Source organism: Oryctolagus cuniculus, chromosome 4 (assembly GCF_051225735.1).
Source record: "Oryctolagus cuniculus isolate XC-2025 breed Fujian yellow rabbit chromosome 4, ASM5122573v1, whole genome shotgun sequence".
NCBI lineage: Eukaryota > Metazoa > Chordata > Mammalia > Lagomorpha > Leporidae > Oryctolagus > Oryctolagus cuniculus.
In genome coordinates this window covers 18,373,732-18,517,910 of record NC_142870.1, presented here as the reverse complement: position 1 = coordinate 18,517,910, position 144,179 = coordinate 18,373,732, and positions in this window count along the sequence as shown.

The window sequence follows — 144,179 nt, the reverse complement described above, 5'->3', positions numbered from 1 at the left end:
AATAAAAAGAGTTACAAAAAGTTACAAAAAGTGTAACAATAAGTAAAAGGAATCTATGCTGTAAGAAGCCACTATGGCAGTCAAACTTATGAGGCAGTAGGTGATGGAAATTGGAGGAAGTGATGGTGGTCTCTGTAGATGGAATCTTCTGCTTCTCAAGCATCACACTCAGGACACAGCTGTGCTCAATTTATAAAAATTCAAACTGAACATGTGCAATTTATCAAATAAATTAAGGCACGGTATTTTCTATAACTGTAATATCAGTAATATACATTCAACAATTTTTAAGGATCAAGCTAATTATAAAGAATCAAATAAGGGTATCTTTGCACACTTGCAAAATACATTCAATTCTTGTATGCTGCCAATCTTTTAAAATCAAGTATGGAGATATATTACAACTTGGTCTCTTGACATTTGATAAGTGTTATTCTTTCTGTTGCACAATAGTTTGGACATGAAAATAGCAAGAAAAAACATAGAGCACAACTATATTTTTTTCATCTTTTCTGCAAATATCTATAAGATCATATTGACTATTAATCCTTGCTCCTATATTTCTTGATGTCAGTAAATTGTAGAAAGAATAATCTGACATCAGCACCTTGGGCAATGTTGTATTTATGTTTTAGATAAGAATTATACAAAAATATGAATTTCTTTTTAATACTATGCTATCTGCAAGAATAAAATTTTTCCATACTTCATAACAAGAAAACAATTGCCCATATAGTATAACAAAGACATAGAAAGTAAAATTTATTAGAAGTTAATTTGTTTAAAGCAAGTAATGGGTGTTAATCATAATAATGTGCATAGAAAAAAGGCTACGACCAACTCTGTTAAAGCAGCCATATGGCCAGGTAACTAGGGGGCTGAGATATAATTCAAGAAGAAGAAAATCTGTGGGCTCAGTTGTGGCCCAGACTCCCCATTCCAGATGGAAGCACTCACTCCCCTAGCTACTGGGAGTGTTGTCTGCTGAGGGCTCTGCACTGGGTTGCTCTTAGGAATTGCCCTCAGCCTAAAAGCTCTGCTATGTCTAAAGTGACACTTCCTCCTAGAAGTGGAACAAATCTTCATCAATGACTGCCTGACAAAAGGACTGAAGGAGGTTAAAGGGCCTTTCTCCCTTGGCTTAGTGAATGTCAGTTGTGTAGGGTAGTTTATGGCTGGAGTGTGCCGCAAGATTGATGTGAATGCATGACTGTTCGTTCCTCTTCACCTTCTGCCCTACCCTGTTTCCTTCACTCCCCAGCACGTGTTATTCTTACAACCATTGCCTCATTCAGTGGTTGCATCCAAGTCTCTAGTTCAGCCTCTGTTAAACTGGATGCTTGGTATAAGACAATTATTAGCACTCAGAGTGCTTTAAGCATGAAGATTCTAAGGTGAGATTTTGGATCTGAGTCTTTTTTTGACTATTTGCATCCAAAAACCTCAATCACAGGTGTATGCAGAACATGGATCATCCAAGCTGTATGGGTATAATGAATAAAATGTGTCCCTTTCAAAAGGGATGAGATGGTGGTGGAAAAGAGTGCACTGTCAGGGTAAATAGGCTTTTAAGAAAAGCAGGTAAAAGGGCAAATTTAAGTACTGAAGAGTTCCATGGCTGTTGCATAGCCCAATACTTGCTGGTTAATGAGGGAAATGATTCAATGATAAGACATAGCTGACATTTAAAATCCTAAGTAGCATTTAAGAAGTATCAACTTGGTAATAGCATAAAAAATAAAAACTAAGTTTAAACTCTGAAACCTGTAATTGAATTTAATGGGACGTCAACTGCACTATGTCATCATAATACTATTTACCTAGACACTACTAGCAATGGTCTGATTTTGTCCACTGCCTTCCAAATGCAACTCAGTGTGACAACCACAGTGGCTGTCAAGTAGAAGACATACACAAGAGCCACATGCACCTCAATTTTGAACTGCTTGGGGGTATTCAGTAATTCTCTTTGTGCCAACAGAAGGATGGTTCTGGGAGATGACCAAGAATGAAGTTCATTTTCTCAAACTAGCAGCAGGGGAAGACATAGCCCTCATGTTCTGGTAAATCTTGCCATGTTTGGAGAAAATTTCTAAAATTGTGATTGTGAGAGGAATTAATTTAAGGAAAAAGCAAACTCAATAAAATGGCAGAGGGAGTCTTCTCATGCTCAGAATAAATTATCTATTTTAAAATATCTATTTGTAAGGCAGATGGCAAAAAGAGGGAGAGAGAGAGAGAGAGAGAGAGAGAGAGGCAGGAAAGTTTTTCATTGGGCCACTCTTTAAATGCTCATAAGCCAGGAGCCATAATCCACAACTCCTACATAGGTAATAGGAATTCACTGACTTAAGCAATCACTGATTACTCCCTGGAATCTGGAATCAGGAGCCAGAACTGAGACTTGAACACAGGTATAAAGGTATAGGATGTGAGCTTCTTAGCAGCATCCTAACCAGTAGGTGAACTGACCCTGAAAGTACCTATTGTAGCAGATCTGTTGACTTTTCATGGAACCCAAATCACTCTGAATGCTGCATCCAACACCAGGTCATCAGATAAAGAAAATTACATCTTTTAAAATGGAGGTGAAGGCTTTTAACATTGGTAGATGAAGGGGAATTGACAGAGGATGGTTGACAGTATAGGGCTGCAAATAGACAGAAGGAATAATTTCTAATGTTCTATAGCACAGTAGCAAAACCATGATTGGTAACAATTAATTGTATGTTAAAAATAGCTATTAGAGATGACTCTGGTTGTTCTCAAAACAGAACAATGATCTGATCATTACAACTTGCATATATACACTGAAATGTTATACTCTACCCCATAAATATATACAAATATTGTGTCAAAAACAAAATAGGAATAATTTCACCTGTATGCTCCAAAACATTGGAATTTTTGTTGATTCAGCAATTGTGAAAATACAGCATGTTTTCTTTGACACATTATTTAACTTAGGAAACAAAAACAAAACTTCCCGCATTGCAGCTCTTCCACCAAAGTTTTGGAAGAGATTTGTTTGAAAATCCATTGCTTGTGTGTGGGGAGCAAACCGGACTAGACTGTTACTGGAATTGGGACTTGTTCTATGCATCTGCTCTCCCACAATATGGCGTTGGGAGAGAAGTAAACAGCTTCCGCACAGCTGCCTCCAGTTCAACTGATGGACTGTAGGACTTGCTCCTGATTGGAGGAGAGTGGCGTGCTCGGCGTGTGGGCAGCCGAGTTGGGATTGGCGGAGGAGGACTATAAAGGAGGAGAGAGACGGCATGCATCAGGAACATCTATGGGGAACATCTAAGGGAACCCGTGCAGCCCCCGAGAGACCCGGCCAGCGGTGTGCTGCTCCCCTGCGGAAGTGGGGAATGCGGCCAGGGGGAACTGCCCTTCCACGGAGGTGGAAGGGATAGTAGCCAACCCGGGAAGAACCATCAGCAAACCCGGGGAGGGCCGAGCAGACGAAAGAACAGCGCAGGGTCCTGTGTCGCTCCTCCACGAAGAGGGGGAGCGACATAGTGGTGCCGTGACTCGGATATGAAGCCTAGGCAGGGTTTAGAGTAGTTCCTCCATGAAGAGGGGGAGCGACATAGTGGTGCCGTGACTCGGATATGAAGCCTAGGCAGGGCTTAGTGTCGTTCCCCCATGAAGACGGGGAGCGACACTTGTGGATATTTTTCTTATGAGTAAACTATAGTTTTCTTAAACTCTATGGGTGAAATAGGAGTATGCTACTTTTTTTTTTCTCTTTAGAAAGAATTGTATTTTTTCAATATAGGAAAGTCAAGCTATAACATTGAAAATAATTTTTAAAAAACTCTAATACTCCATATGTCATGCAATTTAATAAATTGTTTAAATTTTAGCATGGTCTCTATTTTGATAGTGGAATTTTATTCATTATATTTTGGTAGATTACCACCAAAAATTAATATCTGTAGTGGCACAGAGTAATAACAGATACTACAAACTGTTGAAATCTTTACTTAATATATGCTAAACAGATCTTCTGTATATAAAGAGAATTGAAAATGAATCTTGATGTGAATGGAAGGGGGGAGGGAGAGGGAAAGGGGAGGGTTGCGGGTGGGAGGGAAGTTATGGGGGGGGGGGGAGCCATTGTAATCCATAAGCTGTACTTTGGAAATTTATATTCATTAAATAAAAGTTAAAAAAAAAAGATAATCAAAAAGAAATCCAAATCAAAACTTATTTAATTCATATGATTCTACCTCAACACAGCATAAAATACACTCCTTTGTTTTCAATGATTACACTTACAATTAGATAAGCTATATTAATATAAAAACAGTCAGGAATGACCATCAAGGGTAGGCATTGTGATACAATAGGTTAATCTTCCCTTGATAACTCTACATCCCCTGATGAAGTTCCTGGTTTAGTTAGCTACTCTGCTTCTGATCCAGTTTCCTGCTAATGTGCATACTGGGAGGTAGTAGATGATGGCTCACGTACTTGAGTTTCTGTCACCACATGGGAGATTCAGATGGGGTTCCAGCCTGGCCCAGCCTTGACTGTTGCAGGCACAGCTGATACAGGCACCTGGGGAGTGAACCAAAAGTTGGAAAATTCTCTCTCTGCCTTTCAAATAAATAAGGGTAAATAAATACGTAAGCATTTTTAAAAGAATGTCTATCATAAAAAGATGCATAGGAACAAGGAAAAAAGATCTATTCACAGGTAAATTGGTTATCCTTGGAACCAGCATATGTGTCTCACATTGGCATTAAACAGATATCTTTCATATGTTTTGCCATAATCTAATCACAATTCAAAACATGAAATGGAGTGATATTCCTTATGATCCATACAAATTTTGCTTCTTCCAATAAACGTAATTGTTGATTGATCACATAGAGTATTAAACATAACCAAGAGCTCCACTGGAGATTCTTATTAGGCATTTCTAGAAATATTTATTCTCATTGTGAAAGCATATTGCAGTATTTTTGCAATGCATTATATATGCAGGAGCTTAGATACTTCTTTAGGTACAAGCAGTGATGTGCTTATAAATCAGACACTGAAAAGCATACACATGTATAACCAGTTTCCTTTGTGTAAATATAAGGAGATCTCAAAATTCTGGTAGAAAATTGGAATTCAGGAATGAATTCATTTTGGTGCAAATGAATTTTGAAATTAAGGGCAGACATTTGGTCTAGCACTTAAAATTCTGATTAGGATGTCTTTGAGCCACATCAGAGTATCTAGACTCAATTCCCAATTACACTCCTGACTTCAGTTTCCTGTAAATACATACCTTGGAAATCAGCAGCAATGGCTCAAGTAGTTGGATTTCTGCATCCCAACTTGAGAAACTGGATTATTCCTTTGCCTTCTGGCTTTGGCACACTCCCATCCCCAACTTTTGAGGGCATTTTGGAAGAGAACCAGCAAATGGGAGTTTGCCTCTCTGTCTGGGCTCTGTTTCTCAATTTTTTAAAAATTGAGATGCATATACAATTTGTTCAATACATGCACTTTTCATGAATTTGTGAAGACTCTCTTCTTTAACAACAGTCAATTCCAAGCCACCAACTAGCTTGAAAATTTCTTAAATATTTAGCATTTGATTCTCATAAAACTGTATGAGATTATTACAGTATACCACTGAACTGGGCAGGGATCTTAAGAAGACCACAGGATTATCTGTCCATCATTCCATGTCAGGAGGTACTTAGGGATTCACCCCCATCAGCAACCATTATTGCTTCCCTGTGTGTTGTCTTATCTGTATTTTTCTGACTATATTTGGGGATAAAGAGCAACATAAATTTGCTTTTAAACATGAAAATTTAGAGATTTGAACTGATAGTCCCACTTTCCTCTCAAAATTGAAACACATTCAAGTGGAAATAGCAATACTGCTACCATTTGGGACCTCTTTTCTATTCTGCCACAGGAAATGTTAACAGATCCCATTACTTTGGTGAAGTGTAGAATCTGGGAAGAAGCTTAATATTTCTCCCTAGAGACAGTTAATAACTATTGTGTTTAGTATCTCGATTATTGAGTAACAAATTTTTATTTCCATTCCCAAATTGAAACATTTATAAAATATTTTGTAAATGGTAGAGGAGCACTGTCAGTTGTATTGTTTGTTTTCCACTCTCCATTCTCTGTTTGACAGATTCCCCTGTAAGATACCTGATACTTGTTTTGTTCTCTCTTTGCTAATAGTTGAGCATCCATCAAGAATTGCTAAAACCCCAAGTGCTATCACATTCTAGTGTCACTTGGTTTCATCGAATGTATGTGTGGAAAAAGTTAACTTAAATTATTCACTTTCCTGACTTTATAGCTTTTAAATGGGAATTATATTAGCTATTGTTCACATGAGCTGAGAATTATAAAATAGCTGGATTTATTCAGGCTCTATGTTGAAAACATCTTCCAATCATCATCTTTGTCCTTAATTAAATTCAGTTGTTTTCAAATTTTTCAGCCAACTATACTTAAGTTGAAGTTGAAATCTGTTTTTATTTTTATTTGATGCCAAGAGAACAAGATATCAACATATGTCAGGTTTAAAGGGAAATACATCTATCAATACATACATGTGATTTTACAACATGTCCCAACTGTGCACATTCCTCAAGGGGAGAGAAAAGAGAATCTACAAAAATGACTTTTGCTGCAAGAATATAAACAAGTTGAAATCCCTTCATGATAACAAAAGTCTCACAAAAAAAGAGACTGGACTTGGTCCATGTTTTAGGAATGTGCAGATAGCAAGAGTTAGTTATCTTCTACTTTGGTTCTGCAACATGTAGTCTGAAAATACTTGCTGTCAGAAAAAAAAAAAAAAAAAGAAAAAAAAGATAGAAATGTTGGAGTGTATAGATTTCACTGACAGGGAAATCCCATGAAACTCTTCTCTTCTTTATATTTCTGAGTTTTACTCAGTGCCTGGGACATGACAAAAGCATTGATTTTATCCATAACTCCATACTTTATTTGAATCCTGCAAGTATTTTGTCCCCTTGGCATCAAATTCAGTATTAAGACATGTTGTAGGGGTTCTGCTTGCCTGAGTTCATAACACTAAGCAGTTTGATATAACATAGCTGATAGACTACTCTTTTTTCTTCTCCCCCTCCCCCCAAAATGTCATCAAGTGTTAGGCAAAGAAGCACATGAGGTAATATAACACATATGCCAATGGGATATTAATTTCTAAAGAATGCATCCCAAACATTTGAGAGTTACAGGAACGCATTCTCAGTTAACTCCCCAAAGGGTGTAACAAAAACTAAATGTGTCTGTAAAAAGAAGTTCATAAAAGAAGCATTACATTATGTTCAGATGAATGTAGTTTGGGGAGTGTTTTTGCACATACTGTGCAAATCCAACTCTCACAATCTCTGTGTTTGTCATGAAGGTCCACTCCTTAAAAGAAAACATTTCGAACACTCAAATTTGTATCACTTAGGTAGTTAGAGTTGGAACTTAGAAAAAATGTGTCAACAGAAAAATAGTTCAGCTCCATTCTTTAGCTTTAATGAACACAGCTTTCTCAGCATTGTTATTAATTCTTTTATGAAGATATAGGAGCTTAAGAAAACATACAAAAGAGAGGTTGGAAAATCTTGACTCCATTAGACAAAGCAATTGGATAAGCAGACGCCTGGTTGCTTCTTAACTGCATTCCATAGTACATGGATTTTTAACTTTGAGAATGGAAGGATGGGTTAAAACCACAGATGTTATCCAGTGCGAAAACTACAAGGAGCAACGGTGAGTGGAGAGGATGGGTGGGAGGGAACTGGAATTGTCCACTGCTGTCTACACAGACAAGTAAATGAAAGAAATGCTCTACCAGTACGAGAGTAGAAATTTTACTTTCTAGCAGAGTCCAGAGAAAAATTGTTTTCACACTTTTTTATGATATTATTATTTACGCTCCCATTAAATTGGAAATTTCCTCTCATCTCAATGTGCAGCTCTTGTTACCTGTCCTAATATTTTTAGTTTGTGAACACTTCTTCATGGTGATGTCGTTTTGTATGTGTTCCAAAAGGCAGGGCCGACATGACATGCAGTGCATTGAACTGTCCTTGTTTAATCCCCAACCCAAATAAATCTACACTTATGTGAACTCTTTGTCCTTTGAATTGTTGCTGTTCTTAATGAAGTTCAACCAAAGAAGGACTGACTGTTATTTCTTTTTTTTTTTTTTTCCATAGGCATTCAGAGTTCTTGACTGATCTCTAAATTGATTACCTTGAACTGGATGCTTTCTTTTGATTCAAGTGGACGCTTTTAGAGAGAAGTTGGTTCATAGGAACCAATATCTCTGCTGAAAAGATCTCCCTTCTCCAACCTGGCAATTTCCCAGGCAGAAGAGTAGGTGAGGGGCCGGATTGTGACACAGTGGGTACCACCGCTACCTGCAACGCCACCATCCCATGAATGTGCTGATTTGTGTACAGACCACACCACTTCCAATCCAGTTCCCTGCTAATGGCTTAGGATGGCAGAGCAAGAGAGCCCAAGTGCTTGGGCCCTGCCACTCACGTTGAAGCCCCAGATGAAGCTCTTGACTCCTGGTCCCTGGCTTCAGGCTGACCCAGGGCTTGGCCATGGCAGCCATCTCTAACAAGTCTCTAATGCAGTGGTTAAGCCACTTATTGGGAAGCCCACATTCCATATCAGAGTATCTGGTCTGAGCAGCATCTGATACTAGTTTCTTACTGATGAGTACTCTGGAGGGCAGCGAGTGACAGTTCCAGGGGTTCAGTCCCTGCCACCCACTTGGCGGGTACAGATTGAATTTAGTTCTGGCTTCAGCCTGGCCTGGCTCCAGCTGTTGCAAGCATTTGTGGAATACTTCAATGGATGGAAGATCCCTGTCTCACTGTCCTTCTGGTAAATAAAAGAAAGATTTGGAAATATAGTCATAAAATATAAAAGTAAAATATGCAATAAGTCGGCATGTATCAAATAATTATTTTTGGTAAGGATATGGTAGTATGCAGTAGCTGAACAGGTTTGTCTTGTTTCCTAATTCTAAAAGATTTCTTTATAGAGTTCCTTAATTTAATAAGGTAGTTTCTAGATAGGATTAAGATACTGTACTCAGATATCTCCTTTTCAGAGAATACTGTCTGTATATTTAGTCTGTAGTAATGTATTTATATTTGAACAGTATGTTTCCAGCTTAGGAATAAGGGAATTAGAGAATTTTCTTTGAAAACTATTATATGTAAGGCTGTATTTTAGGATATATGACATGAGAGCATCAGAAAGTTCATGGGCCATCACTTCATAATGAAATTATGCATATATTTCAAAATTTTTGCACCAAAACAAACAACATTAAATATGATTTTCCACACATTTAATGCAGTTTCCTTATATTCTACCTTCCATTTCTAAATTGATACCAAATCTTATCACTAACATAAAAATGCATGATTCACAGAGTACTTTAATTAAAGCCACTTTTGTACTTTTTTATTTTTGAAGTTAATAACATTTTTAGGAGCACAATAGCAATAACCATGGTATGCATACAGTTTTCACTTTCATGATCAAAAATGTAATTTTTAAATGATCTGGATAAAGAGTTTCCTTGTAGTACTTAAAAAACAGTATTGCATGAGGCATTTATAACTGTCACACATGGAAGGTTACTTTTGAAAAACTGATACTTCTTATAAAATCGCTGCTTCTGATGATGAAAAAGATGAAGGCTTATCAATCCCAATGCTCTACATAAGATTTTATTTATTTGAGAGGCAGAGTTACAGAGAGAGGAAAAGACAGAAAGAAAGGTCCATTGTCTGCTGGTTCACTCCCCAAATAGCCACAATTGCCAAAGCTGGGCCAGTCAAAAGCCAGGAACCAGGAGTTTCTTCTGGGTCTCTCACGTGCATACAGGGACCCAAGCACTTGGGCCATCTTCTACTGCTTTCCCAAGCCATAAGCAGAAAGCTGGATCCGAAGAGGAGCAGCTGGGACATGAGCTGGGGATGTTGGTGCCGCCACAGGTGGAGGCTTAGCCTATTATGCCAGAGCGTTGCCCCCCCACCCCGGGATAATTAACATTAAACATCTACATAAGTTGTCAAATCTCAACTGAAAAATTTGGGAAACTTTGTTATCTTCTACTTTCTTTCTTTCTTTTCTATTCTTCTTTTTTTTTTTTTGACAGAGTTAGTGAGAAAGAGAGACAGAGAGAGAAAGGTCTTCCTTCCGTTGGTTCACTCCCCAAATGGCTGCTATGGCCGGCGCGCTGTGCAGATCCAAAGCCAGGAGCCAGGTGATTCCTCCTGGTCTCCCATGCGGGTGCAGGGCCCAAGCACTTGGGTCATCCTCCACTGCCTTCACCAGGCCACAGCAGAGAGCTAGCCTGGAAGAGGAGCAACCGGGACAGAATCCTGCACCCCGACCGGGACTAGAACCCGGAGTGCCGGCGCCACAGGCGGAGGATTAGCCTAGTGAGCTGCAGTGCTGGTTGCTATCTTCTATTTTCTATGCTAAAGATGTCAATGACTTTCAGATATTTTCATATATATTTATTCTGTTTTAGAAACCCTAAAATATTTAACCCTGAAGAATACAATGTAATTTGTATATTCATTTCATTCATTCATAATATTTCCATTCATAGAATCACAGTACAATCTAAGGATCCACTCTAGACGGGGAACTGTCATAAAAATGAGGTCACAGGAATCACTAAATGGCATTCATCGTGATTAAGGCCCTGTCAGAGATGGGGAAAACCCAGAGGTAGGGGACCCATCATGTCACAATTTGTGATATAAAGGAAGTGAGATGATACATTAGCCATTCTCCTGCAGTAACATAGTATGGAGGGAAGGGATGCATTTCAGAGAACGCACTGTTACTAAACCATGGAAGCATGACCTGTTCTGAGTATTGAAAACAATGTATTTTCCTGGAACCTAGAGTATGTGGGATGGAATGACAGACACAGGAGTGGAGAGAATAGGTGAACTCAAATCCCAAGGGTCTTATGTCAAGCTATGAACAAATGGCAAATTAAAGGTAATTCTCTGGCTGCATTTCCTTAGGTGTATGACCAATGCTTGGAAGGAATTACCTGGGCATGTTAAGTATCAATTCTAGCTAAAACTGTGTACCATATGTAGTTCACAGTCACCAAAAAGACCAGCAATTATTTAATAGTGGTGAGCACAGGTAGGCTCTTAGACTGAAACAATTGTTTCAGTGTTTCATAATATTAATGAAGGTTGTCTTATAGAAATATTTTTTTTTTTTCTCAAGTACCAATTCCTTGCTCTGCCATCCTAGAATCCAGAGTCAGTTCTCTTGATTGTTCCTGCTAATGACAAAGATTTTAAGACCACTGGCACTTTCAGATGCATTCGTATAAACCTAATAGTTTATAAAATTGTCTCACCTGCTGAATTTCTGTCTTTGAATCTGGAAGAAATTTAGTGATCTTACAGGTGATCTGTACACAACCTCGATTTTGCCATTCATGTTTTTCTGTACTTGCTTTGTCATGCAGTTATCCACGTGATTGTTTATTTCTTACTTTTTGTCTCAAAGTAAGTGGAGACTCAGTATACCTTAGCCACAAATGTTTCAGTGCTACTTTATAAAATTAATAATTCCTGTTCATTTCAATGCTGCAAATTTTGATATAATTACTTTTTAAAATTAAATTTGTGTTGATAATAATAATGATATGCAATTAATAATCATTAAAAATTCATTTCATGATTCTTAGAAGCCTCATTTGCATATGTTGATTCAGAACACCACAATCACTGTACAGTTTAATGATGACACTTCGTGTTGTGAATATATACCAGACAGCTACCTCCCTTGGCTGTGATGAGATCAGAAAAGGTACTGTTCTGGGTGGTGGTTTTAGTTTATTGAGATTTCACTATTTATTCATTAGCAGATATATCATGAGCTCTGCAAAGATAAGTATCTTAAGGATATGAAAATACAATGAAGAGTGCAATGAGATATCATTATAGCTACATTATTATTTTATGGACCTATAGAATTCATTCATTGTTATTTTATTCTAAGTGTTTCAAATTTACATTCAGAATTGCATTTTCCTTTTATCCTTTTTTCATTTTGCAAGGAATTTACTAATGCATTATTTTTTTAGGGTCACAGAAAAATCATGATAATTAAGGCAAAATTTTCAGCAATTTACATGTTAATGTAATATGAATATAAAAAGAGCAAGATTCCACCTAGCTCTTGGATAAAATTCTAATGTAAAAATACTTCTCTCTGTCTCTTCTCCCTCTTTACTTCCTCTCTTTCTTTATTTCATTCTTTCTACCTTTCTTTTTTTCTTCTCTATCATTTTTAATTTTTGAGATAGCACATTTTAAACTTACATTATAGTGAAAGGCTTAATGTTCCAATAAACTGAGTTCAACAAGTAAAAACATTTGCACATTGGGGTATGAGATGAAGAAACTAAAATTAAAACTAAATTTCTAACTTAATTTAATTCTCATTGAAGGCAGGTACAGTTATCAAGGACTTTCCATATTTAGTGAATCTTGAAAATGGATGGGGTATGATGGGAGAATCCTTCTACCAGGGAGCATATTGTGTTGTTGTCTGCTCTGTATAATTGTTTTTATGTATCCATATGTTTTAACCATGCCAAAATTTTATCTAACTTGTATTTCCCTGTGAATTTTGTCAAACACATCATTACCCACTTTGTGACAAGCCAACAAATAGATAATGAAGCCCCTTAAGCCACTAGCAATATATTCTTGTGGCCAATGGCAATTTTGACAAAAGAGTCCCATAAAAAGTAGTTTAGGCTGGCGCTGAGGCATAGTATGTTAAGCCTCCGCCTGTAGCACAAGCCTCCCATATGGGTGCTGGTTCCTGTCTTGCTTGCTCCTCTTCCCATTCAGCTTTCTGTTGATGGCCTGGGAAATGCTTGGGCCCCACCTCCACATGGAAGACCTGGAGGAAGCTCCTGGCTTCCAGCTTAGAATCAGCCCAGCTCAGGCCATCCCAGCCATTTGGGGAGTGAACCAGTGGATGGAAGACTTCTCTCTGTCTCTCCTTCTCTCTGTCTGTAACTCTGCCTCTCAAACAAATAAATCTATTAAAAACAAAAAGCTTGAGTTTGTGCAGAAGAGATTGTGTCATGAAAGGTTAGTTTGGAAGAGATAGGGTCCTTTTGCAGAATTTGTCTTCAATATTAAGGGGAGAGAGAGACAAGCCCCGAATGAAACAGAAAATTAAAAGAGAAACGAAACAGATAATAATAAACAGAAGAAAAGGGATAATATGTTTAATGGATTGTTCAGCTACAGTGAAACATGCTCATGATAACTTAAGGATCCTGGTTGCACAAATCCAGGTTCTGACATTCACAATTACCTACTCATCATTTACATAAAGTGGTCGTCAATAAAGTTTTCCAGCAGGGTAAAGGAGACTGAGTTGGATAAAAGAAACTAGAATAAAAAGTCTTTAACCAAATGACTAACTTATGACAGTAGATAATATTGTACATATTAAGCACCCAATAAATATAATTGCTTGAATAAACACATGAATAAATGAAGGAATGAAAGAATGATAGTTGGCTTTCTGGATAGTTGGATGGTATAATGGAGAAATATATCAGTAAAAAGGAATTTGGCCAAGTTAGCATGCAGAAGTGCAATTTGAACCACAAATGTTAAAATCAAGAAAATATGAGTATCTGGAAAAATATAAGATCAACTTGTATTTAAGCACAGGAACATAGATTTTCAATATAATAGTTATAAGTTTAATCATTTCAGCATGTTAAATAATGAAAGTGTATTAGGAAATAATTAGTTACAGATCTAAGATCCCATTTATTTATCCATCCCTAATTATTTCTCTGAGGACCTGAAATAACTGTACTTCGTTTCCAACTACTGACTCTGTTAGTAATGCTTAACTTAAAACATAGTGAAACATTTAACATAGTTCAAAATATTTTTATAAAACTTATGCATGTTCACTATAGAAAATGTGTTTACTTTATAAAACCACATATTCTGTAAAGAGGAAACTAAAGCAAGGTCAATCCAAAGTTGAAATATTTTTTGTTGCTAAAATCTTCTCCATAATTCTAATGTCAAGGAATAAGCCAAACACAATTAAGTTTGGTTTCAAGATTTGGTCTCAATTAGCAGCAAGACTCAGACATTCATTGAAACATACTGTGTCAATATGGTACTAAACAGTGTTGTAAATGATTACCTTTTAAAAATACTTTTCTGTGTGTTCTTGATGAAAACAAAAAATAACTCCAATATTCTCTTTCAGAAGAAAAAAATAAATAGATGTGAAGTTGTAATGCAAATAACACTGGTTGTATTGGGAAGTAAAACCTCTTTTAGGATTTCATATCTTACATTTCACTTAGAAATAACTCAATCTGCAAATGTTGATTGAGTGTTGTCTGTGAGTAAGGTCCTCCTATTTTTCCCTATTGACCCATTTAAATGCTATTATTTAAAAAATAGATTATTGAAATTTGATTTAGTTGACACTTAGGTTGCATGTAATTGTACATATCATGAAAAGTTGCCTTATAAAATGGAAATACAGGGGGTGGGTATGTGGCATAGTGGTTCACATGCCACTTGGGATACCTGCATCCCATATCAGAGTGCCTGTGTTCTAGTCCCAGCCACATTTCAGATTCAACCTTCCTGCTAATGCACATCCTGTGAGCCAGCTGGTGATGGCTTTGGGTATTGGATACCCCCCCCCCCACATATGTTAGCCCTGCATTAAGTCCTGGATTCCTTGCTTTAATGTGGTTCAGTTTGGGCTTCAGCAATCAATTGTGGAGGAACCAGTTGATGAAATATGTCTTTCTTTATCTGTTATGTCTGTTTCTCTGCCTTTCAAAAGTAAACAAACAAAAGAAACAAGTAAATAAAAAGAAATTTAAAACAGAGTTACATTTTTCTTTTCCCAAAGAGAAGGGATTGTATAAGAAAACAAACAAACAAACAAACAAACAAAAACAAAAAAATCATGGGGGCAGCCTTGTGACATAGTGAGGGAAAGCCATCACCTGCTGCGCTGGCATACCATATGGGTGCCATTGGAGTACCAACTGCTCCAACTCCATTCCAGCTCCCTACTAATAGCCTGGGAAAGCAGCAGAGGATGGCCCAAGTGGCTGGGGTCCTGGGCCCACATGGGAAACCTGGAGGAGGCTCCTGGCTCCTGGCTTCAGATTGGACCAGTTCCTACTATCGGGGAAAGAAATAGCAAATGGAAGATCTTCCCCCTCTCCCCACATAACTCTGCCTTACAAATGATTACACAATTAATAATCTATATACCTTCCATATTAGAAAAAAGCACAGTCCACTAATACAAAGAATCCTAAACATATTTGGAGAAATTACATTTCAGGGAAAAACATATGCTAAATAGTTGTTTATTTATTTATTTGTCAACTTTTATTTAATAAATATAAATATCCAAAGTACAACTCTTGGATTATAGCGGCTTTTCCCCCCATAACCTCCCTCCCACCTGCAACCATCCCATCTCCCACTCCCTCTCCACCCATTCACATCAAGATTCATTTTCAATTATCTTTATAGACAGAAGATCAATTTAGTATATACTAAGTAAAGTTTCACACAGACACACAAAGTATAGAATATAGAGTACTGTTTGGGTAGTAGTTTTACCATTAATTCACATAGTACAACACATTAAGGACAGAGATCCAACGTGGGGAGTAGGTGCACAGTGATGCCCGTTGTTGATTTGACAATTGACACTCTTATTTAAGACGTCAGTAATCACCTGAGGCTCTTGTCATGAGCTGCCAAGGCTATGGAAGCCTCTTGAGTTCGCCAACTCCGATCTTATTTAGACAAGGTCATAGTCAAAGTGGAAGTTCTCTCCTCCTTTCTGAGAAAGGTACCTCCTTCATTGATGGCCCATTCTTTCCACTGGGATCTCACTCACAGAGATCTTTCCTTAAGGTCATTTTTTAACACAATTTCTTGGCTTTCCATGCCTGAGAAATTCTCATGCACTTTTTTTCCAGATCCAAATGCCTTAAGGGCTGATTCTGAGGCCAGAGTTCTGTTTAGGACATCTGCCATTCTATGAGTCTGCTGTGTTCCCACTTCCCATGTTAGATCATTCTCTCCTTTTTAATTCTATCAGTTATTATTAGCAGACACTAGTCTTGTTTATGTGATCCCTTGGACACTTGATCCTATCATTATGATCAATTATGAACTGAAACTGATCACTTTGATTAGTAAGATGGCATTGGTGCATGCAACCTTGATGGATTGGCACATTTCTAGCTCTACCATTAGAGGTAAGTCTGAGTGAGCATGTGCCAAACTGTACATCTTCTCCCTCTCTTATTCCCACTTTTATATTTAACAGGGATCACTTTTCAGTTAATTTTAAATGCCTAATATTTGATGTAATTGGAAAAAACAATATCATCAAAATGTCCATTTTCCCAAAGGCAATTTATAGATTCAATGTTATACCAATCAAGATACCATGACATTCTTCTCAGATCTGCAAAAAAATGATGCTGAAATTCATATGGAGGCACAGGAGACCTTGAATAGCTAAAGCAATCTTGTACAACAAAAACAAGCCAGGTGCATCACAATACCAGATTTCAGGACATACTACAGGGCAGTTGTAATCAAAACAGCATGGTACTGGTGCAGAAAGAGATGGATAGACCAATGGTACAGAATAGAAACACCAGAAATAAATACAAACATCTACTGCCAACTTATATTTGATCAAGGATCTAAAACCAATTCCTGGAGCAAGGACAGTCTATTCAACAAATTGTGCTGGGAAACTGGATTTCCACATGCAGAAGCATGAAGCAAGACTCCTACCTTACACCATAAACAAAAATCCACTCAAAATGGATAAAAGATCTAAATCTATGACCCAACACCATCAAATTATTAGAGAACATTGGAGAATCCCTGCAACATATAGGCACAAGCAAAGATTTCTTGGAAAAGACCCCAGAAGCACAGGCAGTCAACGCCAAAATTAACAATTGGGATTACATCAAATTGAGAAGTTTCTGTACTGCAAAAGAAACAGTGAGGAAAGTGAAGAGGCAACCGAAAGAATGGGAAAAAATATTTGCAAACTATGCAACTGATAAAGGTTTAATAACCAGAATCTACAAAGAGATCAAGAAACTCCATAACAACAAAACAAAGAACCCACTTAAGAGATGGGCCAAGGACCTCCAGAGACATTTTTCAAAAGAGGAAATCCAAATGGCCAACAGACACATGAAAAAATGTTCAGGATCATGAGCCATCAGGGAAATGCAAATCAAAACCACAATGAGGTTTTACCTCACCCTGGTTAGAATGGCTTACATACAGAAATCTACCAACAACAGATGCTGGCGAGGATGTGGGGGAAAAGGGACAATAAGCCACTGTTGGTGGGAATGAAAACTGGTCAAGCCACTATGGAAGTCAGTTTGGAGATTCCTCAGAATATAACCCTACTATACAACCCAGCCATCCCACTTCTTGGAATTTACCCAAAGGAAATTAAATTGGCAAATAAAAGAGTTGTCTTTTTGCAACTCAATCCACAATAGCTAAGACATGGAATCAACCTAAATGCCCATGAACAGTAGACTGGATAAAGAAATTATGGGATATGTACTCTATAGAATACAATACAGAAATAAAAAATGAAATCCTGTCATTTGCAACAAAATGGAAGAATCTGGAAAACATCATGCTGAGTGAAATAAGCCAGTCCCAAAGGGACACATATCATATGTTCTCCCTGATCGGTGACAACTGACTGAGCACCTAGGAGGAAACCTGTTGAAATGAAATGGACACTATGAGAAACAGTGACTTGATCAGCCCTTGTCTTTACTGTCAAGGAACAACTTACTACTTTATTCCTTGTAGTATTTTTTTGTTCTTCTTAATACCATTGGTTAAACTCTTTAACACAAATAGTTTTTTTTTTAGTTAGGGGATCTATCTTTGGTAAAATAGTCGTATATTTAACAGTATGTAGACAAATTTTGTTCAAAGTCTATAAAATAATTTAAGACTTGAGGATAGTATCCTATGCTACTAAGTTATCTCCGTTGAAGAAAGCATCAAAAAGTATGTGAAATTCTCAAGTGCCAATAATGCTCTTTCTAACGGTTGACCTATTTTCCTTAGGACACTTTAGTTTCCCAAATTGGCATCTGGATTTCGAGAGCAATAAAAAAGTCACTTTTGGTTTCTGCTTGTGGTTAGAAGCAAAACTGATAGCATCATGGATATTTTTTTTCTCTTTTGCATTCGCATTTGTAAAATAATGGTGTGGTAAAAAAACACAAAATTAATGAGGAACAGCTTAGAAGTGTCTGGCTGCATTTTACATATTTAAACAGAGCAAACAATCTCACAATAATGTAAATAGATTCTTGGAAGGAAGGAAAAAGTAAATGTTATCTTACATGATAATGTTTTAGAATTTGACTAAGAACTCTTTCAAAGGCATCACAGTGAAAGATCGGAGAGAGAGATCAGAAAATTGTAGTTCTGGGACATGCATAAAGTGGTAATCTTGAGGAGAGGATGTGAACTCAAAGGGATTTGTAAGGAGTTAATTCACGTATTTGAGTGTGCTCTATTTAAAATTCATGTTCATGATGGTTCACATGATACCAGCTCCATTTTACAAAACTTTCTGCTCTCAATAATAACCGAAAAAATGTCCTCCAGAGATAGATAAAATATTTTTCTACAACTGCCATGATTTTTAAATTTCAAAGCTCATCTATTCATGAATATCACTCTATACTAATATCCAACCCCAACTCTTTAGATTCACACATTTAGAAAAGCCTTTGACAGGAAGCCCAGTGGTTTATGTGTGTATGCACATGTGTGTGTAAAAATACATAAAATATTTTAATTGTGCTATTCCTGGCAACGTTTGTAAGCCTTATTTTTTCAGTTGCTATACATTAGCAATATACACTTAGCCACATTATATGAAATTATTTGGTGATTGCTAGGAATAAAACATTCTAGGAGTAAAGATATATGGATGAACTGGACACCTGTAAGTGGAGTGTGTGGAGAGAAGTGTGCAGTAGACTTGCTGACAATTTTTTGAAAACTCAAATAAAGAAAAATAATAATGGGGATAAAAATAATCAGAAATGACAATAGTGAATAAAATAAATGAAAAATATTCTCAAATAATAAGAATAATAATGGGGCCGGCACGGCGGCTCAATAGGCTAATCCTCCACCTAGCCTCACGGCACATCAGGTTCTAGTCCCGGTTGAGGTGCCGGATTCTGTCCCGGTTGCCCCTCTTCCAGGCCAGCTCTCTGCTGCATCCAGGGAGTGCAGTGGAGGATGGCACATGTGCTTGGGCCCTGCACCCTATGGGAGACCAGGAGAAGCACCTGGCTCCCGCCATCGGATCAGCGCGGTGCGCCAGCCGCAGCGCACTGGCCGCGGCGGCCATTGGAGGGTGAACCAATGGCAAAGGAAGACCTTTCTCTCTGTCTCTCTCTCTCACTGTCCACTCTGCCTGTCCAAAAAAAAAAAAAAAATGGACAAAATTGAACACATGTTACTTAATCGAGTTCCCACTGCTAGCACCAACTATAAACAATTTTTACTTTAAGCTTTAAATCTGTCTTAACTCTACTCATGTTGAAGGCTCTTTAGACTTGTATGTCCTAAAATGCATCCCAAAATGACTTTTTTCCGTATGTGAATTTACCATATGCTCCTAATTAAAGGGAGGTACATGGAAAACTATTCTGTCTTCTATGAGAGACACAACATTGTTACATGTCTTGCAGTACAATTTTTGATATTTTTTCTGAAGATATTTATGTAATCATTTATACTGAGTTAGAAAGAACTCCCTGAATTAGTCAAAAATGTAATTCTAACACAAGCAATAATTGCAAGAGCGTCAGTCAGAGAGCTCTGCTAATCCTTGCTCATCATAATACTCTAAAAGAAATACTTTGCTCTATGGCTAGATTTCTAGATGAACTTCATTTGGGAGCAAAGATCTATTATTGTTGCTTAAAATGGGAGGCGGAAAATATAGAACTCAGAATATGATTGTTTTAAAGGGAATAGTTTGAAGGTTAGTACTAAATGCATTTGAGTTTCTGCCTATTTTCGGAAAGTGGATAACATAGCGAGATTATTTGAAATCCTATTACATAAAACACTGATGGAACATTGAGGAATTAGTACTTTCTTGACTTAACACGCATTTTGCAGTAGTAACTGATCTAATATTGACTTTAAATATGGTTCTTAAAATGACAGCTATTAAAACAGGAAGGATGTGTGTTTTCTCCCAGAGTGGTAATATTTTACTTCCTAATAATCATGTTCTAAATATATTTGTTATCCCTCATGATGCTATTAAAGCATATAGTAGAGACAATATTTTTAATATTTCAGGCAAAAAAAACATAAACACATATGAACACATTGCATAAAAGAGATACCTACACCACCATTTTTATAGTAGTACTGTTCACAGTAGCCAAAATATGGGTTCAACCAAGGTCCAGTCATTAACTACATGTATAAAGAAAATGTAGTACACTCAATATTAACTTTGCTGATTGCCACATTTAAAAATTAAAAATAGTGGCATCCCATATGAGTGCCCATTGGAATCCTGGGTACTCCACGTTCCAATCCAGCTCCCTGCTAATGTGCCCAGAAAGCAGTGGAGGATGGCCCAAGTGTTTATGCCCCTGTGCCCATGTGGGAAACACAGAGGCTCCTGGTTCCTGCATCCAGCCTGGCTCAATCCCAGCCATTGCAGCCATTTGTGGAATTAACCAGCGGATGGAAGACCTCCTTCTCTCTCTCTCTCTCTCTCTCTCTCTCGCTCTGTATCTTCTGTAACTCTGCCATTCAAATAAATTAATTAATTAAAGAGCAAAAACAAAATAAACAATTTTAATAGCACATTTTCATTTATCCAATGTGACCAAGAAAATCTGATTCCAACATGCAATCAATATAAAAATTATTAATGAGATATTGTGCATTCCTTTTTATTACTGTTCAAAATTTTTGCTATCTGTTGTGTGTTTTACAAACAACAGCACATCTCAATTTGAATTTCAAATGCTTTGTAGCCACTTGTGCCTAAAGATTTCTGTATCAACCAGCACAGCTATAAATATTGAATACAGCTCCATGTCTTCCAAGAAGACTATAATTTTAGTTAATGAAAAATAACATTAAATTTTCTCTATTTCAGGGTTGAGCAAAAGGAAAGCTGTAAGGTAAGATTAATATGATTAAATCAAAAGGAAAGAGAGTTTTAATGTAACTACAAATAGTATTTTAGAAAACAGTTAACAATAAATGATTCTCATATGTTATGGGTGCATACTTATGTGGTTATAATTATAACTTCAGAGTAATGTATAAATAACTTATTGTATACTCAATTTGAAAAAAAAGATATATTTCTTACGCATTTTTTTATTTGACAGGTAGAGTCATAGACAGTGAGAAAGAGACAGAGAGAAAGGTCTTCCTTCCATTGATTCACTCCTCAAATGGCCTCTATGGCTGGCGTTGTGCCGATCCGAAGCCAAGAGCCAGGTGCTTCCGCCTGGTCTCCCATGTGAGTGCAGGGGTCCAAGCCCTTGGGCCATCCTCCACTGCCCTCCTGGGCCTCAGCAGAGAGCTGGACTGGAAGAGGAGCAACTGGGACCAGAACCTGGCGCCCATATGTGATGCCGGCACCACAGGCGGAGGATTAACCAAGTGAGCCATGGCGCTGGCCCCTCTTATGCATTTTAATTCTATAAATAGTAGTTATCACCTGCAGGATGTTTGGTCATGATGATACAATGGTGAATAACAGTGATCCTTCCTTCCAGAGACACGAAATCAAATAGAGAATGAAAATATTACGACAGAAACAAAAGTGTTCTGTATTTTTTGTGATGAGTTAACCTGTTCTGTAAGGAGTGGAAGACAGAGCAAGGTAAAACAAAGAACAAAGGCTTAGCAGCCACTGGTTTCTGGAAGTCACTGTATCAGTCAGCATTTATTAAGGTAAACTGCATTATAGATAACGCTTAGATTTTAATTTGTAATAATATACTTTTTAAGGAAAATATAGTACAACTGTAAAAAAAAAAATATATAGCCCTGCCCACAAAATGTTCATTGCCTGGAGTATTCAAAGCAGCCTACATGATCCCAAACTAGAGAGGCTATTAAAACAAAGACTCCTGAGTTGAGTGGGAAGGTGCTTTACATGATACCTAGAATTCTTTCCCACTGTCTAATAATTGCATGATTTTATCATAATGAAATTTCATTAGAATTATTTTTCTAAGGTAAATATATGTCAATTTCAAATAATTTGAATGCAATTAGACAATATTTTATTTATAATATGCTTATTAAGTATTATTTCAATGTCAAGAATTTAAACATACATTAATAGTGTTTGTTAAAAGAAAAAGTTCATTAAAACCTTTTGTTTTCTTTAAAGCACTGTTTACCTTGACTCCAACCATTTGATTGACTGGTTCCCTTCTTTCAAAGAATTGTAGCATTTTTACATACATTTTACTACGAGAGTAGTAAGAAAGCATCCTCTGGGGCTGGTATTGTAGTGTACTGGGTAAAGCATCCCTTATGGTCACTGGCTCGTGCCCTGGCTGACCAATTCCAATCCAGCTCCTTGCCTTTCTGCCTAGGAAAAGCAGCAGATGACCCAAGTTTTGGGCCTCTGCCACCCACGTGGGAGACCCAAATTTTGCTCCTGGTTCCTGGCTTTGGCATGACCCAGTGCAGGTCATTGGGGCCATCTGGGGAGTGAACCAGCATATGCAAGATTTCTCTCTGTGTCTCTGTAACTCTGACTTTGAAAATAAATAAATAAATCTGAAAAAGCACCATCTACTTTTACCAAAAAAAGTCATATGATAGGAAAGTGAAATTTTCGACTACTCAGAGTAAAAAGTCTGTCTTCTCATTTTTTGTTCAAAATATCATTTAAATCCAGGAAATCAGGACCTTTATATATTAGTTTGTATTCAACATGAGTTTGTCAACATATGGACCAGCCCACATCAGTTTCTATTTCATCTCTCAGACCATGACTCCATTAAAATGTTTCATCTGTAAATGTAACCTTCATTGCTACACTTCCTCTGGTTTGCATTATTGAAAAGTTACTGTTACTTCCTCTTGCTTTGTAAAGCTAGGTTTCCATATTGCTGTACCATGGTTTAAAAACGCCCTCCAAAATACATATGCAGAAAATTCAGTTTCCAATAAAACAGTGCTGGCGGTTGGAGCCTTGCTGGCGATGACTAGGTCATGAGGGTTCCATGAATGGATCAATGATGATTTTAAAAGGGCTTGAGGTTGCAAGCTCACTCTCTCCACCAAGTTTTGATGCTGCATTGGGAAGGGTGTTTGATACAGTGTTTAAAATAACCTTGGGGCCCAGCACTCAGGCACAGGGAGCTAAGCTTCCACCTGTGGCTGCGGAATCCCACATGGGTGCCAGTTCATGTCCTGGCTGCTCCTCTTTGATCCAGCTCTCTGCTATGGCCTGAGGAAGCAGTAGAAGATGGCCCAAGTGCTTGGGCCCCTGCACCTCTGTAGGAGATCAGGAAGAAGCTCTTGGCTTCTGCTTGAGATAGGTCTAGCTCCAGCCATTACGGCCATCCAGGAAGTAAACCAGCAGATAGAAGACCTTTCTCTCTGTCTCTCCCTCCCTCTGTCTTGTAACTCTCCCTCTCTAATAAATAAATAAAATATTTTTTAAAAAAATTAAACTTGGGACGCCCACAGCCCATATTGGATCTTTTAATTCAAGTCCCAGCTACTCTACTTCTGATCCAGCTTCCTGCTAATATACACACTTGGAGGCTGCAGGCGATGGCTCAAGGACTTAGGTACTGGACACACATGTGGGAAACCCAGATTCGGATCTGGGCACATGGTTTTCATCTGGTCCAGTCAGAGCTGTTGTGAGTATTTGAGGAATGAAACAGTGGAAGGAAGATCTCTCTCTCTCTCTTTCTGTCTTTCAAATAAAATGAAAATAAATAATTTAAAAGGTGACACATCAAGTGGGCCCTCACCTGAGGTAGCCTCTCTTTCTTTCAGCCTCCAGAGCCATGAGTCAAATAAACTTCTTGTTTCTAAATTGCCAGTCTGCAGTAGTCTATTACAGCAGCACACAAGGACCAAGGCAGTCGGTCAGCCTTAGAGAAGTTCCCTAAGTGGACATCACTCCTCTCCTCTCATGTTTTGATGTTACTTATATGAAATGAGTCGAGCAACGTGTTTAATGGAATATAGTGAGCATTAAGAAGTTAAACTGTTTACATTATAGTGACATTCTAGTAATAGTTTGCTTATGTGAATAGGAAAAGAATGTGGCCAACTGCCTACACCCAGTTGGAAATGCAAACAAGAAGACACTGAGATAGCCAGAGCTTTGTCTTAAAACTAATGGAACTGACTGAATATGTAGTAAGCAGAGGTGTTTGATGCAAAGCACAAACACAGTGGTTATTATTTAGGCATCATAAAGATCACAAACAACCATGAGTATTAAGGTTGCAATGAAGTTGAAAATCGTTTACATCCACATCATTGGGCAATGCCATTGCCTGGTCTATCATCATTATGTGGCCTGAGCTACATTTTTTAAAGATTTTATTTACTTATTTGAGAGATAGAGTTATAGACAGTGAGAGGGAGAGACAGAGAGAAAGGTCTTCCTTCCGTTGGTTCACTCCCCAGATGGACACAACGGCCAGAGCTGTGCTGATCCGAAGCCAGGAACCAGGAGCTTCTTCTGGTTCTCCCATATGGGTGCAGGGGCCCAAGCACCTGGGCCATCTTCTACTGCTTTCCCAGGCCATAGCAGAGAGCTGAATTGGAAGAGGGGCAGCCAGAACTAGAACTGGTACCCATATGGAATCCTGGTGCCGCAGGAGGAGGATTAACCTACTGCGCCATGGTGCCTGCCAAAAGCTATATTGATACATAGAAAAATAAATAAGATCTTGAAGGAGAAGGGCACTGAAAAGACATAGGCAGTAGTGAGATCATTCACTAGGCCTTAATCCAATCTACTGTGTCACAAGTCAAATTCTTCTACAAACCACTGGTAGATCATATTTCCATAGCTGTGTGTGTAAAAAGAAAGGATTTTTATTCCATCTGTAAATGAAGAAATCAGTATTTCTTTTGTTGCTTGGATACGGTATCAGATACTTCAGCAAAGAAAACAACAAAATTTTAGGTATCTGATACAAGCACCTTTTTAAAAAGTTTTATTATATATTTGAAACTCTGAGTTACAGAAAGGGGGGGGGAGAGTTAGAGAGAGAGAGAGAGAGAGAGGTCTTCCACCCACTGGTTCACTCCCCAACTGCCTGAAACAGCTGGAGCTGAGCCAATCTGAAGCCAGGAGCCAGGAGCTTCTTCTGGGTCTCCCACATGGATGTAAGGGCACCAGTATTGGGCCATATTTTTCTGCTTTCCCATGTACATTGGCAGGGAGCAGGATTGGAAGTAGAGCAGTGGGACTGGAACCATCTCTCATATGGGTTGTGGGTGCTGCAGGCAATGGCTTTACCTGCTATGCCACAGTATCAGCACCAGTAACTTTATAAAGCAATTTTCTAAGTAAGTAAAGGCAAACATGTAAATCACTTTTAAAATCCAATATAGGGATGAAAATTTATCCATTTTCGGATTTGCATACATAAATATGACGCACATATGTAAAAATACTAATCTTAGTTTTTCTTAATCTTTCAGCAATTTCTTAAGTAAATATTTATTAAAGTCATTTGTATAGGATTTCATTTTAGGAATTGATTTTATATAAATTAGTATTCTGAAGGAGGTAGGAGGTCAGTGTTTCCCAGTGCCAACAGTGAATTTGCTTAGAGCTTTCTGCTCCATAGTCCATCTCTTGTTCTGTACTTTGATTTCATTCTCATATTTGTGGTCCCAAGATTGCCAGATCTTCACCTTACTTACATTCACATGCTCTCCCCAACAAAGATATGTTAGTTTCTTATTCTGTTTCTGTTTCTGTAACCAAATAACATAAACAGCTTGCATATAAACACCAGAACTCACTTTTCACACCTCCAGAGACAGAGAATGAAGGTACCAGCAGATTAATGCCTCGTGAGGTTCTGTTTTCTGGTTCACAGACAGTGTCTTCCAACTGTGTCCTTACATGATAGAATGGGAAAATGTACTCCCCGATCCTATTTTGTAAAGACACTAATCGCATTCATGAGGGCTCCACATTCATGGCCCAATCATTTCCCAAAAGTCCCTTCCTACCAGTACCATCACCTTGGGATTAGGATTTCAGTTTATGAATTGGGAGCAAGGGCACAAACATTCAGACTATAATGATTCAAGGATCTCAGAATGTGACCCTTTTAAACATAAATATTTTATTCATTTGAAGTGGAGATAGAGAGAAGTTGTCCCATTGGCTGGTTCACTGCCCAGATGGCTGCAACAACAGAAAGCTGGAGTTATGAGCAGAACCGAGGGTGAAAGCTATATATTACATCATGGGATTAAACCAAGTACTACAATAAGAAATGTGGGTGTCCCAAATGGCATTTTACCCACTTCTCGATCTATCTCTCTGCTCACTGATTGTGAATGACAGCTGGGTTCCCTGGCATGATTCATCAACAGAAAAAAGGGATCCTGGAAACATTAGTGGCAGCATGAGTGAAGTAAAGTAAGGAACACCTTACTTGAGATTAAAATGTGAATTGGCTACAAACCTCCATTAAGTTGAGCTTCAATCTCATCAAAGTTTACAACGGATAGCCTTCCCTAAACAAAGAGACTTTTTATCACTATTTTTATATGAAGGAACTACAAAAGTTCATGAAAAAGGGAATTAAAAGCTTAGTGTATTTTAGTGTTACAAATTTTGAAATCATGCATAAATTTTTTAGAAACACATTTTCTTTGAATTTCTTGAAGACCCCTTGTATTCATGGATTTCATGTATGCATCAAAATAAACATATATTTTAGTTTCCTGTTCCATGATCTTCTTGAAGCACCCTTGAAGAAAACTCTAAATGATCAGTTCAGTGTTTTCTGGATCAATTTATAGAACTCCAAGTTGGAGTGTAACTTGTTATCTGCTATGACTAGCATTGCCTATCACTTTGTAATTGCTTGAGAAAAGCTGCATGAATGAACGAAGCAAACATTTAAGAATACAGTAAAAAAAATGTAGGTTTAGTTTTGCCTGACCCATGAACAAACACAGGTTCTTAGATGATGTCTAGTTCTTGTATTTCAACCCAACTAGAATGTTTCCCCTTGTGGCTCCCTGACAGAACATTCCCAGCTGTTTCAATGCTACATAGCAAAGCTCTGACAGCTTTTAGAGCAAGAGTCAATATTAGTTAAAGTTTTGTCTGCAATTGCAACTATTTTATTTCATCACAGTGACAACTTATATTCTTTCTGCCACTATTTCCTTTGGGGTTACTGCAGTTGAACTTTAGTATCAACAACTAGTGTCATAGCTACAACTATAAATCCTTTTGAATTATTCACTGTTAATTAGTACCCAACATATTCTAATTAACTCATAATAAATCCTCCAACTTGCTGTGTATTTTACATGTTTCACTAATATCCCATTGGAAAGAAGTTGTGGCACTTTCCCTTCTGTAAACAAGCCATTTTCTCCTTATGCAGAAGCAAGCATTTTAGGTTGACACGTGCATTATTCAGTGCCATCCTTAATCCAAAGTATATCATTAATTCACTGACAGAACACATTTGTTAATGATGAAACTGCAACTTCAAGAAAGGGAAGGCTGTATACACTGGCCACAGGATGATCCCTCTGGCCTCAGGCATGAGAGTTCGTGTATATGTTTATGTTCAATAATGTGCAGTCTGTTTTGGTATATTGTGTTTGAAAAGCTATCCTGGCTTCTTAATAAGCCTCCTTGTTTCAGATTTTTCATTAGCAGAATGCATTTACTTGAACTCTTTCTAACATAGTTCTTTTGATTATATATTTTTTGCAAAGAATGGGAATTCTACATTAGTTGAAGCAGTGCACAGATGAAGAACATGCACGCTTGTCAATATTTATTTATTTATTTATTTTTTGACAGGCAGAGTGGACAGTGAGAGAGACAGAGAGAAAGGTATTCCTTTTGCCATTGGTTCACCCCCCAATGGCCGCTGCGACCGGTGCAGCACACTGATCCGAAGCCAGGAGCCAGGTGCTTCTCCTGGTCTGCCACACGGGTGCAGGGCCCAAGCACTTGGGCCATCCTCCACTGCACTCCCTGGCCACAGCAGAGAGCTGGCCTGGAAGAGGAGCAACCGGGACAGAATCCGGCGCCCCGACAGGAACTAGAACCCAGGGTACTGGCGCCGCAAGTGGAGGATTAGCCTATAGAGCCGCGGTGCTGGCCACTTGTCAATATTAAGTATTTTGTGTGTTTTAGTGTGTATGTGTGTATATTGTTTTGGAGGTTTGGTCCTTTTGCGTTACTATTTTTTTTTAATTTTTATTGATTTATTTTTTATTTACATAGGAGAGACACAGAGAGGCAAAAGGTGGGGGTGGAGAGGAGAGAGAGAGAGAGAGAGAAAGAATTTCTCATCAGCTGGGTTACTCTCCAGTAACAGTAGCCAGGATTGGGCTAGGTCAGAGACAGGAAACTTGAACTCTTATCCACATCACCCATGTTGTTGGCAGGGACCCAAGTAATTCAGTCATCACTTTCCTGTGTTAGTAGGAAGCCAGATCAGAACTGGAGGGATCAGGGACTCTAACAGAGGATACAGATAATCCCAGATGTCAGTTAATTGCGAACCCAAATGCCCACCCTTGTTATTATTTTTAAAGGAATATTTGTATGATTAGAGAACAACAGAATCTTAAAAGTAAAAGAAACATTACAGCCCAAATAATTACATCTCTCACTGTTGGAGGTATTTACACATGTGTATAAAGCAAAGTAAATTGCCATGCTTCATTCTCATTTGCTGGTATTGTTAAACGGCTACCAGTCTTTCCTTCCTCCTGGGTGAACACTGTCATACTCAGTGATGATCACGCTTGAAAGTAAAGATAAAAGCTTCTAGAGTTATTACAAAACATTCGGAAGAGTTGAAATCATTTTCCAATTTGAAATTTAAAAAATGAAGATGTTTTGAAGTTGTCTGAAGTGTCTTAGAAATGTGTACACCCAAGGTTGGGTATATCTATGGGCAGATGTCAGATGCAGACAACAGTGTCCCTGGCAATCCGTACACTGCATCTCAGCGTTCTGGATCCTAGGTTTTTAAAGTGTGGTAAATAGAAAATTTATGTAGCTGTTAAAAACTTACAACCATTTTTTAAAACCCTTCAGGTTTCTCTAAGAACTCAGAAATCCTGTCATTTTTGTTTTAAGATGACAGAAAAGTGAAAACAATTTATTGTATATGCCATTCACTGATAACATTGATTGATCTTTGATTTGGAATATCATAGTACAGGAAGAACAATGGTAGTAACTGACATATACTCATCTGGGACGGCAAACACTCTCATCTTGTTTGGTAGTAAGAACAAAAGCGGTAAATGTATATGCTAAAAAAAAATCAAGTCTATGTCCAATTGTACAGAAGAATTCAAAATGCGTTGAAATTGAGTTGAAGGTCGAAATCCTTATGCATATTCAGTGTATTCAGTCATTGTGATGTACAGTTTTTAAGAAGGATCATAAGGCAAATGTAATGGTTTCACATCTTCCAAAATAAATGAACTGACAGCATTTCACCAACACTTCTCTTAATCAGTGGGTTTGTGATCAACAGCGTAAGGCTGGCTTTAGAGATTAATGAAATTTGAACCATTGGAGAGGAGTTAAGAGATTTCTAGTAGTAAAAAATGACAGTTGGGGAATGCTTTAAGGAGATTATCTTATTCTTGAAAGGATGGGAATCTAGACTAGAGTGACAAGAGAGGAAAGATAAAGAAATGATGAAGCTTCAAAGCTGGAACACTGACAAGGCTTGCAGTCTGACTGGAAGTGGGGGAATGGGGAGAAGTAATGAATTAAAGATGACAAAAAGTCAACTTGGAAAAGAATGAGAGCATCCCAAAGATTGTAGGAAGTTTGACAAAACACTATGCTTTCAGAAAGCAAACTGAAAAGGGGAGCATTTCGCCTAGCAGTTCAGGTTTTCATGTTTTACCATGGAGTGCTTGGATTTGATGATGACTCAGGTTCTGGATAATGTAGACCCTGAGAGGACACAGTAGTGATGCTTCGAGTAGTTGGGCACCTGACACCCACATTTGAGACCTGGGTTTAGTTTCTGATTCCTCGTTTCTGCACAGAAGACATTTGGGGAGTGAACCAGTAGATGGGAGTTTTCTTTATGTCTCTCTCTCAAATAAGTTTATTTTTAAAAAAGCAAGCCACAGCAAATTCAATATTATGTGTCTAGCTAATATTTCTGAAAACATTTTGTAAAGATAAGGAGACTTTTTCACCTTCAAAATAAAATCAACATATGATCATCAGAATTATGTATTATAAGAATTACACATTCCTGGAAAAATACTATTGTCAACAGGTCGTCTGTAGAATCTGGAAAAATTTTGTAGGTTGATTGAATTTGTCATGCTTTTCATAAATTAAAAATTATAGAGAAATTATGTGGTAACTATGCTTAGAATCAAAATAACTACCAATACAAATCAAGTAAAAGCAAACTTTTAATTTTTATATTTTCAACTAATATGAACCTGAAATTTAAGCTCTACATAATTTTGTCTAGCTCATGTGATTAAATTGAGGGACAAATATGTAAAAAAAATATTAGCAATATTTTTAATCTAATACAAGTCTTCCTTTAGAAAATATTTTAAAACAAATAACCACACCAAAAATCTGATTGGTGTAGGCTACAGAGTCTTAGTTGTTAACTACTCCATTTCTCAAGTGTTTTACAAATGGTGTTTTTCACTTCCACTCACTATTCAATTATGTAAAAGAAAATATTGGGGAAAAAGGAAATTAGTGGATGTTATTATGCATAATAAATAAGTTTAACGCATTAACTAAAAGAAAATATGTACTTGTGCAAAAATCCTGTGATTTAGATCAATTACACACTTGGGAGGGGCAAATCCTGCTGATTTTAGTTTGCTGAAATGCTTAAGCCATTTTTCATGTTTTGGGCTGTTTTCTTTCTTTTAAAAATTTTCCCATTATTTGAAAACCCAATGGGACTGTAATGGAACTGGGAAATGTAATCCATATGTTTTGGATCCTTTTACAATTAGATCATCAAAATCCCATCCAAAATATTTTGACCATTTAAAATAAGAGGTCTTTCACAAGCATATATAGCCACATAAGAAAATAATACAAAATTCATAAGATCATTTTTGTTTAAATATTTTGTTTACAAATATTTATTTTCCTTTTTGTGTTGAATGGCATATCAGTCAAGTAAATGATACCAAGATATTATTAGTTATGCAAAGTTTTTAAATTATCAAGCACAATTTATCATCAAGTAGGAGAAACTATTATCATTCAGTTCTCACCCTTCTATCAGCAATTCATAATCCAAGCATGTAAATATTGCTGTATACAAACTCAGGTAGGAATAAATGAGTTTCAACCACATTTAAATTCATTACTATTTTACTGATGCCCTGGATTAAAAATAGTCTTTGTAGGTAAACAATAGTAGCAGCCAAGGTTTGTTGTCTTTATTCAAATATCTATTGGATGAGTTCTTCAAGATATCAATTTGATTTGGAAGAAGAATATTGCATACTTTTATAATAATATTTAAAAGTTGATTATTTTCTTTAATTGAGTGGAACAATCTAGTCCCATATTCATGGCTTTAAAAAGGCTATTTTGGAGGTGATAGGGACTTATATTGTTGGGAAAATTATTTATTTTCTAACTGGCCACAGCACTCTGAGTTATTTCTCTTCTGCGGGTGAAGTCAGTTAAATTCCATTCACCTAGTCAGTTGTACCAGTGGATAGGCCTTTCCAAGGAACCCATTCCTTTGCCTAATTTTACCTATGGGTACTGAAAAGTTTCTTGAAATTTTCTGAGAAGTAGTTTTCCTATTCTTGCTAAAATTAAAAGAATTTTATCAAATATTTCTTTTTTGTTTTTTTTTAACTTTTATTTAATGAATATAAATTTCCAAAGTACAGAATATTGATTACAATGGCTTCCCCCCCATAACGTCCCTCCAACCCGCAACCCTCCCCTTATCCACTCCCTCTCCCCTTCCATTCACATCAAGATTCATTTTCGATTCTCTTTATATACAGAAGAGCAGTTAAGCTTACATTAAGTAAAGATTTCAACAGTTTGCTCCCACACAGAAACATAAAGTGAAAAATACTGTTTGAGTACTAGTTATAGCATTAAATCACAATGTACAGCACACTAAGGACAGAGATCCTACATGAGGAGTAAGTGCACAGTGACTCCTGTTGTTGACTTAACAAATTGACACTCTTGTTTATGGCCTCAGTAATCACCCTAGGCTCTTGAAATGAGTTGCCAAGACTATGGAAGCCCCCTGAGTTCACCGACTCTGATCATATTTAGACAATCAAATGTTTCTTACACTAACGATTATTTATTCAAGTAACTCCAAATTTGAATGCTGCAACAAATTACAAATGGTAAGAAAGTGTTGCAGAGTTTATTATTTTAAAAAAATCATTAATGTTGGCTTGACATTTAAGAAACTATAAATTACAGGGTATAGCTAAGGAAACATTCTTAATCTCAATGCATTTATTCATTTGTGCAAAAATATTGGCATAATGTTTATTATAATGTAGCTTGTAATTGAAGCACAGTTTTTAATGCTCAAGAAATTTGTAAGTTTTTGTCAATCTGACTCTATATTATAAGCAAAAATGTAAAAGAATGTCACAGGTTCTTGCTGACTAGTTGGACCATTATTGCTTTCTGTTGGACAGTAATTACTTCCTGAATCAACTACCCTGTGAGTATAAAATTATACATCTACTGCCACTGTTGTGGAGAGACAACTAATCTGTTTGTGCAAACAAAGAATACAGCCATATGTTTTAGATTCTACAACAACATATTATGAAATCATTTTAGTACTCCCCTGAACTTCTACAGAGGAAAGACAAAAGTCACACAGATGGGATGTACTCGGGTATGGAAGTTTCAAAGCTCTTGGTAGAAAAAATATAAAAGCTTAGATAAACTAATAAGGCAGAAATATGCTTCCTTCCCAATTGTAATTTCTATGTCCTGGAAAACACATAAACCTGGAGTTAGACTTGTGGCATCACAGTGTCCCCACTGTCCATAAACTTATCTATTCTAAAAAAGAAATAAAACTATTTAACTTTTATGTGGGTCTGCCGGAAAATGACTGGAAATTTGTAGGCATACAAAAACTTATTGTTAATGTTTTTTGGTGTCTTCTAATAATCACAGTATCATATATAAAATGGCACTTTAATCTTTTATGCTGTTATACAATAAGTTAATTAAAATCAAAGTTATATATATAATTTCCTTTAATGTGTCAAATTTCTTATTTAAGAAGTCAATATTAACTGTAAGACTTAATTAATTACAGAATGAGAGTTTTAGCTAAATTAATCTCTGTGTATAAGAAAATAAGAAGAATATTACATCTTTAGTGAAGAGTTAACAAAATGTTGATGGTGATCCAACATCATATTCCTTAATATTTAACCAAATTAATTGAAAACTTATGCTTACACAAAACCTGCTCACGAATGTTTATAACAGCCTTGTTCATAGTTGCCAAAATTTAGCAGCAATCAAAACTCCATTAATTAGGAGAATGGGTACATGAATTGTAATACATTGAAACAATGGAATATTATTCCATGAAAAAAGGCACTTGCAAGCCACAAAAAGACAAGAAGGAAAGTTAAATGCATATTCATAATTATAAAAGCAAGACTGGATGGTTACACACTACATGACTATCCTGAAAGGAAAAAACTATAGAGACAAAAAAGAATTGTGGTTTTCAGGGAATTAAAGGGAGGGAGGAGTGAGATCGGAGTATGCTTGCAACAGTTACACTATTCTGTATGATACTATAATGTAGATATGTCATTACATGTTGTCAAAACCCTACAATATACAAATGCTAGGGTGAATCCTATTTATACTATGAGTCCAGTTAGGTTAATGATGTGTTATTATTGGTTCATACATTTCATCTACTTATTTACTTATTAAAGATTTATTTATTTGGAAGTCAGAGTTACACAGAAAGAGAAGGACAGGCAGAGAAAGAGAGAGAGGTCTTCCATTGTTGCTGTGGATTCATTCTGAGAGGAGGAGCGTGGTGAGGGCAAGAGGCACGGAGTCACCACACAGACCCTGTGAGTCGGGTGAAAGCGGGCAAGAGGCGAGCAGCCCGCAGACTCATTTATTTCAGTTGGTACAACATCTTATATAGCCAAGGCAGCCAATCTGGTCAAGGGGCGGTCTATGCCCTAACCAATCACAGCCTGTTGCCAGGGAGGCTCCATTGTCATGTGGTTTCCAAAGCCATCCAATCACAACCTGTTGCCAGGCAGGCTCCATTACTAGGTGGATTTCAAAGCCATTCCTGAATAACTGATGCTCGCTTGCCAGTGGCCCTCTTGGCATGGCTTTCTCATTCCACCACATTCCATCTGCTGGTTCACTCTCCAGTTGGCTTCAATAGCCAGAGATGTGCAGATCTGAAGCTAAGAGTCAGGAGCTTCTTCTGAGTCTCCCACATGGGTGAAGGGGCCCAAGGGCTCAGGCCATCTTCTACTGCCTTCCCAGGCCTTTGCAGAGAGCTGGACAGGAAGTGGAGCAGTCCGAACTTGAACTGGTGCCCATATGGGATGCCGGCACTGAAGGCAGTGGCTTTATCTGCTACACCATAGCGCTGGCCCCAGTTCATAAATTTTAGCAAATATGCCACTCCAGTGTATTCTTTTAAAATAATAATTGTTTTATTTATTTGAGAGATAAAGAGACTCAGAGAAAGACATAGTTCTCATCCACTGGTTCACTCCCCCAGATGCACATAATAGCTGGGCCTAGGTGAGATCAAAGCCAGGAACTCAATTCAGGTCTCTCACATGGTTGGCAGGAACTCAATCACTTGGCATCACCGCTGCTTCCCTGGGTTTTCGTTGACAGGAAGGTGGAGTGAAGAGTAGGAGCCAGGAACACAAGTGCTGTGATAAGGAGTGGAGGGAATTTAACTGGCATCTTGACCATTAGGCCAGAAATTCATATCATGGTGTGTGGTAACGATGATGGAGGAGGTTTTAGATGTGTTGGGACAGGGAGTATGTGGGAATCTTGGAATTCCACTCAATCTTACAGTGCCCCTAACACTGATCTGAAAGTAGTCTATTAAAAGGCACAAAGAAAGTGGACATAAATTATAAAACTTGCTATTTTCACAAGGGAAATCTATTCAGTTATTTCTTCTGGAAGTAAACTTAGTTTAAATTTCTTTTAAAAATCTTTTAAAAATAGCAGGGCCAATGCTGATATATAGCAGGTTAAGTCACAGCCTGTGGTGCTGGCAATCCATATGGGCTCCGGTTCAAGTATCAGTTTTTCCACTTCAGATCCAACTTCTGGATAATGGCATAGGAAAAGCAGCAGCAGATCGCCCAAGTGTTTGGGCCTCTGCACCCCTCTGGGATACCTGGAAGAACCTCTGGGCTCCTGGCTTTGGTCTGGCACAGCCCTGGAGTTTGTGGTCATTTAGAGAGTAAACCAGGTGATGGAAGATATTTCTCTCTCTGTCTTTTTCCCTCTCTGTGATTCTGCCTTTCACATACATAAACACAATCTTATAAAAAGTAATAGCTGCTAGGAACCTGGCGCAGTTTTAGCCAGGTGGCCACATGGCCCAGCTACCTGAGCCAGGCTCCACCCACATCCTAATGGGATTCACTGCTCCTGCTTCCCTGCCTGCCCTCAGGCAAAGTTTTAAAAGGGTCTGTTCCTGAACAGGTGCTCTCTTGGCTTCTCTCCTGCTCTCTTGGTTCCTCTCTCTAGCCTCTTCCTCTGGTCTCTTGGCTCTCTCTTGGCTCCTCTCTTCTCTTCTTTTCTCTCTTCTCTCCTTGCTAGCTCCTCTCCTCTCTGTTTCTCTCTTTCTCTCTCTTTTCCTTCGCCGCCCCTTCACTCCGGACTGTTGGGTGTTCCTCAATAAACCCTTTCCATTACTCCGGTGTTCGGTGTGTTTTGCGACAGCTAACATTAATATATAACATTGGTGCTGTGATTCAGTTAAACTTATATTGGTAATCCAGCGTCCTCCAGTGCTCTGGGGTCCTGCATTTCTGCCAGTCGCAAAACGCACCCCCGGAACTCCTTCCACACCACCGAACGCTCTGCGATCTCCATCCACACATCGGCCTTCCAAATTTTGAGGTAAGATGCGGAACGAAAATTCCTCAAGGCGACTGCTATTTGAGTGGTGGTCTACTGTCGTATACTCACCTGACTCTACTGTCTTATACTCACCTGACTCTCGTAAAGGTCTTATAGCACTGGACTCCAACCACCACGCCTACTTCTCTAATGGGATTTGCACCTGCTTCCCTGCCTGCCCTCGGGCAAAGTTTTAAAAGGGCCTGTTCCTGGACACGTGCACTCTTGGCCCTTCTTTCCCTTCTTCGCTCTCTTGGTTCTTCTCTCTTGGCTTCTATCCTCACTATCTCCTCTCCTCTGTCTCTCTCTTATACTCTCTTTCTCTATCTCTTTCCCTTTGCCTACCCTTCACTCCGGTCTGTAGGGTGTTACCCAATAAACCTGAGGGTGTGCAGGTAGGTGTTCGATGTGTTTTGCGACGGCTAACATTAATATATCACAATAGCTATCAGAGTATAGAGGGGATTATGTATACAAAGAGGCAAGAAGATACACAGAGGAATTTATGCACACACAGATAGTACTGGAACCATGTGGCTCAATATTAAAATGAGTTTATTTAATAAAAATAAGTGACCGCATGTATCAAAGGACATAAAATTCCCCAGCTCATGGTGCTCCAATGTGCTCAGACAGAGCTTAGCTAGAAAAATTAGATGAGGGAAAGAATGTTAGGGAACGCCTGCCCCCCTAGAGCTCTATGTACATAAAGACAAAAAGTCTAGAGAGTAGGAATCAGCCAATCTTGTATCCAGGGGAAGCCTCTCAGGTATGAAACCTGCCTGCTATTGTTTGACCATGGCTTGTCTCCTCTGAAACTCGAGTTGAAATGTGAACCCCATTGTGAGATATTAAGTAGTATGAGCATTAAGAGGTCACTAGGACTCTGTGCTCATGAATATATTCACTCATTTGTGAGAACAGTAGATTAATGGATTACCGTGAGAGGGGGTTGGATACAAGGGTCAGATCAGGCCTCTTGCGTGCCTCCTCTCTCTCATTGTGTGATGTCCAGCACTGCATCAGGAGTCTGCCAGCAAAAAGACCATCACCAGATGTGGCTTCTTGACCTCGGACCAAAACCACAAGACAAAATTACAAACTTCATTTCTTTATAATGTACCCAGTCTGGAAAACAGAAACATGCCTTACTAGAAAGAACTTCCAGAGCTTTTTCCCTGCTGAGGGGCTCAGTCCTTCTGAGCCTGCCCTTCAGGGCTGCTAAAGAGTGCAAGAACTGAATCTCCAGGGGCCACAGCAGTGTCTCACAGCACATGGTATCACAGTGAAAAACAAGATAAAGAAAATTGGGAGCCTGCATTGTGCCAAACACTTATCCATAACACTTCTGTTTACCTCCAGAGAAACCTACGACAGATGAAGAAACACACTTATAGAGCAAGCAAATTCCTTAAGATTTGCCCCAGCCACAAGTCCAACTACCACAATGTCAAAATCAAAATATTTTTTTTTGTCATATGACCTTCAGCAATTAAGCTCTCAGTTAAGTTACTCAAATTTTTGAAATGAGCCATTGCACAAACTAGGTCTTCCTCATTGTTTTTTTTGTTTTTTTTTTTAACTTTTATTTAGTAAATGTAAATTTCCAAAGTACAGTTTATGGATTACAATGGCTCCCGCCCCCCATAACTTTCCTCCCACTCGCACCCTCATTGTTTTAAAATGAAAATCACTTTACTTTCTTGAGACTTGGTTTCCTCATTTGTGAATTGAGAATAATAATACTAACTTTGCAGGGTGGTCTAAGGTGCCTACATCAGTGCCTTTGGCAATAAACCTAAATTTCTATCTCCTGATTCTTAGCATCATATTCAAGCTTGAGAAACCAGTTTGCAACTGTTTCCCTCTTCCCTGATTCCTTGAATCTCTCCTGGTTCAAACATTAAGAATCAACTGAGATTTATGCTGACACACATAAAAGAATCCAAGCATGAATAAGCAACCTTAAAAATAAATTACAATGAAAATTCAACCTATTTGTGATTTCATGAATTCCTTTAGGAAAAAAAAAAATCGAGCAAAAGGAATTTATAAGTCAGATCTTGCTGATATTATAATGACATTTATCATGTTCCTACTCATTACTTAATCATTTTTTCTATTTTTTATCCTTACCAAATCTGAGTAAACTCCAACTTAAACAAATTTTCACCTTGTCATCTGCTGCAGCCACTTCCAGCTTCTACAGAAAAACTCACAAGTGCTATTTTTGCCTTGCATGTTTGAACATTTATATCTTTGTCTTACTTCCTTCCAGAAATAGCATCCTACCTCTTGTCCTTTCCCATTAATTCATTTTTCATCATCCTCCCTTCATTTACTCCTCTCTTGAATTTTCTGCAGTTTTATTCAGTGAGGGAGAGTTGGAAATTGCTGTTGATCTAGGGCACACAGTTCTGTCTCTCTTCTTTATGGCAACTACATTAACATTTGCACTCCTGAGAATGAGCCTCAGGTAGCCACTGGCAATCCCCTTCATTGAGCAGAAAAGGAGCCCAAGGTCAAAATCCCAGAGCCAGCAGATTTTGTTATGATTGTAATCTCACGGACTGATTTCAAACATTGTGTGATTACCTTCTGGTTGAAACTATTCCTATACCTGTAATTATCTGTGCTATCTTCTTATCATCTTTTTGTCAGAGATATTGTAGATACAATAATAATGACAAAAGCATTATTATAATACATCAAGTGCATTACTCTGGAAACTAATGAATATAAAAGTAAAAATTAAATTTTCTTAATTTTATGAGTAGACTCTTCAAAAAGTTTCTGGATAATGTATATTATGAAAAAAATGTTTTAAGTTTAAGTCTATGTATAGTTTTTTTCATAATAGTCAAAGGCTTAATGCTCCACACTGAATAGGCTGCCACTACTTATTATATTTACAGGAGAAAACGCCCAAATATTATTTGATCAATAGCTTATTTATCCATGTTTCAAATTAAATCCTAGTCATTCATTTTGCCTTGTAATTAAAACTTTTGAAAGACTTAGTACAATCTTTCTTATGAAATTATATGATTGTTACCAATCCATAGAAGCTCATTAATGAAAACTTGAGTTTAAGAGTTTTCTTTCTAGTACATATTATTTATTCTCAGGCACTAAGTTTTCTTTGAACTCCTATTGCATATATGAACTTACATATAGGTGTAAAAAGAATTACATGAGCAGCATAGATTATATTTTGGAGAAGAATAAATTATCTGTTAGGCAATCTAGAACATATAGTGCAAACCCTCAGAAATACAAAAGAGTGCGAAAATCAGGAAGACTGTAGCTTCATGTGAATATGATATTTTTATCAAAATCAATTTGCTGAAAGGCAAAATACAGAACAAAGCATTTTGGAATTATTTGACTGTTATTGAAAAAATGGTCTGTCAATACTCAATAATAATAAATTATATTTAGCTCATTTCTTTGAGAGTCTCTTTCAGAGATACCAGATATAATCTTGAAAGTCAAACTTAGTGTGTTTTTTCACCTTTACTGACTTTGTTTTTTAATTTGCTAATTTTATTTATTTGAAAAGCAGTTAAACAGAAAGAGATGCAAAGGAAAACAAACTGAGAGACCCGCTATCAGCTGTTTCATCTCCTTGAACGCCACAACATCAAGGGCAAAGCCAGTCAGAAACCATGAGCCAGGAAACTAATCTGGGTCTTCCAGTGGGTTTTCAGGGAAGAAACTACTTGACCTGTCACTTTTTACCTCCAGGATATCAGCAGGAAGTTAGAATTGGGAGAGGACCTAAAGACTCTAATCCATGCACTCCAAGAGAGAATGCAAGCATTCCTAATGACATATTAACCAGTAGACTAAACACCCACTCCTGATTGTGTTTTAAATTTATTAAGAAAGTAACTGATCCAGCAAGGTGCAATAGTATAAATTTATCATCCTTACCAAACCTCAGCTGTCTGGCCAATTGTTTGTTGCTTTTATTTGCAAATTTGTGTTTTATTCATGTTTTCTCTGTTAAGTGGAAGCTAATATGGAGAGAGTATAAAGTGTGTAGCTGTTATATTAACTTTTTAAAATTTAAGGATATATTTTTCGCAGTAAATATTTAATTTGAAAAGATAGTTAGCATTTAAAAGGTGTCAGTTCCCAAGAGCAATTATAATATTTATTCAAAACAAGTCATCCAGAGAAATAGTAATCCAAATTTACAGTGAAAATTTCCACAAAATGTTTAATATATTAAAATCTATAATATTTATCACATGTTAATTATAAATAATATATAATTAAAATATTGATCAAATATTGAGTTTTGTGTAATATTTTTCAATATTAAATCATAAGCATGTCATTAGCATAAGCAAAATACTTACTTACAATAAATGCTTAGGCCAATGACCTGAAAAGCACAGTTTCTAACATTTTATCTAAAAAATCCTGGAATTATTTTGCTTGATTTTCACATGATGTCAGAAATTATAATGCGTTTACAACATAGTTAGTGTTAGCCATTTGGAATCAGAATGACTTGTTCCAAAGGACTTAAAAAATCTTTTGGTTTTTGCAAATTTCAGAATTACATGTATAATAGTTGCACCTGGAGTGTGATTTTTGGACATTATTCCATTTTTCCTACCAACAGGCAAATTGAAGTAGAATGAAAATTTCCACTGTTTTTTTTTTTTTTGGTTCATGTTAATGTTACAGGAGAATATAACATGTATTTGAAATGAAGCAGTAAGTATGGAAATGCTATTTAAGCTAGTATTAGGGTTTTCTTGGTTTAGAAAGTTACTTCAGTACTATTCGTAGAACTGACTCTAGGTACAGACATGTACTTTCTACATAACAGACTTTTGGGAAAATGGCATAACAAATCCAAAATGGACTAAGAAAATCTAGAATCATTGACAACAATTTTGTTACTTTTTATGAAATACTTACCTGTTGACATTTGTATGGTCAGTGATCAATGATCAGTGACTGCAAATTATAAATGGAAAATAACTCATCACCATAAAAATGTGGCTGAATTTTCATGGAAGCAAATGAAATTATTCTCTCATTTATTCCTTGATGTCTGGTCAATGGAGAAGAAGCTCAATTCACAAATGGATCTCACAGAAGGCAAAATTAAACTTTCTAAATGATATTCTTTTTTATGAATTTAAAACCCATCTGTGTTAGACTGTTTAATGTAACAAGGTCCAAAATATTATGTTTTGGTCATCACAAATCCTTAGTTCTTAAGCTTTGCATGGAGAAAGCAATCAACTGGTTCAGCAGTTTCATCTGTTTGAATCCTTTTGATTTGCACAGTAAACAATCAAAGCAAACGACTTCTTAGTAGAAGTATATTTTTAAAGAGTATAATGATTGCAGATGCATGTGTATACCTGCAATAGTGAAGTATTTCTATTTCAATTTTAATATTTCTTGATATCATTTTAAAATCAGAGTAGAATATCTCTTCCTATTGTAATCCAAAGTCACTGTTAGTCACTGACAGTTAAAAAGAAAATTGAATCAAATGGAACACCACTGTTTCAGATAGATTTTGTTGTGTAAGCATCACCTGGCCTATTGATGCCAAATGGAAATCTAATAAGTTACTTCCAGAAGACAAGAACTCTCAAATTTTGAAAGTTTTGAGGGGAAAGTCTATCATTAGGGCCTTGTTGAGTTTACTAACCTGCTAAGAAGAAGATTTTAACAAATAAAAATTGAACCCTATTCCCACCACTAACAATTTTCTCCATTTCTTCAACAATCCCAAGCAGCTAACAGCTGAAATGGAGAGATGTGCTTCAGGGATCCTGCCCAACTTTGCTTTATTTAATAGGTCATAGCCAATCCTATATTGGAGGGAATCTGCTTACAGAAAACCTCGAATACAAGGTTGAGAAGCACACAAAATAACCATTTCCTAACTAACTATGATATTTTTGAAATATTTTGAGTTAGAAGACATACATTAAAGGTTCCATGTGGATGGACTTAACAAACTGGTATTTGGATGCTAAAAATCAAGATATAGTTCATAGAGTAGTAAAAAACTACTATTCAAGGCCGACACTGTGGTGTAATGAGTAAAATCTCCACCTTTGGCTCTGACACCCCATATGGGCACAGGTTGGTATCCCAGCTGCTCCTCTTCTGATCTAACTTCCTACTATGGCCTGGGAAAGCAGTAGAAGATGGCCAAAGTACTTAGGTCCCTGCACAAAGTACTTAGGTCCCTGCATCTACATGGGAAATCTTGAAGAAGATCTTGGCTCCTAGCTTTGGCCTGGCCCAGCTCTGGCTGCTATGTCCATTTTGGGGGTTGTACCAGTGGATAGAAGACCTTTTCATCTGTCTGTAACTTTATTTCTAAAATAAATAAATAATTTTTAAAAAGAAAAACAAAACTGTACTATCTAGCTAAAGTAGGGCCTGGATTGATTGATAAACAGAATTAATCATATTTTTTTAAAGCGAGTGATAAAGGCAAGTCATTGATTAAACATGTCATTGTATCCTTAAAGTTAGCTCTAAAAAAGCCTATTGTGTTGCAAAAAGAGAAGAATATAAATAATAAGAAGAAAAAGAGGAAGAAGAGGGAGGAGGAGGAGAAGAAGAAAAGAAGAAGGAGAAGAAGGGAGGAGAAGGAGAAGGAAGAAGAAGAGGAGGAGGAGGAGGAGGGAAGGAATAAGGAATACAAGAAAGAAGACGAAAGAAGTAGTTGATTTTGCTATCTGGTATCTGAAGACTGAATCTCTTCTTCAGGTGTCTTTCTCTTAAGACCTTTAGCTGACTGAGTGACTAATCTTCCCTGCCCTCCACCCCTCTTCCCATGCTCTTTATGGAGGGTAGTCTGCTTTATCAGAGTCTACTGATTTAAATGTTAATTGCATCTAAAAATGTCTTGCATCTAGCCTGAGGTTTCACCATGCAACTGAACAAATAGGTCTAGCGAAGTTGACACATAAAGTTAATCATCACTTTCAGGAAATACCTCAGGATAGACCAGTTTAAATGTTTATTGCTGGATGAAAAGAATATATAGAATATATTTCTATCTCGTAATTACGATTTTTAAATTTAAATGACAGTAAGGATGTTAAATGATTAACATGATTAAACAATTATTAAAAATATTCCCTTAATGTGTGATTTACCTCATATAAAATGTATTTTGTAAATTTTACTTTCTGCTATAGCACAGATGTGAAGTGGGCCCACATCTAAAAATATTTACTTTCTCCTTTAAATGCCAGTTTCTTGCTTTATCCCATCATAAACTTCATTCTCTCACATTTCCTCTTAGGGATGTTTACTCTCTCAATTTATCATCATCACTAGTTAATTCCTCATCTTACTCCTAATAGAATTTTAACTCCTAGAAAGCAAGTGTTGTTAAGGCTAGGAGGATAACTTCAGTGTGCATGTTTTAGTCTGTATTTTATGCAGCCTCTAAGAATCCATAAATACTTCTGATTTTTCGCTGTTTTAAGAAAATCTAGTTGACAGTATCCAAGATAATGTTGGTAGTACAGGGTTAAAGCTCAACTTAGAGGTGAATCTCTGAGATGCAATTGTGTTACTTATTTCAAATTAGGATGCAACTGAAGTTGTTAATGTGGATGAAACCATTCTGGAAGTAAGTATGGAATTCTGGAGTTAAGAAAAAATATCTCTTAGTCACATCTACACTGAATGTAAAAGACAGGAGGATAAACAAAAGATCATCAGAATATAGTGCTCTAGAAGGAAAAAGTTGTCTTGAAAATTGGGGTGGTCAACACTTTAGAAAATTAGTGAAATATCAAGAAAGGTGAAATCTTAAATATTGGTTTTAGGCAGACATGTGTGTAATTAATAGAAGGTGGATCAGAATTAGTTGAGAAATACTGAAAAATATACTGAAAACTTGCAATTGTGACTTGTTTTATACTGCACAAAATATAGCTCATGTTGATATTCCTGAATTTTCTCATTGTGATCCCATTCTAGTTTTAACCCTATCTTCTGGACTTCTTCTTTTGACATTCAAAATGTGTCCTGTAATGAAAGGGAAAAGAAAAGGAGGGAGGAAGAAAATGTATGTTCTTTTATTTCATTTCACAATTCACCATTCTGTTAACTCATCCAAAATATTTATGGAACTCTAACTATATGTTAGTACTCTTGAGGCACTAAAAACTTAGCAGTGAACAAATAATTACGGGTTCTCTGCTATACATAGTAAATTAATTTAACAGTAGAGATTGTTTTAGCTGTGCAATAGAACAAATAATCATAAAAGCTCTCTGTGATGTACTTCAATAAAGTCATATGCATTTACTGTTCAAGCTACATGTAGGCTGAAATCATCAACAACCCTAATCCATTGCATTCCTATTCTGGGACCCATATTGAAAACAGAAACAAATGAACTGGGAAAACATATTAGGGCCTTCTGCAGATTTGGCTTCAGTGTAGTATGCAGAGTGCCTATTCATATTCAATTGGCTACAGCACATCCTATGGCAGTGTCAAATGGCAATAGAGGAGACAATATATAATCTGTCCTTTGAGCCCTATGGCAATAAGCACCAATGCATCAATTCCTTACAGCAAAGAAAAAATGAATAACTGTGTGCAATAAAATCACCCAGAACAGATACATCCTCCTGTATTTTCTCTACAAAGTCACCCCAAAGATACGCAAGAAAAGCTGAGTCAGCTTAAGTATCAACAAAAAGGCTCTTTCACTGGTAGTGATTCTTAAAAGCAACTTAATAGGGGCCAGCGCTGTGGCACAGCAGGTTAATCCTCGGCCTGTGGTGCTGACATCCCATATGGGCGCTGGTTCTAGTCCCAGCTGCTCCTCTTCTAATCCAGCTCTCTGCTATGGGCTTCGAAAGCAGTAAAAAAGATGGCCCAAGTGCTTGGGCCCCTGCACCCACGTGGGAGACCGGGAGGAAGCACCTGGCTCCTGGCTTCTGATCGGCATAGCTCTGGCCGTTGCAGCCATCTGGGGAGTGAACCATTGGATGGAAGACCTCTCTCTCTCTCTCTGCCTCTCCTCTCTCTATGCAAGTCTGACTTTCAAATAAATAGATAAATCTTTAAAAAAATACTTTGTAAACTCTTGTTCCATTTCAACAATGCAACTCTGGAAATTGATTAATGCACCACAAGATTCATTAGAACAAAATCTAGAACTGGTGCAGAAAAACCTAATCTCAGACATTGTTATGAATAGAACCAAGATTAGACATGTAAACAATGAAGATATAAGCTATTTACATTCATTTCACCAAAGAATTTTTCAATGTTTATAGACAGAATATTTTCAAGGTGTTTATATAATTGTTAATTATATGAACTCATATTTCACTGTAAATTTTGCTTAGTTGATATTGCTTAAAGGCAAATACTGTGTTAGTGATTCTATATTAACACACTATACACATAGTCTCAATAAACATTATACATTGCCTTGCTAATCATTTTCTTGTCTGGTTCAATTTTTCAATATTCTAAATATCATTGTATAGCATAATATCACTATATTGTCCCTAATTATACATGGTTATAATTCAAATTAATAAAATATTTAAAAATAAACAATTGTTATAGTCACAGAATCATGAAGTGAGTGATATTTTGATTTTTTTTCACTTAGAATAACCCCCTTGAGAACCTTTCAAGCATTCGAGAGATAGAAATCTAGTGTGTTTTTGTGGGAACACAACTAAACTTGTAACAATAATTATGGCTAATATTGGTCGTTAATTTTCATTTTCTGTGTTATTTTTCAGTTTTGATATCAGTATTAGTTTACCTCACAAATTTAGTTGGAAGTGACCTCTAACACTATGTTTCTGAAAAAGTGTGCATATCTTTGTTTTAAGTTTTTACTGTTAGATAAAATTGACCAGTGAATCTTTATGGCAGCTAAATTAATTTTCTCAATGAAGAATAGAATTGCCAGATTTTCCATCTTCATGTTAACTTTTCATGTTAACTTTTATTTTTGCAAGAACATGGTCTATGTGCTCTGTATTGTCAGTTTTTTTTTTTTTTTTGGTATATACTTCTTTTTTAAAAGATTTATTTATTTGAAAGGTAGAGTTACAGAGGCAGAGAGAGAGAAAGAGGTCTTCCATCCACTGGTTCACTCCCCAAGTGGCTGCAATGGCCAGAACAGGGTCAGTCAAAAGGCAGGAGGCAGAATTTTCTTCCTGGTCTTCTACATGGGTGCAGGGGCCCAAAGACTAGGGCCACCTTCCACTGCTTTCCCAGGTCATAGCAGAGAGCTGGATTGGAAGAGGAGCACCCAGGACTCGAACTGGCACCGTTAGGGTGCAGGTGATGGCTTTACTCACTAAGCCACAGTCCCAGTCCCTGGTATATACTTCTTATTAATGTTTGTTAATGTTTGTAAGACCTAACTCCTTAGATTTCACTGCTGTTGTTAAAAGTGCTAATCAACTTGTGTGGCTATGCCACCACCATCTGAATAAAACTTCCCTCCTAAGGACTTCTAAGGACTTCTTCATCTTTTTTTTTTTTTTTTTTTTTTTTTTTACAGGCAGAGTGGACAGTGAGAGAGAGAGACAGAGAGAAAGGTCTTCCTTTTGTCAGTTGGTTCACCCTCCAATGGCTGCCGCGGCCGGCGCACCGCACTGATCTGATGGCAGGAGCCAGGTACTTATCCTGGTCTCCCATGGGGTGCAGGGCCCAAGGACTTGGGCAATCCTCCCCTGCACTCCCTGGCCATAGCAGAGAGCTGGCCTGCAAGAGGGGCAACCGGGACAGAATCTGGCACCCCGACCGGGACTAGAACCCGGTGTGCCGGCGCCGCAAGGTGGAGGATTAGCCTAGTGAGCCGCGGTGCAGGCCTAGAACTAAACTTTAAAATCAGTTGAGTGAAGGATATGGTGAGATGTCCCCAAACCAAATTATAGAATTACTCAGTCCTAAACACTGGGCAAATATTTCCAAAATGCTATTATACCCAACAGCTCATAGAATCTCCCTGATTATCTCATAGCCAGAAAAATCCAAACGTTTGACCATTTGCTGTTTTCTTTACTTGTCTACTAAATCAAGGATAATATTCCCATGGAGCAACGCTTCAACTTTGTGTGAATAACACCATGAAATGTCTTCAAAAAGGAAGACATTCTTTGCCACAATAGCCTTTCTATAAAAGAGTTTAGAATTAGGAAGTAGAAAGCATTAGTGCAGGCCTGGGACAACTTCAAGCATGAAATAAATCTTATATTTGTATTTGTATTTTTGCACTGAACAGGAGGCAGTTTCTTCTCCGTGGGAACAGCTTCAAAGGGTAAGCAGCACTGTCTTTACTTAACAAACATGCTTTTTGAAATACAGCTCTGAAAGTATCACGCAAACTGACTTTTTAATGGTTTTGGGCAACATATTTACATTTTAAACTTTTGAGTTTGCATTTTCCTTTTTTTAATGCTGAATCTGTCAGCTGCTTGGAATTTGTAATTTATGGCTCTGTGGCAATCCAAAATTCTTTATCCTCAAGTGATCCTATTTCCAAGAAAGTTTATGTTACAGTGATAAAAACATCTAAAACTAAAAATTACACTTTGGAGTCCTTATGTGTTTCTAAATGTGTTGTTCTACGTGTGAAACTCCCGCAGTCTTTTTCTGAACGATCTTTGATAGCAGAAAATAGATAAAAAGAAGTTAAAGAATCAATGAGAGAAATATCAAGTCTTTAAGATACCTTCCTTAATACTTACTTTTTGAGCACTTTATTTCATCTTCAATGTTTATCTTGCCTTTTAAACTAATTTTGCTAATCTTTGTTGATTTTTAGTATTTACCAGATGCTTCATTATAACATTAAAATTTCAAAACCAAGGAATAGAAATAACAATCTCTAAGTGTTTATGATTAGCATTATACTAAAAAAAAGCATCTAAACATGCAGTTAAATCTGAAGCTTAAGATGTGTTTTTGTAAATATTTATGAACTATCCAGAGGACCAGAGGGGTTGAAGATGCACAAATACATACAGAAATACGCTGATCACCATTCAGCTGTGTATTATTTGAATAAACTACAGTGCTCTATTTTGTCCACTGTGGAAGTTTATAATGTGCCGCTCTTTGCTTAACACGAAACAATTTCTCTATATGATTTTTGTAGGCTGCGATTTGTTTTCTAAACATTCTAGTGTTAAAATGTGGTTCCCTAGTTACATTGGTAACTTAAAAATGCAGGAGCCAAACATTTGCCAGAACTATAAAACTGCACCTGCTTGCTCAGCTTGAAATCATTTGTCTTATTTCTATCACAAAGTACTTATTACTTCTGTGAAAATTTGCCTTTGTTCCCTGAGAACTAGATTTTATATGTTACTGATACTTCTGTAAATTAACATAGTTATATGCAAGAAAATGCTGGTATTTATATGGAAACATTTGCTTGATTTGGGTTAGCTATTTTTCATGTTCCATTTCTAAGAGCTTGTTGAAGAAAAAAAAATCATGTTCTGTTTCTAATTGGTGTGACTTTACCCCATGGAGAGCACTGGCTCACCCTCACTTTTGGCCTGTGTACTTTGCCCCTGATGGTGAGTCAGGAGCACCAGCATTCCTGGGGTCCATTCTGATGATGTAAAATTTGGCCAGATAATTCATTGTCAGATGATGCACAGCATGGACATGGCCAGCTTCTCGTGGTGGTAGATCACTAGTAGCTACCCAGAATTGGAAAGTTCATGAGTTATCATTATGCTTGTTTAATAGAAGTCAGGCAAGTCCCAGGTTCTGTTGAAGAGGCAGGTTGGTGATGTAGTGGGACGGAGAGGATCTCCCATAAGATGCACATGAGACCTAAAAACATTAGTAATTTTTATTTAAAAATAATACTGAATACCCTTCCTCATGTGTAATTAATGGTTTTGTTTCTCAAGTACTTGCACGAAGACTTTAGACAAGAGCCATCTAAAGTCTTCTTGGTCCTTCCACAGAACCAGCTATATACACCAGTTTAGGCTATTTGTTGTAAGATATGACTTCATAGATAAAAGTGGAGAGTAAAGTCAGTCCTTAATTCTTCAAGTTCATTGTGTAGATTCAGTCCTCAGTGGCGCTCTCTTACTTGCAGGTCCTGATTCTCGCTGTCCGGAAACAAGTATTTCAGGATCCTCTGGGATCTTGGAGTCTTCTGCTGGTTCTCCCATGTCTGATATGAAACAAGAACAAAAGACCCTAGAATGCAGGAACTTACATTGTTTCCATTCACATCACATCAGGCAGAGCTACTCATTTTCCCCTGTCCTCCAATGCTCCATAATTGAAAAGATCTGGGGAGTAGCTAGCATTCCCTGCCACAGTAGCAGGTCCCCCATTATTCCCTAAGAGGATATTGGCAAAAAGACAAATTCTGCCTGCACTGGCGAGAGAGTATGCTGTCTTTATTCAAAGACACATGGTACTCATGCGCAATATTTTTAACTTTCTTCACTTCTTAAAGGATCGGATTTGTTGGTCACTGTAAAGTGATATTCCCTGACTTAAATTCAGTCCCACAAAAATGTTGTCAGGGAAACAATAAACAGGAAAACCATAGTAACAGAAGTAAGAAATGTGCCAAATTCCTCATCTCAGCCCATTCCCCAAAAGCCATATTAGTCAAGTTTGACTTCCTTAATATTAATAAAAACACTAAGTATCCAACCAACTTTTTAAGCACAGAAAATTTTTCTCTAGACACAAAATACATATCACTGTATAGAGAAATAAATTACTCATAACTGGCAGAGTGTTTGGTAGTTTTATATGGAAAACATGATGCCGTGCTATTTATAGTTAGAGCTTAGCACATAAATGTTCAATAAATGTTGTGAATAGTTGTTTGCTGAATAATGCATTTCTGGCTATTTGCGCTCCAATGGTCTGAATATTAACGGAAAACTTTCCTATAGAATGGAGATGATTTAAGATATTCCATCTTGATCCAGGAATGTTAATATAAATATTTGAGACCATGTATATGATTTTTCAGTTAGTTTTGCTGTCAATTACTATACTTTAAGAAAGAAGAAATTCCAATTGCTAATTATATCAATATTCAGTTAATGCTATGACAAACACTCACGTTTGGAGCAAATTGCATTTTCTAAACTGGCCCATTCTTCATGGCCTTGTTAATTTGACCTTGATACTTCTTCCTTCTTCCATTGCATTCAATGATGCGAAAATGTCATATCCCCAACCCCTACACATTGTAGGGCAGTGGATTTTGTGACTACTCCAACCAGTAATGCATGATTGAAAGGATACAACTGAATTTCTGATCATTAATCATAAAAATGCTAGATATTTCACTTTTCTTTTTTTTTTTTTTTTGGATGCTTGCTGTCAGATTTTCTGTTGGAAAGAAGTCAAATTTATAATGTCTACTTGGATAAAATATTTTAGATTCGAATAAATACACATATTTCAATTACAATAAGTGGATTTAGTCTAATTCAAATAGATTATCCTTCTAAATGGACTAAGCATTTTGCTAAGTTTTTAAAATTATTATTGAATTTAAATTGATTAGAAATACATCTATTAGGACACTTCAGGTGTTCCAATCAACAGCTCAATGTAAGCTTCAGGCAACAGTCAGCGTCAACTACCACATGTTTAAGCAAAGATACCTACCGAGGACTCTAGTCACCCAAGTCTTTCTGGTGGTAGCCATGGGTATTGTGGCACTGAGACAACTGTACTGAATCTTAAAGCCATTATGGCAGAAAAAAATATATATAAATATGTAATATAATATATAATAAATATATAAATATAATATAATATATATAAATATAATAGTAACTGAACCATGCCTCGTTCGAACATAACTTTGTATCACAACATGTTATCAGCTTTTTTCCCTGCTTTAGTTGTACCATATATAATACTATTACATATGTGCTTCATCCTCAACTGTTCTACTTGACTTCCACCAAACATGCAGAAAAGAAGCATTCTTCTCTGAAAATTATATACATGTGCTTCTATTCCATCTTCAGTTTGACTCCAATTTTCTTCCTAATATTTTTTCTTAACCTCCATTGCATGACTTGATTATACAGTTCATAAGATAATGTAAATGTAAAGATTATTATTGCCTTTTCCTAAACAGATTTAGTCTCAGAGCATAGCACAGGATTGACATAAGTAAAATGGTCCCTAAATATTGTATGAATAAACACATATAGAGTTTTAATCTGGTTTAAATATCAATACAGAATGCTGTTAACAGTGTGTCACACTTGACGTGTTATTTCTTAATTTAGACTTGCTATTCAACTTATGTGTGCCTTTACAAAATTAATTATTTGATCATTTAAGTATTTGATGACAAAATTGAACAAAGTTGCATTCACTTGTCATCCTATATTACAAAAATTATAGGGACTGGCATTATGATGTAATGGGTAAAGCAATGGCCTGCAACATTGGCATCCTACATGGGTGTTGGTTCTTATCCTGACCACTCCACTTCCAATCCTGCTCCCTGCTAATGGCCTGGGAAAAGCAGAAGAAAATGGTCCACATACTATGGTCCTTGCTACCAATGTGGGAGACCTGGATTAAACTCCTAGATCCTGACTTTTAGCCAGGCAGAGCACTGATCAATGTAGCCATCTGGGGAGTGAACCAGCTGATGTAAGGTGTATCTCTCTGCCTCTCTCCCTGTCTCTGTAACTTTGACTTTCAAAATAGATAAATAAATCTTTTTTAAAAATTGTGGCTATTTACCTACTGAAAGTGTTTTTTGCATTCACTAATTATATTAAGGTCAGTAATAACAACAGAAGTATTTGTTGAATGCTTAGTATATGCCAGAATTTGTTCCTTGTTTGTTTGAGTTACTGAATTACTTTGTTTTACTTGACTTTGTTGAGATATAATTTATCCATTGTCAAATTTGTCTTTGATTTACACCCTTCAATGAACTATGAGAAATGCATAGCAGTGAAAAAATCTTCTCCACAACCAAAAAATAGAACATTTCCACCACATAAAAGATTCCTTTGTACCACATTGTGTTTGAGACCGTTATATAGAAACTGTGTTCTATATAGTTTTGCCTTTTCCAGAACGCTATATAAATGAAAATATATTGAATGCAGTCACTTGAGTTTAGTGTATTTCAGTCAGCATAAGGTGCCTGTGATTCATCAATGTTATTACACTTTTATTCTATTATATTTTTGCATATTTTTCCTACTAATGGACTTTCAGGTTTACTTTTGGGTAATTATAAACAAATGGATACAAGCATCTATGTATAGCTGTTTGTACAAACATATGTTTTCATTTCTGTTTCAAATCTACCTAAGCGTGGGATTCTATGTTATGCAGTGAATGGATACATGATTTTATGAGAATCTATTAAAATGTTCCCCAAAGTGGTGGTGTAATGTGTATTGCCTCCTGAATTGTCTGGGTTCTGAATGGTCTGAATGATACTGTCAGTTTCACTTTAAAGCCGTTCTAATGGATGTTGTAAATAATGGCCTCTTTATTGTGCTCTGTAACACTAGAGCTTCCTCTTCCTGTGTTGCTGTATTTTGGTGCATTATGTGTGCAACCTCCCTGTCCCTGGGCTTATTAAGGAGTGCTCTCAGGAGCGACACCTGAACGAATGAGTGAGGGGTAATATGGATGAGGATGAGCTGTGAGGCAGCTGCACCAGCCCATGGGGAATTCTGAACCTTGCTTTAAAGACCCTTCAGAGATGTTCTGAATTGAGGAAAGGTGTCCATAGCCTCACACTGACTAGTCAGTGGATACTTACTTTCTCAGGAGCAAGGCAACTCTGTTGGGCAGAAGTCCTGTTTTGGAGAAGGTATTAGCAATCAACTGTCAGCAGACCAAACTCCAGGACCTGAAAGATTAAGCATCTCAGTTATGCAGATGGCAATCTGATGGCCCAAGACTGTCTACCTTGCCTATTGTTCTTTAATGAAGCCATGAACCTCCTCACTGCACACACTTACTTGTTGGGCCCTTAAGAAAAGCCACAAACATAAATTAATATTTGGAAAAGGAATTGAAAAAATTATCTCCTGTAGGATCCATGAACTCACTTTTTCATTCAGTTCTCTTAACCCAGTGTTGAAGTTTTGACACTTCGCATGATTGCCATCAATATCATCATGTGCTTCATCATTGGCTCAGATTTGCACCATGGATTCTGACTTCCCTTGTTTCTCTCTTGTGTGCCTAAAAGAATCAGATGTGGGGCCGGTGCTGTGGCGTAGTGGGTAAAGCCACCGCCTGCAATGCTGGCATCACATATGGGCGCCAGTTCATGTCCTGGCTGTTCTACTTCCATTCCAGCTCTCTGCTGTGGCCTGGGAAAGCAGTGGAAGATGGCCCAAGTCCTTGGGCCCCTGCACTCGCTTGGGAAAAATGGAAGAGGCTCCTGGCTCCTGGCTTTGGATAGGCACAGCTCGGGCTGTTGCGGCAATCTGGGGGAGTGAACCAGTGGATGGAAGATCTCTCTCTCTCTCTCTGCCTCTCCTTCCCTCTCTGTGTAAGTCTGACTTTCAAATAAATAAATATTTTTTTTAAATCAGGTGTTCCTAGAGGCCAATATTTTGACACAGCAGGCAAAGCTGCAGCCTGTGATGCCGGCATCCCATGTGAGCACTGGTTAATATCCTGGCTGCTTCACTTCCAATCCAGCTCCTGCTAATGGCCTGGGAAAAGTAGCACAAGATTGCCCAAGTGTTTGGGCCCTGCTGGGTTGCAGACATAGAAGACCAGGATGAAACCTACTTGGTGTCAGTGAGTCTTTAAGTATTTTTTCTGATAAAGAAATTAGGTAGCTAACCTCAATTGAAATTGATTATTGGTAGTATGTTTCATAACAATTCTGGGCCTGCATCACCAGGGTCCAGATCATTAAAGAGTAACTCTAATTTGCTTCTTGCAGGCATATTTATAGTTTCGCATGAATTACTTATCTCCTGACAGTGCTGCCCAAGAAAATTCACTCCCAAAGCATTTGCTAGTGTTCATTAATCTTGAATCAGTTGGGAATTTATGATATTAGCTGTACTTATACATCTACAAATAACCGTGGCTTGGCCATGAAATTGTGTGGAGTGTGACTGGGTTGTATCACACACTTGGATGTTGCCTGGCTGAAGCATCATTTAGGACAAAAGTTTGTTTGCTATTGTGGTCTCCTACCATGTGGCAAGCTAATCTTCACTTTTCTTTTTCTTTTCTTTTCTTTTCTTTTTTTTTTTTTTGGCGTTGGCAGAGATTTTTTTTTTTTTGTTTTCCTTTTAGTTTATTTATATGAAGGGAACAAATCTCATGCATTTCCTATATACAGTTTGAAGACTACAATGGTATTTTCAACCCTCCCTCCCTCTCACAATCCTACCCCTCTTCCAGCAACCTTTCTTGTTTTTATTATAATTTTGCGATGATGTACTTTCTTTTTTCTTTTTTCTTTTTCTTTTCTTTTTTTTTTTTTTTTTTGACAGGCAGAGTGGACAGTGAGAGAGAGAGACAGAGAGAAAGGTCTTCCTTTGCCGTTGGTTCACCCTCCAATGGCCGCCCCAGCCGGCGCACTGCGGCCAGCGCACCGTGCTGATCCAATAGCAGGAGCCAGGTGCTTCTCCTGGTCTGCCATGTGGGTGCAGGGCCCAAGCACTTGGGCCATCCTCCACTGCACTCCCGGGCCACAGCAGAGAGCTGGCCTGGAAGAGGGGCAACCGGGACAGAATCCGGCGCCCCGACTGGGACTAGAACCCGATGTGCCGGCTGCGGCGCCGGCCCGCGATGATGTACTTTCAATTTACTTTATAATCACATGCTTAATCCTCCACTAAATAAAGAATTCAACAAGTAGTAAATAGAAAAAACTCAGGAGTAGAGACTGTTTAATCAAATATCAAGATTTCCATTTTACTCATACACATTACTTTATTTTTGGAAGAGTTTTAAAAGAATGAGCAAAGCTATACACAGCCCCGATGGCCTCATCTTGAAATAGGCATTCTATCACATCTGTAGCATTCTATAGCACAGAGCATGTCACAAGGCCAGCATATTTTCAAGCACTGGGTAAGTAGACACCACCACTTCCTCAGGGGCATTTTGTAAAGCCACATGCAAATACTTTGAATACCAGGTAGGAAATAATTGGGGATTTTTTTTTTTTTTTTAGTAATGAATGTAACACAATATAAATTCAGTTTTCCACTGGTGATTTTTCTTGCTCTTATATATTGCATAGTTTGTTTAATCTCTGAATTTTAAGGACTTGTAAATAAAAATCTTACTAATATTTGGGGTTTCCTAATTTTTCTCCCACATGTCGAAACCAAACTAAAACAAAAGTATTCGGAGCTGCTCAAAGCAAGAATAACAAATCTTTGCAAGACTAAAAAATCTAGGCAATGATACAAGCCTCATTTTTCATTTTCCTGTAAAATTTATTTACTTGATTGCTGACCACTAAAATAAATACTGGTACAACTGTGGGATTTTCAGTTCTTTCAAATAGTATTGGAATTAGCAGAAATAGAACAGAGGGGATGTGAGGTCAGCCTGTGATATGTGTTAGGGCTGCTGTCTCTAATGTCCCCTTTGGTTCTCATTTCTCACATATTATCAGGGCTCAGCTTTGCTCTGCCTAGACGTCAATCTCCTTTCATTATTAATTTTCTTTTAAAGTGATTTATGTGACACAGAAAAATGAATTGAAAGGAGTTAAAAATTCAGAGTAATTCATGTAAATTAGGAAACTAGTAAGAAGATTGTGCCAATAAAGACTTTGGTACTTTAAGTCTAAGTATGTTAGACAGAATAATGCATACAAAAAGATACCTAAATAACATATGTTTAAAAAATAAGGTATGTGTATGGCATGTATGGGGAATTTTTTTCCACACACATAGATATCATTAGGTAAACATCTCTAAGATCATTTATGACTATAAGACTGAGTGACTAACATCTATTTGCTTTCCATGTTTATTTCTTATTCTCTAGGCTCATCTGCATAAATGCTTAACCTCTTGAAATTTCAACTCATAAAGGTCAATATTAAAAAAATCCAGATTGTTCCAAAAGTATTCATTTTGTGCTAGAAATATCTGGAAAGATAAAAATTTAATTGCCTAGATTTCATTTAAGAAATCAGTCTACCCTAGTCCTCCACTGCTGATACGATAGCTTGGTGCTTACTCTTATGTTTGTGGGGTTTTTATCCATATTTGTTTATTAAGTGATGGAGTTCATGGACCATACTGTCTTCATGTGATCCCCAATGGAGCTGAGCATTTCTTATCAGTGTAAGCTTGAACCAGTCCCACATCCTTAAGGATTATCATGTAAGTGGTGATACTAAGCATTAACTTGTTGTCAACTGACTATACTAGTAGCCAAAATATTTCTTATGGCAATGCATATAGGGATTTAGCTAATTATTGATGATCAGCAAACAACAGTTCATAGTTCACCATAAAATATTTTAATAGGAAATGCCTTCCCATGGCCTGTGGTGTTATCCAGGCTTACATCTAATGATAATACTGCTATTTTCATTGTGCGGCTATTTTTGTAACCTGATTTGGTTCATAAAACAACTCTTTGAGAGAGTTAAAGATAGCATCCCTCAACTGCACACTTCAGGAAACCGAGATATGTATTACTGAAATAGTTTCCATATCTGGCATTCTTGAATGACAAAGATCATAGCACAGATTTTTTTAAAAAAGCAAATATGCTATTCCATTCAAGCGGAGACAGAAAATAAACAAATAAATTCCTAAGTAAGATGTCGTTAAAGGGCCAGCATCTTAAGAAACTACTTGTGATGCCTGCATGCTAATTCTGAGTGCTGATTGGAATCCCAGCTGCTCTGCTTCTATCCCAAAACCCTGTTCGTGTGCCTGGGACAACAGTGGAAGATGGCCTACATACCTGGGACCCTGTCACCCATGTGCAAGACTTGCTTCTAGTTCTGGGCTCCTAGCTTTGGCTTGGCCCAGCCTGGGCAGTTGTGGCCATTTTGGGCAGTGAATCAGCAGCAGAAGATCTCTTTGTTTCTCCCTCCCTCTGTCACTCTCCCTTTCAAAATAAATAAAAGACATATTTTAAAAATTAACTTGGTCAGCACCGTGGCTCACTTGGCTAATCCTCCACCTGCGGCGCCAGTACCCAGGGTTCTAGTCCCAGTCGGGGTGCCGGATTCTGTCCTGATTGCTCCTCGTCCAGTCCAGCTCTCTGCTGTGGCCCGGGAGTGCAGTGGAGGATGGCCCAAGTGCTTGGGCCCTGCACCCACATGGCAGACCAAGAGAAGCACCTGGCTCCTGGCTTTGGATTGGCCCAGCGCTGGCCGTAGTGGCCATTTGGTGGGTGAGCCAATGGAAGGAAGACCTTTTTCTCTGTCTCCCTCTCTCACTGTCTAACTCTGCCTGTCAAAAAAAAATTAACTTTTAAGTAGGGGTAGGTATTATGAAAAAGTTCAAAGATTGTCATATCATTGAGGCTCCTTCAAACTCTGTGAATAAAGCAAATTATAATGAGAGACACTTTAAGACTGAGATTTTAGTGTTAAGATGTAACTACATGTTGGTGACAAGAGAAACCAACCAATCTAAAAGTCCTTGGATAGAATTCAACGTTATGTGCTTGAAAACCTTGAAAAGAAGACCAGTGTGGCTATGGTGAGAAAAATAAAAGTAGTACAGTATGTAATCAGAGGTATAATCAAAGGTCAAATACTGTAGAGATTTTGACCATAATTGGAAGTAAGTATTTTATTATAAAGAAGTAGATTAAGTAGCTTGTAGGAAATTAAACATCATAATTGAAGTTTTGGAAAATTATGCTATTTGCTACTGGGCAAATGGATTTTGGAACAAGAAATACATTAAGTATCTATGGCACTTGCTCATGTAAGCAATGTGGAAACTGGGCTTGGGTGTGTGTCAATGACAGTGGAGAGTAGTAGACAGACAGAAGACAGAGTTTACCAGAAGTTCCTGGAGATTTGCCTTTAGATTAAAAGTGCGAATGAAAAAAAAAAAGTAGTGAAGAATTAATTCTAAGGCTTTGAATAAACCACTGGTCAGCTAATAATGACATTTACAGAAGTAGGTATAAATGGGGAAGAATTCATATGGTAACATTTATATGTTTATTACACTTAAGTCATAACGGAAGATGTATATGTCTTCTTTTCTTTAATTATATATTTATTGGCAAGACAGTTGAAAGAGATCGCCCATCTGTTGATTTATTCCCCAAATGCCAACAATGGCTACCACTGGGTCAGGCTTAAAGTGGAAAATGGGAACTTAGTCCACGTCTCCCATGTAGTTATCAAGGACTCAGCTACTTGAAACATCACTGTTGCCTCCCCTGGTCTACATTAGCAGGAAGCTAGAATCAGCAGCTGGAATCACATATTGAGGCCAGAAACTTTGATGTAGGACACTGACATCCTAGCCAGTGCCTTCTTCACTGTTTGCCAAATGCCTCTCCCTAATGTACACTTCTGATGTTCAACAAGTTTTATAGATGCATCTTATTTCAAATTGTTCTACTATGTTCAGTCCCTGAAAAAAAAAATTATTTTCCGGTTCAGAAGACTACCCTTAAAGATAAAACAAAGAGGGGCTGGCAGTGTGGTGTAGCAGGTAAAGCCACCACCTGTAGTGCCATCATCTAATATGGGCACTGTTTCAAATTCAACTGTTCCACTTCCAATCCGGCTCTCTGATATGGCCTGGGAAAGCAGTAGAAGATGGTCCAACCCCTGGGCCCCTACATCTGCATGGGAGACCCTGAAGAAGATCCTGGTTTCTGTCTTCAGATTGGTCCAGTTCCGGATGTTGCGGCCACTTGGGGAGTGAACCAGCAGATGGAAGCCCTCTCGCTCTCTGCCTCTCTTTCTCTCTCTCTATAACTCTGCCTTTCAAATAAATCAACAAATCTTTAAAAAAATAAAACAAATAGATATACATATACATAACAATAATAGACATAGTAACACCTCAGCACACAATGCAAAAATTTCGTAAAAGCAACAATAAAAAAGGACAGGTATCCCACTTCCCATGATGGATCGTTCTCTCCCTTTTTGATTCTACCAGCTAGTATTAGCAGACACTAGTCTTGTTTGTGTGATCCCTTTGACTCTTAGACCTATCAGTGTGATCAATTGTGAACTGAAGTTGATCACCTGGACTAGTGAGATGGCACCAGCACGTGGCATCCTGATGGGACTGCACTGGGATCCCCTGGCACGATTCCAACTCCACCATCCAGGGCAAGTGCGATAGAGCATGTCCCAAATTGTACATCTCTTCCCTCTCTTATTCCCACTCTTATATTTAACAGGGATCACTTTTCAGTTAAAATTTAAACACCTAAGAATAATTGTGTGTTAATCACAGAGTTCAACCAATAGTACTAGAACAAAACAAAGAGAAAATACTAGAATGGATAAAGTATTACCTTGTACATCAACAGTCAGGACAAGAGCTGATCAAGTCACTGTTTCACATAGTGTCCATTTCACTTCAACAGGTTTCCCTTTTGGTGCTCAGTTAGTTGTCACCGATCAGGGAGAACATATGATATTTGTCCCTTTGGGACCTCTGAAGGGAGGAGAGAACTTCCACTTTGACTATGACCCTGTCAGAATAAGATCAAAGTCAGCGAACTCAAAAGGCTTCCATAGTCTTGGCAACTCATGACTAGAGCCTAGGGAGATTACTGACGCCATAAACAAGAGTGTCAAATTGTTAAGTCAACAACAGGAGTCACTGTGTACCTACTTCTCATGTGGGATCTGTCCTTAGTGTGTTGTCCAATGTGAAGTAATGCTATAACTAGTACTGAAACAGTATTTTATACTTAGTGTTTCTGTGTGGGTGCAAACTGATGAAATCTTTACTAAATACATACTGAATTGATCTTCTGTATATAAAGAGAATTGAAAATGAATCTTGATGTGAATGGAATGGGACAGGGAGTGGGAGATGGGAGGGGGGTGAGTGGGAGGGAAATTATGGGGGGGGAGCCATTGTAATCCGTTAACTGTACTTTGAAAATTTATATTTACTAAATAAAAAATAAATAAAAACAACAACAACAAAAAAAGAACAAGTAACTCAATTTTTGATGGAAGGACCTTGTGTCTAAAATTATTTTTGTTAATTCCAGCAGATTCACAAGTAGATTAGCTATACTCAGTAGATTTCATGTAGCACTTCTGTGCAGACATAAAAATCCTTGTAGGATTTCACTTATTTCCAAACTAATTCATGTGGGACAAAATTCATGTGGGACATATTTGTGTAGAGAGAATTACTCTGCCTTTGAAGATCAAGAAGGTATAAGAAATGGTAAAAGAGAGGGAAAGGATATGTCAAAAATTATCAAAGTGAATGCAATGCCTTTAACACTAGCCCAGGATCTGAATTCAGAAACTTTGGGATTCATGAAGCCTCCTGAGGAGGGTGCTGATATTAATTTACTTGCATAAAAGGATATTGTAATCACAGAAACATAGAAAATCGTCTTATTCTTAGTAGATACATATGAAAGCTCTTGGAGATATAGTGTAATGATGTCTGCAAAGTATTTTCAAATGCTCTCAAAATACACGTGCTCACACACATATACAGAAAATTTGCCAGAATGTTAGCACATTTCAAACCTTGGTGGGAAGCCTGTGGGTAGTTCTTGTAAGTGCCTATAATGTCATTTATTTTACATTGTTAGTTTATAGAATCAAGTATTAAGGTGGTGCATATTTCAAGTTGACCTTATTATAGATTTGCGCAACCAAGAAAGTTTTTCTTCACCTTTTTAAACTCTCACCTCCAGCTTTTAAGCTTTCCTCGTGTTCTGACAGACCAAAGACTCAATAAACCCACTTGCAGGCAGGCAGTGAGACCATGCAATTTTGCAGAAGCTTTTCCAAGCACTATACTGATGACACTAATAGTGAGGTTTTGCACCATAATTTATTGTGGAAAAGCCAGACAGGAGCTGAGGGCCCAGTCTTTTTTACCTCATTGTGGATTTCTAACCAACTCAATAACTTCTCAGATTAAGAAGGATGCAAATAGAATCCAGTTTATTTGTAGCTCATAGAATCCTGCCATAAAATCCTGAGGTTCACTTGATGTCATACCTCGTTAGTAATTTTCTGAATGTTTGTTTCGTTTTCTATTTTCTTAAGCACTTGCTATACAGTGAAGCTGCCTCCTAGGAACAGATTGTTTTCCATAGCTGAAGAACCAACCGGGCTAATCAAATACTCATGTCATCCACTACCACTTTAAAATGTTTCAGAAAACATTCTTTGAGGTAATCTTCCCTCAAATCCCATTTACAACTGGATTTATATAATGAGTAAGTGGATAAACATCTTGTGGAATTAAATGGATGAAAGGGAAATTTTATCATGCAAAATTGTTGTTATCTTTAAAGGAATGCTTAAGTGGAATTTCTCCTAGAAACTCTGGAACTTCTAGATGGAAGGTCTTTAAAACAAGTAATTCCCAAGACATGGCAGACAGTTGGTGAAGATTTATGGGAATTAAGTTTAAGTGAGAGGGAGACTAGAACATGACAGTGACTACAGAAGTATACATTTTACTCAGCACGGTATGCATGATCCTTTGTTGTTCCATCCTTCCATTTCTTTTTACCCAGTGTTTGCTTCTTTACCTTCATCACAAGAATGATACCTTATGGGAATTTTGAATTTGATTAAACAAGTTGAATTATTCAATGTTTTTGGGGGGTGAAGAAATAAATATAGTTTTGAATCAAATACAAAATATATATAGTGTCTCATATAATATATTCATGTTGTCAACTATAGTAACAATCCAAACATTCCCACTCATTCAAATTGCTCTTGATATTAGGATAATATTAAATAATCCAGATTCCTTAAAATATACTGCTTTCCTCAAGATATTCTGCTCTTGAGATAAATGATATAAAGATGAATTAATAGAATTGTTTGACATAGAAAACAAACTCATTAAGATGCAATCTACTTGTCTTATTTCCTTATAATGTTTGGTCTAGAACGTTTCAATACAAAATGATTTGCAACAAATGAACTGCCTTTCAATGCATTAAAACTTCAAATGTTTGAAATATTAAGCACTCAACTCAGAATTAGGTTCAACACCTCAATTACTTTGCAGGACTATGAAAACTTTAGAGTGTGAGTCGGCATTGTAGGCCTCATGCTATTTTTGTTGTTGTTGTTGTATCTACTCCACATCCCACTCACCTAATACTTACCTTCGATTTCCAGAGAGTACGATATAAAACATAAAGAAGCATTAGACACATACATCCTTTACCCAACCTTAAATCTTAGAATAAAGAACGAAGATTTTTTTTTTCTTAATTTGTTGCATTATTGATTTGTCTATTTCTCCCTTCCTTCTCTTCTTTTTTCTCTTCCTTGCTTTAGGACGGTTATGACATTTAGTTGTTTTAAGATTATTATTTATTTTTATTTGTCTTTGAGAGGCATAAACACACACACACACACACATGCAGAGAAAGAGAGAAAGAAAGAGAGAGAGAGACAAATAGAGAGACAGAGAAGTGGATGGGGAGAAATTTTCCATATATGTCCACAGCAATACATTCTAGGTCAGGCCAAAGGCAGGTGCTCACAACTCCATCCATTTCTCCAGTGTGGATTACATGGACTCAGGTACTTAGGCTATCATCTGCTGTCTCACCAGGTGTGCATTGTCAGAAAGCTGAATTGGAAATGGATTAACTTTGATTCAAACCAGGCACTGATATGGGATGCAGATGTCCTAAATGCAACTTAACTGCTATGCCAAATGCCTACCCTGTAAAATTTGAATGTGAACTAATTTAACATTATTTTTACAAGACTGATATTAATTTACTTGTATAAAAGGATATTGTAATCGCAGAAACATAGAAAATTGTCTTATTCTTAGTAGATACATATGAAAGCTCTTGGAGATATAGTGTAATGATGTCTGCAAAGTATTTTCAAATGCTCTCAAAATACACGTGCTCACACACATATACAGAAAATTTGCCAGAATTTCAAACCTTGGTGGGAATCCTATGGGTAGTTTTTTTTTTTTTTTTTTTACAGGCAGAGTCGACAGTGAGAGAGAGAGACAGAGAGAGAAAGGTCTTCCTTTGCCATTGGTTCACCCTCCAATGGCCGCCGCTGCAGCCGGCGCACCGCGCTGATCCGATGGCAGGAGCCAGGATCCAGGTGCTTTTCCTGGTCTCCCATGGGGTGCAGGGCCCAAGCACCTGGGCCATCCTCCACTGCACTCCCTGGCCATAGCAGAGAGCTGGCCTGGAAGAGGGGCAACCGGGACAGAATCCGGCGCCCCGACCGGGACTAGAACCCGGTGTGCCGGCGCCGCAAGGTGTATGGGTAGTTCTTGTAGGTGTCTATAATGTCATTTATTTTACATTGTTAGTTTATAGAATCAAGGGAAAATAAACAGGTCCTGGGATAGTTATTTCCTTGTCATTTTGGCTAGGCTTGAACACTCAGTTACTTAATCAAATACAAACCTAGATGTGGTGAAAATAACTTGTAAATGCTAATTAATGTCTATAGTCAATTACCAAGTAAAGAATATGATTTAGATTATCTTGGTAGACCTCATTCAATCAGTGAAAAGGATTCATATGAGAATGGAGGTGTTTCTGAAGAAGCAATTCTACTAGTGGACTAAAGCTGCAGCTCCTACCTTAGAATTCCAGCTCGTCTTCCTTATACATAGGGCAGGGCTCCACAATTCATGCACCAGTTCATTGCAGTAAACGCTTTAGTGGATCTGGTTCTTTAGTAGAAACTTAACTGATACACATCTTTACTTCCAGGAGCTTAGCGTATGAATGAATGTGGAGACATGTAAGTTAAATAAAAAGAGAAAAAAAAAAAAAAAACATGTATACATACATCTTATACACAAACACACACACAGTCATACATACAAAATGCAGAGAATTAAATGCTATTTTAGAGATTATTACAGATTACTGTGACAAACCATGTAAGACAAACAAGGGAAAATCACAGAGAAAACTGTAATTTACTCAAGGAGAAAGTGTTACGGCTGTGAGGTAGATATTGGCCTATGTGTGTAAGAGGGGCTGAACTTCAAAATTTTTGAAAAATAAATTTAAGTGCAATAGAATAAGGAAACAAGTCCTGAAAGCAGGATCTAACCTCTTGTTTGTCTCCCAAAGCCCGAAATACCCTTGCCTGTCTTATCAAAAGGAATTCGCTGAACTGAGGGAGTGATACAGATGACCCCACTGGACTGAAGGAGTCATTTACTTGTCCAGTAGATAAGAATCCTGATGGACAGGGGTTTGTTTAGGGGAATTCCACATCCAAAATCCCCCCCGCCAGACTTCCCCTGAAGAGGGAGGAGGGGATAAGAAATGAGGGACCCATAGCCATGTCTATAAAAAGCCCAGTCCAAATGTAATTTGGGCTCTCAGTTCTTTACTGAGACGCCTGCTTGGTCTATCAGGTGTAGCAGCTTCTGTGTCTTCACTTTCACAGATAAACTATGCTAAAATTGCCTCCTCATCTGCTCACTAATTAGCTGTATTCTTCCTCCTCAATAAAACAAGTTCCCAGGGTTCAAATCAGCAGTTACAGAAGTGTTTGAGTGAATATGTGACAACCAATCCATAACTGATAGAATAGTAAAGAAATGTATTTCAAACACATTTTTTTTTTATTTAATGAGCATAAATTTCCAAAGTACAGCTTATGGACCACAATAGCCTCCTCCCCCCCTGTATCTTCCCTCCCACCCACAACGCTCCCCTCTCCCACTCCCTCTCCCCTTCCCCTTCACATCAGGATTAATTTTCAATTATCTTTATATACAGAAGATCAATTTAGCATATGTTAAGTAAAGATTTCCACATTTTGCTCCCACACAGAAACACAAAGTGTAAAATACTATTTGAGTACTAGTTATAGCATTAATTAAACACCTAAGAGTAATTGTGCATTAATTACAGAGTTCAACCAATAGTTTTAAGTAGAATATAAAATGCATCTTTTGTATTGTTGTGCCCCCCCCACCTCCCTCCCTCCCGTGGCCCTCCCCTCACTCACTCCCTCTCCCATCCTGCCCTTCATCACGTTTCATTTTCAATTACCTTCATATACTGAAGATCAACTTAGTATATACTAAGCAGGGATTTCAGCAGGTTGCACTCACACAACCGAACCAGGTATAGGGTATTGTTCGACTAGTAGTGTTGTTTTTGAGTTTCATAGTTAAACATATTAAGGACAGAGATCCTGTGTGGGGAGCATGAACCCAGTGACTCCCGTTGTTGATTTAACAATTGACACTCTTATTTATGACATCAGCAATCACCCGAGACTCTTGCTATGAGCTGTCTAGGCTATGGAAGCCCCTTGAGTTCACCAACTCTGAATTTCAAACACATTTATAACCAAATTAATTTATTAATATAAGACCGGTAGCTATGGGTATGAGATACAGAGACAACAGAGTTACATGAGTTTACTGAATAGCATTTCTTAGGGGAATTTTCTAGTAGCCAATTAAAAGGTGTAAGTTATGGGCCCAAAGTCATCTAAGCACTTTTTTTGAAAACTGTACCTTCTGATCAACACGTTTTATAGGCGAGTTTACTGTTCAGTTAAAGGCAAATACAGAGACGCCTTAAAATTTGCATTCCCTAAGTAGAGTGAATAAACCACTTGCCAAATAAGGTCAGTTTTTCATATTGCTAGTCTACTTAAATTTTCTTAGTATGATAGATTATCTACAGAATCCAATCTTCTAGCTTATTAATTTTCTATACAGATTATAAATCTGCAAGTATAAAAGAAATATCTTTGAATTTAAAGATACAATCACTGACAAGATAAATTAGATTTCCAGATGTCTCCTCTTGGTCCAAAGCAACCAACACAGGAGGACTGAATTGGCAATGTGAAAGTTCAGCAGGATGGTGGAGAGAAAATGATGCACAAAGGCAAAGATGTTTTTATTTATTTTTCATGGCAAAGACTTCTTGTCACGCCCTGATGAAAAATATCATTAATTTATTTTCATGACCAAAATAAATGATTTAACTGCTCACTTAATTGATTTTTGTCAGTAAGGGCCATTTTATCTTACTATTTTCCCCTGTGACATTTAGTTTCAATATATGCCTGCTGCTGCTTCTTTTAAAACAACTGCTACTCTGAATGCAAATTTTTAACCAGTGTAACTTGCTTTTGTGATCTAAACAGGTTTACAAAGGAAAGCTAAGAATTCATATGCATTTTAGTCAAGGAGCTAATTGAAAATTAGGAGAACAGGCTATTACTAAAGTTTACTTTGTCTAATGTACATGCAAAGTAACTCACAATTTTGCTTTTATTGGCTCATTGTTCAGTCATAGGTCCATGGGAACCTAAAGCAAAAATTGCTGAAATACATGTCTGAAAAGAATGAACTCTACATCAATATTGAATTACTAAAAAAGAAAAAAAAAATCGGAGATTTCTGAATATCCTCTCTGAGCAGAATTACTGAAGGGAAGGCAATGCTGGGAAGTAATAAATGAGAAATACATCAACAAAGAAGGGCAGATTTAGTGATCAGGGTTCAGGTTCCTAGGACAAGAAACATCTCAAACTGATTTTTCAAATCTGCTCAAGTTCAAGGGCTGGCAGAGTCCACCCTGCTGTTAGCATTTCAGATGCTGAGTAAAGGCATTTTTAAGACAATACTCAGAATTTGTCAGAGAGTAGTACACGCAAGCTGTTGCCAGACCAAATGGGTAACTGATTTGATCAACTGTGCTTTTAGCAACAATACAACATTTAAAAATGGCCAAATCTTTCTCATAGTGACCACAGGATATTAACCATTAGGAGGGGTTTCTTGAACAACAACAACAACCATAAGCAATATTTGTGTCTTTGAAATGGATACTGTCCTTACTTCCTGCTCGATTTTCAAAGGAAGGTTAAGCCATGATGATTTCAGTTTGCTTGTTTTGACAGAGTGTATGAAAATCTGATGCATATTCAGATATTAAAGCATTTTAAAGAACTAGTGATTCCAAACAGTTCCATCCCCTGTCATTTTCTTCTTCCAGATTGGTCAAAGACGCACATTGAATGTGTTACACACCATGACTTTATCTATGAGGACTTGTCTCATGGGTGTGAGGCAGAAGGAGTAATTGTTGAAGTCGGGAATCCTCAGCGTTCCCCACCCTGTGATTAACTCTAACAAGAAGGGATGTGGCAAGAACAGATCCTGGAAAACGTAAACTTGACATAGAAACTGTGTTCTTGTTTTTCTCAACTGATTATGCTAGAACAGTGCCAAATGATCCCACAAGCTGGGAAGGGTGAGCAGGCAGGCAAAGTGGGGGAAACAACAGCAAAAAGGAGGAAAAATCTCCACTTTTCAATTCTTGCTTTTTTTTTTGTAATTTAGGATATTATTAGAGTGTCACAAAATGAATTAGTTTGTTCAGATTTTTGCTTGATGAATACACGTGTGTGGTTTTGTGTTTTAATTTTTAGGTATTTATTTGGAAGAAAGAGAATCCTGATCTGCTGGTTCCCAAACTGCCTGCAGCAGCCAGGGGTGAACCAGGCCAAGGCCAGGAACTAGGAATTCAATCCAGGTCTCCCATACAGGTGGCAAGGTCCCAACTACTTGGGTCATCATCTGCTGCCCCACAAGGTAAGCGTTAGTAGGAAGCTGGCATGGGGAGTGAGGCCAGGACTCAAATCCAGACACTTTGATATGGGATGAAGGCATCCAACCAGGATTTTAACTGGTAAGTCAAACACTCCGAAAACAATAATGATAGTGAATTAGTTGAAAATAAAGACAGTCAATATGATGTAGCTTGTAAGACATTTGCTAGCATTCCCGTTCCCTTTCTGCTAGACGCCAGTAGCACCACCTCTCCAGGCATGGAGACAAAAAATGTGAGTACACACTGCCAAATGTCTCCTGGAGGGGGATTCTCCCCCACCTCCAGCTGAGAACCTCTGCTTAAGGAAAACAGAACAACAGTGGTGAGAGTAAGAAAAACTAATTAGAACATTATAGAATTATGGAAGAATAGCACAAAGAATGTCAATCAGGAGGTGACACAAAAATGAAAGACAAAAAGAAGAATGGATGAAGATACAGGTTTGGGAGGGGACACACGTAGCTGAAGAACTCTGTTCTTTGTTTATTCCCCTGGAGAAGTAAAAATAGAGCAGCTATTAAAAATGAGAGTGTGATTCAATGTCAGTAGATTTTTAGTGATCTTATAAAGAATATTATTAAGGTTTTTTTTTTTTTTTTTTTTTAAAGGCAGAGTTACAAAGAGAAAGACAGCAAGATTTCTTCCTGAAATGACTGCAACTGCTGGAGCTTAAACAATCTGAAGCCAGGAGCCAGGAGCTTCCTGTGGGTCTCCCCTATGGGTACAGGGGCCTAAGGACTTGGAACATCTTCTGTTGCCTTCCCAGGGGCATGAGCAGGGAGCTGGATTGGAAGTGGAGCAGCCAGGTCTTGAACTGGTACCCACATAGGATGCTGGCAGTTCAGGCAGCAGCTTTACCCACTACACCATAGCACCAGCTACCTGATTAAGGATTTGCATAAATAACTTGCCAAGGAAACAGAGACCAGAGGTGAATTTGCCTAATGATGTGAAGTGAAGCCAATCAATGTATAGCCTCAAGGATCAGCCTCAGGAGGGCTTCTGACAATGATAAGAAAAAAAGAAAAAGAAAAAGAAAACAATAGCAACAACAAAAAAGCAGGATGAAGTTCACTCTTCTTGTCACTCAGTTCCCACCACTTCTGGATGTTATTTCTAATCCCCTGAGGTAGGTGTATGGGAAGAGAAAGAGGTGAAAGGAGGCAGGAAACATCTCTCCCTCCATGGTTCTCCTGCATCCTGCCTTCACGCAGCCTGTGTCCAGCAGGGATGGAAAGCTGTCCTTTCTCTTCCAGGCTATGCTGTGGATTCCTTGAAGGCAACCTGCTGTTTCTTTGGACTGCAGTTTCCATCTGCTGAGCAATGCCTCTAGAGCCCTCGCCTGGTTATTGTGGATGCAGCTCACGTGTGCCACCAGGAGCCACTTATGATTGCCATCCATCGTGTTGCTATAGGAAGCTGAGGTCTGCATAGGATTCATTGTGAAAGACTCCTAGGCCAATGTGCCCCCTGAGCATGTCACACCCAGTACAGTCCTCAGGATGCGTGCACTTTGACCTCCTTTTCCCAATTGGAAGCACAATGACTTTCCAGCTGTGGCTCCTTCCTGTGCTGCCTCCTTCTCAGCCAGGAGTCAACCCCGTCTCCCACTGAAAGGAATGCATGTCGAACTTGTCCAGTGTGCCTGTTACAAATTGTCTCTCTGAGGCACTACCACTCCCATCTCTTTCCTTTGAGGCTGTGAGAATCCTGCACAGCAGTCGTCCTCATAGAATCGCCACTCTCTGCACCCTTCCGTTCTCCCCAGTCTCCAACCTCGATTGTCTTTGCTCCAGCTGCTGAGTGAAAAGCCCACAGACTGTGAAACTAGTTCGCAGATATTTCCATTGAAGAGGTAATTGTAGTATGGTAAATTCAACTGTGTTTTTAATCTTCTACAACTGTCACTTCAGGTGAAACTTCCTATTTAATATCTTGCTTTATATATAAAGGGGGAAATGTATAGAAAGGGTTTAACATTCAAATTAGGCACACAGATGTCACTAAATACAATGCAAAAGGAGAGTAGACACAAGCGGCTAAGCAAATTGTGATCTCTGGAGCTGTCCCCTGTACTGTATTCACAGGGATGGAAGCAGAAGTTGGTCTGGCATTCAGACTTGGGAAGAGGCTCTGAGCGAGACTATATGCTCACTCAGAGTTAGCTTAAGCACCTAGATCCACTTGAGAGTGATGGTATGTCTGTAATTTTCTATCTGGTAACAATCTCACACACTTATACAAAGAGCTTGTTGCAAGTTTGGTTGTGCCGCTTTCTCTACCCTCTCCCCCCCAATTCATATGTCAAAGCTCTAACCCTCCATGTGACTGTAATTTGAGACAGCAATTAAAACGATATAACTAAGGTTTATGAGGATTTAAGGGCAGGGGACTAATCTGATAGAATTTGTGTCCTTGTAAGCATGTGTGCACAGGGGAAAGGCCCCGTGAAATTATAATGAGAATGCAGCCATCTGCAAGCCAGGGAGAGCGGCTTACCAGATGGTAACCCTACAGCACCTTGATCTTGGACTTCTAGCCTCCAGAACTGTGGGAAAGTAAATGTGTGTTGTTAATTAGCCAGTCTGTAGTATTTTGTAATAACATCCCTGGCCAACTAATAGAGGATTTTACCTACATTCACTTAATACTTAATATAGTCACATCCATAGTATGGATTTGAGAGATAAAGAATTTGAAACTCAGAGAAATAAATCCAAACTTTATTTTTTTCCCATTCTGAGCTCTCAGGCCTCTTCTATATTGGTATACTATAAGTACGTATAACTAGCTTCCATGGTCACTGGCCCAAACAGAAATGATATATGGGCTATTTTTAGTTCAATCACAGGCCTTAAATATGAAGAGGAATAAATCACTAATTTTTGCAGGACTTCAGAGTGGTGTTTTGGAGGATTTATCAGTTCTAATTTCACAGGGGTGTGTGTGCTCACACAGATGATGGGAAGAAAGTCATGATGGCAGACAAAATACACATGGATTTGACTGTATAATTGGTTTTAGTTTTATTACATTAATGAGCATTTACCATTCTCGGTTCAAATAGAGCAAGTTATTATCACCATACAATATTCTTTTCTGTGGTTTCTGTGGGTAAACTTGGAGGGAAAGCACACTTTCTTCCTATCACATCAAAAAATCATCCAAAGATGTGTAGGACTAAGTGAATCATGTAATTCATTTCAAGAATATTAAATGAGAGGCACCTGTGTGTCTGTATATTGGAGACATACCAAAACTTGTGAATGCAGTGGTACTCAGTCCATGAGTTCTTTAGGTGCCAGGTTTGCTGGTTCTTGTAGTTCACACTTCTTATTCTGTTTGAAATGTGAAGTCATTTTCATCCAAAAGCTCTTAGTGAATACTTTCTGAAAGCAAGCCTATTTTAATTTTTTCCCCTATCATTTTTTAAGTCTGACTTGTTTCATTTTTTTCTAATGGGCAATGAAGGATTAGCAGGGAAAATATTAATTATCATCCACTAACCTTTAGTATCCATCAACTGATGTGGGAAGTTTCATGAACATTTGATATCTTGACACTTCTTTGAATAACAAATAATAGGAAAAAAGCATAGCTTACTTAGCCTTATATGAGAGTTCATTTTTCTTAATTTTTATCCTGAAGGCGAAACATAATATAAAGATAATTTTAATGTGAAATTATTATTTTCACCTAACTGTATTTAAAAGTGCATTAGTCTTGTCGGCGCCGCGGCTCAATGGGCTAATCCTCCGCCTTGAAGCGCCGGCACACCGGGTTCTAGTCCTGATCAGGGCGCCGGATTCTGTCCTGGTTGCCCCTCTTCCAGGCCAGCTCTCTGCTGTGGCCAGGGAGTACAGTGGAGGATGGCCCAAGTACTTGGGCTCTGCACCCCATGGGAGACCAGGATAAGTACCTGGCTCCTGTCATTGGATCAGCGCGGTGCACTGACCGCAGCGCGCCAGCCGTGGCGGCCTTTGGAGGGTGAACCAACGGCAAAGGAAGGTCTTTCTCTCTCTCTTTCTCACTGTCCACTCTGCCTGTCAAAAAATTAAAAAAAAAAAATTAAAAAAAAGTGCGTTAGTCTTACTTTTTTTTTTTTTAAGATTTTATTCATTTATTTGAGAGGTAGAGTAACAGACAATAAGAGGGAGAGACAGAGAGAAAGATCTTCCTTCCATTGGTTCACTCCCCAAATGGCTGCAACGGCCGGAGCTGTGCCAATCCGAAGCTAGGAGACAGGAGCTTCCTCGGGGTCTCCCATGCGGGTGCAGGGGTCCAAGGTCTTGGGCCAAATTCAACTGATTTCCCAGGCCACAGTAGAGGGCTAGATTGGAAGAGGAGCAGCTGGGACTAGAACCTGCACCCATATGAGATGCTGGCACTGCAGGCAGAGGATTAACCTACTGTGCCACAGCGCTGGCCCCAGTCTTACTTCTTATAAGCATTTTTTAAAAAAATACTTAATTTTAAAATTGACTAATAAAATATATGTACTTACATTTATCTTGGACATCATATTTTGGATATTTATACAGTGTAGAATCATTATTGAGTTAATTATGTATTATGCCACTTCCCTCTTTTGTACTGAAATCATTTAAAAGTTTACTTCTTTAGTAGCAATTTTTAAAACTATAATGCATTACCATTAAGTATGGTCATTCTACTATACAGTGGATCTCTCACATTTATTCCTCCTAAGTTTTTTGTCTTTTGACCAACGTCTTCTCAACCTTGCCCTAGACTCTTGTAGCCCCTATTTAACCTTCTCATTACGTTTGACTTTTTTGATTCCACATATAAGTAAGATCATGACATTTGTCTTTCTATGTCTGGCTTGTTTTACTTAGCATAATGTCCTCCATGCTTATCCATGTTGTCACAAATGACAGAATTCCTTTGCTTTTTAAGGGCAAATAGTATTTCATGTATACACACTGCACATTTTCTTCATCCATTCATTTTTCATGGACATTTAGGTTGAGTCTATACCTTGGCTATAGTGACTAGGGTTTCAGTGAGCATAGGTATGTGGATATCCCTTTGCTATATGATTTTATTTCTTTTGAATATATATCCCAGAAGTGGGATAGTGGCTACTTCTAATTTTTGGAGGAATTTCCATGTTATTTTCTACAATGATTCACCTTGTATGTTCCCACCAAGAGGGTGCGACTGTTCTCTTTTCCCCACATGCTCCCCAGTGCTTGCTTTCTTTCCTCTTTTTGATAAAAGTTATCCTAATGCTGTGAGATGATGTATCATTCTGGTTTTGATTTTTATTTATATCTGATGATTAGTAATGTTTAGCATCGTTTTACATCTCTATTGATCATTTGGACTTCTTGTTTTGAGAAATAGCTATTCAAGCCTTGGTCTATTTTTTAATTGGGTTATTTATTTTCTTCCTACTGAGTTATTTGAGTCACTTATTTCTTTGCATTAACCCCTTATCAGATGTATACTTTGTCGCTCCCCGTCTTCGTGGAGGAACGACACAGGACCCTGCGCTGTTCTTTCGTCTGCTCGGCCCTCCCCGGGTTTGCTGCTGGTTCTTCCCGGGTTGGCTACTATCCCTTCCACCTCCGTGGAAGGGCAGTTCCCCCTGGCCGCATTCCCCACTTCCGCAGGGGAGCGGCACACCGCCGGCCGGCTTTCTCGGGGGCTGCACGGGTTCCCTTAGATGTTCCCCATAGATGTTCCTGGTGCATGCCGTCTCTCTCCTCCTTTATAGTCCTTCTCTGCCAATCCCAACTCGGCTGCCCACACGCCGAGTACGCTGCTCTCCAATCAGGAGCAAGTCCTACAGTTAATTGGTTGAACTGGAGGCAGCTGTGCGGAAGCTGTTTACTTCTCTCCCAGCGCCATATTGTGGGAGAGCAGATGCATAGAATAAGTCCTAATTCCAGTAACAGTCTAGTCCGAGCTGCTCCCCACATACTTGAAGATATTTTCTCCCATTCTGTAGGTTGTCTCTTCCTCTGTTGATTTTTTTTTCCTCCACTGTTCAGATGCTTTTGAATTTGGTGTCATGTCATTTGCTTAGTTTAGCTTTGTTGATTATGCTTTGGGGTTGGTATTATACTTTATTATTTAATCAATTTTTAATGATTTCTAGGGCTTTCATATTTTTTTTTAAATGAGAAGGGCTGATGTTTGGCTGAGTGATTAAGACATTGCTCCTGAAGTTTGAATCACATATCAAAGTGCCAGGCTTTAAGTTTCAGCTCCACTTTTGAACCTAAGTTACTGCTAAGTGCACCCTAGGGACAACAGATGGTGACCCAAATAATTTAGTCTCTGCCTTTCACTTAGGAGGCCGAGATTGAGTTCTAGGCTCATGGCTTAGAGATAAGGCAGTTTTCTCTACTTTGATGTCTACCCCACTTAATATAAAAAGCTAATTAACTTATTTTCAATGCTGCTTTCATGAATATTGTATGCATTCTTGCATCTAACAGTCTGCCTTTCATTTTACATGCTTATTTAAAATGAATTTCATTACTAAGATGATTAGATTTAATTAGATTTGAAGTTGTTATTTTATTATTTATTTTCTATTTTCCATTCTATTATTCACTTCAGTTTTTCCTTTACTCTCTTCTCTTTATATCACTTAAAATTCATTTTTATTCAATTTTAATTTGTTAATTGTGTTTTTAGTGATGTCTCTTATCCCTTCTAGGTTATTTGTAGTCTTTTCTCTAGGGATCACAATACATGTACTTAACTTTTTGTGTTCAAATAAAATCCATATTTTAGTGCTTCAAGAGGAATACAGAATACTTATGAGCATTTAGGACCCTTTATTCTTCTGGTTTTATGTTGAGTTGCCTTATTATTATAACTATATACAATTCAAATTTCACCAACTATATTATAATTTCTTTTTTTTTCTTTTTTTTATGCTTATTGCTTTTTACTTTCTAATTGATTTTTAGATTATATTTTCTTTTTTTTTATTTTTTTAAACTTTTATTTAATGAATATAAATTTCCAAAGTACGACTTATGGATTACAATGGCTTCCCCCCCATACCGTCCTTCCCACCCACAACCCTCCCCTTTCCCACTCCCTCTCCCCTTCCATTCACATCAAGATTCATTTTCGATTATCTTAATATACAGAACATCAGCTTAGTATACATCAAGTATGGATTTCAACAGTTTGCTCCCACACAGAAACATAAAGTGAAAAATAATAGATGATTTTTTTTTAATGATGATGAAATCAGAGCAGACCTATTGTCATGTTTAATCCCAGTGAGAGTCAAGTTGGGAATTGATAATTTCTTTTTTTTTTTTTTTTACAGAGGATCAGTTTAGTATGCATTAAGTAAGGATTTCAACAGTTTGCACCCCCATAGAAGCACAAAGTGAAATATATTGTTTGAGTACTCGTTATAGCATTAAATCTCAATGTACAGCACATTAAGGATAGAGATCCTACACGAGGAGTAAGTGCACAGTGACTCCTGTTGTTGACTTTACCAATTGACACTCCTGTCTATGGCATCAGTAATCTCCCTATGCACCAGTCATGAGTTTCCAAGGCTATGGAAGCCCTCTGAGTTCTCCGACTCTTATCTTGTTTAGACAAGGTCATAGTCAAAGTGGAGGTTCTCTCCTCCCTTCAGAGAAAGGTACCTCCTTCTTTGATGACCTGTTCTTTCCACTGGGATCTCACTCGCAGAGATCTTTTGCCAGAGTGTCTTGGCTTTCCATGCCTGAAATACTCTCATGAGCTTTTCAGCCAGCTCCGAATGCCTTTAGGGCTGATTCTGAGGCCAGAGTGCTATTTAGGACATCTGCCATTCTATGAGTCTGCTGAGTATCTCACTTCCCATGTTGGATCCTTCTCCCCTTTATTTACTCCATTGGTTAGCGTTAGCAGGTACTAGACTTGTCTATGTGCTCCCTTTGACTCCCAGTCCCTCCACCATGACCAACTGTGAACTGAAACTGATCACCTGGAACAGTGAGATGGCATTGGTACATGCCACCTCGATGGGATTGAATTGGAATCCCCTGGTATGCTTCCAACTCCACCACTTGGGGCAAGTCAGCCTGAGCATGTCCCAAATTATACATCTATCCCTCTCCCATTCCCACCACCATGTTCAACAGGGATCACATTTCAGTTAATTTTCAACACTTAAGAATAACTGTGCATCAATTACAGATCTAAACCAGTCATATTAAGTAGAACAGATAAAAAAAATACTAAGAGGGATAATGTATTAAGTTGTTCATTAACAGTCAGGGCTATGCTGATCAAGCCACCGTTTCCCATAGTGTCCACCTCACTCCAACAGGTTTCCCTCTTGGTGTTCAGTCAGTCATCACCGATCAGGGAGAACATATGGTATTTGTCCCTTTGGGACTGGCTTATTTCACTCAGCATGATGTGTTCCAGATTCCTCCATTTTGTTGCAAATGACTGGATTTCGTTGTTTCTTACTGCGGTATAGTATTCTAAAGAGTACATATCCCATAATTTCTTTATCCAGTCTATCGTTGATGGGCATTTAGGTTGGTTCCAGGTCTTAGCTATTGTGAATTGAGCTGCAATAAACATTAGGGTGCAGACCTCTTTTTTGTTTGCCAATTTAAATTCCTTTGGGTAAATTCCAAGGAGTGGGATGGCTGGGTCGAATGGTAGGATTATCTTCAGGTTTCTGAGGAATCTCCAGACTGACTTCCATAGTGGCTTGACCAGTTTGCATTCCCACCAACAGTGGGTTGGTGTTCCCTTTTCCCCACATCCTCGCCAGCATCTGTTGTTGGTAGATTTCTGCATGTGAGCCATTCTAACCGGGGTGAGGTGAAACCTCATTGTGGTTTTGATTTGCATTTCCCTGATTGCTAATGACCTTGAACATTTTTTCATGTGCCTGTTGGCCATTTGGATTTCCTCTTTTGAAAAATGTCTATTGAGGTCCTTGGCCCATCTCTTAAGTGGGTTGTTGGTTTCGTTTTTGTGGAGTTTCTTGATCTCTTTGTAGATTCTGGTTATTAACCCTTTATCAGTTGCATAGTTTGCAAATATATTTTCCCATTCTGTCGGTTGTCTCTTCACTCTCCTGACTGTTTCTTTTGCAGTACAGAAACTTCTCAATTTGATGCAATCCCAATAGTTGATTTTGGCTTTGACTGCCTGTGCCTCCCGGGTCTTTTCCAGAAATTCTTTGCCTGTGCCAATATCTTGAAGGGTTTCTCCAATGTTCTCTAGTAACATGATGGTGTCAGGTCGTAGATTTAGGTCTTTAATCCATGTTGAGTGGATTTTTGTGTAAGGTGTAAGGTAGGGGTCTTGCTTCATGATTCTGCACGTGGAAATCCAATTTTCCCAGCACCATTTATTGAATAGACTGTCCTTGCTCCAGGAATTAGTTTTAGATCCTTGATCAAATATAAGTTGGCTGTAGATGTTTGGGTTGATTTCTGGTGTTTCAATTCTGTTCCATTGGTCTATCCATCTGTTTCTGTACCAGTACCATGCTGTTTTGATTACAACTGCCCTGTAGTATGTCCTGAAATCTGGTATTGTGATGCCTCCGGCTTTGTTTTTGTTGTACAAGATTGCTTTAGCTATTCGAGGTCTCTTGTGCCTCCATATAAATTTCAGCACCATTTTTTCCAGATCTGAGAAGAATGTCTTTGGTATCTTGATTGGTATTGCATTGAATCTGTAAATTGCTTTTGGGAGAATGGACATTTTGATGATATTGATTCTTCCAATCCATGAGCATGGAAGATTTTTCCATTTCTTGGTATCCTCTTCTATTTCTTTCTTTAAGGTTTTGTAATTTTCATCGTAGAGATCTTTAACGTCCTTGGTTAAGTTTATTCCAAGGTATTTGATTGTTTTTGTAGCTATTGTGAATGGGATTGATCTTAGAAGTTCTTCCTCAGCCATGGCATTGTCTGTGTATACAAAGGCTGTTGATTTTTGTGCATTGATTTTATACCCTGCTACTTTGCCAAACTCTTCTATGAGTTCCAATAGTCTCTTAGTAGAGTTCTTTGGGTCCCCTAAATACAGAATCATGTCATCTGCAAAGAGGGATAGTTTGAGTTCTTCCTTCCCAATTTGTATCCCTTTAATTTCTTTTTCTTGCCTAATAGCTCTGGCTAGAACCTCCAGAACTATATTGAATAGCAGTGGTGAGAGTGGGCATCCCTGTCTGGTACCAGATCTCAGTGGAAATGCTTCCAACTTTTCCCCATTCAATAGGATGTTGGCTGTGGGTTTTTCATAGATTGCTTTGATTGTATTGAGGAATGTTCCTTCCAAACCCAGTTTGCTTAGAGTTTTCATCATGAACGGGTGTTGTATTTTATTAAATGCTTTCTCGGCATCTATTGAGATAATCATATGGTTTTTCTTCTGCAGTCTGTTAATGTGGTGTATCACATTGATTGTCTTGCGCACATTAAACCATCCCTGCATACCAGGGATAAATCCCACTTGGTCTGGGTGGATGATCTTTCTGATGTTGTGTTGCATTCTATTGGCGAGAATTTTATTGAGGATTTTTGCATCTATGTTCATCAGGGATATTGGTCTGTAATTCTCTTTCAGTCCTGCATCTTTCTCTGGCTTAGGAATTAAGATGATGCTGGCTTCATAGAAAGAATTTGGGAGGATTCCCTCTTCTTCGATTGTTCTGAATAGTTTGAGAAGAATTGGAGTTAGTTCTTCTTTAAACGTCTGGTAGAATTCAGCAGTGAATCCATCTGGTCCTGGGCTTTTCTTTGTTGGGAGGGCCTTTATTACTGTTTCAATTTCTGTCTCAGTTATGGGTCTGTTTAGGTTTTTGATGTCTTCCTGGTTCAATTTAGGCAGGTTGCATGTGTCCAGGAATCTATCCATTTCTGATAGGTTTCCCTGTTTGCTGGCATACAAGTCCTTGTAGTAATTTCCGATGATTCTTTTTATTTCTGTGGTGTCTGTTGTTATGTTTCCTTTTTCATCTCTGATTTTATTGATTTGGGTCTTTTCTCTTCTTTTTTTAGTTAGTTGGGCCAATGGGGTGTCAATTTTGTTTATTTTTTCAAAAAACCAGCTCCTCGTTTGGCTGATTTTTTGTAATGTTTTTCTTGATTCAATCCTGTTGATTTCTTCTCTGATTTTAATTATTTCTCTTCTCCTACTAGATTTGGGTCTGGTTTGCTGTAGGTTTTCTAGATCCTTGAGGTGAATTGAAAGCTCATCTATTTGGTGCCTTTCCAATTTCTTGATGTAGGCACCTATTGATATAAACTTTCCTCTTAACACTGCTTTTGCTGCGTCCCATAAGTTTTGGTATGTTGTGCTGTTATCCTCATTTACTTCCAGAAAGTTTTTGATTTCTCTTTTGATTTCTTCTATGACCCATTGTTCATTCAGGAGCATGTTGTTCAATCTCCATGTGTTTGCGTATGCTCTAGGGATTCCTGAGTTGCTAATTTCCAACTTCATTCCTTTATGGTCTGAGAAGCTGCATGGTATGATTCTAATTCTTTTGAATTTGCTGAGACTTGCTTTATGGCCTAGTATGTGATCAATCCTAGAGAAGGTTCCATGTACTGCTGAGAAGAATGTAAAACCTTTGGCTGTAGGATTGAAAGTTTTGTATATATCTGTTAGATCCATTTGGGCTATAGTGTCGTTTAAATCTACTGTATCCTTGTTGATCTTCTGACCGGATGATCTGTCTATTTCTGAGAGTGGAGTATTGAAGTCCCCCAGTACTACTGTATTGGGGTCTAAGTCTCCCTTTAAGTCCGTTAATAAATCTTTTAGATAAACTGGTGCCCTGTAGTTAGGTGCATATACATTGATAATTGTTATATCTTCCTGTTGAATTGATCCCTTAATCATGATATAGTGTCCCTCTTTGTCTCTCTTAACAGTTTTTGTGGTAAAGTTTATGTTGTCCGATATTAAGATCGCTACGCCCGCTCTTTTTTCATTTCTGTTGGCATGGTATATCTTTTTCCAGCCTTTCACTTTCAGTCTGTATGGATCTTTGTTGGAAAGATGTGTTTCTTGTAAGCAGCAAATAGATGGGTTTTGTTCCTTAACCCAATCAGCCAATCGGTGTCTTTTAACTGGACAGTTCAGGCCATTCACGTTCAAAGTGACTAATGATAAGTGGTAACTTTGCCCTGCCATTTGCCAAAGATAAGTTCTAATATATGCTTTGAATTCCCTGTGATCTTTTGCTGTGAGGTTTCCTTCCTTGGTTTCCTTCCTTTACCTTCTTTTATATTGATGACCATGTTTCTGTGTGTAACACATCTTTAAGCATCTTTTGCAGGGCTGGACGAGTGGCAACAAATTCTTTCAATTTCTGTTTGCAATGAAAAGTCTTTATTTCACCTTCATTCACAAATGATAGCTAATTTCTTTAAATTTTCCACCACATATTTAAAACTCAAGAGGAAACTAATAGTCTATAATATTTACCTGATATTTATTATTACTTTTGTCTTGCTTTCATTACTGATCATGTACATTTCCATCAGGTACATCCAAAGCAGAACCTTTATCATTTAGTGAATATCTTTTAACAATTAATTTTCTGAAATTTTCTTAATATGAACAAATCTTTAACTTTCATTTATTAAGGATATATTTCCTGGTTATAAAATTTTTGCTGGACAATCTATATATTCAGGACGTATACATGTTCTAAAACACTGGTAAGTATGCAAGGTGATGATATGCTAATTTGCTTGATTATAGTAATTTTTTCATGATGCATATGTATGCCAAAATACAATATTGTATATCTTAAACTTCTTCAAATTTTGTTGTCTTGTATATTTCAGTAAAGCTGTGGAAAATGTTCCATGTGTTTCTGATCTCTATTTTCAAACAAGAAGCTGAGTAGTACTCCATAGTGTATATACACCATAATTTCTTTATCCAATCAAGAGTTGATGGACATCTGGGTTGATTCTGTATCTTAGCTATTGTGAATTGTCCTGCAGTGAACATGGGAGTAGAGATAACTCTTTCACATGCTGACCTAGAACACAGGCAATTAAAGCCAAAACTGACAAATGAGATTACATCAAGTTGAGAAGTTTCTGCACTGCAAAGGAAACATTCAGTAAAGTGAAAAGACAACTGACAGAATGGGAGAAAATATTTGCAAACTATGCAACTGATAAAGGGTTAACATCCAGCATCTTTAAAGAATTCATGAAATTCAATAAAAACAAAACAAACAATCCAGGTAAGAAATGGTCAAAGGACTTGAACAGGCATTTTTCAAAAGAGGAAATTCAAATGGCCAATAGACTCTTGAGAAAATGCTCAGGATCACTAGGCCTCAGGGATATGCAAATCCAAGCCACAATGAGGTTTCATCTCACTTCAGTTAGTTTTTAAAAAGCCCTGATTTCAGAATAGCTAGCTGTAGCTGCTGCATTTTGTTAAAACATGTTTGCAAAAGTAAAGCCAGCTAGAGTACAGTGGAAGAAGCATATGCTCTGTGCCCACAGAGCTCTAAATTCAAATGGACTTTCTGTCTCTGAGCAGTTACTTTTCTGAATATGAAAAGAGGGCAAATTAAATGTGTTCTAAGTGAAGAATGCGACTTGGAAGCTCCTGTGAGGTCTGACATCTATTCAGTAGGCTTTTTTTCTCTTTTTTCCTTTGCTAAAAATGTCACTTAAATAGGTGCCTTTGCAATTTAATTAATTGTGACATCTAATTTACAAATTATTTAATACAATTATTAAAATTTATAAGTAGCTAATTACAAATCAATTTTAGTTTTATTTGAAAGTTCCCATTCAATTAAGCAATATTCATTATATGTAACACTTTTTGCTCTTATCCTAAAATGTAATATGTTGATATATCAAAAACCAAAAGTGATGACACAAAATGACCACGATTTCCAGTTATTATCTCTAAAGGCATGTATTCATTAAGCAGGATGTGGAAACTTTTGACTAAAGGTGAGTAACAGGTCTTAAAACAATAAAATTTCAAGAGGAAAAGCTAAAATTCCTGACACAGCTCTTGGGAAGGGGATGAGTAGGCCTGGAAGTGAGATCGGAAGAACCAGGTAAACTCACCGATTATTCTACGTGTGAGAAAATGTCCCGCACACAATTTTCTCCGTGATTCCTGCATTCAGCATTAATAATATTTTTCTGGTTTTGTTTATCATGCAAATAGAACTCTGGTAGCTCAGACATGTGAACCAAGTGACTGCTCACCTTATTTGAATTGAACACCCCCCCCCCCAATCTCTTTAATCTGTTCATTAGTGCTAGAGGCTAAAGTGCAAGCTGTGATTCTCATATCCAACATTCATGTAGGCCTGACCCAGCCAAGGGTGAAAGGAAGGAAAGAAAGTAAAGGAAGTAAAGAAAATCCTTTGAAAGCCAAGTGACACAGGTTCCAGGGATAGTGGAGAGTTCTGTTTAAGTAGAGGAAGCCTTATTCTGTTCCAATGGAAACGAATAGGTGATTTGCAAATCCTGCCTGTTTTCATTAATATTCTTGTCCCATTCAATCCCTCACATATTTTAAAAGCAGAAAGATGTAGCTGGTATGTTGTCAAGTTTCCTCTTATACTCTTCTCTAATGGAGGACTAGGGCCTGACCTTGTATGGAGTTCCTTTAAAATAACCAGTTTTTGTTTTTGCTTTTTGTGTCAGGCTTCAGGGAGAATGATATGATAAGGCCTGTCCTATTAAAACTATTGTGCAGGACAAGATAGTCTTCCTACACTTTCTTTGTCCATCAACCCTGTGCTACTGTGAACAGCGTTCTGAGTATTCTTTCAATCTCTTTCATGGTTCCATCCTCTGATAGAGACTAAAGACCTCAAGTTCAATATCATCTCTTACTTCTACAGACCTCACCACACATCTTTTGAAAGTCAACAGGTGCATAGAGGAGAATCACTTCTCAGCTTAACTTACAGCTTTCAATATCCAATATATACTGGTTATAATGAGGAAAGAATAATACTATAAAGCTATGTTCCTACTCAGCCTATGATAGTTTTATATATAAGTATGGTAAGAGGTATACTATGATAAAAAAATTAAACAATAGCATAAATCAAAACAGCATAAATCTCTTAAATGCCTTATTCAAGCAAATGATCAACATTTAAAATTAAAAAAATATCTGGGAAAAGAGGCTAAACATACCAATGCGCAAAGTCTTAGTACCCTGTATGATCCCAAGCACTGTACCCTTTCCAGCCACAACTTGACACTCAGAAGAGGCCTGTCTGTAGGCATTTATTTTTTATTTATTTATTTTAAAGTGTGGGGGGGCACTCTCATTTACTGCTTTACTCCCCAAATGCCCACAATGTCTGAGGCAGGGCTGAGCTGAAGTCCTAAACTTGGAATGCATTTCAGGTCTCCTGTGTGGGTGGTAGGTATCCACTTTCTTGAATCATCACTGTTGCCTCCCAGGGCTTGCATTAACCAGAAGCTATAATTGGGAAGCAGAGACTGAAATCAAACCCAGCCACTTCAATGTGGGATGCAGGTGTCTTAACCACAAGGTCAAATTCACACTGCTGAGAATAGATCTTAGAAGTGCTGTGGCCTGCCCCTTTCTGTCTCAGTGGGTGATCGAGATCTTTCTCTTCTGAGTTCTTTCATTTCCAGAAAAGAACAATAAGTAGTTCAGAACTGGATTACATAGTGACTTGTGTCTCCAAACCAAATTAAATCTCTTACCACTGCTGGTCCAGCCTATTCCTCCCAAATAGGCCACTATCACAATTTATAATAAATACAGCTGGTATGTATTTAAGGAAATAATTTTAGTTAAAATCAGTCTTCAATTTATGACATGATTTGCATGTGAGACTTGATGTCATGGACTATTATCTTTGTGTGTTTGTTTGTTTGTTTTTAAATTGGGAGTGCTTTCTGCTTGCCCACTGGGAGAAGAGAAGAATGGGCTTTCAAGTTCCCTTAGGAGGGCACAGTTTCTGTTTTCCTCTTAGGACTATCCTTAAAATTGTTCTAATGTTTCCAATTCATATATTTCTTGTTTTCCTTTAACTTCCTTCAGTATTTGGTTACCTAGAAACCAGATGATGAGTTTGAAATCAAACTGTCTAAATCCAGCATGCAGTTTGTACCCACTATACTAATAAACTTATTTGAAAGTCTTCTGGTATATTGCAAAAACAGATACAATTTTCCCTCTTTTCAGTTTCCATCCCCTAAGCAACTTTAAAGCTATTATTATCAAAAAGTGGAGAGTATTGTCTCAGAGTTGGTTTTGTGACTTACTTTACCCAATGGAAAGTGACTCAGAGGTACTGATAGAAAATTCCTAAACCAGACCTCAAAAGCCCCTTGCAATCCCACCCTCTCCTTGGGACCTCTGTTTTCCCCATGTAATCAAGCTTAGGATATTGCACTGGAGGATGAAACTTTTGTGCCCTGTCCTCCAATGCATTCCCTGCCTACCCAGTAACACTGCAGGTGAATAACGACCAGGCCCAATTGAGACCAGAAATGCTTCCCTGAGCCCAGTACCTATTGCTGCTCCACAAAATCTTTACTATAAAATGGAATTTTTAAAGCCACTACACTTTTGATCAGTTTGCTATGCTGCCAAATATTTGCTGATTTTAGTCACTATATTTTGTGATAGTTATATAGTATAATGTAACTCATATACCTCCAGTAACTCACACTAAATAAATCCCAAATGCTTCAACATTATAGTCAAGAATTTCACAATTCTCGCAAGGCCTATATTTCTACTCTCAATCCTGCTACTTACTTTGCAATATATTCTCAATTCACACTCTGCACATGGTTTATTCATCAAAGATGGTTTTCTGTGACTTTGTATTTCCACATACTATATGTGGTATTCCACTGCTATAATACTCTCACCTATCTGTTCTCCTTAACTCATGTATTTCTCCAGGCTTAGTTCCAATGCAATCTATTCTGTAAGATTTTTCCCAAGTCTCCCAAAAGAAGGAATCTCTTGATGGTCTGTTTTCACAACAATTTTCCTCTATCTCTAATCTACAGTGCTCATCACACAATTCCATATTTTCTATATCTCTAACACCTGTCCAGGTGCTACAGATAGCTTCAGTCAGATCAATCATTAGTCACCACAGTTTGCTCCCTGCTTTCCCTCACCACCACCATAAAGGGCTGTGCTACCCCACTGTAGCCAATACCAGAGTGGAAGTTCTGATCTAGGTTTTATGAAACCTCACTCCCTTGCTCACCATTTTGAGAAAGCAAAGACAACCAGAGTTATCTTCTAAGAAGTGAGCATGAAACTAACCTTTTTTCATAGTATTACAGCCAACAGCTAACAGAGTGCTATGTTGGGCGGCTCAAACCTGAAAACCCAAACTCTGAAATGCTCCAGTATTGGAAACTTTAAATGCCTGCAAAATGCCACAAGTAAAAATATGTTCACGTCTACCCTCATGTGATAGATCGCAATCAAATGGAGTTCAGCAAAAAATATTGTAGAAGGAGAACTCAAAAAGTGTGTAGAGAAATAGAACTAAAAGAGAAATCTGTGATAGTACAAAGATATTTTAAAACCCTAGCATAATTTTGTTATAGAAAGCATTTTCCATTGATCTTTTAAAGATTTTTTGTATGTATGGATTTCAAAATTTGTGCACCACAATAAACTATATTTTGAATTCTGTTTTTCACAATTTTTTTGAAGCACCCATGGATAAAACTACTTTCTGGCTATGAGTTTAATATGTTTATGAAACATAAATGAATTTCTTATTTAGACTTGGAGATCATCTCTAAGATATCTCATTATGTATGTGTAAATATTTGAAAATAAAAAATGTCCCAAATCAAAATGCACAAGCATTTTGGATATGAGATAATCAACCTGTACTAGCTAAACAAGACATTCTGGCATCTAGTAAAAAACTAGACAATTTTAGCTGAAAACAAATCAGTTTTCTATAAAGACTTCAAATTCATGTATATGTCTTCAAAGAAAATTAGCAATAAATATATTTCAGTTCTTTAAATTTAAACATATTTCCATCAGTCTTACTCAAATTTTACCTTAGAGTATATTTATCTTGATTGAAATTTCTTTTTTATTAATCTGATATTTTTCTCATAGTTTAAATGAACTCTAAGTATTCTCAGCTGTTAAGCTTTTATCCCTAGGTACACATAGCTCAGGAATGTAGAAGAGAAGCACACATTTTAAAATAATGGCTTTACTTTTTCCTCACTCCAATTTCTAAAGTAGCAGATTCAAGGTAAACACTTGTCTAAAACACTTAGCTGTATAAATTTTAAGGTGAAATTCTGTCGTCTTGTTTTTTAGACCAACTGTCATTAATGTATTAGTGTTTAATCTCTCCAGTTTACTTTTTCTGGGCATGTAACAACCTTACTTTTTTCAGACAGATATGGATAGATATGTCAGTTATCTGTTGCTTTTCCTTCTAAGAGTAGAGAGTGGATGATTATTATGGAAATAATGGTCAACTATGGGAAACCTGTTCTAGATCTGTAGTAGAAAATATGGAATCATGCTTTGTCTTTTTAATTCCGATTAAGGTCAATGAGGGAAGATGATCCACATTTCTCCCACCAAAATTGTGTACAATGTACAGAATCCTATGATGCTGAGTTATGACTTAAGAATTTAAAAATGCAAGTGTAAACAGTTGGCTTCTTTCAGAAATACAAGTGAGACTTTCCGTTAGCTCTTTCATTTATGAGTTGCGGTTTAACATTCTTACCACATGGTAAACATCTTAGCTTACAAAACAGGGATGGAGTTGGCACATTACATGAATACAATATTTTTGCTAAACCTTTTTTTGATGAAAATATTTTTCTTGGAGAAACAAGGTTGGTATGTTTTAGTGAACTGCAGTCACATGGAAGAAAATTTTAAAATATCTTTATAAGTTTACAAATTATATTGCTTCAAGGGAAATGTAATTTTTTTCATGTGTATCTAAGTTAATATGAATGAAAATAATTAGTCATTCAAAATACATATTTTATGAGCCATCCAAGTAAAATATAAAAATTTATTTGTTCCCTTTGGCAAATTATCTGGTCTTGCCAAAGTGTTTCTAACCTGCAAAGCCATGACTTGTCCTTTGCTATGCAAGACTAAGAGTGACTTCCTTTCTACTTCTAAATTTATTCAGTCAAAGTTTATTATAATCTGCATGAACCATGGTGGAAAAGACAACATATACCCACTGAGACAATTCACTCAATTCAGCAAAAGAGAAAAATAAGGACATATAAATGCAGAGCCCTGGATAAATAGTAATTGCTACCAGTATAAATAAGTTAATAGATTTTAAACTAAAGCTAACATTTTACTTATAAGATGAAAGAAATGGGCCTTAAAATGGTCCATGGAGGGTAAGAATAGATTAATTTTTACTGAGATGGGCATGGAATGATTATTTAGTTTCTGCTCCAAATATAATAGTTAACTCTCAGGAACAAAGAACTAAGTAAAGCCCAGGGAAACTATTTGTAGATTCACATATCTGTGCAGTAATGGACGAAAAATCTGGGTAGTGAATCTAGTGGACAAGAACTTAAAATATGAACCCTGTAAAATTGTTTATATGTAGGAAGTGATTATTATAAACCACAATATAGATATTGGCCCATTTCATCTCAAAGGTATATTCTAGTAGGCATACTGTAAAGTGGCAAAAATGGATAACTATTTTACATAATATGACACAGTTGATCAGAGACAAAATGAAAGTTTGAATAGAAGACAACTATGCCTTGAATCTTTCTCCCAAAAACTTCATGTTAGTAACTGCTTTGCCTATTCAAGATGGTAACTGGGGTATCATGTGAACATCTACATCAACTACATAGTCCTGACCCATGAAATATGCAGAATCTAGAAGCCCCATTTCATTAAGCAGGTTCAGACATTTGATCAGAGAGAAAAATCCCATCCATGAAAGGTGTTAGATGAAGAGAGGAACAAACAAGCACGCGGAGATTTCTCAGCAGACTGTAATTTAGAGACTGAATTTTAGGTTTCATATTTATCCAGGCAAGATTTTTTTTTGCTTGAAATATACCCGCCCATGCCATCTAAGCCACAAAGTAAGCTTATAATTATGGATTCTCTCAATTTCAGAAGCTGACGAAGGAACTCACTAGTGGAATGTGACTGTTTTATGCCATTATTGCATATTCAACAGTAAAAGTAAATCTCAGTGAGATGAGGAGAAGTAAAATTATATCTTCCTAATTTGCATTGACCATGAAATGTTACATTACAGAGAAGTTTATATTATGAATAGAGAGCAGAAAAATTATATACGAAGGATTTTAAAGTAATTCCTAGGTCATTCATAACTCATATGCAACAGTAATTAGGGAGATTTCATCCTCTGAGAATTTACTAATATATACAGTGCCCCATCTCTCTCCTCTCTCTTCTTCACCTGTCATCTCTCTACTCTGACCTTTCCTTTTGCCTTATATACATATGTGTGTATGTAAATATACACATGTTACATGATATAATACATTATATTACATGATACAATACATTATATCATGTAATATATTTATAAATACATACATTGTATTAAATATACATTATATAATATATAATGTGTATATATATGCATTATCAAGTGACATTCACTCTATGATGAATTCACACATAGTGGGAAATCTGTCATGTTTATTATTATGTTCTTTTTTATATTTATATAAAGCAAACAAGTTTCATAAACATAATATATAAAGGTTTTTTTTGACAGGAAGAACTAGACAGTGAGAGAGAGAGACAGAGAGAAAGGCCTTCCTTCCATTGGTTCACCCCCAAAATGGCCGCTATGGCCGGCATGCTACTCTGATCTGAAGCCAGGAGCCAGGTGCTTCCCCCTGGTCTCCCATGCGAGTGCAGGGCCCATAGATTTTAACTATCCCATTCTTACAGGTTCAAAACCAGACATTTTTTTGATTGCATTCAGGATGGATTAGAAGAAAAATTGATATTGAATATGGAGAGGACACAGTGATGGACAACATTACAAGAACCTAACTTTGGTGTGCCTGAATTTTGGCAAATATAATCTCAAAGAAAGGAAATATCAATGATCACATTTGAGTCAATTAAAAGCATATTTTCTAGAGGTCAGATAACTGTTTAGCCTAAAGAATATTACAGAATGGAAAGCACATAATGGACCTATATGCACATAAAAAGAAAAGGGAGAGGTAAAATCATCCATGCAGTCAAGGAAAATCTGGATAAAGTCATGAAGATTTAGTCGAATCTTGAAGGAAATACAAAAAAAAGATATACCAAGAGAATCTGTGTAGGAATTTCCGGGTAGGAAGTCTAAGCATCAGCTACTGCTATGGGATCAATAATTGTCCATCCTGGTTTTCAGAAGCTGCAGTACCATACAGGATGATTGAAGCTAAGTGTTGATACATAGTATCTGTGAGAAGAAAAAAGTTAACATAGACAAAATGTTTAGACATTATTAATACAAAAACTATGTACAGAGACTCAAATGTGATACAGATGGTAGTAAAGGGGTTTTGTAAGTCCCAAAACAAACAAACAAAAAGCCCCCCAGAGAGAGAGAGAGATTCAAAATGAAACCTACATCAGTGTCATATAGAGCTGGGGCTGATGTAGTAGGAGACCCAGGGTTCTATCAGCAGGAAATGAGAAAGCACTTGTGTTAATTTAATTACAAACTTGTGGGTGCCTGAGTAAGAAGAATGTCATAGAAATAATGGAAGGAGAAACCCAAGGCAAACAGGGTCTTTGTGTCTCTTGAGAAAGGAGAGGAATGAGTTGAAGACAGCCAGGCTAGGAGGGGTGGAACAGTCTGGAAGGGAAACTAGGTCATTGTGCACTTACTTCATTTGTGCTGATGACAGGATATTCTATTTGAGAAAGATTTTGGATGCAAATGGAAATATAAAACTTAACCCTTTGTAAGCAGAAAGGGCTAGAGACTTACATCTGAGTAACATTAACACAAAATAACTACACGTAGGTGAATGAGTGATTTTCATAACAACAGCAAAGTGAACAAAGATTAAAATACCAAGAATTGATACTAGGTACACCATTGCTTCTTCTGACAAAGAGAACAGCCAACAAAGAAATTAATGGTGATGATGATGATCAACATGATAATGTAATAGCTGTAACATATGTCTGAACAATTACTGAGCAATTATTCTGAGCCAGGGGCGGCTATTATAAGAACTTTTTTTGGGGTAAAGATTTTATTTATTTATTTTAGAAGTAGATTTGCAGACAATGAGAGCGAGAAACAAAGAGAAAGGTCTTCCACCTGATGGTTCACGCCCCAAATGGCCACAACAGTCAGAGCTGGGCCTGTCTGAAGCCAGGAGCCAGGAGCTTCTGGATCTCCCATGCAGGGGCAGGGGCCCAAGTGCTTGGGCCAACTTCTACTGCTTTCCTAGGCTATAGCAGAGAGCTGAAGAGGAGGAAGGGAAGCCTGGACTCAAACCAGCACCCATGTGGGATGCTGGTACCTCAGAAGAAGGATTAACCTACTGAAGCACAGTGCCAGCCAGAAAACTTTCTATTTAACACTCACAATTCCGCCACTAGAAAAGGGTATACATTTTGTAGACAATGCTTCAGGTATCATAAGAGGGCATAATTTCTGGAATATCATGACCAAATTGTACTAAGACATGAACTTGGCTGAGAATGTGTGTCAGGTCTGGCTAAGAGGGGGCAGAATACTGGAAAGTTTGTTAGAGAAGGGCAGTAACTTTAGGGAAGATCTCTCTGCCATTCAGTTACAGATGAGCATTAAAAGGTATCCAAGAATTCGTGTAGAAGACTGATTTTGTACTATACTGCCATGGTGTCTCTATGACTGCTGGAGAGATTACAGATGATTCTCAAAGAGCTGGAGTCTTTCACATGGAAATACATTCATCAGTGTTCTGTGGCGGTTTTCATGGAAATAATAAATTAATAATACTAATTTTTTCTGATACAATAAATAGTACTGAGAATAATTATATCATTTCCTAGGATGTAAAATAACCAATGGTTTATATTAGCCCTAATGCCAACAACCCTTCAAAATAAATTTTATTATATGGTTGCATAGTTAAGAAGATTGTGATCTGGACTCTGAAGTAATTTTTCCATATCATCCAGTCACAAGTGCCAAAGGCCTCCAGACCAGAGCTATGTCACTCATGGCAGCACCTGCTCCCACTATTCCATGCTGCTTCCATCACGATTTTGTATCTACGGCTCTCCTCCTAAATACAGAAATAAAAGACACATGATTAAAATCAACAAAGACCTCATCTATAATTCTCTTTCAATGCTTTTGCCATTAACCTACAATGTTGCATAACTTGCTTCAAAATATTTGGAAGTTTGAAAGTTTTATTCCCTAATAGGTTGTCTATGTTATAAAATTGGCACAGAATAATATGATTAATACCATTCTCCTTTTGAAAGCTATGGTCTCATGGAAAATAAGCAAAGAATGTCAGAAATATGAGTTGTACTCGAATGATAGGAAGATATCAGCTTAAGTTGTAAAGAATGAGAGGTCATCATTGTAGGAAATCATTGATGACAGATGAATTATTTTGATGTTTTTGTAGGATCCTCAAAATTTCCATCTGAGGTCATTTTTAATTTATGCCATGCATTATCTCTCTGGATCCACCTTTTTCTCAAGGTATTCTATGCTGTGGTTTTGTTTTCATTATCCCACCCACATGTTCTTGGCCTGCACAAACGCACACACACCCCCTGCCTGGGTATTTTTCCAACACAAATACCAATGGTATTTACGCTATGAGAAGAGGAGAGTCTTGGTTAAAAGTTGATGTGAAGGTTAATTAATGTGAAACACAAGCTTCTGTTGCATAGCGAAGTGCTAGAAAATGACAATGTTATAGAAAGAATACTCAGAATTTTGAAGGCAAATATACGTTTTCTACCTTGTCACTCAAGGAATATAATTATTATTATCCCAAAACATATGAATAGGGAACAGGGAAAAATACAGCATTAATTTAGGAAGGTAAAAAAATTCTTGTTTAGTACAGTGATTAAGCTGACAGTTGGGGATACCTGCATCCCATAAGGGCTGAGTTCAACTTGCCACTCCTCTTTCAGTTTCAGCTTTGTGCTAATGTGCACCCTTGGGAGCCAACATAGGAGGGCTGAAGTACTTGTGTCCCCACTACCCACATGGGAAACCTGGATTGCATTTGCGGTTACTGTCTTCAGCCTAGCCTACTGCTGGCTATTTTGAGCACTTGTGGAGTGAACCAGATGAAGATCTATCTCTCTTTCCTCCCTCTCTCAGCCCCCTCCTTCTCTTACACACACACACACACACACACACACACACACACCAAACATACCTAATGAAAATAAGTTATCTGTGAATGAATAACATTCAGTTATGGGTTTGTTCACAGGTTAATGTAAAAAATACATGTAGAATGCTTAAATATAAAACTTAACTGGGAAGGAAAAAGTCAACAAGAAGGATAAGTTTCACATATGAGAGTCCACGGGTGCATTCAAAACCAAGGAGTAGCCTGGAAATGACCCCCTTGAAATTAAGGCAGAGCTGAGAGTTGAGAGAATCCTGCATGTGTTGATGGGTAAGAAAGATAAATAATTATAACTACAATGTGGTCCATTAATTCTCAGGCATGTTGAGAGGTGCCAAACAACTTAACATGCCTCCATTCCATTTCTGCTCAACCAGTTGTGCTGTCCTGTTTGTATGTGTTCAGCAACCTCTTCCCAGCTGCTAGTTTTCCTTACACAGCATTACGATCCATGCACATTTACTTTCAAATTCCATGTCCCATCACCCTGAATTCCAAATTCAGTGGCCATAGACTTTCAATCACTTCAGCTGATGACAATCAGAAAAAAAAAATTGGAACTTGTAGAAGAGGAGAAGAAAGGGAGGCAAAACTGTGTAACTAAGGTTATGTCAAGGCAGCACCAGGCAACATGATACACAGGGCCCTGTGCTTCCAACTCTTCCCAAGAAGGGAGCTCATGCTTAGTGCTCTCCTGGAACCAGCTATATTTGACAGAAAGTCCAAGTCCTGAAAGCCTGTCACCACCCAAAAATGGTTGATAAATACCTATTTCTTGGGGCAGACTAGAATGGTTAATAATGGCTCCATGCAACTTTTTTGCCAACTGAAGTATTATGATTGCATTTTGTCTCATGAAATGCAAAACTGAAGTTTTAATCAGAAAGACATTATATATTTCTATGGTAGGTCAGACTCTTAGGAAAGGAAGTTCTTCCTAGCATTCTTAGAGGCAAAGTATCTGCTACAGAGCACAACTTAAAAGCATCTATTTCCACCACTGAGAAGGGAAAGAATAATGACTAGGAGAGAGTTATGCAATATTAATTATTGCCTATGGAAGAGGCATACAATAAAGTTTGTATTATTAACCTATAATAAATAATATTTAATTTTATTTTAATAAATAAAGCATACCTCCACTAAGGAAGTTAACCAGAAACTTGTTTCCCCATCATTCATATGGCAAGCTTAGTAAAGTTCAGTGCATTTCTGACAAAGCAAGGGAACCTAGCCAAATGATGCCACTTAATTGTAGTATGATTAAAAGTGATGAGGAGGAGGCCTGCGCTGTGGTGTAGTGGGTAAAGCCACTGCCTGCAGTGCCGGCATCCCAAATGGGTGCGCGTTCAAGTCCCAGCTGTTCCACTTCTGATCCAGCTCTCTGCTATGGCCTGGGAAAGCAGTAGAAGATGGCCCACGTCCCTGGGCCCCTGTACCCACGTGGGAGACCTGGAAGAAGCTCCTGACTCCTGGCTTTGGATTGGCACATCTCCAGCCATTGCGACCAATTGGGGAGTGAACCAGTGGATGGAAGACCTCTCTCTCTCTCTTTCTCTCTCTCTCTCTCTCTCTCTCTCTGCCTTTCCTTCTCTCTGTGAAATTCTGCATTTCAGATAAATAAATGTTAAAAAAAAGAAAAGCTTATGAGAACAATGTGCCAAGGAAATGAGCCACTTACAAATGCATAACTCATCTTAAGGAAGAGTGAAACGATATTGAAGATGAAGCCTGCCATGGCAGATGATCCAAATAAATTTGTAAGGAAAAATTTAATTGTGTTTAAGGCTTTCATTGAATGCTGGAGCTGTAGGTGGAGGCTAAATCTACTGTTCCACAGTGTGTCTCCCCTACTTCTTCATTTCACTGATGTTTTGTATACTTTTGTTTCAATTTTGTTTATTACTTCTCTATTTCTTTCCTCCTACTCATTTCGATTTCTCTTCAAAAATCCCAATTTTGTGGTAAAATTTTTCATGCATGTTATGTATGGATTTATTTAATTCTTGAATTTGCTTCTCATTGCTTCTGAGTAATTGTATGATTAATTTTATGAATTCCATTACAGGTATTTCATTAATCTCTTCATCTTCACATTTTAATATTGTAGTGTTGCTGTGTTCCTTTGGTGCGGTAGTGTTGTCTTTTTTATAATTTATTTGTATTTATTTAAAAGAACTGCAGAGAGAGGTAAAACAGTGAGAGAGAGAGAGAGAGAGAGAGAGAGAGGTCTTTCATCTGCTGGTTCACTCCTCAAATGGCCAGAGACAAGCTGATCTGAAGCCAGGAGCCAGGAGCTTCTTCTGGTTCTCCCATGTGGGTGCAAGGCCACAAGGACTTGGGCCATCCTCCACTGCTTTCCCAGGCACATTTTGCAGAGAGCTGGATTGGAAATGGAGCAGCCAGGACTCGAACTGGTGTCCATATGAGATGCTGGCATGGCAGGCTGGGGCTTTCACCTGTTGCACTGGCCCCAATCTTCATTATTCTTGTTTCTTGAACTTCTGTATATATTTTAAGGTATTTGTGGAAATGCTTTTTGGTTTTTTTTCCTCTGTGGCTTAGTGGAGTGTCTGCTCTTTCAGCAAATATCACTGTTTCACTCCCCAAACGGCTGCAATGGCTGGAGCTGGGCTGATCTGAAGCCAAAGATCCAGGAACTTCTATGAGGTCTTTCACATGGGTGCCTGAGAACAAGCAATTGGGCCATCTTCACTGCTTTCCCATACCATTAGCAGGGAGCTGTATTAGTTGTGGAGCAGCTGAAACTTGAATCATCGCCCATATGGGATGCCGGCTTAGCAGGCAGAGGCTTAACCTACAATACCACAGAGCTGGCCCCTATAAAAATAAACTCACAATGGATCAAAGATGCAAATCTATGACCCAATGCCATCAAATTACTAGAGGAGATTATTGGGGAAACTCTTCAAACCATTGGCAAAGGCGAAGCCTTTTTTGGAAAATACTCCAGAAGTACAGGCAATCAAAACCAAAATAGACAAATGTGAGTACATCAAGCTGGGGAGCTTCTGCAATACAAAGGACACCTCTCTTTATTTTTTAACCTACGCTTTCAATTTATCCCATTTTAAACATTTTATTTGTTTATTTATATTCATTTTGTTTGAAAGGAAGAGGGACAGAGAGACACAACAATGTATTCCTTCCACTCATTCTCCCTCAAAAGCCCACCACACCAAGGTTGAAGTCAGGAATCTGGAACCCATCTGGGTTTCCCATGTTTGTGACAGGGACCCGGATATTTCAGTCTTTGTCTGCTGTCTCCAGGAGTGCACATTAGGAGGAAACGGATGACATGCAGAGGGGCTGAGATTCAAGACGGACTGATATATGATGTAGGCATCCCAAACAGCATATCAACTGCAGTACCCGTGGTTTTAAATAAAGGTATCTTATTAATCTAGCCAATTGTCATTTCCACTGTGCTATGGTTCTCCACAATACCACTTGGAATAAAAAAACTCACTCATTAAGATAAGCACCAAATAACTCTAGACCCTAGAGAGACCTACAGTGGGTGAGTGTGTATGTGTGTGTGTATGTGTGTTTATTGCTGTGAGTATGCGAGCAAGTCGGAGAGGGAGAGAGTTATGAAAGAAATAAATTGATTGCTAAGAGAAAACTGCAAAATGTTGAAAATTAGGGAATCTGAGTTCAGGAACAGGGGCAGTTATTTTACTCTTGCAACTTTTCTACCATGTTTTAAATTCTTGAAAACAATATGAGTGGAGATAGTAACCTAAGAAATAGATGTCCACTCATATGTATAAACTCCATCACTTTTCATTAAAATATGGCCTAAATAGATCATTTGAGAGGTTGAAATGTTAATGAGAGAAAACTAGGTGCTAGGCTCAAGTTCATGCTCTTTTTTGTGTGTCAGATAGCTTCTCTCTCAGATAGCTTGACCCTGCAAGAGATGTCCTGAATGTGTATTTGCTTTGAGCCAGTAGATTAGCTTAGACATTTAAATCATCTAGTGACTACAATAATGTGTTATTTTTCTTCTAAATGGAAAACTAACAAGTTTGTGCAGCCACGTTTTCTAAACTGGAGGATACATTGCAGAAATTTCTGCTAAGCAGATGTTTTTTTGTTTGCATGTAAAGTAGATCTGTTACAATTTTGTAATCCAGCATTTCATGCTTTCCAAATAGACTTGTTTCAGTGATTTGACTAAAATTTGCTAATTTGCCAAGATAAATATTGTTGTGAGTGCCAAAAGTTTCCATCTTTCTGTGACTGATTCTTGCTGTCACTCTTTCACTTTAAGCACAAATGTCAGGGCCCCCAAATGTTTGCAGTCTTGCTCCTCTTTCTCAGATAGTTCAGAATTACAGCCTTAGTCTAGGGCTGAATGTGCTCATTTCAATAATTTTTCCATTCCCCAAAGAGACTATTATGCTTTTACAAAACGCTTATTAGGGAAGACGTTGGGAATTCAGAACAATTTTATGTTGTACTTATCTTCCAAGGGCCATGAGATCAGTATCCAGATGCTCTGACTCAGCCAAAGGCAGGATTGTTCCCTGGCACAGGAAAATCATGATTCTGCCCTAGGACGCAGAGCAGGCTGGGGATGCACACGCCTGAGATACATACACCAGAATAGCCAACCCCAATGCGCTTGCGGTGGCAGGAAACACGAAGAAGTATTGAAAACCGAAGTGTCCTTTAACTGTAGCCACTGCAAATGCGTATGAAAAATAAACGAAGATCATAATTTGAAGTAAACATTGCAGGGTCATTGAGACAATAGGCTACCCTGCTTCATGCACTTGAGAAGGTTAACTGGGAATAGTAGCCGGGAAGGACTTTGGAAGCACCATGCCTTCTTCTGTGAGTCATCCTTGGCCTCCCTGCTTATTTCATGTTCATGTTCCTGAGGCTCCCTCTTCCTGTTTCTGGGATTTTTCTTTTCCTTTCATCCAAATGAAATATTATTTGAAAATAGTCCTGTTTCTTCCATTTTTACTTCTTTCTTTGTTTCTCCACACTTCCAACGACATTTGCGTAAGCTGAGAAAATCTTCCAGGAAGAAAAGTAAAAATCAGTTTATGTTTTAAATTTTTGAACACTTCATCAAGTGATTGCTAAACACTGACTATATTTTCTAATTAAGTTGCTGAACATCTTCTTCATTCCAGCTCCCTGTATAGAGTTCATCACATTTACTCCAGTGCAATGCCTTTCAGAGTCATCCCTGGGCAACATGGCACCTGACACATGCCTTGAGTCTAGGTACATTGTTTAAGAAAGACGTGCTTCATTGAAATTTCAAAATCTAATACAAAAATAGTATGAATTCAATGGCCTGTGAGGAAAATATTATCCTCAAGAGCAAGGAAAGAACTTCCACTTTGACCATGACCTTGTCTAAAAATTATCAGAGTCAGTGAACTCAGGGGGCTTCCATAGCCTTGGCAGCTCATGACAAGAGCCTAGGGTGATTACTGATGCCATAAACAAGAGTGTCAATTTGTTAAGTCAACAACAGGCACCACTGTGCACTTACTCCTCATGTAGGATCTTTGTCCTTAATGAGCTGTACATTGAGATTTAATGCTATAACTAGTACTCAAACAGTATTTTTCACTTTATGTTTCTGTGTGGGAGCAAACTGTTGAAATCTTTACTTAATGTATGCTAAACTGATCTTCTGTATATAAAGAGAATCGAAAATGAATCTTGATGTGAATGGAAGGGGAGAGGGAGTGGGAAAGGGGAGGGTTGCGGGTGGGAGGGACGTTATGGGGGGGAAGCCATCGTAATCCATAAGCTGTACTTTGGAAATTTATATTCATTAAATAAAAGTTTTTTTTTTTTTTTTTTTTTAAAGTACTCTCAGTTCTCATCACCACTGGGGTGGACTTGATGCACAGGTCTGCAATCTCGGTCCATATGGGCCTACCTGGAATTTGGGTTTTAAATAGCAGCTTGTTAGTGGGGTAGACAATGAGCCTGAGCCCAAGGAGTAGGCCTTTCACCTGGGTGCATAGTAGCCAGTCTGGAGCCTGAGGTGGCAGGATATGGAATGGTGCCTGGGAAGGAGGGGCCTGGTGCTGGGGGTCTCAGAGAAGTCAGGACCTCCCTTCACTCTCCGTCCCTCATGTGCAGGGTGTTTGTCTTGGTGCTCAGCTATATTGGGCAGGCTTGGGGAAGGAGAGATGCAGGACTATGTGAAACTGCCCTTCCTACCCTTGTCAATGCTTTTTTTCTTATTCACAACCCACATTTTGTGATCTTTCACATGAATTACTTAGCTCTAATGAAAAAAAAAAATGTGTATGAATAGTTTTTCAAATTTAGTTTCTGTGAGGAGACTAGCATTGGAAATTACCAGTACATCATGTTATTTGGCATTACTCCTTCAACATTGCTTTAATAAGATGAAGAGCAGAGGTTGAAGATTAATATTGTATTTACTTTTTATATTAGAGATTATCACATTATCCTTGTTCTTAAAAAATATTTGGTTCATCTACTAGGCCAAGAGATAATCAGTGGATGCAAATTCATTTTTTTTAGGGTAGGGATTTATTCAGAATCAAATTAGCTTTGAAGAAAGTTTGAAGGGCCTGGAGGGCCTGGCATTGTCACATAGTGGGTTGAGCCACAAGCTGCCAGGCTGGCATCCCCTATGGGTGCCAGTTAAAGTCCGAGACAGAGAGAAAGGTCTTCCTTTGCTGTTGGTTCACCCTCCAATGGCCGCCGCGGCCGGCGTGCTGCAGCCAGCGCACCGCGCTGATCCGATGGCAGGAGCCAGGTACTTATCCTGGTCTCCCATGGGGTGCAGGGCCCAAGCAATTGGGCTATCCTCCACTGCACTCCCTGGCCACAGGCAGAGAGCTGGCCTGGAAGAGGGGCAGCCGGGACAGAATCCGGCGCCTCGACTGGAACTAGAACCCGGTGTGCCGGCGCTACAAGGCGGAGGATTAGCCTAGTGAGGCGTGGAGCCAGCGCTGCTTCACTTCTGATACAGCTTCCTGCTAATGTGCCTGGGAAAGCAGCAGCAGATGGCGCAAGTGCTTGGGCTCCTGCACCATGTGGGAAATTTGAAACTCCTGACTGCTGGCTCCAGCCTGGACCAGCTAAGGCTGTTGCAGTCATTTGGGGAGTGAACCAATCTCTCTCTCTCCCTCTCTCCCTCTCTCTCTCTCTCTCCTCTCTCTCTCTGTAACTATTTCAAATAAATAAATCTTAAAAAAATAACTTGTAGTAAATTAAAACATATGTGTATTCTAAGGTGAAAAATAACATAAGCTGAAGCAGAGATTGGGTGTTTATACTTATAATGGTGAGTCATTTTAGATAACTAGAATCAGATGATTAAAAATAAAATGTATGTGTGGGTATTTAGCCTAGTGGTTAATACACCATTAAGATGCCTAAGTTAGATCCATGTTTCCAGCTCCTGTCTTCTACCAACACACACCCTAGGAGGAAGGTAATGGCAAAATGATTGGGTTCCTTCTCTTCTATGGGGGACTCAGAATGAATTATTGATTCCTGGCTTTGGCTTGTCCAGGATCTGGCAGTTATGTGCATTTGGGAAGTGAACCAATAAATGGGAGTGCTCTTTCTCTCTTTAGCTTTCTCTACCTGTCTCTCTACCTTTCAAATAAGTTTTAAAGTATTAAGAATGTATAATAATACATACATAAAGATAGCTTCACAAGAAAGGTATGAAAACCTGATGACCACTACAAAAATAGCATTCATATGCATTGTATATGTAGACCATTGTCCCCTAGCTTATGGCTGTTTTGCAATGAAGATAGGTTCTATGAAGTCTGAAATAAAATAGTTGTACTAGAAATGGCGTATATGTGAATCTAAATGTGGTCTTATGGTATTGTGCATAGAATATTATGATTATATTTCAATATGTATGTAACTGTTTTCAAGTATTATTATTCTTTTTAATATGTATTTGAAAGGCAGAGTGACAGAGAGAAGAGGAGAGACAGACAAAGAAACAGCTCTTCCATCCATTGGTTAACTCCCCAGGTGGTCTCAATAACTTGGGCTGGGCCAGGCCAAAGCCAGAAGCCTGGAATTCCACCTGGGTCTCCCCATTGAGTGTCAGGGGCCCAAGTACTTAGGCCATTTTTCAAATGCATATTAGCAGTAAGCCAGATAGAAAGAAGACAGTTGGGGCTTGAGCTTGTGCCCCATTGCCAAGTGTCAGCTTAACATGTAGATCCACAATATTGGCCTTGTACTTTTATTTTTTTTTATTGGCCCTGCGTTATGCCGGCACTGTGGCATAGTAGGCTGAACCTCTATCTGCAGCACTGGAATCCCATATGGGCGCCGGTTCGTGTCCTGCATGTCCTCTTCCAATCCAACAATCTGGGAAAACAGAGGAAGATGACCCAAGAGCTTGGGCCCCTGCACCCATGTGGGAGACCTGGAAGAAACCTCTGGCTCCTGGCTTTGGATCAGATAAGCTTTGGCCATTGGGGCAATTTGGAGAGTGAATCAACAGATGGAAGACCTTTCTCTCTGTCTTTCCTTTTCTCTGTCTGTAACTCTGCCTCTCAAATAAATAAATTGAATATGTTAAAATGCATTAATTTAATTTAATTTAATTTAATTTAATTTTAAGGTCAAAGATAAAGAAAGAGACAAAGAGATCTTGCATCTGTTAATTTATTCTGCAATGCCCACAGGAGCCAGGGCTGGACCACACTGATTTTAAGTATATTTAAATTTCAGTGCTTAAAGTTACTAAAATTAGTTTTTAAGTGTAATTTGGAATAGGAACTTTTTATTCCATCTACTCCTTATTCCATCAACCAAATTAATGTTAATTTGATAGAGTTTCTGTTTTCCCAAGATTTCTGGATATATTTTGTTCATGTTTGGAATTCTTTTTGTTTCAGATAGAATTTTAGATTAGATTTGTACTTGAATTAGCAGTGTATCTACTATTTATAATCTACATTCTTACAGCTAAATAATGATCTTTTATCATGGTTAATATTGAAGAATAGAACTGATAATACATAGAATAATTCCCATTGTAATTAATGTTATGTATTTAAAATGATTTCCTTGAAAAAAGATATTTTAAGGATTATGATTTTGCTTAAATAACTCAGTGCATCTGTTCATTTCTTTTTTAATACCAGATCTCCCAAAGGGGTCAGACGTCCCACCTTGCTTTACAAAATGGAGGAAACAGGCATCTGAACTGGTTAAGTGGCTTTCCCACTTCAACAAACACACTGAGGTTCATTGCTCTCTCTGCTTCATGACACTAACACGGATTTCGAAAAAAATGTTTGCCAAAATATCTTTGGCTTGTCTTCAGAGCCAGCTTTTGGGGAAAAATGCTGAGATGATGATGCATTTCATTTTTCTTTTTCCTGAAATGTTAGTATATGAAGGAGATGAGTTCAAGAATGAAAATGGAATTTTTATTTGAGGAGTTATAGATTGATCCTGTAGAAGTATGTCTTATAGACTAAGCTAACTGTGATGTACCACATATAAAACTATAAAACATTCAATTTTTCTAAAAGGAATGCAATAGCATATTTATGTTTTGGAGTAGTTTCTAAACAACCCATATCCCATGAAAATGCATATATAAGGAGTTACAAGGGAAGAAAAACACCAATGCTGGGTAAGCTTGGCTCAAGTGATTGCCTTTCAAGAGGACCTGTGCTGTGAGCCACATGGTTCAATAAATAAAGTGTAAACAAGGTCTAGTGTATTTGATTTCCAGGAGCAGTTAGGAAAGAAGTAACTTTTAGGGAAAGCGATTGTAAATAACATAAATATTCATCTGTGAGGTGTGAGGTCATGTTTTTCATGTGAAAATTTTGTGAATTATAACCCATCATCTCCATGTTGGATGGTCCTTTCAAAAGGATCTAGCTTTCCCTTAGGGAAAAATGAGGCAGCGGTCAGATTCCATTCTCTAAGTTGCAAGAATCCCTGTCTGTCTTGGTCTCTCCCTTCCTGCGCGAATGAAAGCACTACTAGAAAAGTCCCTAAAAATGTGTTGAATTTGCAGCAACTTTATCAAATAAGGAAATATAACTTGAAAGAACATTTATTCAATTTCCCATGTATCAAACGTTTTTCCTGGCTGAAACAATTCATCTGCCAATTTCAGTTTCAAGCTAAGTGTGATACTCACAGGTGCACTGGGTTTTCACTGCTTGAGGTTGTTTGCACGTTTATTGATTGCATATCCTCTTCATCAGATCAGCAGTGCACCAGTTGATGAAGGACCTGCAATCACTTGGGTTAACACCACACTAAATGGAAGAAAGAAAAAATTTGGAGATGCTGACTGGCTAGGACAAATCCTCCTTGGCTGATGACAGCTGTTGCTAGTATTTGGGGAGAATGAAGCATAAAATGGAAGCTCGCTTTCTCCCTCTCTCTTTCTGTGTGTGTGTGTGTGTGCGCGCACACATGTGTGTGTCTGCATTTGAAATAAATATATTTCAGAAAACATGGAATAAAAGTAAGGACATAAAGATTGTGGTACTGAACATTTCAGTGTTCAACTATTGGATCACAAACCCATCAGAAGCATCTGGGTAAAAAAAAATTTGTGAATCCCCATATAAATATTAATATACTTAAATCAATTTCTTCTCTGATATTTTTAATTGAAAACCAAAAATTCTTTTTATATTTATGATGATTAAGATGATGTGGGCTTTTTAAAGATTTATTTATTTATTTGAAAGTCACAGAGAGAGAGAGAGAGAGAGAGATATTTTCTGTCCGCTGTTGTTCACTCTCCAGTTGGCTGCAATGGCCGGAGATGCACCGATCAGAAACTAGGAGCCAGAAGCTTCTTCCGGGTCCCCCAAGTGCATGCAGGGGCCCAAGCACCTGGGCCATCCTCTACTGATTTCCCAGGCCATAGCAGAGAGCTGAATCAGAAGTGGAACAGCCAGGACACAAACTGGTACCCAGATAGGATGCCAGCATTGGAGGTGGCTGCTTTACCCGCTATGCCACAGTGCCGGCCCCAAGATGTTGTTTTGATGTATGTAATTATTGAAGAATAGATCAGTCAAACTAACTGACACATTCTAGCACCTCATAAACATTTTCTTTATCGTGACAGGGCACAAAATCTCTATTTCAGCAATTTCAACTATATAATATATTGTTATTAATTATTTTCACCATGTGTACAACAGATGCCTTAAGCTTACTGTTTTCTAACTGAAAATCTTAAAAAATCTTTTCTATCTCTTTATCTTTAATTGGAAGCCAAAGAATTTTCACTTGGATTTTAAATAATGTGTGACATGCTCATCTGAAAGACATTTTGCAAGGTCTCGAGAACAGATTAGCCAACAAAACAGCAACCAGGCTCCCTAGTGCCTTGTGATGTAATCAGTGAGGTTGTACTCTCTGGGGACAGAGAAAGAGCAAAGAACTTGTGTTTGGCCCCTGGTTATGCAGTTTTGCTTTGTGGTGGGTATCCTACTGGGACTGACTGTCCAGCCTTCCCTGTGTCTATTCTTTTACATGCTGCAAGCAGTGTAGGAAAGTACAGGGATTCCGTTTTTTACCATCTGAAGATTCTCCATCTTCCATAGGGATGAGGACCTTGTACTGGAGCAGAAAGACAGAGGAATGAGCCTGTTTTGCATTCAGCCTGAGGAACTTGGTGGGGCACACACTTGTGAGGGACATGTGATCCTTTTTTCTGCAGCAACTTGCTGACATTGTTGATGCCAACACTCAGGGTCAACTTTCAGCTTTTCTGGAAATGGCTAGAGAGTGTTCTCTGAGTGCCAAATGGGCACAGTGAATCAGCTTGGCCTCAAAATGCACTCTGCCTTACCCAACGGAGCAGTGCTGAGTGTTCACATCTGCACGTCTCCATCCGCACAGAGTCAGTCCATCTCAGAAGCAGTCTGGAATTTAGACCCTTGAGCCATTCTGCGGCACTGGGGGTGGTGCGAGTGATTATATCCTCTAATCTTTCCCTAAGTGAGAATAAAGTGTTTATGCTCTGTACCTTTTAATAATATTTAACTCTGAAATGATTTGGCTTCTTCTATTTATTTCTCTTAAATATGTTGAGTGGATGCTGCTAAACCCCCCTCCCAATAAGTTGGATCTGGCAAGTATTTATTAATCATTTTCATATTGCAATTTCATGTTTGCACAGCCAAATAACACACATAAAATTCTTTTAACCTCTTCTTATAAAATCAGTGCTTCTTTGCCTTAATCGATCTTCACAGTGCTTTCTGAGTTTAACCAGCTTCCTTTGGCAGAGTCGTGGTGAGAAAGCTGGATCCAGAGACTGTCAGTAGCAGAGTCTTTGCCATGCCATTCCCCTTGGCAATTTCAGGCCTCATCCAGGCTAGAAAATAGCCCAGTGCGTGCTGTCTTTTCCCTGCTTTCTGCCAGTCAACAAATTCCAGCTGTGGTCAACTATGAGCTTTTAGCTGCAGGGACAGCGTGGCACATGCTTTAGGTTTGATTCAGGGCTCATATAATGTTGAGACTGAATTTTCAAGTGACACCCAACAATAACTCAGTTCCCAACCAGATTGTCTCAGAATAATCCAATCACCCTAACATCAATGAGGTGGCTGGGAAAAATTCTTTATCAGAGTCTCAGAATAAAAGCAATGCCGAGATGTTTACTTTTCCATTGCACATTTCCAGAACTTTGATTGCCATGATGAAGTGTTCTTAGCCTGTGCTATATTCCCAGATTTTCCTAGATTAGTGGGAGGTGATTACTCTGGGGGAGAGAAGCCAGAAAGTACAGAGATAGTCACATTTCATGACTCTGTGCTTCATGTTTTCAAATAGGAATGGTGCTGTATGTCATGGTTTTTACATTCACTGTCAAATCATTTATTTGAATATATTTTCTTCCTCTTAAAAACGTCTTTTAAAACTAAGAAAAGAGAAGTTGCATAAATTTCTTCCTTATTGAATACCAACTCTTAACGTTTAGTCAAAGGATCATGAGTGATGAGAGACAGTACACAAAAAGTTAAGTGATATTTTTAAGACACTTGTTCATTTTAAGATTTAGTTTTGGGTTTTAAATGTGCCTAACTGGCCTCCTGTCAGGACTCCAAGATGGGGCTGTGCTTTAATTCTACTTTACCATTTCTTAGGCTGAGATCCTAAGAGGGGTGTGTGTGTGTGTGTGTGTATGTGTGTGTATGTATGTGTGTGTATTCAACTTTCTGTCCTTATATGTCTTTTTGTCATGCTGTAACTCATTACCACAGAATTAGTGGTTTAAGTGCCACAGGTTCTAAATAAAACACAGGTCTGTCTGGACTAAAATCAAGGTGTCAGGACAGTGAATTTGCTTACCTGAGACAGTGGGAAAGAATCAGTCTGTTGGCTGTATTCAGTTCCTGTTGACTATAGGTCTGAAGTTCCCATCTCTTTATTTTGTGAGCTGGGACTGGCCTTGTCTCAAAGAGTCCTTTTGTCAGTCTTTACTGTTGATTCCCTGTAGTTAGGAGCAATCAGGGGCACACTGAAGTCATGTTTGCAAGCCTTGTGACTTTCTCTTATGCTTTCTTCCTTACCAATCTCTGATGCCAACCAGGGAAAGTTTTCTTTGAAGGGCTCATATGATTGAGCTTCTCTGGATATCCAGGTTATTTTCCCCATTTTAATGTCTGGAAACGTGTCTGTGTGTGTGTCCCTCTGTCTCTCTGAATCTCTCTTTCTGAAACAGGATATCATGAGCCAGAAAGAAGAGAAGATACTGAACCAAAAATCTCACTTCAAAATTCCTTCCCCTACAGGTATCCATTAATGTGGCCTGGTAATTTAATCATGGGAACTTTCTTCATCTTTTCAAAATGTTATTTTACCTGTCATGTTCTTATTTATTCAGGTGATTGGGAAATTGTTGAGGCAGTCATGTGCATGTACCTAGGGGTGTGCCTGGTATACAAAACTGGGTGGTGCATTTTTAGTACAATTTTGTTTCAGAAGAACCCTTGCACATCCTGTCTCTTATCAAAACCTGCTACATTACAGTTACCCAGGGTCACAAAAACCAAGCCAGGGCTGTCATTCAGGGAGTGGAGGGGGTGAAGCCAGATAAGAACACAGGGGAGGCACCAGTAAGGGAAGGAAACTGGACACTATGCTCTGCAAGCCCAGCATGTGGGAAACAGCTGGGCGCATTCTTTAACCTTTGTCATCCCTGGCACTGAAAAAGCACATCCAGTTTGCACAGAAAGGATTTCCAAATGGAACTTCAATAAAGTCAGGGTGAAAAACATTAGGAAAGTGTTTTGATTTGATGCATGGCACTTATTATCCGTATCATTTTGTCTACTGAAAGCCATCTGATTCTTATGTCTAACTAAGAAACCTTTAGAAATGTTATGTGCCCTCCAGCAAAAAATAAGGAACAAACAAAATACTACAGTCTGAAAAGTAGGAGGGAGAGATTGCATAATAATAGATTTCTTGCATTTTTTTCTAGTATTTCTTTTAAATGGTGAAAGAGAAGACTACTTGAAAAATATAATGCAACCCTTAAAAATCCGACAGACTATGTGGTAATCATCTGAAAGCCAGTTGCATGCCTTCTTAGATGATGACTCTGAAAATGTGCCCATTGTGATATAATCTACTCTCTGGCTAGATTGTGGGATTTAGGCCATTATAAATACACTAATACATATTTAGCTCCAGTGGGGCCCCCTTTGTACAACTATGGCTCCTGAGTTCATCTCATCTTCTCTCAGTGGCTGTCAGAGATGAATATTGATTTAATCAAGAGAATTCATCTTGTCTTTGAAATTGAGCTTGCCTTGACAATAGTCAATGGAAGATATCCAAAGATTAGTACTGTACTGTAACAAGGTTTGTTTTCCAAAATCATCATATTTCCTTGTTTTCCAGAGCAAGATTTCAATTTTCTTCAATAAAACTTCTTCAGAGATACTAAATAGCTCACTCTAAAGCCTAATAATGAAGGTACTATATTAGGATTTAGGAAATTAAAATTATAAAATTAAAAATATAATTAAGAAATTAACAAAGTAAACATGGTTTTCTTATTTCATAAGCAACATGGATGTTACTTGAGCCATCCCATGCTGCCTTCCAGCATGCACATTTGTAGGAAACTGGAATTAGAAGCAAAGTAGAGTGCTATTTAGGACATCTGCCATTCTATGAGTCTGCTGAGTATCTCACTTCCCATGTTGGATCACTCTCCCCTTTATTTATTCTATCGGTTAGTGTTAGCAGGTACTAGACTTGTTTATGTGCTCCCTTTGACTCTTAGTCCTTTCATTAGGATCAATTGTGAACTGAAATTGATCACTTGGACTAGTGAGATGGCATTGGTACATGCCACCTTGATGGGATTGAATTGGAATCCCCTGGTATGTTTCTAACTCTACCATTTGAGTTTCAACAAATATTATAAAAAAAACCCTGTTCCTTAACAGTGGAGACAAAGTCATCACATCTCAAAGTATCAGTTTTGATTTCAGACTTCCTTTTAGGTACTCTGTTAGTTACCACAGATTAGGGAGGACATATGGTATTTGTCCTTTTGGGATTGACTTATTAAACTAAGTATAATGTTTGTTTTCTGGCTGCATCAATTTTGTTGCATTTTTTTTACTGTTGTTTAGTATTCCATGGTGTTCATATCCCCCAATTTTTTATCCAGTCTACAGTTAATAGACATTTGAATTAATGCCATATTTTAGCTATTGCAAATTGAGCTGCAGTAAATATGGGGTTACAGATAACATTTTCATATGATGATTTCATTTCCCTTGGGTAAATTCCTAAGAGTGTGATGGCTGGGTCATATGACAGGTCTATATTCAGATTTCTGAAGTATCTTAATACTGTCTTTCACAAAGGCTGTACCAGATTACATTCAATCAACAGTGGATTAGGTAACCTTTTCCCCCACATCCTAGCCAGCATTTACTGTTTGTTGATTTCTGTATGAAAGCCATTCTAACAGGTTGAGGTAAAATCTCACTGTGGTTTTGACTTAAATTTCCCTGAAGGCTAGTGATCCTGAGCATTTTTTCAAATGTATGTTGGCTGTTTGAATTTCCTCTTTTGAAAATACCTGTTCAAGTCTTTTGCCCATTTCTTAACTAGGCTGTTTGTTTTGTTGTTGCTGAGTTCTTTGAACTTTTTATACATTATGGATATTAACCCTTTATCAGTTGTATAATTTGAAAATAATTTCTCCCATTCTTTCAGTTGCCTCATTACTTTGCTGAGTGTTTCTTTTGTAGTGCAGAAGTTCCTAAATTTGATGTAATCCCATATGTCAATTTTGACATTGATTGTCTGTGTCTCTTTTGCAAGAACTCTGTGCCTATGCCAATGTCTTGCAGGGTTTCCCCAATGTTTTCTGATAATTTGTTGCTACTGATTAATACATTTATGTCTTTTATCCATTTTAGAGGATTTTTTTTGTAAGTTGTAAGGTAGGGATATTGTTCTTTTTTTTTTTCAAGATGGAATTTTTTTTTAAACTTTTATTTAATGAATATAAATTTCCAAAGTACAGCTTATGGATTACAATGGCTTCCCCCCCACAACGTCCCTCCCACCCGCAACCCTCCCCTTTCCCAATCCCTCTCCCCTTCCATTCACATGAGGATTCATTTTCAATTCTCTTTATGTACAGAAGATCAGTTTAGCATACATTAAGTAAAGATTTCAACAGTTTGCTCCCACACAGAAACATAAAGTGAAAAATAATAGATGATTTTTTAAATGATGATGAAATCAGATCAGACCTATTGTCATGTTTAATCCCAGTGAGAGTCAAGTTGGGAATTGATAATTTCTTCTTCTTTTTTTTTACAGAAGATCAGTTTAGTATACATTAAGTAAAGATTTCAACAGTTTGCACCCCCATAGAAACACAAAGTGAAATATACTGTTTGAGTACTCATTATAGCATTAAGTCTCAATGTACAGTGCATTAAGGACAGAGATCCTGCATGAGGAGTAAGTGCACAGTGACTCCTGTTGTTGACTTTACAAATTGACACTCCTGTTTATGGCATCAGTAATCTCCTATGCACCAGTCATGAGTTTCCAAGGCTATGGAAGCCCCTTGAGTTCTCTGACTCTTATCTTGTTTAGACAAGGTCATAGTCAAAGTGGAGGTTCTCTCCTCCCTTCAGAGAAAGGTACCTCCTTCTTTGAAGACCTGTTCTTTCCACTGGGATCTCACTCACAGAGATCTTTCATTTAGGTGTGTTTTTTTTTTTTTTTTTTTTTTTTTTTTTTTTTTTTTTTTTTGCCAGAGTGTCTTAGCTTTCCATGCTGAAATACTCTCATGGGCTTTTCAGCCAGATCTGAATGCCTTTAGGGCTGATTCTGAGGCCAGAGTGCTATTTAGGACATCTGCCATTCTATGAGTCTGCTGAGTATCTCGCTTCCCATGTTGGATCACTCTCCCCTTTATTTATTCTATCGGTTAGTATTAGCAGGTACTAGACTTGTTTATGTGCTCCCTTTGACTCTTAGTCCTTTCATTAGGATCCATTGTGAACTGAAATTGATCACTTGGACTAGTGAGATGGCATTGGTACATGCCACCTTGATGGGATTAAATTGGAGTCCCCTGGTAAATGCACAGATATAGTTTTTTCACAGCACCATTTGTTGAAGAGATTGTTCTTGCTCCAGGGATTAATTTTAGTTCCTTTTTCAAAGTTAGTTGTTGTAGATGTGTGGTATGATTTCCAGAGTTTCTATTCTGCTCCACTGGTTTATCCATCTCTTTTGTGCCAGCGGCAGGCTCTTTTGATTATAACTGGTCTTGTAGTATGTCCTGAAATCGGTATTGTGAAAAGACTCCAGCTTTGTTGTTGTTGTTGTATAAGATTGCTGAGCTATTTGGGATCTCCTGTATTTCCATATAAATTTCAGCATCATTTTTTCTATATCTGAGAAGAATGCCCTTGGGATTTTGATTGGTATCACATTGAATCTGTAAATTGCATGGACATTTTTATGATATTGATTCTTTTATTCTTCCAATCCATGAACATGAAGATTTTTCCAGTTTTTATGTTGTCTTCTATTTCTTTATTGTTTTGTAATTATCATCATAGAGATCTTTGGTTAAATTTATCCCAAGGTATGTATTTATTTATTTATTTTTTTTTGCGGTTGTTGTGAATGAGATTGAGCTTCCAAGTTCTTTCTCAGCTGTGGTATTATCTGTGTATACAAAGGCTAATGGTTTCTGTGTGTTGATTTTATATTCTGTCATTTTACCAAGCTATTTAGTGAGTCCTGATATCCTCATAATGTCGTCTTTTGAATCCCCTGTATATAGAATCATGCCATCTGCAAATAGGAATACTTTGAGTTCCTTCTTCCCAATTTATATCCCCTTGATTTATTTTTGTTGCCTAATGGCTCTGGCTAAAACTTCCAGAACTATAGAATAGCAATGGCGAGAGTGGGCCTACTAGTCTGGTTCCAGATCTTAGTGGGGATGCTTCCAACTTTTCCTCATTCAATAGGATGTTGGCCATGGGTTTGTCATAGATTACCTTGATTGTGTTGAGGAATGTTCCTTCTGTAGACAAATTCCTTAAATCTTTCGTTATGAAGTGATGTTCTATTTTATCAAATGCTTTCCCTGCATCTATTGAGATAATGATATGGTTTTTGTTCTTCAGTTTGTCAATGTGATGTATCTCATTTATTGATTTGTGAATGTTGAACCACTCCTGCATAGCAGGGATAAACCCAACATGGTCTGGGTGAATGATCTTTCTAATCTGCACTTGTATTTTATTGGCTAGTATTTGTTGAGGATTTTTCCACCCATGTTCATCAGGGAAACTGGCCAGTAGTTTTCCTTTTCTACTGTATCATATTCAGGTTGAGGAATTAAGGTTATTTTGGTTTCATAGGAGGAGCTTTGGAGAATTCCCTTCATTTCAATTGTCTTGAATAGCTTGAGAATAATTGAAGTTAGTTCTTCTTTAAATGTATGGTGGAATTCAGCAGTGAAGCCATACAGTCCTAGGCTTTTCTTTGCTGGGAGGACCTTTATTATTGACTCAATTTCCATCTTGGCTATTGATCTGTTTAAGTTTTCTATGTCTCCATGGCTCAATTTTTGTAGGTTACTTGTGTCCAGAAATCTATCCAATTCTTCTAGGGTTTCCAATTTGTTGGTAAACAGCTCTTTCTACTAATTTCTGATGAATCATTTTATTTCTGTGGTATCTGTTGTTATATTTCCTTTTTCACTTCTAATTTCATTGATTTGGGTCTTCCCCCTCCTTTTTTTTTAAGAGTACTTCATCTTATGGTGTGTCATTTTTTTTTTCAAATGATCCAGCTCTTTACTTTGCTGATCTTTTGTATTTTTTAGGGATTTAATTTTCTTTATTTTTCTCTATTTTTAACTATTTATTTTCTCCTACTAATTTTGAGTTTGATTTAATGCTGTTTTTCTAGGTCCTTGAGATGCATTGATAACTCTCTTGTTTCATACCTCTCCAGTTTCTTAATGTAGGAACCAATTGGTCTAAACTTCCCTGTTAACACTGATTTTGCTGTATCCCATCAGTTTTGATATATTTTATTGTCTTCCTTCATTTCCAAAAATTTTTCATTCCTCCTATTACTCCCTGTTAATTCAGAAGCATGTTGTTCAGTCTCCATGTGTTTTCATATTTTCTAGAGATTCTTGAGTTGTTGAGTTTCAGTTTCATTCCACTTTGGAGAGAGATGTATGTTACTATTTAGATTTTTTTTAATTTGCTGAGACTTGTTTTATGGCCAAGGATGTGGTTGATCCTATAGAAAGTTCCATACACTGGTGAGAAAAATGTGTATTCTGCAACTGTAGGATAAAAGCTTCTGTAGATAACCATTAGGTCCACTTGGTCTATAATGTTGATTAACTCTGAAAGTGTGGTATTGTAGTCCCTCCATACTATTGTTTTGGAGTCTATGTTTTCCTTTGTATCCATTAACATTTCTTTTAAATAGCCCAGTACCCTGTAATTAGGTGCACATACTTTTATTATATCTTCCTGTTGAATTGACCCTTTAATCATGACATAGTGCCCTTCTTTGTGTCTTTTAACAGTTTTTGTTAAGTCTATTTTGTCTGACATTAGCATGATCACACCAGCTCTTTTTTGGTTTCTGTTAGCATGGTATATTTTTTCCATCCTTTCACTTTTAGTCTGCATGTATGTATTTTTGTTGGTTAGATGTGTTTCTTGTAGGAAGCAAATAGATGGGTCTTTTTTTCAAAATCCACTCAGTCTGTATCTTTTAACTGGAGAGTTGAGGCCATTTACATTCAAGGTGACTATTGATAAGTAATGAAGTGGCCATGCCATTTACCCATAAATATTCCTATTCTTTACTTTATATTTCCTTTGTACTTTTACTGGGAGATTTTCTGCCTTTACTTTCTTTAATAGTGTTGACCATGTTCCTGTGTTTCTGTATGTAGCACATCCTTTTGCATCTTTTTGTAAGGCTGGATGAGTGGTGATAAATTCTTTCAAATTCTGTATGTTATGCAAGGTCTTTATTTCACCTTCATTCATAAATGAGAGCTTTGAAGAGTGCAGCATTCTGGTCTGATAGTTTTTTTCTTAACACTTGGAATATATTTTGTCATTTTCTCTTAGCCTGTGTGGTTTCTGATGAGAAGTCCACCATGAGTCTAATTGGAGACCCTCTGAAATTATTCTGGGATTTATCTCATGCACATTTTAAAATATTTTATGTTTTATTGTAGAGATTTTGATTACAATGTATCATGGTATTTTTGCTGGTCATGTCTACTAGGAGTTCTTTGTGCCTCCTGCACTGGGATATCCTTTTCTTTCTCCAAATTAGGGAAGTTTTCTGTAATTATTTCACTAAAAAATGTTTTTAATCCATTCTTTCTTTCCACACCTTCAGGAACTTCAAAGACCCGTATATTGGGTCATTTGATAATATCCCATAAATCTCCAACACTGTTTTTTAGTTTTCTACTTTCTTCTTGTTTTTTTTTTTTGTTTGTTTGTTTTTTTTGTTTGTTTGTTTGTTTTTTTGGGGGGGGGTAGAAGGGGAGGATGTGTGACTTTAAAATTTCCAGAGATTTGTCTTCTAGCTTGTATATTCTGTGTCACCAAGTCTGTTGTTAAGGTTTTCCATTGCATTTACTGTTTGATCTATTGAACCCTTAATTTCCAATATTTCATTTTGATTTCTCTTTAAAATCTCAATTTTATGGGAACAATGCTCACTCATGTCATGTATGGATTTCTATAATTTTTGTATTTGCTTCTGATTCCTTCTAAGTAATCCTATGATCAATTTTTGAACTCTGTTTCCAGTGTTTCTTCAGTCTCTTCATCTTCACATTCTAGTATTGAAGTGTTGTTGTATTCCTTTGGGGGCATCATTTGGTGTTCTTATTCTTGTTTCTTGAATTTTTGCATTTCTTTTTAGGCTCTTCTGGAGATAATTGTTGTTTTTTCCCCCTGGGATGGCTTTTAACTTTGGACTCTTCTTCTGTGGGTTAGTGGTGTGTCTGTTCATTCAGTCAATACCCAGAAGTGTGTGCTGCGTGTGACCAAGGAGGTTTGTTCATTGTTCCATGATAAGAGGAATGTGTACAAGGTGACACCCAAGTTAGCTGTGGCAAATCCCATCTTTTTTTTTTTAATCAGAGGGAAATGTTTGATCAGCTCTGTTGGTGTGGTTTCATGCTCACCTCCTCTGCTCTATGGAGAATAATTTCCCGGCACCTAGCCACAGTGGATGCAATATTCATCTGCATTGCCATTAGAACCACACAAAGATCTGTGCAGTCCTCAATGTGAGCATGGATCCTGTAGCAATGACTCTCATCAGGCAATCAGGGAGCCCTGAGCATGTGGAGCCACCCACAGTGACTATTCAGAGACCCAGCCACACCCTGCACCCTCCCGTGCAGCTACATTGTTTTCACAGTCATTCCTAGCACACAAGTCTCTTGCAGTCTTAAGTGTCCAGCCACCTGCCAATTCTCCTAGCCAGGCTCAGGTGTCTGCTCTCAGCTGGTTGCTCGCTGCAGACACAAGCAGGTACAGTTGTTACGTGTGTTCAGAACGGCACCCACCCTCTCTGAGCTAGTTACAGGACACCAGGGCTGGGTGGTTGAAGAGAGAGAAACATGCCCTCCCTCTTTTTTTTCCCCTTTAGGTTGGCAGGTACACTGTCTCCCACTAATCTCCAAGCTAGACTCATGCCAGGCTCTTCCTGCAGCTTTAGCGCCAGTGGCTTGGGCTGTTGCATTCTGGTCTCACCTCACTTTACAAAGCTGGTTCTGAGGCTCTTGGCTGCTGGGGACTTCAGCTGTGCATATACACACCCTCCACATAAACCCACAGCATCCCTGTCTAATTATGTGGAGTTTCTTCTGCAGTTTTCTCCCTAATTCTTCCCTGAGATTGCACTCTTTCCACTTTTTAAAAAGTATCCTCCCCTGACTAAACAGCAAGCTTCCTCCCTACTCTGCCATGTTCCAATAACTCTTTCTTATACGATTTATTTTCTTTACTTTTATATTTTCAAGATAATTTGATTTTCTTTTGATTGAATTAATTCTGTAAATTATAGTTCCAGATAATATCTGTTTCTGTTTCTTTTGCCTTTATATAGGAAAAATTTGGGAATTGTTACTTGGTCTGTCAAAATACAGTAAATTCTGGCTTCAACTTCAGTAGAACAGGAAACTGTTGTAAACCTAATTTTCTTTCCTTTTCAAATATGCTGGTAAGTTAGCTGCCTGGAAACCTGAAAATATCTCCTTAATCCTTGGAAATCAAAGCTGTTACTAGGCTACAAAAAATACATGTCTTTTTCATTATTTTTTTGTCAGTGATTTTATTTATTTGAAAAGTCTTAGGTCCCTCCCTCCCTGCTCCCCTAACACACATACTCACACACACACATACAGTCTCCCTCTCTCTTTTTCCCTCAAAGATTTGGGGTGGGGGACGGCAAGAGGGAGAGAAATAGAGACAGAAAACACACTCCCACCTACTGGTTCATTTCCAAATATGTCCAGGGCTTGACTGGGACTGCAGCTGAGAACTGGAAATGCAGTACTAGTCTCTTATATGACTGGTGGGAACTCTATTATGTAAACTATCTTTTCTATCTCCCAGGGTCTGCACTAACAGGAAGCTGAAGTCATGAGTCAGAGCCAAGACTTGAAACTAAGTTCTTTATATGGGATGCCAACATCTTAATGCTCTTTGTTTTTTGTTAGGTGTTTATTTTAGTGCAATGAGAAAACATTAATCCATGTATTTGATTATTAATTTACATCCTTTGTTCATTTTTCATTTTATGGTTCTTCTATTATTTCTAGATCAAATCCTTCACAGTGAAAACTTTCATGGCCCAAAGTATCATTAGTGTTGAGGGTTGAAATGTCCAGTAGGTCGAACCGAACATACATTTTGTATGGCGGTTCCTTTTTCCATGTAATAGGCAGAGGAAATAGTGCACACCAAGTAGCTCCAATCCATTACAGATGCTAAGGAATTATTACTTTTTTTAGGGTCTATCCAGTTTTTTAGGAACTTGATGAATTGGCTCCCTGCAAAGAAGGGGATGTCACACTCAACAGGGAACCTCACGGCAGGTCCCCTTGGGGAAGAAGGAAGTCGCAGGGATTTCCGGGGAGATAAAGCTTGCTGCATCTCTGTATGCTGGAGAGGGGAGGATTGACTTGAGAATGAGGCTGGAGTCTTGAAACTGACAAGGTTGAATCCTGTTCACTAAAATAACAGTGCTTTAGTAGCCAAAGCCACTGAAGATTTAATAAATTGGGCTGAGTTATGCTTAAGGAAACTTGTGACCCAGGATGAAAGAGAAGTTTAACAAAGCACTACAGCTAGGAGTTACTGTAAAAAAAAATACTTCATTGGTGCTCAAATGCACCAATAAAATGCATAAATTCAGGTAATTGCCATATAAGGAATAAGGAACTTGCCTACCTGTGTAGTGACCTTTGTACTTGTTTACTCTTTGCATAAAAATGCTGGGAGGGAGACAGGAGAGACAGGAGAGGGCTTCTCGCCTCAGCACTGTGCTACATCTTATGTGCAGGTAGGAGCCCCAGCTAGTTGGTAATAAAATCCTCTTGCTGAAAAAAAAAAAAAAACAAAAAACAAAAAACAAAAAACAAAAAAAAACCTTTATTTATTATAAAAGTATTTTTAAATTTTTATTTAGTAAATATAAATTTCCAAAGTACAGCTTATGGATTACAATGGCTTTTCTCCCCCATAACTTCCCTCCCACCCGCATCCCTCCCCTCTCCCGTTCCCTCTCCCCTTCCATTCACATCAAGATTCATTTTCAATTCTCTTTATATACAGAAGATCAGTTTAGTATACATTAAGTAAATATTTCAACAGTTTGCACACACATAGAAACACAAAGTGAAAAATACTGTTTGAGTACTAGTTATAGCATTAAATCTCAATGTACAACACACTAAGGACAGAGATCCTACATGAGGAGTAAGTGCACAGTGACTCCTGTTGTTGACTTAACAAATTGACACTCTTGTTTATGGCATCAGTAATCACCCTAGGCTCTTGTCATGAGCTGCCAAGGCTATGGAAGCCTTTTGAGTTCACCGACTCTGATCATATTTAGACAAGGTCATAGTCAAAGTTCTCTCCTCCCTTCAGAGAAAGCTACCTCCTTCTCTGATGATCTGTTCTTTCCACTGGGATCTCACTCACGGAGATCTTTCATTTAGGTGGTTTTTTTTTTTTTTCCCCAGAGTGTCTTGGCTTTCCATGCCTAAAATACTCTCATGGGCTTTTCAGCTGGATCCTCATGCCTTAAGGGCTGATTCTGAGGCCAGAGTGCTCTTTAGGACATCCACCATTCTATGAGTCTGCTGTGTATCCCGCTTCCCATGTTGGATCGTTCTCTCCCTTTATTTTATTGGTTAGTATTTTCAGACACTAGTCTTGTTTATGTGATCCCTTTGACTCTTAGTCCTATCATTATGATCAATTGTGAGCAGAAATTGATCATTTGGACTAGTGAGATGGCATTGGTACATGCCACCTTGATGGGATTAAATTGGAATCTCCTGGTATTTTTCTAACTCTACCGTTTGGGGCAAGTCAGCTTGAGCATGGCCCAAACTGTACATCTCTTTCCTCTCTTATTCCCATGGAATTAATCTTAAGAATAGTTACCAGGGTTACACTCATGGAAAAAAAAAAAGAAAGGTAAAGATTTCTATAATTTCCTTTGGCTGTTGCATATGAAGTTAGAATTAAATATGTTTTTATATGTAAGTATACATGCTATATATTATGTACAAGAATAATTTTTAATGTTTGTGAAAAATGGAATTAAAAACTAAGTTTATTTTGGTTCAAAAATATTGAAGTCAGTGTACAATTTTTTATAACATACATTTTCATGAAATTTTTGAATATCCCCCAGTATGGGTTTTTATATATAATTATGTGTATATGCCCTTCATTAATATTCTATTTCAATATTAATATAAAATTTTAGGAAGTAAACCTTAATGAACTAGAAGAAATCTTTGAAGACATGTCCTCAAGTTGAATTTTTACTTCTGTGAAAGCAGCTGCATGTCTTACTTCACAACTATCTATCCTTAGTTAAGGACAGTTGATTCAATCCAAATTTAACTTTTCTAAACCTAAATTTATCACAGTGCCTTGATTGTTTCTTCTAGTTTCTTTTTTAAGAAGATTATTTATCTATTTGAAAGACACAATGACAGAGAGAGTAGGAGAGAGATCTGCCATCTATTCTTTCACTCCCCAAATGGCCATGACTGTTAGAGCTAAGCCAGGCCAAAGCCAGGAGCCAGGAACTCCTTCCATGTCTCCCATATGGATAGCAAGGACTCAATCACTTGGACCATCTTCCACTGCTTTCCCAGGCATATTAGCAGGGAGCTGGATTGGAAGTGGAACAGCTTGGACCCAATCTATTGCCCACTTGAGATAGCAGGAGGCAGAGGGTGTAGCAGGTGGCAGCTTAACCCACTGAACCACAATGCCAGCCCCTCTTCTGGTTTCATCCATTCACTACTTCCTAATTCATAATTGCTTACAATAGTGAACTGTACATGGTATCTATGGTGCCTTCCAGAATTGAATAATTTCTACAAAAGCCCATGAATGAAGGCAGGTTCTATTTACCCTAAAGTTTATATTTTAAGAGTTGTTATTGAATTCTATAAAGGATGTTTTATATCTTCTACCAATTCATTTCATTTGGTCCACAGATTCATTCAACAAATATATACAAAATGAGTATATGATTTGGCCATGTTGTGGTTGTATATCTTACAGTTCTTTAATATATATTGGCTCATGGTACATGTATTCTGCTATTAGAATAGCATTGCATAGCCTCAGAATGAGCCTTCCATTCATGACATTTGCCAGATAGAAGGTCTGAATACATGGATAGAAAGCATACAGGGCTGACATAGTACCCACTTATTAATAAACGCCTGTGATGGCGTCAGCATTGCTTATTGCAATATGTACCTTGTTGTTGCCATTGCAGTATTGGAGGAAGAAACTCCTCCCTAACCTCTAATTGTTGGAGGCTTCTGATGCTGCCCAATAAACAGTTGGGCTCAAATGTGAGAAGTTGATAGAGAGATAGACAGACACAGGCAGAGCTCCATATGTTGGTTCACTTCCTAAATGCTCTCAATAGCCAGGGTAAGCTAGGCTAGAGTGAAAAGCCAGAAATTCAATCCAAGTATCCACTATGAATGGTACAGAGCCGAGTACTTGGGCCTTCGCCTACTGCCACCCAGGTTGCACATTAACAAGAAGTTGGATAAGGATATAGATTTGGGAAGGGAAGCCAGGCGCTCTGATGTGGGATGTAGGTGTGCTAAATTCTCAGCTGAACGCCCACTCCCTCCAGGTTTGTGTAGTAGATAATACATTGTAGAACGCTGTGATCACCCCACTGTAACATAGTAATTTTGTATGCAGACCTTAAGGGTCTTTGATAGTCCTCTGAGTTAATCGAATTCATCATGTGCTTAAGTCTACAAATATATGCCTAGAAAAACTCACTTTACATGAATAAAAACCAGATAAAACTTCACTGAAATGTGGTTAGGGCAAAGTGGTACTAATCAAGAGAGTAGGCTGGCGCCGCGGCTCACTAGGCTAATCCTCCACCTGTGGCGCCAGCGCCCCGGGGTTCTAGTCCCTGTTGGGGCACTGGGTTCTGTCCCGGTTGTTCCTCTTCCAGTCTAGCTCTCTGCTGTTGCCCGGGAAGGCAGTGGAGGATGGCGCAGGTCCTTGGGCCCTGCACCTGCATGGGAGACCAGGAGGAAGCACCTGGCTCCTGGCTTCGGATCGGTGCAGCATGCCGACCGCAATGTGCTGTCTATAGCAGCCACTTCAGGAGTGAACCAATGGAAAATGGAAGACCTTTCACTCTGTCTCTCTCTCTCACTGTCTAACTCTGCCTGTCAAAAAAAGAGTAATTTTTTAATGTGAGTTTTCCTTAACATTTGACTGAGTAAGGAATATTTGCCCTCACTAAGGTGGAGAGGTATTGCTCAATCCGTTGCGAGTGCACATGAATAAAGCAAAAAGGCAGAGAGAGGGCACTTTCTCTCTCTTTGTGGTGGACCATCCATTTTCTCTCACCATTAGACATTTGGGCTCCTGGTTCTCGGGCTTATGGTCTGTAGGACTGACACCAGCAGCACTCAATAGTTCTTGTAACTCCAGCCTCCCACTAGGAGGTACAGTGTTGATTGTGCAGGTTCTCAGGCCTTTGAACTTGGACTGTAGAATCCACCAGCTTACCCAGTTCCCTAGCTTCCAGACAACATATTGTGTGAGTTTTGTCCTAATAATTAGTCAGTTTCCCAAATAAATCTCTTATGTATCTATATTTATGTCACCTATTGGTTCTGTTTCTCTAGAGAATTCTGACTGACACTGAGAGTTCACCATAGGTTTGCTCCATATTTACTCACTCTGCATGGTTCATGCTGAACAAAGCTTCTTTAACTCTCATGTGAAAGAATTTCAAAGAACTTCATGATTTACAACAGGAGTCACTGTGCACTTACTCCCCATGTAGGATCTCTGTCCTTAATGTGTTGTACTATGTGAATTAACCGCATAACTAGTACTCAAATAGTACTTGATACTTTGTGTTTCTCTGTGGGTGCAAAGTGTTGAAATCTTTGCTTTGTATATACTAAACTGATCTTCTGTGTATAAAGATAATTGAAAATGAATATTGATGTGAATGGGATGGGAGAGCAAGTGGGAGATGGGATGGTTGCAGGTGGGCGGAAGGTTATGGGGGGAATAAGCCGCTATAATTCAAAAGTTGTACTTTGGAAATTTAAATTTATTAAATAAAAGTTAAAAAATGAATTGGGCTGATGTTACAGTGAGCAAAACTTTACCCACTTCTCTTATATTCAAGGCCAAGAAAACCTCACTAGTGATTAGAAATGAAAAAAGATTCTTAGGATTGCTGCATAGTTCACTGACAACAGGTCTGCTGGACTGCCATGGTCCGTTAGTCAGATTTCTAGAATGAGGTCAGTATGCCCTTCTTAAAAATGGAAGCAAGTCAGATGAATTAAATAAAGGCTTAAAGAGAGTTGGCTTGTACACAACACCAGCTGACAGAATTTTGCTGATCATACTATAAAGCAAATCAATGTTTGGACAAAGTGTAAGAAACACTGTCAAGTAATCATTCTAAGAAGGAAATATGGACACGTAATTTTGCATGTCATCATCGGAATGACTAACCTGGGCAAGGGATGGGGAAGCATCTGGCCTGAAGTTTTTGTAGAGAGGTGGAAAACTTAGAAATTTCCCAAAATGAAGTTCACAGAACAGAAAAATGCAATTCCCGTTTGTATTAAATATGACTATGTTGGTTGCAAGAAAAGAGATTTGTCCAGTATTTTGTTTGACCACAAAACGAATATGACATAAAAAAGCAGTGCCACGTAGGGATGGGGATGAAGTTGTGGATCAGAAACAGAATAGAGACAGGGTTCAGCAAACTTCTCTCTCTCCCTCTCCCTCTCCCTCTCCCTCTCCCTCTCCCTCTCCCTCTCCCTCTCCCTCTCCCTCTCCCTCTCCCTCTCCCTCTCCCTCTCCCTCTCCCTCTCCCTCTCCCTCTCCCTCTCTTTCTCTCTGCCTCTGCTTTACTGATTTCTCTGTGGAACACCGTCTAGCTCTCAATGCACAGCTTGAAAAAAACATGGCTGCCAACTTTGATTACTCATGTATTCCTGTTCCCACATTTGTTTCTTATTTTACAATGGAAGAATGTTCCTGTTCCTATCTCAGGCCAGCTCCCTGCTCCTTGCTTGTTTCCTCAATTCTCATATATTTCCATGTATTCAAGAACTGTACTCCTGTAATGATTTTTTTCTCTACCTTAATCACATTTTTTGTTTAATTTTTCTTAAATATTTATTTATTTGTTTGAAAGTCAGAGTTACACAGAGGGAGAATGAGAGGCAAAGAGGGAGAGAGAGAGAGAGAGAGAGGTCTTCCATCTGCTGGTTCACTCTCCAATTGGCTGCAATGACCTGAGATCCACTGATCTGAACCCAGAAGCCAGGAGCCTTTTCCAGGTCTCCCATGTGGATGCAGGGCCCAAGGACCTGGGCCATCATCTACTGCTTTTCCAGGCCATAGCAGAGAGCTGGATTGGAAGTGGAGCTACTGGGACTCGAACTGGAAACCATATGGGATGCCAGCACTACGGGTGGCAGCTTTACCCACTAAGCCACAGGGCTGGCCCTCTGTTTAATTTTTTTTTTTTTTTTTTGGACAGGCAGAGTAGACAGTGAGAGAGAGAGAGAGAGAAAGGTCTTCCATTTCTGTTGGTTCACCCTCCAATGGCAGCTGCGGCTGGTGCGCTGCACTGATCTGAAGCCAGGAGCCAGGTGCTTTTCCTGGTCTCCCATGCGGGTGCAGGGCCAAGCACCTGGGCTATCCTCCACTGCACACCCGGGCCACAGCAGAGAGCTGGACTGGACGAGGAGCAATCGGGACAAATCCAGCACCCTGACCGGGACTAGAACCCGGGGTGCCTACGCGGCAGGCAGAGGATTATCCTAGTGAGTCGCGTAGCTGGCCCCCTTGTTTACTTTTTTAAAATCTTTTCGCTTTTATAAAGTGAACAGATTTCATGTATTTCATATATTCAAATTTAAGAGCATAATAATACTTCCTGCTCTATCCTCCTTCCTGCCCTCTCTCCTATCCTGCCTCCTTCTTCCTTTCTTATTTTTACTTTTTATTTTTACAAAGACTTAGATTTATCTATTTGTGTGAAAGACAAGATGACATAGAGAAGGAGAGGTAGAAAAGAGGTCTTCCCATCTGCTGGTTCGCTCTCTAACAGCCTCAAGGACCAGGGCCTGGTTAGTCTGAAGTTAGGAGCCCGGAGCACCTCAGTCTGTTGCATGGGTTGCAAGGTCCCAAGCACTTGAGCCATCTTTTGCTTTTTTTTCCAGGTGCATTAACAGGGAATTGGATCTGAAGTGGAGAATCTGGTATTTGAACCAGTGCACTGATATAGAATGCTGGCATCACAGGATGTGCCACAACACCAGTACCAGGTTTTCTTTATGTTGGATCATTTCAAACAGCATATAGACACTCTTCACTCTCCCCTTCATGAAAACTAAAAATGTCAAACAAAGCTAATGTTACAAGCAATCCCATGATTCCACAACTCTCTCTACCTACTACCTCAGCCCCAACTTTAGAGCAAACATCTTTTGTTTAACACATCAATATTCAATGATTACCTCCACTTTAGTTTCATACCTACTCTGCCACTGAAAATGTTGTTAAAATTTTCACAATCTTCTATCTTGCCAGCTCCAAAACTTAATTCCTACTTCTCAGTGGTATTTGTTAAAATCTGTCACTTTTTTCTTGAAAACATTAGCATTGGACTTTCAAGAAATGTCAGTCTCTCAGCTTCTTTCACCTTATTGTTTTAAATTTCTCTTCCATTCTCTCCCCCAAATGATCATGTGCCCTAGTATGCAAAATCGGGCCATTTTTGTTCTCCACCTCAAAACTCCCTAGTTCACAGGATACAATTTCATGGCTTGGAAGATCTTCAAACTTAGTCTCAGCCTATCTAGCACAAAATCAATAAATTCATCTACTTTAGAGGTGCACTCATATGTCTATTTAACATTTAGCCTTAACATATTTAAAAGAGAACATTTTATTTTCTTTTTGAAATGTGCTATACTCTCCTTCATACCCATTTCAATGCAAAGCTCTACTACTCAGTTACTCAAGGCATAAAATTACAATATTTTCTGACTCCACACATATCATCCATGAGCTTGTGCTTATTGAATCACCTTCAGAATGTCTCCAAATTCAACAATCTTCAACATTCCATCACTCTCTCAGCTGTCTCATTAGTTCTAAACCAATATCTTTAATCTGATTTTTTACTGCAACAACTTCCAAAATCATGCATATGGTTTGAATATTTTTCTTTTATAAGTCTGTTATCTATACAGCATGAGAAGTAGTGTTTTAAAATGCAATTGAGGGAAAGGCATTTGCGTTGGTAGTTAAGCTTCATGGGAATCCGCATCCCACATTATAGTGCTTGGGTTTGATACCTGGTTGTGGCTCCTGATTCTAGCTTCACAGGTAGTGGGAGGTAGTGGTAATGGCTCTAATAATTTGGTTTCTGCCACCATATAGGAGAACTTCATTCAGTTTCTGTCTCCTGAATTCAATTTCTGTCTCCATGACCATTGTAGGTATTCGAGGAATAGAACAGAGGAATGAAGCAATAATGAGGTCTCTGTCTATTTCTCTCTCTCTCTCTCTCTCAAATAAAAAAATAATAAGTAAATAAATATTTTAAAGTTCAATACTTGGCAGTGTTTCCAGATTACATTTTGAACAAACCCCAAACTCTTCAGCATGCACTTCAGGCCTAGAATAATCTAGTAATTTCCTATATGTGTCAACTCATTTCCTATCATGCTCATCTGATCACATACTTCAGTCATGTCTGCCTTCCTGTAATGCTCTAGCAACGAATATTTCTACCTAAGGAGCTTCACCTGCAATTTTCCTCACCTGGCGGTCTTAATGATTACTTCCTTTATAGCATCCATATCCCAGTTGAAATATCTCCTTGGGAGACTTCCTTGATACGGATTTCCACAATGCTCTTCCCCTAGTCATCTGTTATTCTCTTTTTTTTTTTTTTTTTTTTTTGACAGGCAGAGTGGACAGTGAGAGAGAGAGACAGAGAGAAAGGTCTTCCTTTGCCGTTGGTTCACCCTCCAATGGCTGCCGCGGCTCGCGCGCTGCGCTAATCCAAAGGTAGGAGCCAGGTGCTTCTCCTGGTCTCCCATGGGGTGCAGGGCCCAAGTATTTGGGCCATCCTCCACTGCACTCCCTGGCCATAGCAGAGAGCTGGCCTGGAAGAGGGGCAACTGGGATAGAATCCGGCCCCCCGACCGGGACTAGAACCCGGTGTGCTGGCACCGTAAGCCAGAGGATTAGCCTAGTGAGCCGCGGTGCCGGCCTGTTATTCTCTTTAATTGCCTTCCTAGTTCTCATCACATTCCATGCTTATTTTATTTATTTAACTCCTCATTTTCATGGCTCTATAATCTTCATAGGGCAAGGAATTTGTCTTTCACAAAAACCTCGTTTGCTTCAAAGTAGATGCTTAGAAATAGTGGCTACAAGATAGATAAATAAAAGGCAAAAGTAGAGAAAGGGGAGAGAAATAAATTAGTTTGATCATTTTCAATAGTGATATACAGTGTTTTCTTTAAATTTGAATTTTGAGAGTCCCAAATCTTATCTTGAGTTTCTTATTCCTTTTTTTTTTTTTTAAAGTCTGCATTTATTTATTTGAAAGGCAGAGAGAGAGAGAGAGAGAGAGAGAGAGAATCATCTGCTGGTTCATTCCTCACATGTCCACATGGGCTTGCCGGGACTGGGTCAGGCCAATGCCAGGAGCCAGTAGCTTCTTTGAGGGCCCCATGTGGTTGGCAGGGCCGAAGCGTTTGGGCCATTTTTTATGCTTTTCCCAAACACATTAGCAGGAAGCTGGATTGGAGGTGGAGCTGTCGGGACTTGAACTGGCACCCATATGGGATGAAAGCATCACAGGTGGCAGACAATGCTGGACTCTCATCTGCAGCTTCTAATGCAAATAAACTTCATCATCATGCTTGCTAGTTGAAAAATCAAGGTATAAATTGAAAACAAAGTTCTTAGACTAATAAGGTTTTTAATGAGATTTGTTAATTATTATAAATTGAAATGTGCTTCAGGAAATGCTAATCACCCTGACATAATCAGTATGAATGTATACACATATTGGGATATCACACTGTACCCTAACAGTATGTACAAAAAGAAAATCATGAAGTGTTTATAACAATAAAAAAAGAAATTCATATGGAAAAGTGATTCTGGAATTAATACAAATTAGTGATCTTGAAAAACATTTTGGAAAACATATTATGAAAAATTATCCATGAATAGCATATTTTTACATGAAAATCAGCTTATCTTTTAATCACATTTTCCACAGAATTTGTCAAGTGCCCTTGCATGTACATATTGCTGTGGTTTGAATATGGCTTGTCCTTTCTGAAAGGAGATTAAGTCCCTGTGATGAGATATGAAAAGGCAGGACCAGTAGGATTTGTAAGAGGGATGAGGTCTTTGCCAACAATATTGGATTAATTTATTAATAAGAATAATGGATCAATGTGCTAATGATCTCAAGAGTGGGTTTGTTATAAAAGTCTCTTGTCTGTCTCTCACTGTCTAATGCCCTGTTCTTAGACCTATGCCAGCAGAAATTCATCACCAGATTTGACCCCCTGTTGTTGGACAGAACTTGAGCCAAAATAAATCTCTTTTCTTTGTAAGTTACCTATTCTTTGGTGTTATGTTATTATCAACCAAAAATATAATAATTGTGACATAAAGGTAATATAAAAGAAAGTATTTTGAATCTTTTACTCTTATTCTTGGCTTTTTTCAATGACTGAAAATATATTTATGTTTGAATCTCTTTTTTATATGAGAGGGAGAGAGAGAGAGAGAGAGAGAGAGAGAGAGAGAGAGCGCGCATCCTCATATACTGTTTAACTCCCCAATGCCTGCAATTGCTGAGGCTGTCAAAGGCTGAAAGCAGGAGTTAGGAACTCAATCAGGTCTTGCAAAGGGGTAGCAGAGATGGAACTACTTGAACTATCACCACTTATTCCCTGAGTCTGCATTAACAGGAAGCTGGCCAAAAGCCTGCTTCAACGCTTGAAACTCTTCACCAGTGATAAAAGTTTATTTCTTGTCAAAATCCAGCTCACTTTTGTTTTATCTATTAATTACACACCCTTGTGTGTTGAACTCTACTCAATGAGAATTAGGTTTGTTTCTGCTTACTACAGCTCCTTCTTCAGTCCATGATTCTTTTACCTATTTTATTTTTACTCCAAACTCAACTTCTATTGATAAGTTTTAGCAAACATCATCGACACTTTCCCTTCTAGACCGTAAATGTTATCCTCCAATTGTTTCTCAAGAAGTGGTGGGTAGAATAATCTCATCTTGAAGCTTTCTCTTCTCATTTCCTCTTCGTTTTCTTTGTCCCATTCTTTAGGGAAGAAATGGTGATATGATGCTTTAGATTCCAGGACAGGCGTTTTAGACCTATTCAGATTCTATCTTCTTCTAGGAAATCCACCTCCTTGTTCTGATTCAACAAATTCAATACTGTATTATTTGGGAGTTTCAAATAGTTGCATTGTGAGTATGGATACTGGGGAAGTATACACTGCTAGGTACCTGGACCAAAGTCTTCTGAATTCTATAGTAATTTTACTATGATACTTTATTCATCTTTTTTTTTTTTATTTGACAGAGTTAGTGAGAGAGAGAGAGACAGAGAGAAAGGTTTTCCCTCCATTGGTTCACTCCCCAAATTAGCTACTATGACTGGAGCTACACCAATCTGAAGCCAGGAGCCAGGTGCTTCTTCCTGATCTCCCATGCAGGTACTTGTACTTGGCCCATCCTCCATTGCCCTCCTGGGCCATAGCAGAAAGCTGGACTGGAAGAGGAGCCACCTGGACTAGAATACGGCGCCCACATGGGATGCCAGCACCACAGGTGGAGGATTAACCAAGTGAGCCCCAATGCTGGCCCCTATTCATCTTATTTTAAAGGAAAAGAGAGGGAGAGAGATGGAGGGAGGGAGAGGGAGAAAGAAAGAGAGAGAGAGAGAGAGAGAGAGAGAGAGAGAGAGAGAGAGAGAAATGGTGTTCTGTTGGCTGGTTCACTCCCCAAATGCCCACAACAACCACAACTGGGACAAGATGAAGGCAGGAGATTGGAACTCAATCTCAATCCAGGTCCCCTAGGTGGATGGAAGGAAACCAACTATTTGGGCCATCATGTGCTCTCCCAAGATGTGCATCAGCAGGAACCTGGATCTGGAGTAGTGGTGGGAACTCAGTCAAGACACTCAAATAAGTGAAATCTCAATCTCTGAGTCAAATGTCAGCCCAGAGCATTCTCTTTCAATTCAGTTAACATTCTTTCAGTTTATAGTGTCCCTATATATGTATCACCCTAATATGCGAAAAATAGAGGGGAATACATAATAGAGCATGTTTTGAATATTTCCTAGGCTTTCTATTGTGCCATTCTTTCTTTTTTTTAACTTTTATTTAATGAATATAGATTTCCAAAGTACAGCTTATGGATTACATTGCCTCCCCCCCCCCGCCAATGACTTCCCTCCCACCCGCAACCCTCCCCTTTCCCACTCTCTCTCCCCTTCCATTCATATCAAGATTCATTTTCAATTTTCTTTATATCCAGAAGATCAGTTTAGTATACATTAAGTAAAGATTTCAACAGTTTACACCCACATAGAAACACAAAGTGAAAAATACTATTTGAGTACTCGTTATAGCATTAAATCTCAATGTACAGCACACTAAGGACAGAGATCCTACATGAGGAGTAAGTGCACATTGTCTCCTGTTGTTGACTTAACAAATTGACACTCCTGTTTATGGCATCAGTAATCTCCCTATGCTCCAGTCATGAGTTTCCAAGGCTATGGAAGCCTTTTGAGTTCACTGACTCTTATCTTATTTAGACAAGGTCATAGTCAAAGTGGAAGTTCTCTCCTCTATTGTGGCCATTTAAATCTATGTATTGCATTGTGTCAATACTCTCTTGAGGGTCATCTTTTCTCTTAACCTATTTGCCATTATGTCTTCAAGATAGGTGCTCAACAAAAGTTGATTGAATGAAAAATTGGTTGAATAATATAAATATAAATATAATAAAATTGGTTGAATAAATAAATAATAATGTTCTGTGTTTATTATATAGGGGTAGATAATTTTATCATAGTGTCATTTTTCTTGGCTTTTTTGGTCTTATGGATTTCCTCTTGCATATTATTTTCTTAGGAAAGCTTTCCTGTTTGGACTTTAAATCTTATTAAATTGGAAGCATTTGAAACTACTTGTAATTCTAACAATGACAAATGGAATCTGACCAATATTTACTTTTTTCTACCATTTTATGTGGGATTATTAAACATGTGATAAGCAGCTGAAATTGTTAGAGAGTTACATGTCTCTTCTTTGGTTAGTGAGTTCTTATATTTTTGTCAGACTTTAAAAGTGAAAACAGAACTGTGTTGCTTTGTTTATGTCAGATAAATATTAGCTTTTTGTTCCTTCACTTTGTTGTGTATATAGTGCACTGATGATATCACCTACTACATTTATTGATTTTTTTCTTACAACTTCTAATTTATAAAGTACTCTTTATTCTTAATTGAAAATGGTAATTATACATATTTATGGGATACAGAGTGAAATTTTGTACATGTGTATATCTTGAAGTTCTCCATCATCTTAAATATTGATTGTTTATTTTTTATGAGAACCCAAATGATTAGTATCAATTGTGGCTAATTTGGTTTATAACATGCAATACTGTCCTGTATTAATACTATCAAGAAACAATGCACCAGAACTCATTGCTCCTATGGAACTAACATTTTACTCCTTTTAATCTCTGCCGGGTTCTCCACCTCTCTTCCATTACTTCTGGCTACCACCATTCTATTCCCTACTTTTTTCAGCTCAGTATTTTTTTAGATCTCACATACGACTGAAATCATGTGTTATTTTTCTGATCCTGGCTTATTTCACTTAACATTAACAGCATGGCATGGCTTATAAATAGACAAATGGAATGGAAAAAAAAAGAACCTAGAAATAAACGCATAGCCCTATAGTCAAATTATTTTCAACAAAGCCATCATGAACAAACAAGGGCAAGGGCACTCAATTCAATAAACCACTCTGGGAGAATTGGATGTCCACATGCAGAAGAATTAAACACCCTCATAACATATAACCATCAACTCATAATGAGTTAAGGACTTAGATATTGGGGCTGGAGCCGTGGAACACTTGGTTAATCTTCCACCTGCAGCGCCAGCATCCCAGATGGGCACTGGGTTCTAGTCCCAGTGCTCCTCTTCCAGTCCAGCTCTCTATTGTGGCCTGGGAGGGCAGTGGAGGATGGCCCAAGTGCTTGGGTTCCTGCACCTACATGGGAGACTGGTGGGAGGCACCTGGCTCCTGGCTTTGGATCAGCATAGCTCCGGCCATAGCAGCCATTTTGGGGATGTACCAATGGAAGGAAGACCTTTCTCTCTCTCTCTCTCACTGTCTATCTGTCAAAAAAAAAAAAAAAGGACTTAGATATAAAATCCTAAACTATAAAATTGCTAGAAGAAAACACAAGGGAAACAATTCTGAACAGTGATATGGGAAAATAATTTTTGATATAAAAAGGATGAGAGGTAAAAACAAAAATAGCAAATGGGAATCATTAGATTGGAAAAAAAAAACTTGCACAGCAGAGAAATCAATGAGCATAGTGAAGAGACAACTTACACAAGGGGGAAATATTTGTAAATTAAGTCTGATAAGACTTAGGCGGTCAGGAAGGGACACAGACATGGACACCGGGAGAATATCATGTGATGATGGAGAACTGGAAAGATGCATGCACAAGCCAAGGACCATCAAAGATCGCCAGCTGGTCACCAGAGGCAAGGAAGAGAACAGGGAGGAGTCACCTGCCATTTCATAGGGAAACTGGTTTCTGATACTCTGGTTTCAGACTTCTAGGCTCCACAATTCAATTGTGAAACAATAAATTTCTATTGTTTTAAGCCTCTAATATTTTGATACTTTATCACAGCAGTAGGCATTTCCTTTGTTTTCTTCAATCTCTATGGCCACATCTGAAGTGAGCATTGGAAAGTATGCCTTCTAGGGGAAGCCTAATTTTTATAGCATGCTTCCTGATGGAGCAAAGGCAGGGAACCAAGAACTATTTTGGAATTTATAACAGAATGCTGCTATTAAAGAAGTGGTTTTAAATACAGACATGGAGAATTCAGATTTTTCAGACTGTTGATCTCTATAATACCACTGAAAAACAATTTCATAAAATTAATCAATAATAATTTGATAACAAAATTCTTGATAAAATTGTTATTGGAAATGCCTGGGAAGCAATGCAGACATCATCAAGGAAGTAACATTATGAGCAACAATATTGAAACTATCAATGTGTTTTGGATGACTTGGGTCATTTCCACTTATTCCATTGTGCAAGATGAACATAAACTCAACTATCCTACAGGTAGAAATAGCAGGAACCATGATTCTAATAAAGATGCGCTTTGCATATAATTTGAAATAAACATTGAAAAAACCAGATATTTGCACTCCGGTAAATTTGAAAATCCAACGATTTTTGTATCTCAAACCAAGTATAATAGAATTAACAGCTTTAGCAAAAATGTACCATGCCTTTGCTGCTCTTTTAGAGGGTTCATGTACCTCTCTTCTCGTAAAGACAGATTTTCTAAAATACTTGAGGTAGATTCCTTATCATCTTGGCTACTCTTCAAAGTTGTACTTACATTTATGTCCTATCTTTTCTCAATCAGACATTTTTCCTTCTCTACTGGTTCATTCATTTACCTAACAAACATGGTAGTGATCTTCTATCTTCTTTAAAATATATTTAATTTAATATAATGACCTATCTTAACATTTTCCATTTATCATCTCATTTTTATTCATACCATTATGGCAGGGTTTCTCAATAATAACAAAATTATGGGTATTTTCTCTTCCTTCCACTTCTCTTATTCTCTTTTGAACTTATTGGCATCTATCACTTTCATTTATTTCAAAGATTTATTTATGTACTTGAAAGCTGGAATTACACAGAGAGAGAGACAAAGATATCTTCCATCTACTGATTCATCCCCCAGATGGTCATATCAGCCATGGCTGAGTCAGGCTGAAGCCAGGAACCAGGAGCTTCATCTGGACCTCTGACGTAGGTAGAAGGCACTCAAACACTTGGGCTACATTTGCTTTTTCCAGGCCATTATCACAGAGCTGTATCAGACGTGAGCTTCATGGACATGAACTAGTGCCCGCATGTGATACTGGCTTTGCAGGCAACAGTTTTATCTACCATGCCACAACACGTGTCCTAGCATCTACCACCTTCTTCTAACTACTTCATGCATGCTCATTAATGACATCAAAGCTGTCAAATCCAGTGGTCAGTTATCAGTCTTCCTTTTTGCTAATTAGTAGATTTTGATGGAATTTGTCAACTCTCAGAAGTTACTAAACTATTTTTTAAAAGCTTTTATACTGATAAGTTTCACAAATATTTTCATAGTTCCAGGTTTTCTCAAGACTGTAAGAGCCAATGCACTTGATATTCTCAGTACATCATCAAAAAGAGAAATGAGAACAAAAACAAATGGAATAAACAAAATCCTTTTCTTTTCCCAATGTTGTCTTGTTAGGTTCCCCCAGAAAAATAGACTCGATAGTATAGATAAATGGATGATACATGGAAAGACAGATAGATAATTAAAAGAACTGGGTAGTATGATTATTGAAACTGAGAAGTCTCAAGATTTGCATTCATCAAGCTGGAGACCCAGGAAAGCTGAATATGTAGTTCCAGTCTGCTTTCACAGGATAGAGAATAAGAAGAGACAATGGCATAAGTGCCAGTCAGAAAACTGATTTTCCAGTTTGAATCTGGAGGCCAAAGAAACTTTAATGTCCCATGTCAGTCAGACAGAAACACTTCCTACTCTGTTTTATTCACTCTACTCAAGTTTTCAATTGGTTAGGTTAGATCCTTTCACACTAGGTGGGACAGTCCACTTTACTAATCCAATTTGAGTCAGTCCACTGACTCAAATATGACTCTCATCCAGAAACACTTTCATAAACACACCCAGAATAATGTTTGGCCAAATGTATGGGTATCTCAGTCCCAGTCAAGTGGACAACAAAATTAACCATCATAGTTTCACATCACTGAAAGTGCTATCATTTAACCCATTCATCTTTTTGTATTCCTCATGGGCAATTAAGTGGAAAGCCTTCTATCTCTATCTTAAAAATGGGTCCAGAATCCAACCATATGTATCCATCATCACTTCTATTTGTGGTCTATCTTAATAACATCTCTCACCTCAGCCATAGAAAATTTTCTAATTCAGCTTTCTCCTTCAACTCTTGTCCCTCTAGAACTCATTCTCAACACATAAGACAGACTTCTCCTAAAATACAAATCATAACACTTAACTTCCTGAAGTGTAATCCTTTATTTGCTTTCCATTGCTACTAAGAAGAAAATCCAAAACCTGCTGTTGATTTACAAAGTTCTCTATGATCTAACTCTTGGCTACATCACTAAACATTCCCCTCTGCTAAGCCCACTGCTCACTGTTCTCTAGGAGATCCTTGTCTTTCTCCTGAACAAGTATTTCCCTGGAGTAATTTTCACTAAGACCTTCAAATGGCACGATCACTTCATTCCTTTGGGACTCTACTCAAATATTACCTCTACAAAGAGATCTTCCTTGACTGTCTGTCTAACTTAAATTCCTGTCACCCCTCCAGGTTTTGAATTTATCCAGACTACTTAACAATTCACTGGAGGCATTTGCAATGCTGGTGTTCAGTATCAGAGTGCTGGTTTAAGTCCCAGTGGCTCCACTTCTGATAAGCTTACCGCTAATGTGCCTGTGAAGACAGCAGGAAATGGGCCAAGTGGTTAGGTACACCACTCACATTGGAAACACCGACGAAATTCCAATCTTTCAGCTTCATCATCACCCAGATGTGGCTACTGCACCTGTTTGCTCTCCTTCTCTCTCTCCCTCTGTTGCTCCCTCTCCACATTATTTTTGGTTCCTTTGCTTTTCAAATAAATAATTCTTTTAAAATTCACTCCCTAACAATTTTAAAAATTCCCAATGATTACATAGCTTTGTACCCCACATTAACTATTAGTTATCACTGAACTCAACTACCAGTACAAGTTAGACAAAGACCAAATCTATCATTGTCACCAATACCTAGAATTTGTGTGTGTGTATGTGCATGTATTTCTCCATAATAAATTGTAATGCATTATAAGAGTAGGGAATGCTTGGTAGATGTATAACTGCAGCTGATATCTGAATTTTCTTAGAGGTAATAGAAATTAGAAAATGGCTCTCAATATTAATTCACCAATGAACTTTTTTCTGTTTTACCTCCATATGCACACAGAATGTACCTAGAGTTTTGGAGTGACTGATTTGGCAGAGAGCTCAGAGTCAGCACTCTTCAGTGCTTAAAATGAACGATCCAGTTATCTGCCTTTAAATCACATACTGGTACAGAGGGAACCTCATTGTTCCTTTCTCACATTCTTGCCTTCTGAGTGTGTGTGCATGTGCGTGTTTTTACTTACTGGTTCTATTTGTTTCTTCTATTTAGCTTGTTTCAGAAACTCCTCCAGTTCTTGTCATAACCCTAACTTCAACCAAAATGTGAAAGAAACTCAATCCCAGATGACTCCTTGAGGCTTATACAATTTTGAAAACACATTTCTAGAAACATTTGAGGCATGCATACAAAGGAACATGAAGATAACACAGTTCCATCTGCTCTCAGTCCAGCCCTTAATAATTGTTTTGTCACTCTTCTCAGGAATTTAGGAAGTTATTTGTCTTATAGTAATGGTCTTATAATGAGCATTTGAGTAACTTTTCCAAAACAAAAAGCTGTTACAAGATGACATTGTCACTGCTAGTAGAAATGAAATATTAGTAACTTTAAAATTATACATTTTTCTTTAAAATAATAGAGTAAATGCATTTTTCTCCCCCATACCATTGGAAAATCCAGCTCCAACTCTACTTAGATCCCTGTACATCTAACAGCTCTTGTGCCTTAATGACACTTTTCCTCAAATTCCTTTCCATGTATCCCCAATGATAACATCAGCCTGGGATCCCTAGTCTGGGCCCAGTTTCAGATTGTGAACAACTGTGAACATTGTGGAGGTAGTAATTGTCTCTACTGTATGTCCAGCATCTAGCACAGTGCCTACCTCCAGTAAGTGCTCAGAAAAATCACTCAGAATTCTTATTTATCCATTCTTCTCAGCTACAAGGGAGACATTGTACCTCCTCTCTCAAACAGAACTTCTCAGGAGGGCAATAACTCAATAACCCAGAAGCCTGAGGTAAAATAGGACTACAGAGGCTTAGTTAAGTTAAGACCTAAGGCATGCTGCTTTATGTGAGTGAGCCAGAGATAGGCAACAAAACCCACATTCATTGAACAAAACCATAGAAGACTAAGTATCTTGTGACTCTGGATTCTTCCCATTAGTTTCTCAGACTGATCTTATTCTTCTAGTCCTCGGAGAAGATGACTTTTGAAGTTTAAACTCAAACTTCACAATCCTTTACCATTAGGAAAATTAGGAGGACAAAGATGCCGTCAAGGCTAGGGTATTTGAAATAGTCGTCCCCCTTGCTTTGTTACTACAAGGTATTTTGAACTTTGAAACTTCATTATTTTTATGCAACTGTAGGACATCCATGTGTTGTTAATTTTTCCCAGTTTCATTATTTAGTACATCTTCCATCCCTTGCATCTCTCAGGCTCACTCACACGAGGCATTGCCTATGTCCCACCCTTCACTCCAGGAGCGAAGGTCAGGGAATAGCAAAGGGTAACACCTAATTTAGAGGAAACGTTTAGACACTTCCTATGGAGCTATTCAATTGGCAAAAAAAAGCCATCTTTAACGTCATCATTTGTGCCTTGACCCGGAGACTGCCCATGAAGCAGAGGAAGGGCAAAGCCTATCAGTAGCTTAGCAACAGCACATTTTCCTGCCTAGCTAAGGTGAGCATCTATTCAGCAGCAAATCCGGCCCCACTGACGTCCATCTGGCTGAGCAGTTTCCTTCCTCTGCTGAAATAGGAAGATCCTACAATTATGTGCTTCCCCGTGATCTACATGTCAGGGTTTCAGCTCTGAAAAGGAAAATCTCGTCCAGTTGGATGGATTTCAAGGATAGAATACAATCCCCAAATTAGAGAGTCTATAAAACACTATCTATTTGAGTGTTCATTACCTTTTTTTTTTTCTAACTCTATGATGCTTAGAAGTCTTTTCCTGGCAGGAATGAGGCAGCCAGATGAAAGAGAAGCAATAAAAAAACATGAATCTAATCTCACAAAACCTGATGTTTTGACCTGCAGAGGAGAAAATCTTGTCTTTGCAACTGGTGAAGTAAATCCAAGGCAGCCTTGGAGGGTAAATGAACTATCTCAAATGGCTTCTCAAGGACCATTATTCTAGAAAATGTGTGAAAGAAGAGCTTTCAAGGGAGTTCTATAGCATGTTAAAGCAAACATATTAAACTCATATTCACTTTGCTGGAGAAATTTTTTTGAGAATACAATTTCATTTTGGAAAAGGCTGTATTGTACTTGAGATTATTTTCTTTCTCATGAACAGGAAAGAGCTGTTCACAAAAGGTAGATGGAAAAATATTTTTGAGGAGATTAATTCATTTTAAAAGTAACAGAATTTATTATAAAGCTGTACTATTGTGGACAGCTGAACCCCCAGCTGGGCTTGTTCCGAGGTCTTGTATCCGTACAAGAAAAGAATTCAAGGAGGAGATTTAAAGGTGTATAGGGAGGCATGATTTATTTGAAGGGATAGCGAACACTTAGACATGAGTACCAGCAACCTGTCTTCATGAGAAAGGAACGGATGCTGCCCCCACCAAAATGAGGGTCATCCTACTATAAGGTAGCGTCTAACTAACTATTCAAAGTAGGTAGAGTTTGGGTAGAGTTGGAGTACTGCTGTTTTCATGTTGCTTTTTTTGGGAATCTAAAAAGAGTCAAGGTGTCTGCACATAGGGATGGAGCACACACATGGTCCATTCTAGGAAAGTGTCATTGAGTCTTCTAAATGATGGGATGCAGACTCATTCTGTGAGGCCGCACTGCCCAGGAGAGGGGGCAATGGTGTTCTACAAGAAGCACTGGGGACAGGCTTCAGTGAACACGTCTGCCTTTATTCACAGCCACGTACACTTTTGAAGAGCAGACATAAGGGGCGTGGCTAACTCAGGGCAAGAGTCACTCTGTAGGAAAGAACTGACCCTGGTGCCAACATGTCTCTCAAATCAGAGGAAGGTCAGGTAGCTAGGATAGGTTTCCAGGTGGGTCTGGACCACACCCAGAAGCAGTTTACTTGATTGGCAGAAGTCAGGGGTGGAGGAAATGTGCTTGGGGGTCCCACCGCCTGCCAGCAGTCAGGCTAACTGCATGGGGTAGGCAGGCAGCCTCACGAGATCGCCCATAATGGGAAATGAAGCTGAGGTGCATGATGAGGAATACATGTGACAACCCTGCTGTCTTCCTGTATTTTTCCAGCTGGTACACATGGAAGAGGGAAGGGTATGAGGAAGAAGGTGTGCACATGTGCAGGTGTTGCTGCAAGTCCTGAACTTCTCATTCATTGGCTACCTACCTGTCTACATTGCAGTGATTTAAAATATATTCTACATTTTGGCAAAAACAAAAATGATTAATTATAGTAGCTAGTGAACACATATTTCTGTTGAACAGTGATTTGCATACATGCAAATAGAAGTAAATATGACTAAATTTACATATTGTAATGTTTCCAAGCTTTTCTGCTGTCTCTGGATCCTGATCCTAAAACTACACAATTGCCTGTTTATTCATGAACAAGATATTTACGATGTATAAACAATGATCAACTGTTACTTGTGAGCTGCTGTTTAAAAGGTAGGCTCCTAGGAATAAAATAATTTCAAAATATTTTTAATTTATATTAAAAAGAAAAATTTTTAAGAATGGGCATTTATTCTAGCAGTTAAGATACCTACATTCACTGGTGCTGTGGTGTAGCGGGTTAACGCCCTGGCGTCCCAAATGGGTGCTGGTTCAAGACCCAGCTGCTCCACTTCCAATCCAGCTCTCTGCTATGGCCTGGAAAATTAGTAGGATGGCCCAAGTCCGTGGACCCCTGCAACTTTGTGGGAGACACAGAAGAAGCTCCTGGCTCCTGGCTCTGGACTGGTGCAGCTCTGGCCATTGCGGCCAATTGGGGAGTGAACCATCGGATGGAAGGCCTCTCTCCCTCTCTCTGCCTCTCCTCTCTCTGTGTAACTCTACCAAATAAATAAATAAATCTTAAAAAAAAAAGATACCCACATTCCACATCAGAGTGCCTGGGTTCAAGTCTCATCTGCAGCTCCTGACTACAGATTCCTGTTAATGCAGACCCTGTGAGACAATGGTGATAGCTCAAGTAATTGGGTTTTTGCCACCCACATTTATGTCCTGGCATTTGATCAGTGAGCAACAAAAGATAGGAGAGCACACATACTCTCTCTCAAATAAATAGGTACTTTTAAAAGCTATAAGCATTAGTTAGTGTTGATGTTTGGTTCTTCATTAATTAAAGTTTTTTCTCCCACATGAAGCATACGCTGTAGTTAGTAGAGATCACTTAACCTCAATTCCACCTTCCCTATCTTAAGTCAAGATCCTAAAGAACTTGGAAAAGGGCTAGCAAAGGAGGTGGAAGTCCATCTTAACTTTAAGAATTTGGGTTCAATTCATTATTACCCTAAGATTATTCGCATTAGAAAGGGAATATCTGGTCTTTTTCATTCAATGACTTTCGTCTCCCAATGATAAAGGACAGCCCCAAGGGATGAAACTGCTTAAAATTCTGTGCCAAGTAGATTCTCTTCACTGCATCAGGAAGGGCTGGCCACGCTGAAACAAGACGTTGTCAGGATCACCTCTGTGCAGCTGATTGCTACAGCAGGAGTAAGATTGCATTGAGGAGACCTGAGAGTACACACAACAGTTCTCCTAGAGAGCTCACCCCTCTTCTGCCAAGAATCCTCCCTGAAATCCCATGGAGTCAAATCCATCATGGAAATTTCAAGGACACGGCCTGGTTGTGATTGACTCTAAAGTCTTCATGCCGGAGGATCAGCGGAAAAAGTTCGGATCCTTTTTGCAGCACTAGTACTGAAAGAAGTTTCATGGCCCTCTTTCTCCACTGTCCCTTTGAGATCTCCCTTCCCAATTCACAGCACTTTGGGATGGATAGTCGGTTCACTTTGGCAAATAATTCACACTTTCATTCCCAATGGAATACTTTTTTTTTTTCTGTTGAGCTGTGATGGTTGCAATTATAGTGTTATAATGTGCCCCGGAAAGAGGAGCAAGAGGAAATGCACTAGTGATGGCCTGTGGTTCACAAAATAGTCCTTTTGCTCACATTTGTAGTAGAAAACTTAGCTCCTTTTGGTATTCAGGCTTACTTACTCCCCAAAGTATAGTAACGACGATTCTTCTTACCGGTGAATTCTCTGTAATGAATATATGCAGTGAGTGGGTTACAGCTTCTGGTACTTTTGAAGCCTTTTGGCATGGAATTGGTCTTCATGATGTGTCAATGTTACAAGGGTATGGTCCTCATTTCTAAATTAGACCAATCCTACGATCATCTCCTAGGGCAAGCCTGACCGCTAGGACTGCACAACCATAACCCTTTGAAAAGGGCCACGGTTTCTGAAGGACCTGAGACAGATTCAACAGGATGGGACTGCTATAGACCACCTCCTACAGGAAAGCCATCAGCAGGATCTTCCCTCCTGGATTATAACTAAAGGAAAAAAGTCAAATAATCACAACGTGGATAAAACTACTAATGAAATTACAATGGATGGGAAACCTGAAATAAATACGATGCACATTTCAAGGTTCTCCAGAGAAACAAAATCAATTAAAATATATATTTATATGTACTGCAACATGTTCATGGAAGATGGAATTAAAATATTTTATTTTGGTGAAAGAATTTAATGTACTGTGACCTTGTCTAAATAAGATTGGAATCGGCGAACTCAAAAGGCTTCCATAGCCTTGGCAACTCATGACTGGAGCCTAGGGAGATTACTGATGCCATAAACAAGAGTGTCAATTTGTTAAGTCAACAACAGGAGTCACTGTGCACTTACTCCTCATGTAGGATCTCTGTCCTTAATGTGTTGTTCAATGTGAACTAATGCTATAACGAGTACTCAAACAGTATTTTTCACTTTATGTTTCTGTGTGGGTGCAAACTGTTGAAATCTTTACTTAATATATACTAAATTGATCTCCTGTATATAAAGAGAATTGAAAATGAATCTTGATATGAATGGAAGTGGAGAGGGAGCAGGAGATGGGAGGGTTGCAGGTGAGAGGGAAGTTATGGGGGGGGGGAGCCATTGTAATCCATAAGCTGTACTTTGGAAATTTATATTTATTAAATAAAAGTGAAAAAAAGGAAAAAAAAAAACAAGGGTATGGTCCTCAATGAATCCATCAACCACTGATCTAAGTGCTTCTGAGATGATATTTTTGAGTTAGGATAAAATGTCTGTCATTAGTTAACTTAAAATAAGGGAGATAACCATAGGTAATCAGGGTGGACTACAGTCAGTCAGCTGAAAGTCTTCAGAGTAGATATGATGGACTTGAAAAAGAAATTCTGCATGTGGACTGCAGCTTCCAGAATGCGCTTGCAAGCCCTATGTGCCTGCTTGCCTTTCCTGGTGGCTGTCTTGGAGATTTCTGACTTTTGCACTTACTAACCAGCGCCCACCATCATAAAAGGCATCAAGCATTCAAGCCAATACCTTGTAAAATAAGTTTAATCTCCTCCCTCCTTCCTTCTCCTATTGATTGTTTCTCAGGTTGACTCATCTTGAGTCAGACTCTGTATCTTCCTGTTCTGAATCATTTTTTTGCCTTATGTATTTCTTTAAAGAGTATCAAGTTTAGGCATACTTGTATCATAATTTATATACTTTTCACATGTCTATAAATACTGTTATTCTCTCAGATCTTATGACTTATAAACTAGAATGTAGCACACCTTTATAAATTCCCCTTAAGATATTAGCTTGACATGTAACAGACACAATATGAACCAAGAGAACTTTAAATGTAGCCAAAAACTTTAGTTGAATAATAGCCAAGTGTCTGAGGAACACAACTAAAATGATAGGATGACAGGTGACAAGTCATTTCTTCTGCCCTGATGCAATAAAAATTAATTAAGTACCCCTCTGGAACAAAATCCATTTCAGAGAGTAATGACACTTGAAACTGAATTTCAACATTTTAAAATTGAAACATCCCTTGAGGAAAATACCCTTCACTGAAATACGATCAGCTAATAGGAAAAGCAAGTGATTTCTCTCCCAAGACCTATGATTATATAGCGGGCCTAAAACTAATGGTATTAAGATAAATATAGAATATATTTATAAATTCTTTGGGCATTTAACTCACTGACTGATAGACTATGTAACTAAAAGATTTAATGTTTTCTAGTCTCATAAATTGAAAACAATAGTTTTATTTAATTATGATATATCTATATGTAGTTGATATTTACCTGTACACTAATATACTTATATATACATTTAAGTTATATATTTGCTTGTATATTATCTATATCTTTCATGAAATTAATTTAATCTCAAACAGCTAATGTAATATCTTATTTTAACCAGAAAGTCATCTGTGTGTTATAACACTAACAATGAGTTCTCCATATATCTCTGAATTAATCATATAGAAATTAATATTTTGTCTATGCTACTGCTCCACGAAGATTTGCAGCTGACTCTGCCAACCCAGGGTCCTGCCTGCCCCAAAGTCTACCATATTGACCACATGGTTTCACTGTACTTGGATGTTTTGAAGCTCATCATCTTCTAACTGCACCATCCTCAATATATGACCTTGCTGCAGCATCCACAGACTAAGCAAGAGAATGGAGAATTGTACATGATCTTTTCCTACTCTCACCTCCAATGTGGCACAAATTTATACTCGGCCCCATTTATTAATCTAGGTACTCATATTACCCCATTTAAGGTGACCAGAAAATGTACATGGTGATGAACAGCTGGAGTGCCTGTGGTCTTCTCTCTCTTAACAATATTCTGTTGTGCATTACCATTCTTCTTCTGATGAAAGCACCACTTTCTCGGCTACAGTCTACTCTCATGATCTGTGATGTTTCATTACTCTGTTCTACACATAGAACTCACAGAATTTCTGCTGAACAAGTACACTCCAAACTCTCTTCCTGATTAAATGTGGCATTTCCTGGTGATGGGTCACAGGCTAGTAAGTGAATGAAAACATGTAGTCAAATAAGACAAATACATTATTGTAATATTCAGGGTCTCTCAAAAGATATGAAGTATAATTATGGGTATAAGAATCCAAGATATGACTACCTGTAAGGATTTGTAGATTTATGAAGTTTGCAGTAGTTAACTTCCAAATATGAAAATTGTACCAGTTAGAAGAGTGGTAGAATGATTTTTCAGAAAGTTATGATTGATGATGTGTAAATTCCATTGCAACAGTGTATAGGAACAAAATGTAAACAGAGGGAAAAAGGGGGAAAAATACATTGGCATAAATACCTTAGCCAATTCCCTCACCTGTGATTTTACTCTCTGTGTCTTCAATTACCTGTGGTCAATGATAGTCCAAAAATATTAAAGGTAAATTCCAGAAATAAACAATTGATAGTTTCTGATTTGGGCATCATTCTGAGTAGCATGAGGAAATCCCATGCCATCCCACTCCATCCTGCTTGGGAAGTGAATCATCCCTTCGCCCAGCAGATCCATGTTGTATCCGCTATCCACCCATTAGTCATGTGGTAGTGTTCTTGTTATCAGATCAATTACTGCAGTATTCCATTGTTTGTGTTCCAATACCTTTACATGGTAACCTAATACTGTGTCAGCATGCCTTACTTCACCTCATCACATAGGCATTGCATCTTCTCACTTCATCATAAGAAGAATGGTACTGTACAACAGAACATTGTTAAGAGAGAGAAGACCACATCATCCTATTTTTAGTAACTTTATAATTATTTTAAAAGCAACTATTGTCCCACATGAGAAATTTAAAGATAACTTTATTATCTTTATAATTATTCAAATTTATTTTTAGATACTATTGTGACTCTCCTACTGTGCCTAGTTTATACATTAAGCTTTAACACAGATATGTAGGTTTGAGTTTAAGAAAGAGCAGTATGTTTAGAATCCAGTATGACTTGTGGTTTTAGACATCCATGGAAGATTTTAGAACATGTCCCCTGCAGGTCAGATATAAAAGAAGATTGCTATAGGAAGTATCTCCAAGTCCATTTCTTTCATCAAATATTGACCTATGTGAGATGTAGAATATATAGTACAGCAGGGTCCTTTGTGGTACTTCTGTTTTTCTTGTTTGCATTTGTGTTTATCAATATTCACCAGTATCAATTGATGATAGATGATAGATGGATGGATAGATAGATAGATAGATAGATAGATAGATGATAGATAGGAGAGGAGAGGAATTCTATGAGTGAAATGGGCTCACATGACTTTGGGAGCTGAGAAGTCCAATGAGAGGATGTTTGCTTGCTAGAGAAACACGGAATCCAGTAGCATGGCTCGATCTAATTAGTAGGCCCATGAATTAAGATGGTGTAATTCTTGGTCAGATACTGAAGGCCTGAGAGTCCAGTAGGATGCCTTTGATAGTGCTGAGCCCCACTATCTGAAGAATCTGGAGCTCTAATATTTAATGGCAGAAAAAATATGCCTGGGCTTGGGGGCTGGGGAGAGAGAGAGAAGGAGAGAAAAACAGAGAAAGAGAGAGAGAGAACACGAGCACAGGGTTTGCTCTTCCTCCACCTTTTTACTGTATCTGGGCCCCCAAACCAAGTGATAGGCACCACCC